Source organism: Nicotiana tabacum, chromosome 5, assembly GCF_000715075.1.
Source record: "Nicotiana tabacum cultivar K326 chromosome 5, ASM71507v2, whole genome shotgun sequence".
Taxonomy (NCBI): domain Eukaryota; kingdom Viridiplantae; phylum Streptophyta; class Magnoliopsida; order Solanales; family Solanaceae; genus Nicotiana; species Nicotiana tabacum.
This window is the reverse complement of record NC_134084.1, coordinates 83,450,069-83,594,247: the sequence shown is the minus strand read 5'-3', so window position 1 is coordinate 83,594,247 and position 144,179 is coordinate 83,450,069. Positions and strand designations below refer to the sequence as shown.

General features: G+C 37.5%; 3 protein-coding genes and 2 pseudogenes across 5 annotated transcripts; 1 reads left to right on the top strand and 4 right to left on the bottom strand.

Annotated features, from left to right (window-relative positions):
* Window positions 1-90,929: 90,929 nt before the first annotated feature.
* Window positions 90,930-101,645, bottom strand: LOC107832621 (peroxidase A2-like; annotated as a pseudogene).
* A 15,876-nt stretch (window positions 101,646-117,521) lies between these two features.
* Window positions 117,522-122,777, bottom strand: LOC107832626 (DNA-directed RNA polymerase III subunit 2-like). 3 transcript variants are annotated; one of them, XM_016660484.2, is made up of 7 exons: window positions 122,662-122,777; window positions 120,566-122,349; window positions 120,382-120,462; window positions 119,662-119,766; window positions 119,497-119,577; window positions 117,844-119,402; window positions 117,522-117,763 (listed from the first exon to the last, which is right to left on the bottom strand). In XM_016660484.2, exons 2-6 carry the CDS (start codon window positions 122,264-122,266, stop codon window positions 117,903-117,905), a joined length of 3,468 nt encoding a protein of 1,155 aa, XP_016515970.1. In that variant the 5' UTR covers window positions 122,267-122,349; window positions 122,662-122,777; the 3' UTR covers window positions 117,522-117,763; window positions 117,844-117,902. The 3 variants fall into 3 exon arrangements, with proteins under 3 accessions (XP_016515970.1, XP_016515972.1, XP_016515971.1); XM_016660486.2 differs by having other exon boundaries at window positions 122,680-122,775; XM_016660485.2 differs by having other exon boundaries at window positions 122,612-122,739.
* Window positions 122,778-125,363: 2,586 nt separating this feature from the next.
* Window positions 125,364-126,349, bottom strand: LOC107832622 (putative germin-like protein 2-1). Its single transcript, XM_075253721.1, has 2 exons — window positions 126,149-126,349; window positions 125,364-126,051 (listed from the first exon to the last, which is right to left on the bottom strand). Exons 1-2 carry the CDS (start codon window positions 126,267-126,269, stop codon window positions 125,516-125,518), a joined length of 657 nt encoding a protein of 218 aa, XP_075109822.1. The 5' UTR covers window positions 126,270-126,349; the 3' UTR covers window positions 125,364-125,515.
* A 1,352-nt stretch (window positions 126,350-127,701) lies between these two features.
* LOC107832623 (uncharacterized) lies at window positions 127,702-128,985 on the top strand. The gene is made up of 3 exons (XM_075252928.1): window positions 127,702-128,035; window positions 128,082-128,439; window positions 128,520-128,985. The coding sequence occupies exons 1-3, from the start codon at window positions 127,702-127,704 to the stop codon at window positions 128,983-128,985; spliced, it is 1,158 nt and encodes a 385-aa protein (XP_075109029.1).
* A 418-nt stretch (window positions 128,986-129,403) lies between these two features.
* On the bottom strand, window positions 129,404-134,415 carry LOC107832628 (uncharacterized; annotated as a pseudogene).
* Between the last annotated feature and the right edge of the window lie 9,764 nt (window positions 134,416-144,179).

The window sequence follows — 144,179 nt, the reverse complement described above, 5'->3', positions numbered from 1 at the left end:
ACAACTATTTCACCTTATTTATTTTGGTGTAAATACGTATGGGAGATGGAGGGAAAAAGAAAGAAAAATTCACAATTTGCAAAGTTAACCAGAATGGGTTTAACACAGGGAAGACCAACTTTTTGTATCTAACTGTCAAAGACACTGAGGAAAGCTATAAATTATTGTCATGTTGACCACAAAAATAGTTCATTATTTCACCCTTCAAGCCATTCAAAACCTCTACTTCTTCCATATGATAACTACTACTACTACTAGCTAAAGCTTTATGCTTAACTGCTTGTGCACAAGTATATGTTATGTTGAAAAGTAAGCCGCATATTCTATTCATATGTTACTCCACTTCTCCTCTTTTTCTTTCTGGGTATTTTTTGGTGACTTTAAGTAGTATAAATATGTTATTGTAAATTTAATAATAGAATTCGGGTTTTTGCTTATTAATTTGCTTTATTTGCTAAGTTGTTGATCCTGCATGGGAAGCTACTATTCCAGGTCTTGAAGTGATCAGTTGTTCATTATTTCTCTTGCATTTATATGGTTTTCTTGTATTTGGGGTACTAATGCAAGTTTCTGAAGTTCTATTTTTCTTGACTATTGAAATGCTTTATTGCTATTTTGAGATATTTTTGCTACTTTCTTGATTAAAAATCTGTTCTTTTTAAGTGGAAATTTGCATTATAAGAAAGTGCAGTAAACTATTCTAAATTAGTTGTAGTTAGCTAAGATAACTCAAAGAGCCTCTGTCTTATTATAAAAACTAACCGTTATAAAAATATCCATATAGGTGAAGTATTACATGAAGTAATACGAAATTCACTGAGTTGTTTCCATGATAAATCATTACCCACTTGTTGCGATTAAAAGCGAGACATGGGAAAGTAAAAAAGAAGAAGCTATGAGTAGCACTTTTAGAAAAGATAAAATCCAGCTCAATTGAAAATTTAACCAAACAAACATTATAACTCAACTTAATTTGGTGTATAAATTGTTCTCTGTGTAAACACACATGAAAACTATTCTATAAGCTAAATATAGAGAAACTCTGCTTTCGTAGAATAATGAATAAAATTGTACTCCTCCAAGGGTCATATGATACTCAAGTAATCTGTAAAAATCATTCTATCTAAAAGTGGAAAAGTCGACATCAATTTTTACACAGTATAGACAAAAGGAAGGTGAGATAATCAAACAAAAAAAAAAGAAGATAAACAAGCAACTAAAAAGCTTACCCCTTTTTTAACTAAGAAGTAGAGAACTCCAAGAAACTCAATATAAGTATAAAACAGAGAACTTGAAGAAACACAGACTTCAGTGTTTATAGTAAGGATTGGAGATAAAGGATAGGTGAAGTTTAAATTTTTTAACAGATGAAGAGAACAGAGGGGAAAGTCACTGTAGAAAATAGAGTAGGCGGCGATAAGATGAAGATGACCCCCACAGAGAACATCACGTGCGCGGTAAAATTTGCTAAGCAAGCACGCGGCAAAGCGAGAAGAAAAGCGTGTATCTTGTGTTTTGTAATAGCTGGAGGGCTTAGGGTTTTTTCTAATTTTTCAGTTATTAAGGAATAGGGTCAAAATAGGAATAAAGTGGAGTTTTATGGGATTTTTGTGTAAAATTACATTGACTAGAAGCTCCTCTCGATTCTCCTTTCTATAAAGTAGTAATTTAGAAATTAATCTTGATATAATTTCTGATAAAATGCAGAATGATAGAATAATTTCACCTTAAATTTTCTAACGACATGAGATAGATGATGATGAAAAGGGAATAAAATAATTAACGGTAATTAGGAGCTCGTTTAGCCATGAATTTATTTTTTGCTTTTCGAAAACTTTTTACTTTTTTTCGAAATCAGTGTTTGGCAATAAAAATTTTAATTTTCACTAGAAGATAAATTTTGGAATGTTTTGAAAATTATAAAAACTCCAAAAAACTGTGTTTCAAAATTTTCACTCAGATCACCCACAAAAATTTAAAAATAACCCAAAATAATATTCATATCCAAACACAGGTCTAATTTTCAAATACCATTTTTACTTCGAAAAAAAAAAATCACTTTTTTCAAACTTTTACAATTCTTATGGCGAGATGCCCACTAAGTTGCTCTCCGCAAGTTGAGTTTCACCATTTTGGGAAAATCATACAATTTTTCTGCTTAAAGGCAAAACCTTTTTTCTTTTCTTTTCAGAACCTTACTTTTTTCTTCTTTTTTCTTTTCGGGAGAGAGAAATATGATCATATTTGTTGTTATCAATTTTGCCCAGTCCTACCGTTTTTCAGTCTTCCATTTTGAGATACCTTCTGTTGCGTAACAACCCAGCATGTCATTTTAAAAATTTACGCCTTGATTCCCTATTAACTATTTTATCCGTATTTGTTTCTGCTATTTTGATTTGCTGGGATGATTTGTTTTGAGTTTCGGAGTGTTTTGGAACACTTAGTTCCTAAAAGAGAGTTTAAACTTTAGAATTTGGACCGTAGTCGGAGCAGTATGAAGATGGCCTCGGAATGAAATTCTGTTGATTCCGTTAGCTCTGTTGGATGATTTCGAGCATAGGGCGTGATCAGATTGTGTTTTGGAGGTCTGTAGCTTATTTAGGCTTGAAATGGCGAAAGTTAAATTTTTGAAGTTTTTGGATCAATAGTAAGATTTTGATATCGAGGTCGGAATCCGATTTTGAAAGTTGGAGTAGCTCCGTAGTGTTAAATGTGATTTGTGTCCAAAATTTGGGGTCAATCGGACTTGGTTTGGTTGGTTTTGGCATAGGTTGTAGGATTCTTGAAATTTCAAGTTCTTTAGGTTTGGATTGGAGGGTGACTCGTGGTTTTAGCATTATTTGATGTGATTTGGGGGTTGGACTAAGTTTGTATAATGTTTTAGGATTGGTTGGTGTGTTTGGTTGAGGTCCCCGGAGCCTCAGGTGTGTTTCGGATGCTCAACAGACCATCTTTGGACTTGGAGAAGGATCAGATTTTTCTAGTTTTCTATTGCAAACTTCCCTTCATCGCGATCGCGTGAGGAGGCTCGCGATCGCGAACGCTCAAATAAGGCAGAGGGAACTTTTTTTATGCGATCACGGGAAAAGGAATGCAATCGCATAGTATTGGTGGAAGTTGAATCGCAAACGCGTGGGCTACGCCGCATCCGCGAAGAGGAAGAAGTGAGGCAGCTGTAAAGTGGGAGTTTCTCTTCGCGATCGCATAGAGCTGAGTAGTGTAAGCATTGCGCTCGTGTAGGGAGTATCACGTTCGCGTAGAGTAAATCTGGGAGCCAGCGAAGTTGCTCTTCGCGATCGTGTGGGAGCTTCCGCGATCGCGATTAAGGTTGCGCGTGGGCAGAACATAAGGTTCAAAATTGAGAGTTTTGAGTTCATATCACAAAATTGAATTAGGAGCTCGGTAGGAGACGAATTTCGGAAGGATTTTCAGAGGGAGTTTGCGGGTAATGATTCTTAACTACTTTTTGCTTATAACCCATTAATTTAAACATGAATTCATCATCTAATTTCGGATTTAGGGTGAGAAATTGGGAAAAATTTTGGAAACGTTCTTAGGCCTAATTTTGGGGTTTTGACCAAGATTTTGGTATCGGATAGGAGTAATTTTGGTGCGAGTGAACTCGTGAGTGAATGAAGATCCATAATCCGTAACTTTTACCCGATTTCAAGATGTGGGCTCGAGGGACCTTTTGGGCAATTTTCTTAATTTCGCGTGTTAGCTTCAAATTAATTAGTGGAATTAGTTACTTGAAGTTATATTTACATTATGCAATTGATTTGAATAAATTTGGGCCATTTGGAGTCGGGTACTCGTGGCAAGAACGTGATTTCGAGTTGATTGAGCTGGTTCGAGGTAAGTGGCTTGTCTAACCTTGTGTGGGGGAACTCCCATTAGGATGTGGTATTGTTGATATATGAAATGCCTTGTACATGAGGTGATGAGTGCGTACATGTGCTAATTGTTGACAATCCTATTTTCATTAAGTAACTATAATTGTGTTTTTCTTTCTTGTTGTACATTACTTGCAATTTAAGCCTACTGTTAGTTTAGGGAAGCATGTCTAAGTGACTTAATTGCTTTACTTGTTCAAACTGCTTTATTTAAATTATGTGCACGTGCTAGGTTAGAAATACATGTTTTACCTTAGTATGAAATTGGATTGAATTGAATATTCTTCGTATTGCTGCTGTGTGTTTACTTTGGGACTACAGGACGATATCCCAGGAGATCCCCCTGCTTGTTTACTTTGGGACTACTGATTGGTATTCCGGTAGACCCCCTGCACATTTATGATTGGGACTACGGGATAACACCTGGTAGATTCCCCGTACTGGATATTTTCTTTAGGACTACGGATTTGGTATTCCGGGAGTTTCCCTTGCACATTTACGTTTGGGACTACGGGATGGTATCCCGAGAGATCCCATATTGCTATTTCTGTGTACTGAGTTAGATTCTTTCTGTGTTTTTATTCGTTATAGACTGTTAGCACTTTAATTATATTATCGTATTCTATACTGTTTTACCTTATTTTTCATCTATAATCAGTAAGGCCCTGACTTTCCTCGTCACTACCCGACCGAGGTTAGGCTTGGTACTTACTGAGTACCGTTGTAGTGTACTCATGCCCTTCCTGCGCATGTTTTTCATGTGCAGATCCAGGTTCTTCGTCTCAGCCCTACCATCCTTTAGGTGAGGCGATTCTTCAAAGACTTCAAGGTATATCTGTCGCGTCCGCAGATCGAGGAGTCCCTCTCCATTCTCTCTTATAGTTATAGCCCTTCTGTATTTACTTTGATTTAGACATTTGAGAGTTAGAGAACTATATAGTATCCATAACTTGTGATTTCATGAGATTCCGGGTTTTGGGAGATCTTTTCAGTTGAGAGTGTGTATTTGTATATGCCGAGCGACATCTTAAACGTTTTCATTATGTTTATCCGCCATTTTATTAGTTTTTATCTGTTGTTAACTTTTTCCGCAAATTGTTAGTTTTACCTAGTCGTAGAGACTAGGTGCCGTCACTATAGTTCACAGAGGGCGAACTTGGGTCGTGATAAGTTGGTATCATAACTCTAGGTTCATAGGAGTTATGAATCACAAGCCGGTTTATTAGAGTCTCACGAATCGGTACGGAGACATCTGTACTTATCTACGAGAGGCTATGTAACTGTTAGGAAAATTTCACTTCATTTGATTTCCTTGTCGTGCGAGATTTTTGATATCACAATTCTAAACTTATGTCTTCTATTCTCTCACAGATAGTGAGGACACGTACTACCGGAGATGACCAGTCACCCGTGCCCCCTACTATAGCTGTTAGAGGTCGAGGCCGGGGTAGAGGCGAGGATGCGTCTATGGTGCAGCCCGAGCACCCGTGCGAGCTTCCACAGAGGAGCCACCAGCAGCTCCAGCCAGAGTCTAGGCTCTGGATACACCTACTTCTACTACTATTCCAGCTCTGCAGGAGACTCTTGCACAGTTCGTGAGCATGTACACCACTCTAGCTTAGGCGGGGTTGATTCCCCTTGTTGTGGCCACATCCTAGGCCGGGGGAGGAGCACAGACTCCCACCGCCCGCACTCCTAAGCAGCGAATCCAAGTTGATCAGATCCTAGAGGTTATATCGGTACCGCCTGCAGTTCCAGATCAGCCCGAGGACAGGGCAGCGGCTTCAAAGGATGAGCAGCGGAGGCCTGAGAGGTTCAAGAAGTATAAGCCTCCTGTATTCAGTGGATTAGCATCGGATGATTCCTTAGGATTTCTGGATGAGTGTCACCATATCCTCCGCGCTATGGGTATATCATGATCGAGTGGGGTTTCTTTCACTGCCTTCCAGCTTCGAGGGGCAGCCTACCAGTGGTGGCATACTTTTGAGTTGGACAGTCCAGCTAAGGCAGCATCCCTTACTTGGACTTAGTTTTCATATATGTTCTTGAGAGAGTTTGTCCCTTAGAGCCTCAGAGACGCATGGCGTGCAGAGTTTGAGCATTTGCGCCAGGGCAATATGACTGTTTCGGAGTATACTGTCTGTTTCACTGACTTGGCTAGGCATGCACCAGCCTTGGTTGCTACAGTTCGTGAGAGAGTATTCTGGTTTATTGAGGGGCTCATTCCCAACATCAAGTCTAGCATGGCTCATGAGTTGAAGATGGATTTTTCTTATCAGCAGGTGGTGAGCATTGTTAGAAGAGTGGAGGGTATGCATGCTCGGGATAGAGAGGAGAGGGAGGCCAAGAGGTCTCGAGAGTCGGGCCATTATTCTGGTGCCCGTGCTCCAGCTGCAGTTCGTCATGGTAGGGGTTATATGAGTCGCCCCGTTCATTCAGCTCTTCCAGTAGCTAGTGGTATTTCAGCTCCTCATAAATCTCAGGAGCCTTATTATGCACCTGAATTATCGAGTGCGCCTCCTGCGCAGGGTGCTTTCAGTGGTCAGTCTAGCAGACCTAGCTCGATCCAATCACATCCACCACGTCCTCCCAAAGCTTGTTTTGAGTGTGGTGACAAACGCCATATGGTGAGGGATTACCCCAGACTTAGGACGGGTGCACCTCCACAGACTTCTCAGCCACAGCGTGCCCCGCAGAGTTCTCAGACTATGGTTCCAGCACCAGTTGCTACCCCACCTGCTCAGCCAGCTAGAGGTAGAGGTCAGGATGGTTGAGGTCACCCTAGAGGGGGAGGCTAGGCCAGATATTATGCCCTTCCTGCCCGTATCGAGGTTGTCGCATCCGATTCTGTCATCACAGGTATTGTCCTTGTTTGTCATAGAGATGCATCGGTTCTATTCGATTCAGGCTCCACTAAATGTCACCATCGCGAGTGAGGAATTTTGTTATCTTTAGTACAAAAAGATTACTGCATGTGAGTAAGGGTCATCGATGATGTGGAAGGATGCCAAAGATGAAGAGGAAAAACATATATAGGCAAGTTGTCATAGCTCCAAGTCATAGTATTCCCTTAAAGAGAGAATATGGAATGATAAAGGAAGAATGAGATAAAAATGAGAAAGGGATGAGATTACTCTTATCCAAATGTTACAGATATGCTATGATTCCATGACGTTATGTAAGCACAAAGTCAAAAAAAGGGGGAAGTAAGGTTTCCTGCCTGGGATATTATTGATAGATAAGGAGCCAGTAGGTGAGTTAAGTTAAGACAAGGAAATAACCCAAGAAAGATTACGTAGAATATGGATATGAGTGTGGGGCGACGAGTAATTAGTAGTTGATTTAGGAAGAGCCTATTCATGACTAAACAAGAAGTTACAGACAAATCAGTAGATCATGCAAGATGAATGTAGTAAACCCCAACATAGAGAATTCAGCCTCACAGTAATGTCATTATAATACTTGAGATATATTCAAATAGAAGTCACGGTAGTTAAAGATGTCGTATGAGTGTTATTGTCACGACCCAAACTGAAGGGCCATGACTAGCACCCGACCACACTTGCCGAGCACCAACGTACATTTCATCTAACCTTCATTATTATCTTTTAAGGCTGACGAGATCAATATAAATGGTAGACCTAGATCATGGACAACCAGCAATAAAATATGATGGCATGAATATACATAGCAGGGGATGACCAGACAATCAAGAAACTACATATAAGGTATGAGCTACCACGCTACTATGAAAGACTATACAACAAAAACTAGCCAACAAGGCATACCAAACTATACATGAGCCGACACCTGTCTATGAGCCTCTAAAAGAACATAAGTGTTGCAACATAGCCGGAACAGGGCCCCGACATACCCATAATGTCTATAACAAAAATTGCATACCAAGACCAAGGCAAGTCCGGAGAAGGGATCTCGCCAATCACCGCTGAACTGGACAGTCTACTGTGGTGGGGAGCTGCACCTGTCTGTCTATCAGGACCTGCAGCACGACATGCAGCGTCCACAAATAAAAGGACGTCAGTACGAATAAAGTACTGAGTATGTAAGGCAAGGAACCATAAATACGATCAGTAATGTAAGCAAGGATAAAGAATATACCACCTGTAACATCTTAGTACCTCTGAGGGCTACTTACATGAAATGCATCATACATATGTATAAATACATAAACCTTTAAAGCATTCGCCTCTGTGGGCATCATCATCAGCATATCGTACCCGGCCATAATAGGCTCGGTAGAATCGTACCCGGCCACGTGGAGCTCGGTAAAACCCAACTGATCAGTGGTTGCACAATAGGTGCCGTACCCGGCCAACTATAGCGTGGCTCGGTAGAGTAAAATAGATACATATATATAATGCATGCTCGACTCATGGAATCACATTCTAAACCTTTCGGAGTGACGTAAGGTCGGTATCCTCTATACACGTTATTAGGACTAACTCTTCACTATGAACCTTATAAGATTTAGGAAGTACGAACAACATTGATAACATAAGAATAAGAGAAGTAACATTAACATCAATCGTTCCATAAGAGGGAAAACAATGTAAGTACTGCTAGCTTCTAAGAGTAGAGTATCTTGGAAGCTCGTTCATTACATTATGTACAATCGGAGTCGTGCAAAAGAAGGAAAGGGATAGCCTCACATACCTTGTATATATTGCCCCAATCTCAAGCTATGCAATTGTCAAAACTCCTTAGTCTACAATAAGAGAAACGATACTATCGTTATCATTTAAGCGTCATAACTGTTATGTATCGACCACAACCTATTTTACGATGAAACGGACAGCACCTCCCCTATATATATGACCTCACACTATTCAAAACAGTCACCAAACAGCCCAAACAACATCAATAATAAACATATTGAGCCTCCCAAAATAGTCCACACACAGCCTAATCACTCCATACATACGACGACCACCGTAGTCGTGTCAAACAACCTGGAAATGTTACAAATAACTATCAGCCCATAACCCTACATATATATGGTGTTTCTCTACACCCTTCCTCCTCCAAAACTCCACAAGATAGTAGTAAAATACGCAGCCCAACAACAACGCAAAACAGTCCACAAAACAATAACACTACTACCAAACCTTTCGATATATATCTCACAAGTTCTAGCTTCAATGGCTTAGCCGCAACTTGGATAATCTTAAATACATATAGAGTAAGAGGTTCATTACCTTTATACAGAAAGAACAACTCCAATTTGACCTTAAATTTCCATGAAATATCCCTCCAATGCTGCCACAACAACAAAAGAGCGAAACTAGCGATCAATTAGTGTTTTTCGGCACTAGAATCACTTTAGAAGGCTTGAAATCACCTAGGATTGATATTAAGAACATGAGGGAGTATTTACAGAACATAAACCCTTTAAAACAACCTCCCACACGGGCTGGAACGACACAAAAATGAGCAACAACAAGAAGAACAAGAAACTTACTAGCGCCACGGAATTCCCGACACTTGATTTGTGTTGTTTGCCCTTTTTTTGGGTCTTGAATCTTGAGAGAACCTTGAGAGGATGTTCCTAGAGTTCTAAGGTCTGAAAATAGTGAAAATAAATGACTAAAAACGGGTTGTAGTCATCCTATATAGGTCCAAATATCTTAAACCGACTTAGTGGGCCCCATAGAGAGGTGCTTGGTGCAGTCTCGCGAAAATGCAAATATCTCTCTACTACGAGATCGTATCGATGAACGGTTTAATGCGTTGGAAACTAGACTCATAGATCTTTAATTTGGTGGGTAGATCACCCCGTAATTCCTTGTAAAGTATGAGAAAAGATTAGAAACATTTGACCTAATGTTTAAGTAAAATTATGAACCTAAGTTGCGACAACTTTTGTCGACTTTTGTTTCATAACTCGTTTGACTTCAAGACTTATGATACGGATATTATATGATTAAAATACCTTAATAAATGACCTCTTGAGTGTATTAAGCACCGCTAGATTACCTGAAAATACGAGTTACAACATCCTTGATTCGTTTAACTTCTAATACTGGTTAATCACCCTTATACACTCTTGTATCACTTAAGACCAATAGGATTGACTTCTTATCATCTCAAAGATAATTCCTTCTTGGATTTATGTTAACTAATATATGGCATGAACTAACACATGTGGATATGGGTTGTAACAGTTATGGGGATAAAAGAAAATGCCACTGGGAAGGCAATCAAAATGTTAGTTCAGAAGCTACCCTAGAAGCACAAGGGCACAGAGGTAAGAAACTACGGATAATTATAGGCAAGGAAAACATCAAAAGACCCGTAATAAGCTCACAGCTATACGAGGGTTAAGGGTTCTCCTTAAGTACTACAACGAAATACTTGCTGAGGAAATAAGGAAGAAGGCTTCAACTTAAGCACAACGACCTAAAAAGGAAATGGTCGTGTAACAACAGTCTCACAACAACATTGTAAGCACTCCAAATAAAAGTGGCACCTACCGTGTCTAATGAACGGGAAGCAAAATTAAAAGTAATATTCGAGATCATATGAGTTGTACGGAAACTCTAGCATGTGCGGGCACTATGATAAGCTAAGTATGGACACAATAAGGGGGCAGAAAAATCAGAAAAAGTAATAGCTTACGTTGAAAGAAAGCTAAGATGGAACGAAAGGAATTATTCGATCAATGATCCAGAATTGGTTACGTTATGAACGCACTTAAGGGTTAGGTGTTTTATACATGCACCATATACAGTCGTAGAAGATTTTGGTATACGTTAAAAGAAATAATTGAGCCCATGTAATAAACGAAGGATTGTATCATGCATATTCCTCAGCACCTATGAGAGGCTAAACAGAATAACTAATACCAGGAACCACAGATCGAAAGATAGCTTAAGCCGATTTCTTTTTGGTTGAGGTCCCGGGGGCCTCGGGATATTTTCGGATGTTTGACGGAAGGATTTTTGAAGTTAAGAGATTGCTGGTTCAGCTGGTACCTGTCATAACTGCACCTGCGGTTTGGGTTCCGCAGGTGCAGAGCCGCAGAAGCGGCGTAGAGACCGCAGAAGCGGAATTTGGCTCTCCTTCAGGTTCCATAGATGCGGAAGGTTCACCGCAGAAGCGGGTGCGCATCTGTGAAATTTTGATCGCAGATACGGTCTTTGGCCTTTTAAGTGAGAGTCGCAGATGCGACGTTTTGTCCGCAGAAGCGGGACCGCAGATGGGTCCTAGAGCCGCAAATGAAGAAATCGCTGAGCATAACATATAAATAGTTGCCTTTGCAAAAATTGGCTTTTCTTCTACCATTTTTATCCGAGTTTGAAGCTTCTATGAGGGGGTTTTTGAATAAATCAAAGGGAAATCCCTTGGAGGTAACGTTCTTGACCTTACAACTCATTTCTATGTGATTAAAGACCTAATTAATGGTGAAAAATTTGGGGAAAAGGGGTAGTTAGGGCGTGAGTTTAAGAGACCTTTGATTGAGTGTTTGAGGGGCCATCTGGACTTCGATTTCAGTGTTCTTGTTATGTATAGACTCGTGAGAGTACGAGGTTTCTGAAAATATAAATTTCACCTGATTCCGAGACGTTGGCTTGAGGGGAGTTTTGTTCATTTTACATGATTTCGCGTATTAGGTTAGAATTTAATTGTAGAATCAGTTACTTGAAGTGTTATTTATAATGTGCAATTGAATTGAATAGATTTGGGCCATTTGGAGTCGGATACTCGTGGCAAAAGTGTGGTTTCGAGTTGATTTTGAGCCGGTTCGAGGTAAGTGGCTTGTCTAACCTTGTGTGGGGGATCTTCCCCTTAGGATTTGGCATGTTTGGTAACTGAATTGCCTTGTACGTGAGGTGATGAGCACGTACTTGTGCAAATTGTTGGAAATCCAATTTTTCTTAAAGTATTTATTAGCATGTTTTCTTTCCTGCTTTATTATACTTGCAAAATTTAGCATGTTGTTAGTTAGAAAGCATGTTTAGTTGACTTAAATTGCCTATTTGCTTAAATTGCCTTGATTGCACTATGTAAAGCATGTTAGGATAGACTTACTTGTTTCCTTGATATGAAATTTCATTTCTGAATATCTTCTTGCTGTTGCTGCATATTTACTTTGGGACTACGGGTTAGATTCCCGGTAGATCCCCCTGCATATTTACTTTGGGACTACGGGTTAGATTCCCGGTAGATCCTCCTGCACATTTACTTTGGGCTACGGGTTAGATTCCCGGTAGATCCCCCTGCACAGTTATATGGAACTATGGGAATGCACCTGGTAGATTCCCCCAGTACTGAGTATTTACATTTGGGACTACGGAACGGGATTTCGGTCGATCCCGTGCATTGATAGTTGGACTACTGGATGGGATCCCGGGAGATCCTTCGGACGTATATATGATGGACTATGGGACGGAATCCCGGGAGATCAACTGGACACTTGTAATTGGGACTACAGGACGGTATCCTGGAAGGTGCCCGATTGTTATCTCTGTGTTGAGCTGTATTTCTTTCCATGGCTTGTTTTGTCTCTAATCTAGTTGTTGTTGTTCTGGTAATTCTATGTTATTTCTTACTATTGCACTTATTTATACTGTTTTATTCCGCACTGTTAACCTTTATATTTGTTTAATCTCAGTAGGGCCTTGACCTTCATCGTCACTATCCAACCAAGGTTAGGCTAGACACTTACTGAGTACCGTTGTGGTGTACTCATGCCCCTTCTGCGCATGTTTTTCATGTGCAGATCTAGGTACCACGAATTAGGCCTACTATCGTTGAGGGGGGTGATTGCGTAGAGACTCCGAGGTACATCTGCCGCGTCCGTAGACCAAGGAGTCCCTTTCTATTCCTGCATTTAGTATTTAGCCCTTCTGTACTTTTCTGTTCTTTATTAGAAATTCCAGAGTTAGAGCTATGTAGTATTTCTTTCTTAGTTTGTGATTCATGGGTTTCCAGGTCTTGGATTATATTTGGTATTGAGAGTTAAACATGGTGTATGCCGAGCGGCATATTTAAACACTGTTACTACTTTAATTCTGCTTTACATTGTTTACTTTCGCAAATTTTGGTTTTTCTTCCGTAAATTAGGCTTACCTAGTCGTAGAGACTAGGTGCCGTCACGATGGTTCATGGAGGGCGAACCGGGGTCGTGACAACTTGACATGTATGCATAGAGATATATCTTTCTCATGCTAATTAATAAATGAAATGTCTTATATGTTGTTGTAAGTTTGGGAAAAATCACATTTCTCTGATAAATTCATATTTTGATGAATTTGGTGAAAAATTTGGGCTTTAACTATTACACTTGTAAAGCATGTCTAAATTGCCATATTTGTGATCGAGTTGAATATTTTCTCTTTTAGGGGTTATTTTCTATTACTGACGTTATTATATCATATGCTATTATTGATTACTGGTGCTGGGCACTAACCTTTTCCGAACTCATTTCTACTTTCAACCTGAGGTTAGGTTTGTTACTTATTGAGTACTTAGGATCGGTTTTACTCATACTATACTACTGCACCTTATGTGCAGATCTTGGGGCTAATGCTATTGTGTATGACAAGAGATGGCATTGAAGATGTACATACTTTCCGAATATGGCTGCCACTTGTTCTTGGTAGTTTTAGATTTGTAATCTGTGTATGTACATTTCAAACCAATGTTGTATTTATTTTCATACCAGCTTTGTAATCTAAGTCTTAGTGACTCATGACTTGTACTACCAATCCTTGAGATATTGTATGGGAATTCAGTTACTTTACTTATTGATTTCTTATTAATTTCAGTAACATTGTGTTGACTGTTATTTGTCTTACCTAGTAGGTTAGGTTAGGTGCCATCACGACTAGTCGAATTTTTTTTGGGTCGTGACAAATTGGTATCATAGCACTAGGTTCATAGGTTCTACGAGTCATGAGCAAGTGTCTAGTAAAGTCTTACGGATCGGTATAATGACGTCCATACCTATCTTTAAGAGGCTACAGGAAATCTAGGAAATATCCCATCTTTTTTTCACTATCGTGTGACATTGATTCAGATTGAAGTGTATATCTTTGATTCCCTTCGATCCACTCGTATGTTATGTAAGTACTCAGTATCAACTGTGCATCGACGGCTTGTGATGTCATGAATAAGGTGCGAGATATGTTATCTATGTTGAGAAGATAGGCCAGTGTGGATGACTCGAGACCATGTTTAGATCACAACTTGTGTTTGGTGGTTTTGGTTGTATTAGTATGTACTTTTGGAATTATATGTCCGCTATTGTCCCTAGGAATGGGAGTGATGGCTCACTGAGTGGTTGAATAGCTATATAATGTGTATTATGTGACCGAGGAATGTGCTTAGATAGTTGGATGTGGAGAGAAGAAGTTTTCTTGGGTTGTGAAAGGATGATAGATGATTTATTTCTATCCTGAAATGTTATATAGTCTTCAGATATTAGTGCATTAGGGATCTTTCATGTTGTTCATTTATGGAATGAAGTAGATTTTTATGTCTTGATGACGAGTTCAGACTCAGAAGAATTTAGCAATTGCATAGTAGGTGCGACCAGGATGAGGTCATAGAGAAATGCTAGTTTGAGGTTAAGTAGGTGGGTTATAACCTATGGGGTAGTCTACGGAAGTGTATTTCCTATGATATTTCTGTGGAGAGGCTTTTTTTCTACCCGTAAGGTAGTCTACGGAAGGAGTTCGCGCGATTGTGATGGCTATGTTCGTAGAAAATAATTTGAGATAATTTATGACTAGAGCTACATGAGTGTATAAAGGATTTTATTAAATTACAGTGCGAGATTATGGCAGTTATGAAGTAAGGGTATTGTGGGTTATCAGATTTGGTGTTCTATGGCTTTGAGCCAAGTGGGGTAGTCTTCTATCTATGATCAAATTGCATAGTCATGTGCTATGTTAGTTTTGGTATGAAGTATACTTGTGGATCGTTTATGACTTAAAGGACTTCGTTTCGAGGATGACTCGAGTAAGGAAATTTCTGGATGCGTGATATATTGTACTTTATGGATATATGAAAATTTGGGAGTGATTCAGGTTTGTTATTCATGGTAGAGGTAGTGTGCAGGGAGTAGGGATCTACTCAGTTGCTTCAAGATGTGGGTTACTTCTTGAGGTGTTTTTGCGTTAATAAAGTACAAGTTGTTCAGCTCGTATCGGCAGTACGCTGGGGATTTAAGCAGAATGGATGACTCTCGAGAAGATTCTAATGAGTTCAAGTTTCATATGTGGTCTTTGAGGATTTTCCGGATTTGTAAATAGCTAAGATATGAGATTTGCATTGGAAGGTGTCGAGACTTGTGGTATATCTGTATCATTAGTGGTTCTATATTTCAGTATTAGAGAGGTTAAGGAAACAACTTCAGATTCACATAAGGTCTCTTCAAAATGACTATCTCGGTTGCGGTACTTTTGGGTGCTTAAGAAGGAATACATTGGCTTATGTGTGATGTGGTTTCATGATATGATCTCTTATGGTGAGCATTGGGTTAAGCGTTGAAGTGTACTGGCAAGGAGAAGTATTAATTTGAATGCAATTATGAAAGAAATAATCAGTCCTTTTGGTTCTCTTGATGTGGTGAGGCTTTATCAGTATTTTGTGGCAATACTCTTGGGTTAAGAGATTGAGTTAGAGGGATTCAGTTCTAATGGTTTTATTCTGTGCAAATGGTTTGCGAAGATTTCTCGATGGTTTCAACCACGGCTTGGGATAGATGTTTTCGACAGGTATCTAGAGTATGCTGCATGTTGTGATTTTCTCGCGGATGGGGTCATGTGGAAGGTTTTTCCTGATGGAATGTGTGTTCTTCTTGTGAATTGGGGTTGATGATGGGGTTCTCATGTTTTCATATGATGGCATGATAGATGCGGTATGATGTGTAGGATTGAGGTTAGCATGTACAAAGTTGCAGTCTAGTTTTGACGCAAAGGTCATGAGTTCTAGATAACATGGACAGCTTAAGAGCTTTAGAAGAAACTATCTGGAATCACCTTGAGAATGGTGCATATTTCAAAAGGCGTATTGTATTTTGACTTTAGGATGCTAGACTGGTGTTACGGTAATCGCATGGTTGATCCACTATTGATGTGCAGATTTTGGCTATGTGGCACGAAGGAATTATGGAAGCATTTCTTGTGAGATGTTTATGTATGAGATATGTGTCAATCACTGCAGTGGTCGAGTTGGAATTGGGTATGGTGATTCTTGTATTCTAGGGATTTGAAGACTGGGAGGGTTCTCAGAGGAAAATTGTTCATTGGTTGCGGATAGTGAAGGTATGTTAAGAGGTTAATGGCTGGTTGCATAGCTATAGGCCATGGTGGACTTTTCAAGGGTTGTCTACCTATTTTGGGAGGATCGAAATTTGTTTGGAGGCTACTGGTAGGCCTAAGGATAATGTGTATTCTACGTTGGGTCGGATTTATTACTCAACACAACAATTGTTAAGGAGTGTGTCATTGTTTAGAATTGATCTTATTCGTGTTCTGATATGTTCCATGGGTTGCTCTCTTATGCTACGATGGGTTGTGAGACTATTCACTATTCACATACATGATGCGGTTCTATTTGGACCTTGTAGCGGAATTCAAGCGAAATAGTTCTTAGGGTATTGAATGGTTGGTTGCGCCTTGGTTATGGTCTTCCTGTTTGTGGAATATTGTGCTATCCGTTTCTCCATGGTTATGGTCATGCACTTCGCGTATTTGTTATTGATATGCATATGGATGTTAATTGTGAGCATTATGGCTCGAGATATTCCATGTGGACCGGTGTTGGATTTGGTCATGCATCACGACAGATTTATGTTGGGGTATGGTCCTTTGTGCTTATTCCGTGTGTTTTGTTTCTCCTTTGGGTGATGGATTCATAGCATTACACTTTGCGGTGGTATCTGTTGATCTTGCGGTACAGTTTTCTCATTTGGTTCTTGTTTCATCATTGGTTACATTCGAGTTATTGCTTGTCTAATGTCCGGATTGCACAATATGTGGATCTTGGTGGTATTGGTGTGGTATGTCAGACGAGCAACTTTTACTTGATGAGATGAGGTTATTGGACCTAGAGTGAGTGCTATTGGATTTGATTAAGGTATGTTTGGATGAATAACATCATTAGTCAACTTAGAATTTGGCTATACTTCTTGTTGGGCAAGAGAGCTCCACGACTTGTTGATCAGATGAGTGGTTATGAGTTTATGCGTGCTTCATTCATCATTGGCAGTGTACAAAGGCTTAGAATAAGGTTTTAAATTGCATGAGATTTGTTACAGGTACCGAGTTTGTTATTGGGCAACTATTGTGTTCGGAAGCTAGTGCTATGGGTATTTGAGTTATGTGGTATACCATCTGATTATTTCTTGGGTTATGGTTATGGCTTGATACAACTTGTTCAGACTTATTCAGTGTATAGATGCGAGAATCAGGCCTTATAATGGATTTCGGATGTTGGAGATGGATTTCTAAGGTTTTTGGACTAAGGTTGAAGAAAAAATCTTTGGTTGGGTGGTGTTTACTGTCTTATGTGGATTGAGGTGACGTGGTATCACCCATGGGTAAGTCTATGGTGAGTTTATACAGTGACTTGATGGTTTTGGAACGACTCTTGGCACGTTCAAGGACGAACATATGTTTAAGTAGGGGAGAATGTAATGATCTGACCGGTCATTTTGAGAATTTTCATTTCGTTTGGTGGTTTGAGTTCTTAACTAGCTTCATATGATGTATTACGACTTGTGTGCATAGTTGGTTTTGGTTTTCGAGTGGTTCGGGATTGATTTGGAGGAATAATTTTCAATGTGGAAGTTTTAAGTTGGAAGAGTTGACCAAGTTTGACTTTTGTGTATTTGACCTCAGATCAGAGTTTGATGGTTGCATTAGGTACGGATGGTGATTTTGAATTTGGCGTATGCCCAAATTTGCATTTGGATGTTTCTAGAAGGTTTTGCAACTATTTGGCGAAAGTTGGCAATTTTAAGGTTTGAAAAGTTCATAGGTTTGACAGAGAGTTGACTTCGATATTAACGAGTTCGGATTGTTGTTCTGAGTGTTGGATTAGGTTCGTTATGTCAGTTTGGAATTTGTGTGCAAAATTCGAGGTGATTCCAAGTTGTTTAGATGCGTTCGACATAAGTTTAGAATTTGGAAATTTGAAATAGTTCTTTGAGCTTAATTTGAGGTACGATTCGTTGTTTTGATGTTATTATATGTGATTTGAAGCCTCGAGTAGGTATGTGTTATGTTTTGGGACTTGTTTCCATATTCGGACGGGGTCCCGAGGGGCTCGGGTGAGTTTTGGATGAGTTTCAGATTATTTTAGTCCTGATAGTAGTTCTTGTTCTGGTTTTTTGCAGCTTCACAGGTGGGGTCGCAGGTGAGGATCCGCTTATATGAGGGGAGACTTGCTTTTTTGATGAGGAGGTGCCTAGGGGAGTTCCGCATTTGAAGAGATTTTTGTGTTGCTTCCACGTGGTTTGGAGCGCACTTGCAGAGCCACAAATGCGATTTTCGATCTACAGATGCGAAAATTGCTCAGATCCAGCTGGTTCGCAAATGCGAGAATTGGACCACAGAAGCGGTTGTCGCAAATGTGACTTAGTAACCACAAATGTAGATTTACTAGAAGCTTATATCATATATCGAGGGCTTGATTATTTCATCATATTTGGAGATTTGGAGCTCGATTTTGGGCGATTTTGGAGAGGATTTTCACCACATGGAATGAGGTAAGCACTGTTGACTAGCATTTCATTATTTTACATGATTCCATCTTTGATTTTTGAATTTTGATTATGAATCTAAAAGAGAAATTGGGAGTTTTGTCTAAACATTCCTAAAGTAAATATTTGATATTTGAACATCGATTTGGAGTCGCATTTGAGTGAAATTAGTATGGTTGAACTCGTATTTGAATGGGTTTTCGAAATTTGTAAGTTTTGTCAGGTTCTAGAGTGCAGTCCCGAGGTCGACTTTTTGGTTGACTTTGAGTATTTGATTAAAGATTCGATCTTTATCGTTTGGATTTATTTTCTATGGTATTATGTGATGCTTTTGAGTTGATTTTTGGTAGTTTCGGGTCATTCGAAGGTCGGTTCATGCAGGATGAAATTTCTACAATATTGTTTTGGCGTGTTTGGTATTGATTTGGATTGTTCGAGGTAAGTAACATATGCAAACTTGGATTTGAGGGTAATGATCCCTTAGGATGAAGATATTGGAGATGGGTTGGGGGTTACACACGTGCTAGGTAACGGGCGTGTATGTGTGCACCGAGGCATTCATGATCCGAGTATTTTGTAGACTATGATATGCCTTGTTTTGCTACCATACTTCTTGATATCACGTTTTCTCCACATGTATGACTATGTGAGTTATTATTCATGCTAGAAATCATGTTTAGGCTATCTGTTTAATTATTTGAGACATGATAGGGCTATTTGTTCCATGTTGAGCTATTTGTCATAGTCGTGGTCATACTGTTTACTCATGATAGTTGATCAGCATGTTATATCCCTCTCTCTGTGCACTTTTAATATATTGTCTCACATGTTTTGGTGTTTGATGACTGATGTGGGCCATAGATCCTTGTTGTGAGTAATAGGATCAGGTTGCACGTTGGAACAGGCGTTATTGGATATTGAATAATATTTGGATCGGGTTACACGCTGCAACAGGCCGTATTGGCTATATATTGATATTTAGATCGGATTACATGCCGCAACATGCCTTATTGGCTATTGATTGATATTTGGATCGGATTGCACACCGCAATATGTCATATTGGCTTTTGATTAGCATTTGGGCAAGGATCTTCCCCTCCAGACTTTGATATTTATAGTGAGCGTAGGCACATTGATATATATACACATGTTTTGGGGGGAGGAGGCATTTATACCAGGCACCCGTAAAGTGCTGAATGATTGTGTGTATGATGGTAAGGTGCATTTGGGCCAGGCACCTTGAGTGTGCTGAGAGTGAGTGTACTTGATGATTTGACTATGATTCCATTAACTTGACATATATATTTGACATGTCGGCGTAGAGATATATTTTTCTCATGCTAGATGGCAACATGGTGTATCGGCTTGACATGTACGCATAGAGATATATCTTGCTCATGTTAATTGGTAAATAAAGTATCTTATCTATTGTTGAAAGTTTGGGAAAACTCACAGTTCTCAGATAAAGTCATATTTTGATGAATTCGGTGCAAGATTTGGGCTTTAACTATTATACTTGTAAAGTATGTTTAAATCCCGGTATTTGTAATAGAGATGAATATGATCTATTTTGATGGTTATTTACTATTACTGGCACTACTATATCCTGTGCTAATATTGATTACTGGTGATGGGCACTGACCTTCTTCTGAGCTCGTCACTACTTTCAACCTAAGGTTAGATTTGTTACTTATTAAGTATATGGGCTCGGTTATACTCATACTATACTTCTGCACCTTGTGTGTAGATCTTGGAGCTGATGCTGCTGTGTATGGCGGGAGCTGACATTGAATATGTACCTACTTTTCAGATATTGATGCCACTTGTTCTTGCTAGTTTTGAATTTGTAATCTATGTATGTTCATTTCAAACAGATGTTGTATTTATTTTCATACAAGCTTTTTAAATCTAAGTCTTAGTGGCTCATGACTTGTACTACCAATCTATTATATGGGAATTCAGTTACTTCACTTATTAATTTGTTATTAATTTCAGTAACATTGTGTTGCCTATTATTTGGCTTACCTAGCGGGTTGGGTTAGGTGTCATCACGACTAGCCAAATTTTTTTTGGGTCATGACACTTCTAGAAGGTGTTCATACACCATATTTAAGTCTTGCTAGAAAGTGAAATATATCCATCTATATTTAATTTCCTCGTACCTTCCTAATGTTCTCTTACTAGATACTTTAAGTATTTGTTCATACTTAGTGTAGTTTAGTAATTGTGTGCCTATTTATTTTCTTTCGTGCCAATTTATTTTGTGTTGTCTATTTATTTTTGTTGTGTATTTCTTTATTTCTAGTCCGCTATAGTTAATTATCCTTTTTTCTTTATTTGAAATAAACTCCATTCTTGAACCAAATATTGAAACTTGCTTTGAAGCATTTGAGTTGTTAGTTCATGGAAGAGCTTTGAGGAGCAACCCTTGAGTGGTAAAAGGCAAAAATAGTGAGATTTTTTTTAGGATAAAAAAGACTACTTATGTGATACACGAAATTTGAGAGGCACTACTTGAGTGATATATTAAGGAAGTTAGTGTGAGGTTCTTTTACTGCTAATCACTTTGTATTGTTCTAAGCATGTCTTCTACGGATTATCAAAGTACTAGTTAATTTACACGTGCTTCGCGTGATCGTAAAAGATATTATTGAATTTTTAAAATGGTCTTTCTGCAAATATAGCCGAAATTGTAAAGATAAAATTCTTCAGAAGTCAGAACTAAGCTAATGTAATTGTTTTCATGGAAAACATGGTATCAACTCTGGAACAACTTTTCATTGTTTTAGTTAGTTATTTCTTTCTAATAATATCGTCTGAAAATGAAATGGGATGGTAACTAAATAAATATTCAATAGCAAAGCGACGATGTTGAAGTAGCAATAAAATTTGATTAGCCTATGATACATTAATACGTAATTTGATTCATCAAAACTCAACACAAAAGACTGATTACATTAGTTCTTCTCTCGAATTAAGTGACGCTAAATCTTTGAATGAGAAAGATGTTTGTTTTGTGAGTATCTCACCATTGTTTTGTGAATAACTCACCTTTAATTCATGTTATTATATGGAGGAAAAAGAGCAGCCAAGCAACAGAGAACTGATTTTTCTTCCATCTCCAACGTTAGGGATAGATTTCTATCCCGACTCTCCTAATGTTTTTCGTATTCCCACACCATAATACATTTTTTATACACCAAACTTTTTCATGTAGGCCATACTTCTCTTTAGACACCCATGAATCAATAATCTCAAGAAGGGCAGGCCTTTAGAAGCAAATACAAATTAGCTTGCTAAATTAAAATAAATGGTGATAATTTAAGCTCAAAGTTAGTAATAGGTCAGTAACACCAAATTACTTATCATAATCAACTAATTAAGGAAGCAGACATTGAATCATCATGTACAACCATAGATGATATCTTAGTACTTTAGATGGGTTTGTAAGATGACATGATCTCTCATCTTCTTTTATATGAGTCACCGACTGGAAGTAATACATTTGCAACTAATACAAGAGCAACATAACAATTCACCTTTTGCCCCAATGAAATAAATATTTATTGTAAACAGAAATCGTAAAATTTGCATGCATATTATTTTGGGAGTGTTAGTTAAAGAATGATATACATTAATTCACTGATAAAAAAAGAATGATATACATTTGTTTGGACTACATGATGCTTATGAGCTTTTCTGATAGCGATAGAATGATATACATTTGTTCGGACTGCATGATAATTATAAGCTTTTCCGGTTGCAATATAATAGCTATCATTTTGTCACAGTACCTTTCACTTTAGTAGATTGAGTTTGTCTCAATAGTAAACATGGATTTTTCTTTCAACAAAATCCGCAGATCTTTCACTTATGCATGTTAATATTTTGACAGGCTGTTGTAGAAGCAGAGGCTACTTTTGGTGCACGAACCCAAAAGTGAAAGCAGTTTGCAGGAGCAACAGTCCTTGTATGTCTCTTGAGCATGTTGCTAATGACTCAAGATGAACTAAAAGCATCTCACCTCGTGTTTTTGGCTAAACAAATTAGTTTTTTTCAATTTGACTATGTTTGTTGAAGTGAAATTCAGATATTCTGCGATAGTACTGAAAATCGATGTACTCCTTGTCTCCATCCATTCCAGTTAGGGGAAGAATTTTATTGATTACAGAATATGACATAGCCACCTACATCACATATCTTCAACAATCTCCTTCTTCGTAGGACATGTTCAGTCGACAGGGAAAACCAAGGTTCTCTATCTGATTCCTTCCTCCAACAGTTTCAACACAGCTATAAAGCTGAGCATTCAATGCTTCTTTGAAAAATCTGCACTCCAGCTTTCTCTAGTCCATAGAGAGGTCCTTCTCTCTAGACATATTTTCTTCTCTTCATTAATAGAGATATAATTTGCACTATAAAATGAGAAGTCAAAAGTTTTAATCTATTAATTGTAATAAGTTATTGACTATAGTTACGTCTCTTTGGAAAAAGTAAATACAATTTTTCATATCCATTTAGAAAATGACAGCAATTATAATTTTTCATTACCCATGTCTAATTGCACAACAAATAAACAATAACTGGGAAAGATCAAAAACCAAATAATTGATAGGAAAAGGCAAAAGTAGGAGGTTAAAGATAAATAGTTTTCCTAGTCTAATAGAAGTGCGGCAATATCTCTTCTTAGACCTCACAGGAAGAAGAGATAAGCATTTTAGTTTGTAAACTGACTTATAATATCATGCTCTGAAAGTGTACCTGCAAAATTGGAACACCAAAAGCTCTCTTCACACGCTCCAATCCTTTCCCTTTTTCATTTAAAAAGAGTCAGTAGAATTATAGGGAAAAAAATATAGTGTACGAAATGATATAATTTTAAAAATGTTGATTTAATTTTCAATGCACAAAATGATTTTCCGCATAATTAAGAAGACACCTAAATATAGTCCTCAATAAATATCACAAAAAGAGGACCTCCAAACATTTGACTGAAATAATTTATGCCACGATACTTTATTCTGGAATTCACATCTGGTATATCTAATCTTTGTTATAGTAAAAAGGTAATTGCTGATTGAAAACTTCATTTTCTTCCAACTTCAAACCAAGTAGAAGCACCTTCTACCTACTACAAATTTATCCCTACGATGACGAAAAACATCTTAATGCTTATCTCAAGTATCGCGAACATTCAGATTTGGCATCGAGCAAAAAGTTTTTGCTACTAATTGTTGTGCCATCAAAGTGGTGCAAATGCTTCTCTGTGCATTGAGCAATTATTTTAAGCACAAATGTAAGATAAATAATTCAAAGCAACTTTATATGTGGACCACAAGCTTCTGGCATAAATATTCTTAGCAAGAAAGAAACAGCCCATGATATCATGGTATTTAAATGGATCCGACTACAAAGAATGAAAACTTAACAGTAAATTTTATTTATGTTAGAAGCTGTCAACCAAAATAAAGGAGAAAAGAATTTTACGTAATTATATTACAAATCTAAAATAATTTGTTAAGTTGACGATTCGCACATATCCTTTTTCATATATCTGCTTGTTGGGATTAAGATCAAAGAAAATCTTCAAGGAACTTTTGCGATGCATCTGCCAGAAAGATGGCAATAGTTCGCAACCTACTTCAAGTAAATCTGAGACCATCTATGTTAAACTGAAAATGTCCAACACTTAAGTAGACTAAATAAACTATGAGAAGTCGAATAACAAAAGCAAATCATTCTACCACCAAAAATAGACTGAAATTTCCATTTAAACCTCAAAAGTTTGACCAACACTTCAATCAACTGTTATCTATTTGGTTACCTGTCATATGTTAGATTTTCAATGTTTAGAGAATTAATGACATCATCTCAATTTTTTCCGAAAGTAAACAACAACAAAATTGAAAAAAAAAATTCGGAAGAAAAGGGACATGCAAAGTCGTGAACTCTCCGCGGATTTTCTCAGGAGCCGAAAACCTGTTGTCGTTGGGTTGGTGACTGAGACTACTTGCGGTTGGCAGCGGTAATTACGGCTCCAAAAGCTAAACTAAAATTCTGCAACCAATGCGTGTGAATTGACCTTCTATTTGGGGAATAGTTGAGTTATGCTGCACTGGGCGAACAAAAGAGAGATATTGAGGAAGGGTTGGCTCTTTACTCCGGGGGCTTTGATTTGAAGCGACGTTTGAACTCTCTAAGTAAAAGACATAACGATTGTGTTTTAATACTGTTAGTTACTCCCTCCGGTCTAAAATAAGTGATAATTTTGTCTTTTTTTGTGGTCCAAAAAGTGATTTTTTCAGATTTCAAGAATGAATTAATGATTTTTTTCTACATTGCTCTTGAAATAAATAGTGTTGGAGTAATTGTTAGGAGTATTTATATAAAGAGTAGTAAAGGTTAATATGGTCAATTTCATTGCTAATTAATGTTAAAAGGTAGATTTCTTAATCCGTGTGAAAACAGCTAAAAAATCACTTATTTTGGACCGGGGGAGTAATTAATGAGTTAAATAAAGAAAAAAGGAGAAAACTCCAAAAATTTGAGAAAAAAGATAAAGCAATCCCTCGCCTATAAGCTTGCCACATCATCAGGCTATATATATATATATATATATATATATATATATATATATATATATATATATATATATATATATATATATATATATATATATATATATATATATATATATATATATATATATATATATATATATATATATATAATGGCTGGTTGTAGTGAAGATGATTAGGGATCCTATGTGGAGGATGAAGATGGCCTTTGCTAAGATTTTTATGAAAAGTATGATGTCTATAATGAATCAAATGCTAGCCAAGCCTATGAAGAATCACATTAGATTTATGAAGATCTTGAAGATGAATCCCAAAGATCTTGTGATGATTATTGTAGTGATAGATTTTCTAATTAAGATGAGACAAATTATGGCGATAAATTTGTTGATTATGTTAGAATCGGGAGTCCTATTAAACATAATCCAATGATATTTAGTTTCGAAAAGAGTCGTAGAAGAGGATATGAGCTTGGTACATTTAACGATATCTTTTAAACTAGAGTGAAAATACTGTCCAATGTGCATGCTACTGAAATTGACAAATACATTCGTCATAACTTAGTTAATACTTGCATTATTGGAAATTAGGCTTATCTTGTGTTTCGCATGCTTCGCCCTGCTTTTTAAAAAGAGTAAAGGTAGATAAGAGAGTGTTAGTAAATTTACAAAAGACAGTATATATTAAGTGCTTCATCATTCAGAGTTATAAAATTACGCATACAACCCAAGAATTAAGATACATCTACTTATAAAGACAGTAAGACACATGAAGCTATTAGTGCCATAAATATTGAGAATATTGAGCTTAGTGTAGAATATAGTGGCTTAACAACAACAACTCAGTAATAATCTTACTAGAGAATATAGAGGCTTAAGTGTGGAGAAAATAAATGTTCACAAGTTGCTAACTTGATAATATCTTTATCTTATTTTGAAAATCTTTTTTGCAGATTCATTCCAAGGCACTTCTCAAGGAAATTACTTTTGATTTGTACCTTGACTATGGTATACCCAATGGTGAGGTTGAGTTGTTTAGAAAGAGCAAATGCGGTATCTTTTCTTGGTATTCACATGCTTTTGGTGTGGCTAATGGCCCTCTACTATTCAAAGAGCTTATGAATTGTATTTTAGTGCTTGTGTTGGTAATTATATTTTTCTAATGGATGATGCTATGATCGAATATTTAAAAGGGGTGTTTACGCATAAAAGAACTAAATGGATTAAGTGGTTATATGGTTACTATCTTGTATTATTTTTACTAGGTGCTTGTTATATTTCTTTCGTATTCCTATTTATTGTGGTTATCATATTGATTGGTTGTAGGTCTTTGAGATTCGAAGATGAATATTCCTTAAGAGGGGGATGGGGGAATTGTCACGACCCGAATTTTCCATCCTCAGGAGTCGTGATGGCGCCTACTAATGAGAGCTAGGCAAGTCAACTCTTAACTACTTTTATCTTTTATAAATTATTTCTTTTATCAAATATTAGTAATAGCATAAAAAAAATGACTGAATTAAATAAAAATGCGGAAGACTTAATTTAAAGTGACTGAATGTAAATGCGGAATCCAACATAAATCTCTACCCAAGAACTGGTGTCACATTACTCACGAACTTCTAAGAATACTGAATACAATCGTCTGAAAGAAAATAATAAATTGTTTGTCTCGAATACAATGAGGTAACAGACTAAAATAATAGATAGAGGAGACGCCGGGCCTACGGACGCCTGCAAGGCTACCTCGGTGTCTCATTAGTCTGACTGCTCATACCCGCGCTACTGCTGCTGCTGTCCGAAACCTGTATCTGTGCAAAAGAGCACAGAGTGTAGTATCAGTACAACTGACCCCATGTGCTGATAAGTGCCTAGCCTAACCCCGGCAAAGTAGTGACGAGGCTAGGACCAGACAATCAAATAAACCTGTGCAGTTCAAGTATATATATATAGACAACAAAGGAAGTACTGGAAGCCACCAATCAAATTGGGAGGGGAAATATGTTGTGGGGAGGTAATAGTTTCAAATAGAAATATTCAATAAAAGAAGGAGACAACAAAGTCATAATATCAACAAGTATCAAAAGGAATCAACAATTTGCACGGCATCACCCTTCGTGCTTTTACTCTCTTCCTCACCCAAGCAATATATAAAATAAAATTGTACACGACATCAGTCTTCGTGCTTTTACTATCTTTCCTCACAATATAATCAATAGATATCAGTACGGAATGACACATCGTACGGCACGACATCACCCTTCGTGCTTTACACTCTTTCCTCACCATATCAAACAATACACGAGATCACCCTTCGTGCTTTATCACTCTTCCTCACCCAAACAACAATCACAGATAAGGGGCAAGGAAGTAAACTGGATAATAATCGGGATTCCAATAAGGGTACAACAATTAGCAATAAAATTCCCGGCAAGGAATATATCAAAAATTTCACAATTATCTCGGCAAGGGAATAATTCAATAATTCTTTCTCTTTCTTTCATTTCTTACTTAGTAATTCATTTTATAACTTGAGTCAACACTCCTCAAATATTAAATATCACCATTTCTTTCACATGCACTTCACTACATATAGAAGTCATCATTTAATCATGGAAGATATAACAAAATTCGAACATTCGCGATATAAGGACTTACGGTCATGCTAGACACCAACGTATAGATACTCGTCACCATGCCTATACGTCGTACACAACAAATAGCAAGTAGCAATTAAGACTCAGCTCATATTCCCTCAAGCTAAGGTTAGACCAAACACTTACCTCGCTTTGCAACCAATTCAAAATTCCAACAAGCCTTTGTCTCACGAATTCGTGCTCGAAATTCTCAAATCTAATCATAAACAATTCGATTAAGTCAATAAAAATTATAGGAATTAATTCCATATGAAATTCTACATTTTCCATTTAAAATCCGAAATTGCACTAAAAATTCACCCATGGGGCCCACATCTCGGAACCCGACAAAAATTACGGAATATGAAACCTCATCCAACCACGAGTCCAACCATACAAATTTTACCAAAATCCGACATCAACTCGACCCTCAAATCTTCAAATTAAACCAAGAGGGATTTCAAGATTTTCCCAACTAAAATCACCAATTAAATGCCAAAACTAGTAATAGATTCGGGTAATCTAACCAAAATTAAGTTAAAAACACTTTCCCCATTGTTTTCTCTGAAAATATCCCGAAAATCGCCTCTCCCCGAGCTCCAATTTGCTAAAAATGAAAAATGGGACGAAGTCCCATTTTCAGAAGTTACATTCTGCCCAGAATGTTTTCGGGGTTACTGTTCACGGGTACTATTTCTGCAATTTTTTTCAATTTTTCCTAAGTCCGAAATCACTCCAAGACACCTCCGGAACACTCCCGAGCCCATGGGGATCCTAACCAAACACATACACTAAATCAACAACATCCTACGAACTTAACCGTGTGATCAAATCGCCAAAATAACGTCATATACCACGAATTAAGCTTTAAAATCCAAGAATTCTTTCAAATTTCATAAAACATCAAATTTTCCATTTTGAGTCTGAAACACGTCAAACGACCTCTGTTTTCAACCAAACTTTACAGAAAGTGCTTAAACCATATATAAGACCTGTAACGGGCACCAGAACCAAAATACGGGCCCGATGCTATCACTTTCTAATAAAATTTCATCTCCATTTTCCTTAAATATTTTCAGAAAACAATTTTACTCAAAAATTCATTTCTCGGGCCTGGGACCTCGAAATTCGATTCCGGGCATACGCCCAAGTCCCATATTTTCCTACAGACCTCCCGGAACCGTTAAATCATGGGTCCGGGTCCCTTTACCCAAAATGTTGACCGAAGTCAAATTTATTCATTTTAATATCAAAACTTAGCAAATTTCACAGAATTTCTATTTGAGCTGCCAGCTACACGCTCGGACTGCGCACGCAAATCGAGGCGACTGTAAATAAGGTTTTCAAGGCCTCGGAAGCTCGGAATGGATAAGAAAATAGGTGATGACCCTTTGGGTCGTCACATTCTCCACCTCTAATACAATCGTTCGTCCTCGAACGGACAGAAGAAGGAAGTACCTGAGTCGGGGAATAGATGAGGATAACGGCTCCACATGTCGGACTCGGACTCCCAGGTCGAAGCCTCAGGAGGCTGACCTCTCCACTGAACATGAACAGAGGGGAAACTCTTGGATATTAACTGACGGACCTGCCGGTCTAGAATAGCCACCTGCTCCTCCCCATAAGACAAGTCCTTGTCCAACTGGACAGTGCTGAAATCTAACACGTGAGATGGATTGTCGTGATACTTCCGAAGCATGGACACATGAAACACTGGGTGCACGGCTGATAAACTCGGCAGCAATGCAAGTCTATAAGCCACCTCTCCCACTCGATCAAGAATCTCAAATGGACCAATGAACCTAGGGCTAAGCTTTCCCTTCCCAAATCTCATCACGCCCTTCATAGGCGACACTCGGAGCAATACCCGCTCACCAACCATGAAAACTACATCTCGAACCTTACGATCTGCATAGCTCTTTTGCCTGGACTGAGTTGTACGAAGCCTATCCTGAATGATCCTGACCTTGTCTAAGGCCTCATGAACCAAATCTATACCCAACAACCGAGCCTCTCCCGGCTCAAACCATCCAACCGGAGATCGACACCGCCTACCATATAAAGCCTCATAAGGAGCCATCTGGATACTCGACTGTTAGCTGTTATTGTAGGCAAACTTTGCTAAAGGCAAGAACTGATCCCATGAACCTCTAAAGTCAATAACACAAGCTCGGAGCATGTCCTCCAATATCTGAATAGTCCGCTCGGACTGTCCATCCGTCTGAGGATAAAATGTTGTGCTCAACTACACCTGGGTGCCTAACTCTCGCTAAACTGCTCTCCAGAAATGCAAGGTAAATTGCGTGCCTCGATCCAAAATGATAGATACCGGCATACTATGAAGGCGAACAATCTCCCGGATATAAATCTCAGCTAACCTCTCGGATGAATAGGAGACTGCCATAGGAATGAAATGCGCTGACTTGGTCAGCCTATCAACAATGACCCAAAATTCATCAAGCTTCTTCCGAGTCAACGGAAGTCCAGTAACGAAGTTCATAGTGATTCGCTCCCACTTCCACTCGGAAAGCTCAATCCTCTAAAACAAACCACCAGGTCTCTGATGCTCATACTTAACCTGCTGACAATTCAAACACCGAGCCACGTATGCAACAATATCCTTCTTCATTCTATGCCACCAATAATGCTTCCGCAAATCCTGATACATCTTCGCGGCGCCCGGATGAATATAGTACCGGGAGCTATGGGCCTCCTCTAAAATCAACTCCGGAAGCCCATCCACATTAGGCACACAAACTCGCCCCTACAATCTCAAAACTCCATCATCATCTAAGGTCACCTGCTTGGCACCTCAACGTTGCACCGTGTCTCTAAGGACACACAAATGGGGATCATCAAGCTGTCGATCACAGATACGCCCCTATAATGAAGAACGAGCGACCGTGCAAGCTAATACTCGACTAGGCTTAGAAATATCCAACCTCACGAATCGATTGGCCAAGGCCTGAACATCCAAAGCAAGCGGCCTCTGACCGACCGGAATATAAACAAGACTGCCCATACTGACCGACTTCCTGCTCAAAGCATCGACCACCACATTGGCCTTTCCCGGATGATATGAGATAGTGAGATCATAATCTTTCAACAGCTCCAACCACCTCATCTGTCTCAAATTCAACTCCTTTTTCTTGAACAAATACTGAAGACTCTTGTGATCCGTGAACACCTCACATGCCACACCGTACAGGTAATGCCTCCAAATCTTCAATGCGTGAACAATGGCTGCCAACTCTAAATCATGAACCAGATAGTTCTTCTCATGAATCTTCAACTATCGCAAGGCATAGGCAATGACCTTGCTACCCTGCATCAACAGTGCACCAAGCCCAATACGAGAAGCATCACAATAAACTGTATAAGGCCCTGAACCTATGGGCAAAACCAATACCGGTGTTGTAGTCAGAGTTGTCTTGAGCTTCTGAAAGCTCGCCTCACACGCGTCCGACCATCTGAACTGGGCACCCTTCTGGGTCAACCTGGTCATTTAGGTCAACAGGGTCAGCAGCCGAGAGCTTGTTACACTTGTGGTGAACCAGGTCACATTGCCAGATTTTGCCCTCGAGCACCAGGTAGTTCTCAGCATCGAGTTCTCGTGCCATGGTACCAGCACCAGGTGTTCCATAGCTCCCCCAGCTAACTAGAGGTGGGGGTAGAGGTTCTAGAGGTGGAGGTAGAGGTCATAGAGGTGGAGCTCAGACTGCCAGAGATGGAGGCCAGCCAGCAGCAGGCCATCCCAGAGATATGGTTCAGGGTGGTGGGGCCCAGCCCCGATGCTATGCTCTTCCATCCAGGCCAGAGGCCGAGTCTTCAGATGCAGTCATTACAGGTACTATTCTATTTTGTGATAGAGAGGCTTTAGTGCTATTTGATCCAGGGTCTACGTATTCGTATGTGTCCTCTTATTTTGCACCATACTTGGTTCTGCCTAGTGATCCACTGAGTATTCCTATTTATGTGTCTACAACCGGTGGGTGATTCTATTGTGGTCGATCGAGTTCATTGTTCCTATATTATGGTGATTGGGGGTCTTGAGACCCGTGTTGATTTGTTGCTTTTAGATATGGTCGACTTCGATGTTATATTGGGGATGGACTGGTTATCACCTTACCACGCTATCTTGGACTGTCATGCCAAAACTGTGACCTTAGCCTTACCGGAACTGCCCCGTTTAGAGTGGAGAGGGACTCCTGGTCATTTTACCCGCAGTTTTATTTCGTATGTGAAGGCTCGGCGTATGGTCGAGAAGGGGTGTTTGGCTTATTTGACTTATGTTCGTGATTCCAATACTGAGGTCCCCTCCATTGATTTTGTGCCCATGGTTCGCGAGTTTCCTAAGGTATTCCCTTCACACCTACCGGGTATGCCACCCGACAGGGATATTGATTTCCGCATTGATTTGGCTCCGGGCACCCAGCCCATTTCTATTCTGCCATATCGCATGGGCAAGCCAACTCTTAACTACTTTTACCTTTTATAAATTATTTCTTTTATCAAATATTAGTAATAGCATAACAAAATGACTGAATTAAATAAATATGCGGAAGACTTAATTTAAAGTGACTGAATGTAAATGCGAAATCCAACATAAATCTCTACCCAAGAACTGGTGCCACATTACTCACGAACTTCTAAGAATACTGAATACAATCGTATGAAAGAAAATAATAAATTGTTTGTCTCTAATACAGTGAGATAACAGACTAAAATAATAAATAGAGGAGACGTCGGGCCTGTGGTCGCCTGCAAGGCTACCTCGGTGTCTCACTAGTCTGATTGCTCACACCCGCGCTACTGTTGCTGCTATCCGAAACCTGTAACTATGCAAAAAAGCACAGAGTGTAGTATCAGCACAACCGACCCCATGTGCTGGTAAGTGTCTAGCCTAACCCCGGCGAAGTAGTGACGAGGCTAGGACCAGACAATCAAATAAACCTGTGCAGTTCAAGTGTGTGTATATATATATATATAGACAACAAAGGAAGTACTGGAAGCAACCAATCAATATGGGAGGGGAAACATGCTGTGGGGAGGTAACAGTTTCAAATAGAAATATTCAATAAAAGAAGGAGACAACAAAGTCATAATATCAACAAGTATCAAAAGGAATCAACAATTTGCACGGCATCACCCTTCGTTCTTTTACTCTCTTCCTCACCCAAGCAATATATAAAATAAAACTGTACACGGCATCACTCTTCGTGCTTTTACTCTCTTTCCTCACAATATAATCGATAGATATCAGTACGGAATGGCACATCGTACGGCACGACATCACCCTTCGTGCTTTATCACTCTTCCTCACCCAAACAACAATCACAGATAAGGGGCAAGGAAGTAAACTGGATAATAATTGGGATTTCAATAAGGGCACAACAATTAACAATAAAATTCCCGGCAAGGAATATATCAACAATTCCACAATTATCTCGGCAAGGGAATAATTCAATAATTCTTTCTCTTTCTTTCATTTCTTACTTAGTAATTCATTTTATATCTTGAGACAACGCTCCTCAAATATTAAATATCACCATTTCTTTCACATGCACTTCACTACATATAGAAGTCATCATTTAATCATGGAAGATATAACCAAATTCGAACATTCGCGATATAAGGACTTACGGTCATGCTAGACATCAATGTATAGATACTCGTCACCATGCCTATACGTCGTACTCGACAAATAGCAAGTAGCAATTAAGACTCAGCTCCTATTCCCTCAAGTTAAGGTTAGACCAAACATTTACCTCGCTTTGCAACCACTTCAAAATTCCAACAAGCCTTTGCCTCGCGAATTCGTGCCCGAAATTCTCAAATCTAGTCATAAACAATTCGATTAAGTCAATAAAAATTATAGGAATTAATTCCATATGAAATTCTACATTTTCCATTTAAAATCCGAAATTGCACTAAAAATTCGCCCACGGGGCCCACGTCTCGGAACCCGACAAAAATTACGGAATATGAAACCTCATCCAACCACGAGTCCAACCATACTAATTTTACCAAAATCCGACATCAACTCGACCTTAAATCTTCAAATTAAACCAAGAGGGTTTTCAAGATTTTCCCAACTAAAATCATCAATTAAATGCCAAAACTAGTAATAGATTCGGGTAATCTAACCAAAATTAAGTTAAGTAACACTTACCCTGTTGTTTTCTTTGAAAATATCCTGAAAATCGCCTCTCCCCGAGCTCCAATTTGCTAAAAATGGAAAATGGGACGAAGTCCCATTTTCAGAAGTTACATTCTGCCTAGAATGTTTTCGGGGTTACTGTTCACGGGGTACTATTCATGGGTACTGTTCACGGGTACTATTTTTGCAATTTTTCCTAAGTCCGAAATCACTCTGAAACACTCCCGAGCCCTTGGGGCTCCTAACCAAAAACATACACTAAATCAACAACATCCTATGAACTTAACCGTGCGATCAAATCGCCAAAATAACGTCATATACCACGAATTAAGCTTTAAAATCCAAGAATTCTTTCAAATTTCATAAAACATCAAATTTTCAATTTTAAGTCCGAAACACGTCAAACGACGTCTGTTTTCAACCAAACTTTACAGAAAGTGCTTAAACCATATATAAAACCTGTACTGGGCGCCAGAACCAAAATACGGGCCCGATACTATCACTTTCTAATCAAATTTCATCTCCATTTTCCTTAAATATTTTCAGAAAATAATTTTACTCAAAAATTCATTTCTCGGGCCTGGGACCTCGGAATTCGATTCCGGGCATATGCCCAAGTCCCATATTTTCCTACAGACCTCCCGGGACCGTCAAATCACGGGTCCGGGTCCGTTTACCCAAAATGTTGACCGAAGTCAAATTTATTCATTTTAATATCAAAACTTAGCAAATTTTCACAGAATTTCATATTTGAGCTTCTGGCTACGCGTCCGAACTGCGCACACAAATTGAGGCGACTGTAAATGAGGTTTTCTAGGCCTCGGAAGCTCAGAATGGATAAGAAAATAGGTGATGACCTTTTGGGTCGTCACAGGAATAATAACAGCCATGAAGGCTAAACTCTATTAAAGAAGAAAATATAATCAACATCAAGATTTGAGGACGAATATTCTTTAATAGAGAGAGAATGATAACATCCAAGAAAGCTTGATTGCATTGAAGATCATGGGATATGAAGACAATCTTAATAGGCTAATATATGTCTTATGATGGAGGAAGAGCTCTAGCCAAAGAAGATCTTTTGGGCATATACTATAACTATTTGTAGGCCCAAGTTGAAGACCAAGAGGAGGTAGATTGTGGTCCAAAATCTATCCCATAATGAAACAAGTCTAGAAACCCAAGCTAATATTTCTAAAAGCTTATTTAATGCAATGTTGACTACCTTTAAAGCTTTATTGAACAAAGTGTTGGTAGTATTCTATGCACCTAGGAAGTTTCAGCTTATTTAATTTAGTTTGACTACCTTTGAAGACTAGAATGTTCTTTTAGGATTTTTTCTTTATGGTGGAAGCCACCATTTACTATCACGAACCAAAATTCAGCTAGTCATGATGGCACCTAATCCACCCTCTAGGTAAGACAAATAACACTCAACCCAACTCAAATAAGAAATATAGGAGTCAATGAATAAAACAACTGAACTTCTATACAAAATTTCCAAAGATTGGTAGTACAAATCATGAGCTTCTAAGACTTAAATTTACAAAGCTGGTACAAAGTAAGTACATCATCTTTATGCCTACATGTCAAATATACATGCCAAGTAAATAATCTTCTACTGATATCCTCAAGTACACTCACTCTCAGCATACTCAATGTGCATAACTCACTGCCCACAACACTATACACACATACACATAATCACTCAGCATTGTACGGGTGCCTGGCATCAATGCCCCTATACAAGAAAGTGTATATATATCATAATGCATGCGCCCACTGCTAGCATGTCAGATTTTGGAGGGGATGATCCTGCCCAAGTGCTAATCATAAGCAGTCTATTGCGGCGTGCAACCCGATCCAATATTAATTTGTTGCGGCATGCAATCCAATCCAATATAAATCTGTTGCAGCATATGACCCGATCCAACATAACTCACAACATGGCTCTATAGCCCACATCAGTCATCAATCCGCTCAAGTCTCATTGGCTCACTTGACACATCTCACATAATCCAATTATATAACACAGAATATCACAATATGCTTACAACTCAAACTTCTGTCACGTACAAGGACATCAATAACATATGAAATAGCATATGAAAAGTGCAGTGAGACAAAGATATAACATCCGGATGTAACTATCATGATTGTACAGTATGACTACGGTCAAGGCAAATAGCTCAACATGACAATATAGCCCTAACATGTCTCAAACAACTAAGAAGATAGCTTAGACATGATTTCTAGCATAAATAATAATTCACTTAGTCATATAAATGGGAAAATTATGATATCAAAGAAGCATGATAGCGAAACAAGGCAAATAATAGCCTAAGAACTATCCGGATCATGATTACCTCGGTGCACGCACACACGCCTGTCACCTACCGTATGTGTCACCCCCAAAACGGATAATTACCCTCAAATCCAAGTTTAGATATGTTATTACTTACCTCGAACAAGCCAAATAATACTCTAGAAATGCCATCTCGCGTGAATCAACCTTTGAACGGCTCGAAACAAAATAAAAGCAACTCAAAATTATCAAATAATGCTTTAGGAAACAAACCCAAGCGGTAAAGGTCGAATCTTTAATAAAAACCTCAAAGTCAACCAAAAATTAAACTTGGTCCTGTCACGACCCAATCCCCGATCCGGTCGTGATGGCACCTCTCGTGAAGAAAAGGCCAGCCAACTAAACCCAATACATCCTATTTAAAGCGGTTAAATAGTTCATAAGCAGTTTAATGTGATTAAATGATAATAATTAGTGGAAGTACAACCCGACATAGCCCAAATTGGGGTGTCACAAGTCACGAGCATTTATTAGAGGATAAATACAACTGCAAGGACTGAAACATATAAAATAGGACTGATAAACAAAAAGAAGAGATGCGGTGCTGCGAACGCTGGCAGTCACCTCACTAAACTCCGATAACTTAGCCTCCGACCAGCTCAAAACCCGCTACCGGGTGAACAAATACCTGCATCTGCACACGAGGTGCAGAGAGTAAAGTGAGTACTCCAACTCAGTGAGTAATAAAGGTAAATAATAACTGAGTAGTATGAAATCACGAAAAATGCATCAACCTGTTGTATAGAGCAGTCTAAAACCCTTTGAATAAAAGCAGTGAAACTGTAAAATCCTTGGAAAAACATCTTAGCTCAGTTTAAACCTCTTTTAAAAATGACTTTTTCAACTGTTACGCAAATGAATGCAAACAAATAGTACAGATAAGCACGAAAATCCGCCCCTTGGGCACAACACTCAATTAACAATTAAATGCTAGGCGATCAGATAGATATCACATGAAGTAGCACAAACAATAGATAATGGCAGATAGATGAAGTAAAGTAAACACGTAAAACAGTACCAACACCGCTGCGGCGTGTAGCCCGATCCATATATCATTGCGGCGTGAAGCCAGATCCATATATCTCGTCGATGGCGCTCACTGGGGGTGTGCAGACTCCAAAAAGGGCCCCTTACGGTCCAAGCGCAATATCAAGCCATCTCGTGGCATCAAATCTAGGCCCTCGGCCTCATATCAATATCAGTATAACACTGCTGCAGCGCTCAGCCCGATCCCATAGTATCCTCACATCTGGCCCTCGGCCATACTCAGTCCAAAAATCATATAAGCCCCTCAGGTGTTAGTAAAAATAGTAGTTCTCAGCCTCAAAACATCATTTAATATATCATTTTAGTTTCAAAACCGAGTAAAAGTGGCTGTGTTGTACAACAGTGGAAAACAATACGACTAAGTTCAAGTAGTAGGTCAAAACAGTGAGGAAATAGTGATAAAAATCCCCGGAGGGTTCAAATAGTTGGCTCGAAGCCCGAATATGGCAATCAGTCCAAATAATGATGATAACAAATAAGTTTCAATCAAATACATGGTAAAAGCGTCAATCGGGACGGACCAAGTCACAATCCCCTACAGTAAACGACCCCACGCTCATCATCAAGCGCGTGTCTCACCTTAATATAGCACTACGATGTGCGAATCTGGGGTTTCGAACCCTCAGGATATCATTTACAATCATTACTCACCTCGAACCAGTGAAATCTCTAGCTCGCGACGCCTTTGCCCCTCAAATCGGCCTCCACGTGCGTTGAATCTATCCAAAATCAGAACGAATGCATCACAATATGCTAAGGGAACAAAGTCCAAGTGAAAACAATCAATAACGGGCATAAATCCTGAAATTACCAAAAACTCGAGCCCGGGCCCATTTCTCGAGACTCAGAAATTTTTACATCAACGGGTTCCTTATCCTTCCACGAGTTTATACATATCAACAACATCAAAATCGGAGTTCAAATGACTCCTCAAATCCTCCATTAAAGGCCTCTTAAACTCAAGCCCTAATCCTCTATTTTTAGCCCTTTAAACCCATTAGTTATAGCCCTAAATTCATGAAATTCTACTATATGAATATGTTTTAAGTCCAAAATCCTTACCTCAACGAAGTCTCTTTGATTACTCTCTTCAAAAGCGCCCAAAGCTCCCAATTCCGAGTGCAAAAATGGTTAAACCCTTCAAAAATCGCGAAGGAAGACATATATACATTCTGCCCAGACTTGACCGCATCTGCGGTCCAAAATCCGCTTTTACGGTACCGTATATACGGTCAACACATCCGTTTCTGTGGAGTTCATTAAACCGGCCTAAGCCGTATCTGCGAACCACTTTCGCATCTGCGCTTCTGCAGATGAGATCCCTTTACCCGCTTCTGCGGTCCAGCTCGCCTGATCCATTTTCGCTTCTGCGATGATACACCCGCATCTGCGGTCCACAAACCGCAGATGCGGACATACCAGAAGCAGCAAATCTAAAGCTGCAACACAAATTCCAATTTCCCCGCCAACCATCTGAAATCACCCCGAGGCCCCCGGGGCCTCAACCAAAAGCACGAACATGACTCAATACCTTATTAAAACTTGTTCCAATCATCAAAACACTTCAAACACATCAAATCCATCAATTCACATCGAATTCAAGCCTAAGTTTTCTAAAAACTTCTGAAATACGCTTTCGATCAAAAACCCAACCAAACCACATCCGAATGACCTGAAATTTTGCACACATATCACAAATGACATAATGAAGCTACAGCAACTCTCGGAATTCCATTCCGACCCTCGGATCAAAATCTCATCTATCAACCAGAAATCGCCAAAATACTAACTTCGCCAATTCAAGCCTATTTCTACTCCAGACCTCCAAAACCAATTCCGATCACACTCCTAAGTCATAAATCATCCAACAAAGCTAACCAAATCATAAAAATTTCGATCCGAGCTCATATACCAATAAGTCAACTCTTGGTCAAACCTTTCAAATTTAAAGCTTTCAACTGAGACTGTTCTTTCGAATTCATACCGATTTCCGTGAAAACCAAAATCAATGATTTACATCAGTCATAATACACCATACGGGGCAAGTCATGCCTGAGAACTAGCGATCAAAGTGCAAAAGCTCGAAACGACCGGTCAGGTCGTTACAGGTCCTGCACCTTGAAACCCGACAATACTCACAAATTCCGATAAATCATTCGATTACGAGTCCAACCATATAAATCTCACTCAAATATGACTCCGAATCGATGTTCAAATCGCAAATATTCACTTTAGAAAAGTTTAGACAAAAATCTCCAATTTCTCTTTCAAATTCATCAATCAAATGACAAAATCAAAGATGAAATCATGAAATATAATCATATAATAGAAAATACATACCCCAGTTCATGTGGTGAAACTCCTCTCCAAAATCTCCCAAAATCGAGCTCCAAATCTCAAGTTGTGACAAAATAAAATAAAACCTCGATATATAGTGAGTCTGCCTAGGGAAGTCGCACTTGCGACCAATTTCACGCTTTTGTGAAACTGCATGTACGGCCCAGACCTCGCTACTGCGAAAACCCCCAACTCAGAACCTATCGCTTCTGCGATCATAACTCTGTTTTTGCGTGTCGGGCTTCTGCGCCCAAGGAACCGCACCTGCGGTCACGCAGATGCACTCTGGCCCTCCACACCTGCAGCCTTCATGCCCACTAGGCCACTCTCGCTTCCACTATAACATGTCCGCATCTGCAGACTCTCACCTGCGTCCAAACTTCTGCGGATGTGGAAACACCAAAACCTTTCCAACGATGCAACATGAGAAAAAATGATCTGAATCACATCTGAAACTCACATGAGCCCTTCAGTACCCCATCTGAACATACGAACAAGTTTTAAAATACACATACCTACTTGTGGCCTTAAATTACACATAAAATATCAAAACCACGAATCAAACCTTAAATCAAACTTAATAAACTTTTGAACTTTCAACTTCCAAAACACGCGCTAAAAACGTTGAATGAATTAGTATAAGGGGCTAGTGGCATAGCATGATATTACATAAAGATTAATAAATTATGGGATGAACTAAGCTGTTTTGTCACTCCCTAACTTGGGGAGGCATGGCTGGCACCCAGTGTGGTACTAACCCGAGCAAACAACTTTGTAACTTATTTGTTTTTCTTCTATAACCATCATGGGCCAACATGGCCACAACTTATAATGTATAACTATAAGTGGGAAAGCATTATATCAATGAACCATCTTTATTAAAACATGAATACATATAGGCCGTCAAGGCCTTTTCCATATTGTACAAAATAAACCTCAGGATACAAATCCTCAAGGATTATTTGATATCAAATGGGACAGGGTACCGGTCTACCCATAAGTCTGTAGCAAAACACTAACACGATGACTTATAGACTCAGCTGCACTCCGAATGAGGTGGAGTCTTATTGATCCTTCGCTAAATGTTAACCTTGTCTACTATGAGGGCTCGTCAATCTGATTATCTATACCTTCAGGCATGAATGCAATGTCCCCAACAGAAAGACGTCAGTACGAATAATGTACCGAGTATGTAAGACGGAATTGAAACATAACAATAAGTCAACATTTATTTAAAGACATATAAGAATTAACTTGAATCTCAGAAGTGCCACCGTATATGCGTACTTATTATGTTTATATATATAATACTTCTCTTTGAGACTATTATCCATATTGTATGATGCATAATTGCCCAATTGATCAATGGTAACTGCCCTATCGGTGGTAGCGCGGTGGTAAATGCATGATTTCCTATTCGTCTGTAGCTTACTGGTAAATGTGTTACTACCCAACCGGTCATAGCTCGGTGGTAATGAATGACTATCCGATCGGCCGTAGCTCGATGGTAAATGTGAAACTACCCAACCGGCTGTAGCATGATGGTAAATGCATCAAGATGCACGTATCACTATATTATAAATATTAACATCTTTATCAAATACCTCAATAGATACTTAGGAACATACTTAGACATGCTTGACTACCACTTTACAGGAGTGAGTAACATAGACATCCTTAATTAATAAGAGTAGAACCACTTATGGAATAGCATTACGTTTACGTATCGTTACTTGGATCATGCCAAAAGAAGGCAACATTAGCCTTGACATACCTGAACTGGTTCTCTTGACAATCCCTCTAACACACGAAAAAATACGTGATAGCAAGATCTAAGTAGGAAAAAATTACGTATGATATTCTTGAGAAGATTGCACCGTACTCCCTTAAAATCGAAATTCTCACGTTGCTAAGTATTCTTGTATGACCTTTGTAGCAAATCACCTTGATATCATTTTGTATGAGTTGGCTAAAGCTTTCCATTATATTGTAGATATAAGCATCTCCATTCCATTTTGTGAATTAAAGAGAGGTCTTTTAATACAATTCTTTAACAAGAATGAGATAAGGTGCCATATCTTTTAATTTTTGCCACCACCTCCTTAAGCACCTAATTAGATGGAAATTTTCTACCACAATTCTACAATCCCACGTGGATGTGTTGTCCCCTAATGATTATCCCAAATTGTCAAACTTCGATGAAACTCATTTTCTTCGATTCACTTACTCTCTCACCTTCACGACTTTACTTATCACTTGTTATAAATATCATAAGCACTTATAAACTCAAAAATAGTCTTGTCATTGAACTTATGTCAACTATTTTATGACAAATCCAACGTAGAAAAGTACGGGATATAACATCCCCCCCCCCCTAGAAACATTCGTCCTCGAATGTTAACTCTTAGAGATTTACAAAAAACGTTCTAGGGTCTCCTTTGTAAACTAAACTAAAATCCAAACTCTATCTGATATCTGGACTATTCACAAACTTTTGTACTTGAGTATCGCGTATCTTCTTCACCTTTACCTTACTTACCTTTCAATATCACATTGTATCTTCTGTCGTTTTCATAACCTCCCTTCCACATAAGTAGAAATTACATCTACGCCTTAAAGCTCTATTGTGATACACCTCTGGTGCATAAAAAATTTGGTGGAAGCTTTATACTAACTTCTTACGACTTAGATCTATGGCACAATCTTGAAACAAAAGAAGGGTAACATTCCTAAATAACCTATAGTCTCTTAATTATAAATGTGGCACAACACACCCATAAGTGAGACTCTAACAGGCACGACTTCGTAGACTCCCTAGGACACGACCTGCTCTGATACCACTTTGTCACGCCCCAACCTAGGGAGGCGTGGCTAGCACCCAGTGTCGTACTAGACCGAGCGAATGACTCTGTAACTTATTTATTTTTCTTCTGTGACTATCATGGGCCAACATGGCCATAACTCATAATGTATAACTATAAGTAGGCAAATGTTGTATCAATGAACTATCGTTCTTAAAACATGAATACATATGGGTCGTCAAGGCATTTCCATATTGTACAAAAAAGACCTCAATCTATAGAGCCTCTAAGATTATTTGACATCAAATGGGATAGTGTACCGGCCTACCCATAAGTCTGTAGCAAAACTCTAACACGATGACTTATAGACTCGATTGCACTCCGAATGAGGTAGAGTCTTACCGATCATTCGCTGAATGCTAACCTCTTCTACTATAAGGGCTCATCAATCTGATTATCTATACCAGAAGGCATGAATGCAGCGTACCCAATAAAAGGACACTAGTACGAATAATGTACCGAGTATCTAAGGCGGGACTGAAACATAACAATAACTCAACATTTATTTAAAGACATATAAGAATCAACCTTAATCTTTGAAGTGCCATCGTATATGCGTACTTTTTATACTTATATATAATTATTCTCTTTGAGACTATTATCAATATCGTATGATGCTTGACTGCCCAACTGATTAGTGGTAACTGCCTGACCGACCGTAGCAGGGTGGTAAATGCATGACTGCCCGACCAGCCGTAGCTTAGTGATAAATGTGTAACTGCCTAACCGGTCGTAGCTCAGTAATAAATGCATGACTGCCCGACCGACCGTAGCTTGGTGGTAAATATGTAACTACCCAACCGACCGTAGCACGGTGGTAAATGCATAAAGATGCATGTATCAATACATTATAAACATTAATATCTTTATCAAATACCTCAATAGAAACTTAGGAACATACTTAGACATGCTTGAATGTCACTTTATAGGAATGAATAACATAGACATCCTTAACTGCTAAGAGTAGAACCATTTATGAAATAGCATTACGTTTAAGTATCGTTACTTGGATCATGTCAAAAGAAGGAAGGATTAGCCTTAACATACCTAAGCCGGTTTTCTTGACAATCCCTCTAACACATGACAAAACATGTGATGTCAAGATAGAAGTAGGAAAAATCCGTATGATATTCTTGAGAAAGATTGCACAGTACTCTGAATCAAAATTCTCACGTTGCTAAGTATTCTTGTATGAATTTTGTAGCAAATCACCTTGCTATCATTTGTATGAGTTGGCTGAAGTTTTCCATTATATTGTAGAGATAAGCATCTCCATTCCATTTTGTGAATTAAAGAGAGGTCTTTTAATAGAATTCTTCAACAAGAATGAGATAAGGGGCACATATCTTTAAATTTTTGCTACCACCTCCTTAAGCACCTAATTAGATGGCAATTTGCTGCCACAATTCTATAATCCCACGTGGATGTCTTGTCCCCTATTGATTATCCAAATTTTACTTAAATAATTATCCACAAGCTTCTAATAATTTGTTAACTTCCCACTCAAATCAATAATTAACCAATTATCCACATAATCATGAATTATCTCAAATTACTTAAAATACTAATCACTTTTAACACATTTTATACACCTTACTATCATGGTCATGTGGTACCTTGTATGGCACCAGTCCATAAATATGGGGTACTATAGCTTGGACTGTATTTTATCCCAAATTGTTAATCTTCGACGAAACTCATTTTCTTCGATTCGCTTACCCTATCACCTTCACGACAACACTTATCACTTGTTATAAATATCATAAGCACTTATAACCTTAAAAATAGTCTTGTCATTAAACTTATATCAATTATCTTATAACAAATCCAACGTAGAAAAGTACGGGATATAACATCTTTGAATACTAATGCAAATGTAGTTGTGCTTTTGTGTGTGGAGGTAAGAATAAGTTAGCCAAATATTTGGAGGATGAATGTCATGACCCAAAATCCAACTAGCCGTGATGGCACCTAACCTCATCCGCTAGGTAAGCCAAATAACAATAATCCGATTCAATTAATATTTAACTGACTCTAATACACTCCCCAAAGGACTGGTAGCACAAATCATGAGCTTCTTAGATTTATAGTTTACAAAGTTGGTATGAAAAAAATATGTCATCTGTTAGAAATATACATGAACAAATTAAAAATTCTAAAGCTACCAAGGACAAGAGGCAGTTGTAACAGGAACACAGGTACATCTTCAAATCCAGTTCCTGCAATACACAGCAACGTCAGTATCCAACATCTGTACGCAAGGTGCAAAAGTATAGTATGAGTATAACTAGCCCCATGTAATCAATAAGTAACAAACTTAACCTTAGGTTGAAATTAGTGACAAGTTGGGACAAGGGTAAGAGTCCAACTCCAATAACCAACAATAGTTCATAACGATATAAATAAGATGGTACAAGAAATAACGCAGAGATATGATGCTCATCTCGTTCACAGTTACAGAAAATAGGCATGATTTTCAAGAATAATAGTAAATCCCTAATCTTTCACCGAAAACACCAACAATATGAGTAAGTTTGAAAAGTGTGATTTTTTCCAAAAACTTCCAACAAGGGTAAGATGTTTCATTAACAATTGGCATGAGAAAAGTACATCTCATGCCTAGATGTCATTGTATGCATGCCAGTTGTAATACAATGCAGTGATGAAACCATATGCATACTCTGAGTGAATCAATGCACTCAGTCCTCCCAATAAGTCATATTCTCACAGTCACTCGGTCTTTATAGTCACTCAATCCTCCTAGCCACTTGACACTTGTACTCAATAGGTACCTTCACTCACTGGGGTGTGTACAAACTCCAGAGGGGCTCCTTCAGCCCAAGCGCTATAATAAGTCAATCATAGCATAAATCAACAACATTTGTTGCCGCGTGCAGCCCGCTCCCATCATAAATCAATAATACTTGCAGTGGCGTACAGCCCAATCCTATCAATTTCCTCACAATTAAGACTTCGGCCTCACATAGTCATCAATCTCTCTAGTCTCCCGGGCTCACAATGTCATGAAAATCAGCCCAAAAATAATGATATGATGTATTAATAAATGGTAATAGACACTAAGATATGATATGCATATGAATGCGTATGACTGAGTATGTAATTACAATGTAAGCAAATAATTCAACAGCAAAAATGACCTCAGTGGGTCCCAACAGAATAAGCATATAGCGTAGGCATGGTTTTTAATGTGGATCACAGCTCAATGGTTGTAGTACGTAGAGATTTCATGGTTACAGATAAGATCTGGTAACTGCACTGTACCACAAAAATAACGGATTCACAATTGACACGGTGCATGCCCACCCGCCCGTCACCTAGCATGCGTCACCTTAACACCAAACACATAACACATATATTCAGGGTTCAACCCTCAACACCAAGTTTAGAAGTGTTACTTACCTCAATCAAGCAAAATCTAATACCGAGCGAGCCAAACGATGCTCCAAAATGCCATTCCGTGCGTACCGACCTCCGAACGGCTTGAAACTAGCCACAAGCAACTCAAATACATCAAATAATGCCAAAGGAAACAAACACAATTGATAAAGGTCAAATCTTTAATCAAAATCCCAAAATCTACCAAAAAGTCAAATTTTGGCTCGTATCTCGAAACCCGACAAAACTCATAAAATCCGACAATCCATTAAATTACGAGTCCAACCATACTAGTTTTACCCAAATCCAACTCCGAATCAATGTTAAAAACTCAAAAATTCACTCTATAAAACTTTGAATAAAAACTCCCAATTTTCTATTTAGAATTCACAATCCAATTACCAAAAACAAAGATAGATGCACGAAAGATATCTAAAATCGAGTAGAGAACATTTAACCCAATTCATATGGTGAAAATCGCCTCAACAATTGCCCAAATCCGAGCTCCCCAACTCAAAATATGACCAAATGGATAAACCCTCGATATAAAGTATTTTTACCCAGCTATTATGCCTTGTTTCGTGTGCTAAACGATCCTAAAATTCACTTTTGATGCTTCCAATGAATTTTTGTAAAATTTCAGTCATGTTAGGCTTTTGAATTACTCCATTTGACCTTATAATGAAGGAAATATGTTGGATTCAATATTTAGAAATAGTGCAGATTTTTAAATACGAAGTCAGTGGCAATTTCATAATTAATCTGAAAACTCTAGCAACCCAATTCTTAGTAAAATGACCATAAACTCCTCATACGATGTCCAAATTCGATGATTCTTTTTGATATGGCTCCGTAATTATGATACAAATCTAATGTTTCAATAAAAATATAATTTGGAACTCAGTTTCTTAATGTGGTACCATTTATGCTTGAAGAAACGATGTCGAAACATCAAAAACGAGCATAACACAATCCAAACCTATCCAAAACTCACCCGAGCCCATCGGGACCCCATTTGAAAATACCGACAAGTCCCATAACATAACACAGACCTACTCGAGGCCTCAAATCACACAAAACTACATCGAAACGACGAATCGCACCTCAAATCAAACTTAATGAACTTTCGATTTCCAAAAACTCGCGCCAAAACATATCAAATCAACTCGGAATGAACTCAAATTTTTCACATAAGTCCCAAATGAAATAAGGAAGCTATTTCAATCCCCAAAACCACAATTTTAACTTGATATCAACAAAGTCAAATCCCGATCTAACTTATGAACATTCCAAACCTTCAAATTTTCAACTTTCGCCAATTAGCATCGAAACCTTCTGAAATATTCAAATACAAATCCGGGCATACACCCGAGTCTAAAATCACCATCCGAACCTAAAGAAACCATCAAATCTCCAATATGAAGTCAAACACTAAAAAGTCAAACGTGGTCAACTCTTCCAACTTTAAACCTTCAATCATGAAATTCATTCTTCCAAATAAATTCTGAATTACCTGAAAAACCAAAACTGCTGATACACACAAGTCGTAATACATCATACGAAGCTACTCATGCCCTCAAACAACCGAGGGAAGTGCAAATGCTCGAAACGACCGGTCGGGTCGTTACATTCTCTCCCACTTAAACATACATTCGTCCTCGTACGTGCCAAGAGTTGTTCCCAAAGCCATAAAACTCTCATGTAACCTTACCATGCACATACTCGGGGTGATCCCACGACACTTTATTCCATATAGGCCCCACAACACAACATAACTGAAGATCATTACTTTGACCTTAGTCCGTAACCCTTGGAATCCAATTACCAATATTCGGAATTTCCTACAAGACCCGGACCTCGCATCTACACATTGTATAAGTCTGAACAGGCTGTGTCAAGACATAACCATAACCCAAGATATACTTACATAGCATACGGCATGACTCGCATACTCGTAGCAAAATTTTCGATCATAGTAGTTTCTCAAAATAAGCCAATACCGGTAATAAACCTCATATCAAATAGAACCTCATTCTAAATATTCATACACTGCCCATTATGAAAAAAACACGTAGAAACTCATAGCCATTCATCATATCAATAAGTCATGGAGCTCCCTCTCCTTCGACAAGAACTATTTCTAAGTAGATCAGCAATATTACCCTTTCAAATATACTGCAATCAAATCTGATAGCACCCATTCTAGGTTCAACGACCTCATCTTATCAAATACAGGCTACTCTACTGACATTCCATACCAACACTACCCAGAGCCACAAACCAAGCAATCCGTGCACCAATACGCAACGATTCAATATATTCAAATATGGAAAATGACTCAAACTAGAGAACCATCCTGCAAATTCAACAAGTACCAACACAACGTAATGTTAAGAACCTATCACACATCGTAGAACCAAAACACACGAATCTAACACAAAGGATCATATCCCCAACATAACTTCGCTGCAATGCGTGACCCTATCCAAACACTGGTCCTCATGAAATACCTCAAGTCACATGCTCAAATTCAACAACTACTCGCAATTTGGCGTCTAGTACCAAAAGTGGATGACCATAACCACTGAGAAGTAAATAACACCATATATCATAACCGGACAAAGGCCATAACCAAGGCGCAATCAACCATTTCGCACCCCGATAACCATTCTGCTCAAATTCCGCTACAAGACCTAAACAGAAATGCACCATGTGTGCATATAACCAACAAATCATAACGCCTCGCAACATAGAAGAGTAACTCATAGAAAATACCATAACATGAACAAGCTCAACTCTAACCGACTGACTCACCCCCAATGTTAACTGTATTGAGTCAATAAATCCGACCCGGTGTAGGATACACATCCTCATTAGGCCTACCAATGGGCCCCTAGATCAACTCTAGTCATCCACCAATAGATAACTAATCCCTCCAAAAGTTTGCAATGATTTAACCATAACACACATACTATCATCTGGCTAGATTTAGCCATATTTTCACAGTCCACAACCACGAAACAATGTGCTTCTAAGAACTTCAAATCCATAGAACACACGAGTCATTATATTTGATCCCAGCTCTACCGCCCGAATGTCTAACACATCTCTCATACACGATCATCCCACGAGGAATAATTCTATAATTCTTCAGTGCCATATAGCAAAATCTGAATATCAGTAGTCGATCAACCTGGCGTGCACCGTAATACCAATGAAGCATCCGTAAATCAAAACACAATGTGTCTTCTAAAATGTGCACCCTTCTCAGGCAATACCAAGTAGTAATAACATTCATCTAGACATATGAAACTGTCCATATTGTCTAAGAATTCATGACCTTCCCTTCATAACTAAACTGTGACCTTCCACATAAAAATCTCAATCCTACACAACACACCGCATCTATCATACCATCATATGAAAAGCACGAGAATCTCATGATCAACTCTACGTCACCAGTAGAATACATACCCTATCGTCAGAAATCTTCCATTTGATCTCATCCAAGATAAATCCCAATACGAAACATGTTCCTCACACGAGTAGGAAATATACACATCGACCCGTGGTAGAAACCATTAAGAACACTTTGAAATCCAACTATTAGAACCGAATCCTTCTAACTCAACCAAGCCACGCAGGTCGCCAAAACCCAAGAGCATTTCCACAAAACACCTATAGAGATTCATCACATCATGATTACCCAAAGAACCGATCATATCCATGACCTTGCTGATCCAACTTACTACTATGTTGTCCTATTTCTCTGAGTTCCTTCCGAATTACCCCCAAGTTGACACTTCTCCTTGCCATAACACCACTATCCTTACCCCAAGCTCACCACAAGAGATCCTAGCATAAAACCACACCTCCCTAAGGCCCATAAGCCGATGTATTCCCTCTTAAGAACCCCAAAAGTACCACAACCAATACACCCACTCTGAAGAGACCTTCTGTGAATCAAAAGATGTTTCCTTTACCTTCCTGATACTGAAATGTAGAATATATAATGATATAGAAATATCACGAGTCTCGACACCATCTAATGTAAATCTCATATCCTAGCCATATACAAATTCGGAAAAGAAAATTCTCAATTGCTACATATAAATTGTGAACCCATTAGAACCTTCTCAAGAGTCCTTCGCTCTACTCAACTCTCAATTGCACTGTCCCAAATGGGCCGAATGACTTGTGCCCTATTAGCACGACAACACCCAAAGAAGTAATCCATACCTCTAAGCAACCAAGTGGATCCTACTCCATGCGTACTACATCATTTACGAATAAAAACTCAATCATTCAATGTTTCCCATATACCCATAAAGTATAATACATCATGCATCCAAAAATTCTCTTATTTAAGTCATCCTCAAAACCAACATCTGCAAGTCATAACCGATCCACAAGTATGCCTCAGACTGAAACCGATACAACACATAACCATGTAATCAAATCATCGATAGCAGATCCCCCACTTGGCCCAAAGCCATAGATCAAAACACGCAATAACTCACAATTCCCATACTCTATTACTGCCATAATACCGCCATGAGGTTCAACTAAATCCTTCATAAACCCATGTAACACAAACCATTTATATTTCAAATTATCTGCAAAACTCGCATTCATTCTCATGACGGTCAGGTCAACTTGCTCAACCAATCCAAACTCAAATCGTAACACATATAACCCACTAGTAGAAAGAAACTCTCCACACAACATCATAAGGATCACACATCCATAGATTACCCCATAGCTCAGCCTCCAACTAGTATATTTCTATACCATTTTCACAACCACAACTACTACGTCATCACTTAATATTCCTAAGTCTGAACTCATAAATAATACATGATAATTTAATTTATTCCACAATTAAACAACATGTAAAATCTTTCAACATACTCATAACTCGAGACTATACATCACATTAAGACATAAATAAAACACCTATTAGTCCTTTTTACATCTCAAGAAGACTCTTCTCGTCATATTCAAATCATTTGAACACAGCTCGCATGTTACAACCCATATCCACACGCGTTAGTTCATGACATATATTAGTTAACATAAATTCAAGAAGGAATTACCTTTGAGATGATAAGAAGTTAATCCTATTGGTCTTAAGTGATACAAGGGTATATAAGGGTGATTAACAAGTATTAGAAGTTAAACGAATCAAGGATGTGGTAACTCGTATTTTCAGGTAAAACTAGAGGTTCTTAATACACTCAAGGTCATGTATTAAGGTGTTTGAATCATATAATATCCGTATCATAAGTCTTGAAGTCAAACGAGTTATGAAACAAAAGTCGACAAACGTTGTCGCAACTTAGGTTCATAATTTTACTTAAACATTAGGTTAAATGTTTCTAAGCTTTTCTCCTAATTTACAAGGAATTACGGGGTGATCTACCCACCAAATTAAAGATCTATGAGTCTAGTTTCTAACGCATTAAACCATTTTTCAATACGATCTCGGAGTATAGAGATATTCATATTTTTGCAAGCCTGCGTAGATTTGTAGATGACAAGTAGGTGCATCACCTACTTGCCAAAATGATAGGACAAAATTAAAAGACCTAAGTCGGCCAAGAGAGGACTTTTAAGGGGTTATGAACACAGTTATTTCATCCATATTTCAGACCCTCAAAACCAAAGTTATCCCCTGCAACTCCTCCCCAAAAATCCCACACAACCCCTAATCGATTTTCCCTCTCTTTCAAGTTTTATTTGAAGGTAAAACCTAGAGTTTGAAGAACCAAGGGAAGGGCTGAGTTATCCAACAAGTAAGGTAAGTTACTGCCATCTTTCATACATTTTTTTCTGCTGTTAATTCATGGTAATTCGTTCTATACATGTAAGAACTCACGGGACGGTGATCGGAAGCCGTGAGTTCGAGTTATTCACTTGTAGCAGACTGTTTTGTGGACTGTTTTGTGTTTCTATTGGGCTGCGTATTTTAATACTATTTTGTGGAGTTTTGGAGGTGGAAGGGTGTGGAGGAACACCATATATATGTAGGGTTGTGGGCTGATAGTGATTCGTAACATTTCCGGGTCGTTTGACATGACTACGGTGGTCGTCGTATGTATGATGTAATAATGTTGTGCATGGACTATTTTGGGAGGCTCAATATGTTTATTATTGATGTTGTTTGGGCTGTTTGGTGATTGTTTGGAATGGTTTGAAGTCATATATATAGGGGAGGTGCTGTCCGTTTCAACGTAAAATAGGTTGTGGTCGATACATAATAGTTATGACGCTTAAATGATAACGATAGTATCGTTTCTCTTATTGTAGACTAAGGAGTTGTGACAATTGCATATCTTGTGATTGGGGCAGTAAATACAAGGTATGTGAGGCTATCCCCCTGCATTCTTTAGGTTGAACGACATCATCTTGTAACAGTACATTCCCCACGACGTAATGAAAGCCGTTTTCTCAGCATCTTCTTCATCCATCCAGATTTGATGATAACCAGCGAAGCAATCTACAAAGGACTACAGCTCATGCTTGGCACAATTGTCAATCTGGATATGTATGTTTGGTAAAGGGAAGTCATCTTTCGGACTGGCCCGGTTGAGATCCCGGTAGTCGACACAGACTCTGACCTTCCCGTCCTTCTTTGGCACTAACGCGATGTTGGCTAACCATGTCGGGTATCCTGAGAACCTTAGCTTTGACCTGCTTGGTGACTTCTTCCTTGATTTTAAAACTCATATCAGGCTTGAACTTTCTGAGCTTTTGCTTTACCGGCGGACATGTCGGATCGGTTGGAATTTTATGAGCCCCAATAGACGTACTCAGACCAGTCATGTCATCATATAATTAGGCGAATATATCCTCATATTCCTTTAGAAATTTTGTATATTCTTTTCTTTTCTGATGGTGATAGGTGAACGTTGATTCGTGTTTCCTTGACGTTTTCTGCATCTCCCAGGTTAACAATTTTGGTCTTGTCCAGGTTAAACTTAGGTCTATTCTCAAAATTCTCAACTTCTTTGACAATCTCGTCAGGTATGCCATCCTCCTCTGAATCAATGTCCATTTGTTGCATTTTCTCATTGCATATCACAGTCATTGCTTCATCAAGACAAGTAATAGTAATGCTGTATAGGTAAAGTAATGAGAGAAAACGACAGTAGTAAGTATTGATTCATAAGAAAAATCAAAAATGCTTTTGATGAATTGAATAATTGTTTTGAACATCAAAGATCTTATTGCGGGAATTAAAAAAAATGCAAAAACAAAATCATTTAGTAAATAAAACAGTAAATAATGCTTGTTTTAGCCTTGTCACCCCGAGGCTCGTCGGGCTCTGGTTGTCCTGATGGTCCAGTTATTGAGGCGTGCCCCTCTGCTCACAGCCTGTATGGAATGGCCTTCCTCCCCCTCCTACTCAAGGACAACACAACAGTCCATGTCATTATCTTTTAGGAACAAATTCTTCACCGCTGCAAGTGCTTCTTCTTCGTCGGACCCATAAACAATGTCGGCCTATTGGAAAGTCTGCTCCAGATGCGGTATTGGCTGCTCCAGGGGATAGTAAGGATCGTGCCATAGTGGCGATCAGTTGTTGAATTCTTCCCAGGTGTAGTCATATCCCAAACTGATGGTAGTGCCATGCTTCTTGAGTTTTATAGGCTTAGCGATTCCTTGGAGGTTCTTGCTGAGCCCCTTGCCAGGTTCGTACCCACTCCAATTCAGTATACTCTCGATTTTGTTATCCCATCATTTGTCTTTGTCACCAGCATTTACCCGTTTAATGTGGTGGTAAGTCTCTCCACCCAGCTTCCTTCTTCCTTTGATCGCTGGAATGGTCTGACGACTGTATATACGGTTGCTACCATCGCCGTGAATGATCACTTCCTGGTGATTCCATTCGAATTTTACTGCCTGATGCAGTGTTGATGCTACGGCCCCAGCAGCATGAATCCATGGTCGTCCCAACAGCAGGTTGTAAGATGTTGGCACGTCTATCACCTGGAAATCGACATCGAACCATGTTGGCCCCATCTGCAGGCATAGACTAATCTCACCAATGGTGGACCTTTGAGAACCATCGAAAGCTTTCACATTGATTGCTCCATCTTTTATCTCGTGTAGTCCCTTACCCAACTTTTTGAGTGTTACCAGTGGACAAATGTTGAGACTAGAACCTCTATCGATCAGGATCCTAGTGATAAAATAGTCTTCGCATTGCACGATGATGTGCAATGCCTTGTTGTGCCCCAGCCCTTCAGGTGGTAGCTCGTCCTCATGAACCTCAAGCAAACTTCAAACCGAGCCATTTTTTAAAAAAACCAAGAAAACACCAAACTCAATCCATTTCAACCTCAAGTGATTCAGAAATTGTTTCAGAGATTGAAGACCTTCAGAATCATAGAAAAATTCAATAGAACAGGGTTTATATTGAAATTCCAGCCGTTTTTTAATTTTTCAAACTTTTATCGCTTTTAAGTCCCTTGGGTCTGCCTTGAAAGGCAAGTTTAGGATGCCTTTATAGGCAAGGGACTAGAGCAGACCTTAGATTTTAATATTCACTCCCTTAATCCCTTTCCAATTCTCATTTTTACTGCTTGATCCCTAAACTTCTGACTTGCTGGCCAAGTAAGGCCTTTTTTTAGCTTCTAGGAAGCTTCCTAGACAATTATCAAAAGATTTCCTACCCATATTCCCCAACTTAACAACCCTAGCATTTACCCTTTAAACCCAATGGGTATGGGTCAATGCTGACCCAAAGTCCAAACCCCCAAGTGAACAGGCCAGAATTTGAACTTATGGGCCGGATGTCATTTAGAATCTCATTTAGCTAAATCAATGAGAAGCAGAAAGGAGAAACAAATGAACCACTCCAAAAGCCCAAAATCTAAACAAACAATTGATCTTCTTTTTAAGCTAAAATACCAAATTCAAACTAAATTAACAAAGGTCTAACTTAAGCTAATCATCAAAAGGACGGTGTTATAATTAACCGAAAGAAAACAGATAACATCGTTCAAAAATTTGAAAGGGGGAAACTGAGAATTCACATAAACAAATACGACCACTGCTTTAACCAATAATGAAAACTAGACTTGAGACTTTATCACTTTTCCATCAGAGAAACAGGCATTAGAAGAAACGAAAGCAAAAGAAAGAAGTATGAAGGTGAAACAACACGAAAATGAAAAGACAATAAAAAAAATAAAGAAGACTTACCAACTAAAACTACGAACCCGAACTGATTCAACAAAACTAATGTTATTCATTTGTTCTTTGTCAAGAAAAAATGAACAACCTCAATTTGTGATGAACCAGAGATCCAAACTTGGGATAAACGAAGTCCCATGGTCATGCATGCCATTGGAGTCAAAGATAAGGTGACTTGATATTCTAGGGTTCTGAACTCAGATTTGGGATTCGAAGAGATCGAGAGGGATTCGAGAGGAACTAGATTGAGATTGGGAGGGAGGAGGATGAGAGGGTTCAGGGGTGTGATTTTGGTGTCGAACGGAGGTGGTGCCGCCGGGCTAAGGCGGTGGGAATTAGGGCGGCGGATTAGGGTTTCGCTTGGGTTGTCTCCGAAGAGAAGAAATGAGAGAGGTGAGATGGGGGGTGCGAGATTCAGACAACTATATACTATCAAACCCATAGTTCCCAACAGTCCGATTAAACAAAATCAATGGCCCAAATCGAAGGCTTCAAAACGGGGTCGTTTGGATAAGCGGTGGGGCTGGACCGAATATTGGGGCGGGTTTGGGCCAAAAATTAAGCGGGTTCTAGGGCAAAACGTCTGGTCTTGGATATAGTTCAATTAATTTTGGCCCAAATTCCTTTTCTTCATTTCCATTCCTTTTCTTTTATTTAATTGTTTTTCTTTTCCCCTTTTTAATTAATTAAAACTTAAATTAAAAACTCCTAAAAATAATTAATTTACCAAATTAAACTAAAAACCTAATGTAATATTTACAAGAATTAATTACTTCTAAATTAAAAGGGAAATTATTGATTTAAAATTTAAAATGCTAGAAATGCAAAATTAAACCAATTTTGTGATTTTTATTTTTTTAATAAAACACCTAATTTAATAATTAACCTTAAAATGTGAAAATAAATCCTAAACGCAAATGTAGTGTATTTTTGTATTTTCATGAATTAAATAAAATGAATGTGCAGAGACAAATGCAAACAATAACAAAAAATGCTGCGAAAATCTACGAAATTGCAAATAATAAAGAAAAATTATTTTTTTGAATTTATGGGAGTAATTCATATAGGGCAAAAATCACGTGCTCACAGCTGCCCTTCTTTGCCCGGAAACACGAAGAGTTTTCGTGCAAATATAAAGTGAGCGGATACGAGCAATTTTTGCCCGTTTGAATACTCCGTGGGAAGCATTTTTGAAAGATTTGATTGTACCCTGCTTCCGAGGTTGCCTACATATCCTTGGCTAAAAAGGAACTAGGACAGACCTTAGATTTTAATATTCACTCTCTTAATCCCTTTCCAATTCTCATTTTTGTTGCTTGATCCCTAAACTTCTGACTTGCTGGCCAAGTAAGGCCTTTTTTCAGCTTCTAGGAAGCTTCCTAGACAATTATCAAAAGATTTCCTATCCATATTTCCCAATTTACCCTTAACAACCCTAGCATTTACCCTTTAAACCCAATGGGTATGGCTCAATGCTGACCCAAAGTCCAAACCCCCAAGTGAACAGGCCAGAATTTGAACTTATGGGCCGGATGTCATTTAGAATCCCATTTAGCTAAATCAATGAGAAGCAGAAAGGAGAAACAAATGAACCACTCCAAAAGCCCAAAATCTAAACTAACAATTGATCTTCTTTTTAAGCTAAAATACCAAATCCGAACTAAATTAACAAATAACTTAAGCTAATCATCAAAAGGACAGTGTTATAATTAACTGAAAGAAAAAAGATAACATCGTTCAAAAATTTGAAAGGGGGAAACTAAGAATTCACATGAACAAATACGACCACTGCTTTAACCAAGAGGGAAAACTAGACTTGAGACTTCTATCACTTTTCCATCAGAGAAACAGGCATTAGAAGAAACGAAAGCAAAAGAAAGAAGTATGAAGGTGAAACAACACGAAAATGAAAAGACAATAAAAAAAATAAAGAAGACTTACCAACTAAAACTACGAACCCGAACTGATTCAACAAAACTAATGTTATTCATTTGTTCTTTGTCAAGAAAAAATGAACAACCTCAATTTGTGATGAACCAGAGATCCAAACTTGGGATAAACGAAGTCCCATGGTCATGCATTCCATTGGAGTCAAAGATAAGGTGACTTGATATTCTAGGGTTCTGAACCCAGATTTGGGATTCGAAGAGATCGAGAGGGATTCGAGAGGAACTGGGTTGAGATTGGGAGGGAGGAGGATGAGAGGGTTCAGGGGTGTGATTTTGGTGTCGAACGGAGGTGGCGCCGCCGGGCTAAGGCGGTGGGAATTAGGGCGGAGGATTAGGGTTTCGCTTGGGTTGTCTCCGAAGAGAAGAAATGAGAGAGGTGAGATGGGGGGTGCGAGATTCAGACAACTATATACTATCAAACCCATAGTTCCCAACAATCCGATTAAACAAAATCAATGGCCCAAATCGAAGGCTTCAAAACGGGGTCGTTTGGATAGGCGGTGGGGCTGGACCGGATATTGGGGCGGGTTTGGGCCAAAAATTGGGCGGGTTCCAGGGCAAAACGTCTGGTCTTGGATATAGTTCAATTAATTTTGGCCCAAATTCCTTTTCTTTATTTCCATTCCTTTTCTTTTATTTAATTGTTTTTCTTTTCCCCTTTTTAATTAATTAAAACTTAAATTAAAAACTCCTAAAAATAATTAATTTACCAAATTAAACTAAAAACTTAATGTAATATTTACAAGAATTAATTACTTCTAAATTAAAAGGGAAATTATTGATTTATAATTAAAATGATAGAAATGTAGAATTAAACCAATTTTGTGATTTTTATTTTTTTAATAAAACAACTAATTTAATAATTAACCTTAAAATGTGAAAATAAATGCTAAACACAAATGCAGTGTATTTTTGTATTTTCATGAATTAAATAAAATGAACGTGCAGAGACAAATGCAAACAATAACAAAAAATGCTACGAAAATCTACGAAATTGCAAATAATGAAGAAAAATTATTTTGTTGAATCTATGGGAATAATTCATATAGGGCAAAAATCACGTGCTCACAAATGTCCCTCTTTGCCCGGAAACACGAAGAGTTTTTGTGCAAAGATAAAGTGAGCGGATACGAGCAATTTTTGCCCGTTTGAATACTCCGTGGGAAGCATTTTTCAAAGATTTGATTGTACCCTGATTCCGAGGTTGCCTACATATCCTTGGCTATAAAGGAATCAGGTTAGTGTAGTTCGGGAAGTTTGGTAGCTGGGACTACCATGAAACTGTGACTTCACTATTGCTGTTGTTGCTGCTACTGCTTACTGAACCTCCTTATTACACCATGATAAAAATAAAAAACAGCTAGACTAGACTATGATCTACGCATTACAAAATCCTATCTATATCTTCAAACTTGCTCTTGTGGTTCTTGTTGCTTTGTTGACTGGTATTCTCCTGGTGGAATCCCCTTGTTGCCGCCTTGAATTGTAATCGGAGATGTTTTCCCTTTCTCCAGGAGGACGCCTGATTGCTGAAAACTTGAAATGTGTTCCCTTATTTTTCAGGTAGGAGCCTGATTGCTGAACTTAAAAATGTATTCCCTTGTTCTCCAGGTGGGCGCCTGATTGCTGAATTTGAAAAATGTGTTCCCTTGTTCTCCAGGTGGGCGCCTGATTGCTGAAACTTCAAATGTGTTCCCATGTTCTCCAGGTGGGTGCCTGATTGCTAAAAACTTGAACTATATTCCCTTGTTCTCTGCTGAATTTAAAAAATGTATTCCCTTGTTCTCCAGGTGGGCGCCTGATTGCAAATATCACTAAGAACTTGAAACTCGAAACTTAGACTATACTCCCATGTTCTCTAAGTGGGTGCCTGATTATCGGATTTGAAATGTATTCCCTTGTTCTTCAGTGGGCGCCTGATTACCGAAACTTGACAATGTATTCCCTTGTTCTCTAAGTGGGCGCCTGATTACTGGATTTGAAATACCCTTGTTCTTCAGGTGGGCGCCTGATTACCGAAACTTGACAATGTATTCCCTTGTTCTCTAGGTGGGCGCCTGATTACTGGATTTGAAATGTATTCCCTTGTTCTCCAGGTGGGTGCTTGATTATTGGACTTGAAAATGTATTCCCTTGTTCTCTAGGTGGGCGCCTGATTGCTGAACTTGAAATGTATTCCCTTGTTCTCCAGGTGGGCGCCTGATTGCTGAACTTGAAAATGTATTCCCTTGTTATCCAGGTGGGCTCCTGATTGCCAAAACTTGAAATGTATTCCCTTGTTATCCAGGTGGGCGCCTGATTGCTATATTTGAAATGTATTTCCTTGCTCTCCAGGTGGGTGCCTAATTTTCAAAACTTGAAATGTATTTCCTTGTTCACCAGGTGGGCGCCTGATTTCAACAAAAATAGACAAAAACAAAGAAAATTTTCTGCCCCAGTTTGATGCTGAACTTGAAAATGTATTCCCTTGTTATCCATGTGGGCTCTTGATTGCCAAAACTTGAAATGTATTCCCTTGTTATCCAGGTGGCCGCCTGATTGCTAGATTTGAAATGTATTCCCTTGTTCTCCAGGTAGGCACCTGAGAATTTTTAAGATTAAACCCCATTATCCAGGAAGGCCCTGAAATTTTGAAATTAAATCCCATTATCCAGGAGGGTCCTGAAAATTTAAAACTAAATCCCATTATCCAGGAGGGTCTTGAAAATTTAAAAACTAAATCTCATTATCCAGGAGGGTCCTATAAACTCCTACTAAATCCCATTATCCAGGAGGGTCCTAAAAACTCCTACTTGAATACTATCTCAAACATGCAAACTTGAAACCATTTTGCATTCCTTGGGGTACATTTATGCTAGATTTTACTACTCATGATTGTTTTGATTTTTAAGCTAGGTCCTATTTTTCAGGAGGGTCCTGAGAATTTCAAATTAAATCCCATTATTCAGGCGGGACCTAAGAGTTTACCGTCAAACCTGTTTGGTGCTCGCCTTTCTTTGCGGAGGATTTCCTCGAAACAAACCGAAATTTCTGCCCCTGTTTCAATCAAAGAAAAATCTTATCATTTTAAAATGTGGTGGTTAGTTGATGACATTCTTTGTTGAAGACCTCTCCGCTGCCATGCTTTATTTTGATTGGCTTCCTCTGCACTGGCTAAGAACCGCTTGACTTTCCGACTAACTTTCAAACCCCTATGACTTTGGATGACCCGAGTGTTCTAAACCTGAACCGTTGTTTCACACCTCTGACCCATTTAACTTAACCTCTGCATCTCCCATGAAATTACTAAATTATTTTGCCGATGAAACTTTTGCTGGCACTTTATCCCACTTTACATCATGCTATATTTGGTATGCTCTTGCCGCACTGTGCCTTGCAATTTTGAAGATGGTAGTGAGCTTTGAAATTCCTTCTTATTGCTTAAACAGAACTGACATTGGGGATATCTTCGAGAAATAAACCCAAAAGAAATGAAATGCAATGACTTTCAAAGTTAAGGATAAGAAAATCCAAAACTGGAAGACTATCTGAAGGGGTAAAAGAAAAGAGACTTATCTGAGTGGAGCAGCTGGCAGCAATGATCATGATATGCATTTCGGATTAATCGGCCCAATCTGTCCGACCAATCAACTTTCAGTTGCTATACTTTGCTGTCCCGGAGTTTCCATAATCTAATTTCTTCACCAAAACTTTGACCTTGTTCGGCCTGCGGTGACCTGAAGGGTTTTCTCCAATAAGCCTTTCTCATTTATTCATCTCTCAACTCACTTTCTCCTTACGGTGCCCGTGAGGGTTTTCACCAATAAGACTCTCTCATTTTTAATTTCTCTCAGCTCCCATCGCCTTATGGTGCCCGTGAGGGTTTTCACCAATAAGACTCTCTCATTTTCAATATTTTCTGCTTAGACCAGAGTGTTGCCCATGATATGAATCACCTCCACTTGCTTGACTTGGCATCTCTCGAAGACTGATCGGAAGGTCTTTCTTTGGACCGTAACGCGGGCTTTTGGATAGGGTTAGAAAGAAAGGATATCAAAGGCTCAAAACAATTTGAATGGGTTCAAAATTACAACTTTCGGAATCAGATTTCTGACAACAACCACAACTTCTGCCCCAGTTTCTTATTTGGGGACTTTTGGATTTTTATTTTGATGGGACCGAACCGTGGGGCTGCCTACGTATCCTTAAAAGGAATCAGGTCGAACGTAGTTCATGTCATAGAAATTACTTTGTTGTTGTGATTTTCTCTTTTCTCTTTTCTCTTTCTTTTCTTTCTTTTTTTTTCTTTCTTTTCTCTTTTTGTTGTTTTTCTTCTTCTTCTTTTTTCTTTCTCTTTTCATTCTTTTCTTTCTTTTTTCATTCTTTTCTTTCTCTTTTCTTTTTTTCTTTCTCTTTTCTCTTCTTCCTTTACTTATCTCTCACGCTTGTGTTTCTGATATTTGCTACTGATTCCGAAAGAGGGGTATGAAAGAAAATAAATAAGGCTCAAAGGGGGTAACAAAGGATAAAGTGTTTAGATAGCATAACAAAATGCCTTCGTCATTTCAAATCTTAAAAAATATGCCAAGTACAAACAAATATAAATTAACCAGAGAAAATCGTACATAGTATGTCTTGACCGCATCGGAATTGATGTCCATTTCTACACACTTGCCTTATATATCTGTTAAATACAAAGCGCCATTTGACAACACTCTAGTTATGATGAATGGCCCCTGCCAGTTTGGAGCGAACTTGCCTTTGGCCTCAGCCTGATGTGGAAGGATACGTCTCAATACTATCTGACCCACTTCAAACTTCCGTGGACGCACCTTCTTATTATATGCTCTTGCCATTCTATATTGATGCAACTGGCCATGACACACTGCTGCTAATATTTTCTCATCAATCAGACCTAATTGTTCCAAGCGGGTTTTGACCCACTCATCATCATCGATCTCAACCTCCGCGATAATTCGAAGGGATGGAATTTCCACTTCTACGGGTATCACTAGTTCGGTGCCATACACCAACAAATAAGGAGTCACCACTACTAAAGTACGGACAGTAGTGCGATAACCCAGCAATGCAAACGGCAACTTTTTATGCCACTGCCTAGAACCCTCCACCATTTTTCGAAGTATCTTCTTTATATTCTTGTTGGCTGCCTCGACTGCTCCATTCGCCTTGGGGAGATATGGGGTGGAATTATGATGTGTAATCTTAAACTGTTGACACACTTGTTTCATCAGATGACTATTGAGATTAGCCTCATTGTCTGTAATGATCACCTTTGGTATCCCAAACCGGCAAATGATATTCGAGTGCACAAAATCAACCACTGCCTTCTTGGTTACAGACTTGAATGTTTTAGCCTCTACCCACTTGGTGAAGTAGTCTATGGCCACCAGAATGAACCTATGCCCATTCGATGCTGATGGCTCAATTGGTCCAATGACATCCATGCCCCATGCAACAAAAGGCCACGGTGCAGACATCGTGTGTAATTCAGATGGTGGAGAATGAATCAAATCTCCATGCACTTGGCACTGATGACATTTACGCAAGAAACTGATACAATCTCGCTCCATAGTGAGCCACTAATAACCTACTCGGAGAATCTTCTTTGCCAACACGTACCCACTCATGTGCGGTCCACAGACTCCAGAATGTACTTCGGTCATAATACATGTAGCCTGCCTAGCATCTATGCATCTCAGCAGCCCAAGGTTTGGAGTCCTTTTGTACAGAACCCCTCCGCTGAAGAAAAAACCGCTTGCCAACCGCCTAATTGTTCTCTTTTGATCACCTGTGGCTTGTACTGGATACACCCACATCCTGATGTATTCCTTGATATCGTGAAACCAAGGTTCCCCATCGAGCTCTTCTTCCACCACATTACAGTAAGCATGCTGCTCGTGGATCTGAATCTGCAAAGGATCCATATAAGCCTTATCGGGATGGTGCAACATTGACGCCAGAGTAGCCAAAGCATCGGTGACCTCATTGTGAATCCTTGGAATATGCCTGAACTCTATTGATTGGAACCGTTAACAAAGATCCTGCAAGTATTGTCGGTACGGTATGAGTTTTAAATCTCGTGTTTCCTATTCTCCCTAAATCTGGTACACCAGAAGGTCCGAGTCACCCAAGACCAAGACTTTCTGGACACCCATATCCACAGCCATCCTCAAACCCAAGATGCATACCTCGTACTCAGCCATGTTGTTAGTACAGTAAAACCAAAGCTGAGTCGTAACAGGGTAGTGATGCCCTATTTCAGAAGCAAGTACCGCTCCTATCCCAATGCCTTTCATGTTAACAGCTCCATCAAAGAAAATCTTCCATCCTGGCTTTGCAATTTGTTCCAATTCATCAATATGCATTACCTCTTCATTAGGGAAATAGGTCTTCAAAGGTTTGTATTCTTCATCCATAGGATTCTCAGCTAAATGGTCGGCCAATGCTTGTGCTTTCATCGCAGTCTTAGTCACATAGACGATGTCAAATTCTGTTATAAAGATTTTTCCACTTTGCGAGCCTCCCTGTGGGCATAGGCTTCTGAAAGATATACTTCAACGGATCCAAGCGAGAGATGAGGTAAGTAGTATAAGATGACAAATAATGTTTCAACTTCTGGGCTACCCAAGTTAGGGCGCAACACGTCCTCTCAAGATGAGTGTACTTAACCTCGTAAGATGTGAACTTCTTGCTGAGATAATATATGGCCTGCTCCTTCCTGCCAGTGATGTCATGCTATCCCAACACACATCCAAATGAATTGTCCAAGACCGTCAAATACACAATCAAAGGTCTCCGTGGTTCTGGCGGGACCAACATAGGTGGGTTTAATAAGTACCCCTTTATCTTATCAAATGCTTCCTGACATTCATTTGTCCACTTGACCGCAGCATCTTTCTTTAACAATTTGAAGATAGGCTCACAAGTTGTCGTGAGCTGAGCAATAAACCTGCTAATGTAATTCAATCTCCCCAACAGACTCATCACCTCATTCTTGTTCTTTGGGGGTGGCAACTCCTGGATAGCTTTGATCTTTGACGGGTCTAATTCAATACCTCGGCGGCTGACTATGAATCCCAACAATTTTCCAGACGGAACACCGAACGCGCATTTTGTAGGATTGAGCTTGAGATTGTACCTGTGAAGCCTTTGGAAGAACTTTCTTAGATCTCTGACATGGTCAGACTGCTTTCTAGACTTTACAATCACATCATCCACATAAACCTCGATCTCCTTGTGTATCATGTCATGGAATATGGTCATCATTGCCCTCATGTAGGCTGCCCCAGAATTTTTCAAACCAAATGGCATGACCCAATAGCAGTACGTTCCCCATGGTGTGATGAATGCCATCTTTTCTACGTCCTCCTCATCCATTAAGATTTGGTGGTAGCCCGCATAACAATCCACAAAAGAACCAATCTCATATTTGGCACAATTATCGATATATATATGGATGTTCGGCAATGGGAAGTTATCCTTGGGACTTGACTTGTTGAGATCTCGATAATCAACACACACCCTGGTCTTGCCATACTTCTTCGGCACAGGCACAACATTGGCTAACCAGGTGGGATACCGGGTGACCCAAATGACCTTGGCCTCAAACTGTTTGGTGACCTCTTCCTTAATCTTTACACTCATATCAGTTTTAATTTTCCTCAACTTCTGCTTGACAAGGGGGAATGCCGGGTCAGTGGGCAATTTGTGAACCACCAAGTCAGTGCTTAGACCCGGCATGTCGTCATAGGACCATGCAAAAACATCTTTATACTTGAACAGTGCTTTAATTATCTCCTCTCTGAGTTGTGGTTCAAGATGGACATTTATTTTAGTTTCCCGAACGTTATCCTGGTCCCTTAAATTGATTGCTTCTGTATCACTAAAGTTAGGCCTAGGTTTTCCTTCAAAATGGCTTAGTTCTTTACTAATCTCTTCAAAGGCCTCATCCTCATCATATTCTGATTCATCATCACACTCTATTTCCTGAATTACTATTTCAGAGTTAGATTGGCTTTTAAGACTGGGCCGGAGATTCCTCATGCATGTCATATCATTGAAGTCAGCATAAAAAGAACTGTACAAGGAAGAAAAGAAAAACAAAAATAAAACTATCAGGAAGGGGAAAAAAAGAAATTGCATTTCATTGAATCTAAAGATAACAAGGTTTATACATCCAAACGGACGGAACATAGAATCTGAATTACAACCGTGGAGTAATCCAGATAAACTGAAAGAAAATCAAAGCAAACTACCAAAACTCCTTCCTGGTGGGGAGAGGAGTAGCTTCCCAATTGTTAATCTTTGCACTGGGCCCAACAAATTGCACATCTGCCTTACTCGAACCCTCCCCAGACTCTAACACGTTCACATCGGTGAACAACCTCTCGAACTTTTCAATCAAATCTCTATATACATCAACCACTGAACTGGGAACTGTTGCAACTGGGCGTTTCTTGGTGTCAGGCCTAACAAATGATCTGGAAAGCCGGGGGATGGGCTTTGGGAGGACCCAGGCCCTCTATTTCAACTTTCTAGCTCTTTTCACGTCCGCAGCTGTGGGCTTGAACCCCAAACCAAACGTATCCAAGTTTTTGGGGAGAGACACCGGCTGCACGATACCTTGCAGAGATGAACCCAAACCCTTGCCTGGTACAAAACCATTTTTCAACATTTCGGTAGCTCCATGACTGATGCGGCAGCTACCCTCAGGGTTGGAACGCACTTCCCTTCTGGAATTTTCTCTACCGATACCGTGTCAAAAACCTGATAAACCCATGGCCCCTTGTCGTCCTCGAACTCTATGAACGGAACAATGGCATCGCTGGGAACACATCAATTATCTTCGGCGTGCACAACGATTTCCTATCTATCCCATTCAAACTTGACCAATTGATGCAGAGTAGACGGGACCGTTTTGGCAGCATGAATCCAGGGTTGACCTAACAGCAGATTGTAAGAAACAGCCACATCGAGCACCTGAAACTCCATGGTAAATTCAATTGGCCCTATTTTAAGCTCAAGCACTATGTCCCCGACTGAATCTTTCCCTCCACCGTCGAATCCCCGAACGCAGATACTATTCTTGTGAATTCTTTCATCATCCACCTTCAACTTGTTTAGAGTAGAGAGAGGGCAAATGTTTACGCTAGAACCATTGTCAACCAGCACCCGAGTAACCACAAAGTCTTCGCATTTCACTGTCAGATAGAGGGCTCTATTGTGCTCGGTACCCTCCATGGGCAACTCATCATCAGAAAAGGTGACTTTATTCACCTCAAATATCTTGTTAGCTATCTTTTCCAAGTGGTTTACTGAGATTTTGTCAGGAACGTGGTCCTCATTCAGGATCTTCATCAAAGCCCGACGGTGCTCGTCTGAATGGATCAATAATGACAATAATGAAATCTCAGTCGGTGTCTTCCTCAACTGCTCCACAATGGAATAATCCTGCACTTTTATTTTTCTCAAGAACTCCTCTGATTCTTCCTCAGTCACATCTTTCTTTGCCAATACTAGGTTGTCTTTGGAGCTTTTAGCTTTTCTCAACTCTTCGGGGGCAAAGCATCTCCCCGATCGAGTTAAACCATGGGTCTCACATACTTCTTCTTTAACTTCTTTCCCCTTGTAAGTTATTATCACTCGTTCATAATTCCAAGGGACCACCCTGCTGTTGACTATTGGTAATTGAGTTACCGGTTTGAAAATGACAGGGTCTATGCGGGCGCCTTCCATAATTACAACAGGTTTGTTCGCCACTCCCGGCACAACCACTTTCGCTCTTTCATGTTTTCCTGCGACGTCACTTGAGGACCTCTTCTTGACCACCACAGATGGTTCACTATTTGCCCCATTCAACTTGATCGCAGACTTCTCACTTGTTGACTTTTCGAACGGCCTAGCATCACTGGACCGAATAATCATGACAGTTTGTGAAGGCTTCTTAGGCTCCCTTTCGTTGTCTCTTGATGAGCTTGCAATGGGTTCTGGTTGATATTAGGAGCCTCCGGAGCTTGGACCTCAATCCAATTAGTATCAATGAGCTCTTGAATAGCTGTTTTCAATTGCTAACACTTCTCTGTGTCGTGTCCCGGGGCACCAGAACAATATTCGCAACTCACGGAATGATCAAGATTCCTCGGGGGAGGATTTGGCAATTTTGGTTCAATCGGACTCAGCATACCCAATTGTCTCAACCTGCGGAACAAACTGGTATAGGATTCTCCCAATGGAGTAAAAGTCTTCTTCTTCTGCAACCTCTCATTCTTGGTGGCCTGATTGGGCCGGAAACCTATTCCAGGGGGTTTCAGTAGGCTCTCGGGGTGGATAAGTATTTTGCGGGGCTGTATAGGGATTATGTGGAGTTAGCGCACGCCATTGCGCGTGGGCAAGAGGTTGAGGGTATGTTTGGGCATGATGGACGGAAAAATGAGGATCTGGTGGTGGGTAATGGTGGGCTATATGGAGTGTGGGGGTAAGTTTGGTGATAGGGTCGAGGCTGGTTGAAGTAACGTAAAGGGCCCCTGGGTCCGACCCAAGCTCCTGACTCAACTGTCGCAACATCCTCTTTCTTATTTTTCCCAAGTACACCCCCAGTACCATTTTGAATGGCATGGGTGGTCTCTTTGATTGCTAAATAACTCATGATCTTGTTGGACTTGAGTCCCTCATCAACCATACCTCCCATTTTTACAACCTCGCTAAAGGACTTGCCCATTGCTGACACTAAATGACCAAAATAAGTGGGCTCCAAGGCCTGCAAGAAATAATCAACCATCTCGCTTTCTTTCATTGGAGGGTCAACCTTCGCGGCTTGCTCCCTCCAACGGAATCCATATTCCCGAAAACTCTCACCAGGCTTTTTCTCAATCATCGTCAATGACAGACGGTCTGGGATAATTTCGAGATTGTACTGAAAATGGCAGGAGAAGGCTTGGGCCAAATCGTCCCATATGTACCACCTATTGTGATCTTGTCTAGTATACCATTCCAATGTTGATCCGCTCAGACTTTGGCTGAAATATGCCATCAATAGTTCATCTCTTCCACCTGCCCCTCTCATCTTGCTACAAAATCCTCTTAAGTGTGCTACTGGGTCACCATGCCCGTCATACAGGTCAAACTTAGCCATCTTGAACCCTGCTGGTAACTGAACATCTGGGAACAGATATAAATCCTTATAGGCCACACTTACTTGACCTCCCAACCCCCTCAAATATCAAAACGATTGTTCCAAGCTTTTGACCTTTCTGTTCATCTCCTCATGTTCGGGATTTTTAGGTGGCTTCTCGGTCTCTGCCGGGAGATCGAGATCAGGGGTGTAAGAATATGGTTCCGGAACTTTGAAGGTGGGTTCAGGGGGATAATACTGGTTGTCGTGAGTCTGGAATAGAGGTTCACTGGAATATCGGTGTAATGTAGTAGGTGGAGGTGCCACAAAAACGGGAGTGACTGGTGGACGAGGGTATGGAACTTGTTTGGGCGGTAGAGCTTGAGAAGTATGAGAATTGGCCCCATAGCATTGTTGGTAGAGGGGAAAGGCTGGAGATGAGTTCACAGTGGGAGGCTCTTGAGGTTGGGCCGATTGTGGGATATAAGCAGGGTTGGCAGGATAAACCGGTGGTGGATGACCCTTGCCCAGGCCTGGTACATTTTAGCCATTTGTTGCTTTAACTTATACATCTCTTCCTTCATCGTATTAATATCCAATTCTTCCACCTCTTTTGATGGATCAACAATACTTGTCTTCGGTTCTTGGTTGGCCATGTTCAGCTTGTTTATTGATCGGGTGTTGTAGGAGTGAGTTACCAGAATGCCAATCAACTAACCACCTGCCTGGACTCAGTATATCAATAACAACCTTGTTAGTGATTAGGGCTTTAACAAATTGGTAACCGCACATTTTGGGAAATAAATGCACCTAAGCAGTTAACCGTTTCTATTATGCATTTGATCGGCTGCTTGCGTCATTCCGACTTTTCCTTATTTCCATTTGCAATTTCTCTTTTCCCCCTTTTTCTCTCTTTTTCATTCTGGCCTTTGCTTTTTCTTTGTTTTTATCCTCTCACTTCCCTCTTGTTTTGCCATTGTTTCTTTCTCTTGGTTTTCTTATTTTTCTCTCTTTTCTTTTCTTTTCTTTTCTCTCTTGTTTTTCCTCTCTCTTTTTCTTTTTCTTATCTTTTTCTTTTGGTTATGGTCGAATCCTATGGAGATTGCCTAAGTATCATGACCCCGCATGAATCAGAACGAGTGTAGTTCTAGGAGATAAGTGTGAAAGTAAATAATAAAACATTTTGGGATTTTTAATTTTCATAAAAAGCAAATGCTTTGATTACAAAGACTCAAAACCAACAGACTCTAAAAGAAACTAACAGACTCTGATGCAAAGACGAAATACAGACTCCGAATATAAACTATCATACTCCAACAAAGAAAATACAGACTCGAAAACAACTGACAGACTCCAGCAGAAAGAAAAATACAGACTCAAAACAACTGACAGACTCTAACGGAAAAGGAAATACAGACTCAAATGAAAAATCATGAATACATTAATGCTCCTGGTGCCCGCGGGACATCATTCGGTCTCGCCGCGGGCCTATATGCAAGATCCCTTTGAAGTCGATCCAAGTCACTCATTATCTGTTTAACAAATGTCATCACTGTCGCGAAGAAGATGGTGTGAGTCATATCCTCACAGGCTTGGCACTTAACAACAATGTAATCGGCGATGTTTCTAATTCTCTCTCTTATGACACCTTTTTCTTGTAACAAACACCCGATCTGCTAGGCCCTGGCTTCCAAAGTTTGCTCGGCCATATGATTCTGCTCCTGAAGTTGTTGCAAATCTATTTCTAATTGTGCCAATGTATAACAATGTCTCTTTCAACCTTGAAGTTTTTCGCATGTTTGATCATTTTGTTTTCCGTGGCGATGACCCTTTTCTTTAATCCCACGACCTCATTGTCGTACTTTTCTTTCAACTGCTTAACCAGGTGTGCTCGTTCATCTGCGTTTTTAGCCAATTGCTTTCGAGCCCTAGCTAGTTCACTTTCTGCTTTATTCAAATCAAACTATGGTCACTCACTTTCTGCCTCAGGTTATCTATGAGTTTTTCATCTTTGGCACTTCGGGCGGGGTTTTCTGCCGCTATTTTCATTTTCTGAATTTGGGCTCGAAGGGCCTCATTTTCTTTAGCTAGTTTTTATTTTCTCCTTCGTCCGTCGCGGCTTGCAAACTATTCTCGAATTGAAGTTCTCTGACTCGTTTTTCCAATTTGCTTATGGTAACCCTGTACTCGTTTTCTTTGGTCAACCAGTCCCATTGCACTTGTGCTCCGTCGGTGAACTGTTGGACATGGGGTCTCTTTGCGGGACTTTCGGGATCATGATGAATTCGGGCACTTTTACCATACCAAGCACTGTAACTAGGCTCTACCTCGCCTCTGGATAGATCTCGTACTTGCGTATTAGGCCCTAAGAATTTGCACTGATGCCAAATCTGACGCACCTTTTCTTCTGGGAAGGCAGCTTTTGGTTCTAACTCAATGACCTACCGACTCAAATCTTCATCATGTGGGATGGTCTGGTATCGGCCTAACTGACGTAGGACTCTGTGCGGAGCATAAGGCTGGATACTCCGAAGACCCATCAACAGCAAAAAACACACCTCAGCCGACATATAGATTACTTCACTGACCGAGAGCCACCCGATCATCCATTCAATCTTGTTTGCAGTCAAAGATCTCAAATGAGCATGCCATGATTCCGTACCATCCGGGAAATCATAACCCTCTACCCGCTTTTCATGTTTTTCGATGCATTCAAGGCCAGTCATGCCACAATTCAAGTATCCGGGATGGTGGCAAAGGTGTTCCTCCATCCATAGTTGTAATAGCATATTGCACCCTTCAAAGAACCTCCCTCCTTCTCGATAAAGGGTCAGAGCTCGTTAAATTTCCGCCAAGATCAACAGCACTATAGTCCTATTTGCCTTTTTCATCATGAGTCAGCTATCCCTACAAGCCCCAACTCTATATTCCCGTCTTTTCTGGGGAAAACCAAAATACCCAGGAATGCCACTATGAAAACTAATCCTCTCCGAGCCTCCCACTTGTCTTGGTTTCCCGCGTGAGTAAGACCGGTATCTAGCGTTTCGAAGCCACGGGGATTCCCGTAACGTCGATACAAAAAGTAGAAGGTACAGAATCCTTTGGCCAAATTTCTGTCTCGGATGTCCCGACTGATGCTTAACAAGTCCAGAATTTTGTGAGGGGTTACTGTTCTTGGTGCTACCGGGTATTGACTTCTAAGATTCCCCTCGAAACCGGCATAGCCCGCTATCTCTTCCAGTGTAGGAGTTAACTCGAAATCAGCAAAGTGGAATACATTATGTGCTGGGTCCCAAAATGGTATCAAGGCCTCAATAACGTCTTTTCTTGGCTTAACCTTCAAGAGCCCGATAAGACCGCCCAATGCTCTTGTCACAACATTCCTGCTGTCGTCCCCCAAATCATGCCACCACATATGCAGCTCCAAAGGGATCTCTTCACGGACTGAGAAAGGTTCATTTTGAATTGTGCTCATCCTACACATTTATTAAGGTGATTTTAATTAAAAGAAAACTATGACTCATTTTGACTCAAGAAAAATGACCATTTTTTCAAAATTTTCACAAAAATATCCGTCCTTGCCAATACGGCCTTTCAACACTTCGAAACGAAGATTTTAAGGTTGTGTCGGCTAACCTAGCCAAAACTTTTTAAAAGTGACTAAAGGTGGTTGTTCTTGCAAAAACAGTCTTCCGGCGCCCTTTTGAGGAAAATTCAACTATTTTTGACAAGAATGGCATCACCTTACTTATTTGCAATAATCATAAAAAATTTTGTTCTTATTGGGCTATTTTTGCAAAAGGAAGTTGGACCCTATGGGGGTTGCCTACGTATCTCACACCCTGTGAGAATCAAACTGGCATAGTTCGGGCAAATAAAACAAACTATTTTTGAAAACAAAACTCATTTTTTTCATTTTTCATTTTGTTTTTTTTTTTCAAAAATTCGGCAGAGTTTCAGCGCTATCTGGACATTGGTTTTTCTCAAAACAGGTAATTAACTCTCTTAACTCTCTACACTGCTATTTCTCTTTTCTCGCCTTTTTCCAATATTCATAAGCCGGTCAGCATGCAAGTCCAAATCAAATAAATGTACAAGTAGCAAGTAAAATGCATCAGGATGGTCTTTTTCATTTTTGGTATACCTGTCCTAGACAAACCCAACCCCTGTGTTGAGTTTCCAAAGTTAAATGCACATGATGCAAACAAACATTCCTACTGGGGATCCGGCATGAGGTCTTGTTATACTAGGTTCAAAACCTGGGTTTATTGTTCTAGACCTGGCTTACCCGAGCGGACAGCTCGAGCCGAGGGGGGCAGCGTACCGGGAATACAGAAGCTTTACCGGCTTTGCAACTTGTCTGAACCTCGTTCTAAAATTTGGGATATGACTCTAACAGAAGAGAAGTCACACAAAGTGCACACTCCTCCATGATTTAGAAGACTCAGAGAGAAGAAGGGTTTCGTAGAAGTTTATATACAGTTCACAGAATATCAAAGCGATAAAAGCAACACTTAGCACATTAGGCCCAAACATGTAACAAAATCAGATAATGGATAAAGCCAACTATAACAATTATTCTAAGCTCGAATTCTTGAACCCTGAACCAGAGATTCTAGGTTCGATCCCCAACAGAGTCGCCAAAGCTGTCACACCTCCTTTTTACCTACACCCCATGAAGGGTGTATAAAGGGAGTTTTTCCAATTAAAGGACAATCGAAATGGGATTTATTTATTTGAAGATTCAGAGTCACCACTTGGGATGATTTGTGGTGTCCCAAGTCACCGGTTCAAATCCCGAGTCGAGGAAAAGATTGACTCTGTATTATAGTTCGCGAACCAGAAATCCAGGTAAGGAATTCTGTTAACCCAGGAGAAGGTGTTAGGCATTCCCGAGTTTCGTGGTCCTAGCACGGTCTCTCAACCGTTATATTCGGCTTAATTATCCGATTTTAAACAATTATGAACCTATGTGCAGATTTTAGTTTTTAACCGCTCTTATTCAATTTTAAAGAAGATTGAACGTCGTTTAAAACACGTCTTTGGATCGTGCCACATAAAATGCATCCACAATCCTAAACATATTTTATTCAACGTTTTGAGATTTAATTTGGGTCACATGAAATGCACACCCGAGTTTAAGAAGGTAATATTATTAGAATACGTGCCTAAAGAAACTAACGCATTTGCAGCTTTGCGAGGGCCATGGAAAATTCGCTAAATGGAACGCCTTGAATTCTAAGGATGAACGAGATTAATTAAGTGAGGGCCATGCAATTTGAGGTTTTGTTCAGCATGGCACACCTCGAGTTTCTATTTTAAAAGGAAATTCAAACTAAATCTCGGAGGTCCATAAGCTATTTGCCTCATCTAATATGGCTCACCTCCCAACTTTACTAATTAAAAAAAAACAATTGATTGATATAATTAATTGCAGAGATTGAAAATCGTGCTAAACTAAAGCTCAAAATCGACCCGCCAAACTAGCAATTTCGATATCCAAGCACTCATCTGAGGCTTATGTCTAATGAGTAGCCCAATGGCCCAATACGGCTACAAGACAATGGAATTACAAGCTTCATGTTAAATTCTACTCGGGCCCAAAAGGAGGGCCAAGCCTTGATGAAACGCACACCAGATGGAAGCCAAAGGTGTGCATTTGGAACCCAAACAAGAACAAAAATGGCACTTAAAAATTTTTTAAAAGAAGACACTCACAATGGCCAGATTTTGTACATGACAAATTACTAATTCAAAATAACCGCAAATAGCTTCAATCAACAGGAATTGTACTGAGCTATCTAAACCTCCATCAATCTCGGCATATGTACATAAACATTTTATTAATGATCGAATGGGTTCTCAAGAACACATATTTCAACTTTTACTAAGTGGATTCAGAAGCCAACTTGGCGTGATTACTATTCTTAATTCTAACTTCAGATCCCAATTGACCTTTTAACATCAAATCCAATCATACTACAATCAAATGACAATGAAAAAATCACAACACACTCAATTGTCATGGTCAAAGGCAGACTATGGCTTTTCTTTTAAATACAACTAATTATTCATGATGCTGATAATCAGACGAAGGAATCAACCCATTTAAAATTCCCAATCTATACCATAACGAAAGCAAAAGAAAGAAGTATGAAGGTGAAACAACACGAAAATGAAAAGACAAGAAAAAAAAATGAAGAAGACTTACCAACTAAAACTACGAACCTAAACTGATTCAACAAAACTAATGTTATTCATTTGCTCTTTGTCAAGAACAAATGAACAACCTCAATTTGTGATGAACCAAAGCTCCAAACTTGAGATAAACGAAGTCACATGGTCATGCATGCCAATGGAGTCAAAGATAAGGTGACTTGATATTCTAGGGTTCTGAAATCATATTTGGGATTCGAAGAGATCGAGAGGGATTCGAGAGGAACTGGGTTGAGATTGGGAGGGAAGAGGATGAGAGGGTTCAGGGGTGTGATTTTGGTGTCGAACGAAGGTGGCGCTGCCGGGCTAAGGCGGTGGGAATTAGGGCGGCGGATTAGGGTTTCGCTTGGGTCGTCTCTGAAGAGAAGAAATGAGAGAGGTGAGACGGGGGTGCGAGATTCAGACAACTATATACTATCAAACCCATAGTTCCCAACCATCCGATTAAACAAAATCAATGGCCCAAATCGAAGGTTTCAAAACGGGGTCGTTTGGATAGGCGGTGGGGCTGGACCAGATATTGGGGCGGGTTTGGGCCAAATATTGGGCGTGTTCCAGGGCAAAACGTTTGGGCTTCGATATGGTTCAATTAATTTTGGCCCAAATTCCTTTTCTTCATTTCTATTCCTTTTCTTTTATTTAATTGTTTTTCTTTTCCCTTTTTTAATTAATTAAAACTTAAATTAAAAACTCCTAAAAATAATTAATTTACCAAATTAAACTAAAAACCTAATGTAATATTTACAAGAATTAATTACTTCTAAATTAAAAGGGAAATTATTGATTTATAATTAAAATGCAAGAAATGCATAATTAAACCAATTTTATGATTTTCATTTTTTAAATAAAACACCTAATTTAATAATTAACCTTAAAATGTGAAAATAAATCCTAAACGCAAATGCAGTGTATTTTTGTATTTTCATGAATTAAATAAAATGAACGTGCAGAGACAAATGCAAACTATAACAAAAAATGCTACGAAAATCTACGAAATTGCAAATAATAAAGAAAAATTATTTTGTTGAATCTATGGAATAATTCATATAGGGCAAAAATCACGTGCTCACAACAGCCTTTGTATGGAATGGTGTCATAGTCGACATTGCCACTGGGATCGGCTTGGCTATCCTTACTCCGAACGGAGCATGTGCCTTGGGTGGCAAAACTGCAACCTCGAATGGTGCGGGTGCATTTGCCGGAGACATGAATTCGACCTCAATTGGTGCTGGTGTCTTTGCAGATGACGTTGTTTCAAATTCAAGTGGCATAGACATATTTACCTCAGTGTCCTCAGATGGTTGAATCTGGACTATGATTGGATTGAGAGTAACTATTGGCTTCTTTGGGTCATCGCCTTCTGTGATCAACCCGATTGATCCCTCGGGATCCTAGTCATCTTCTATTTTAATCATGTGGATACCTCCACCCTTATGGTCTGGCAGAGGGTTGTTGCGGACATTCGGCGCAGGTTCCTTTGCCATAATGATCTTGTTATCAATTAAGGACTGGATTTTGTCTTTCAAAGAACGGCATTCATCGATGGTGTGCCCTTTCATGCCGGATTGGTATGCACGGGATTTGTTTGGGTTAACCCATTGAGAAGGGTTCTCAGGGGTTGTAGCAGGGATGGGGGTAATATAACCAGTAGCTTTGAGTCTTTCATGCAACTGGTTAATGGGTTCGGCAATGGTTGTATATTGTTTTGGGGGTTTGTGATCAAAATTAGATTGAGGTCTAGGGAAGTTTTGGTGTGCAGGAGTGATTAATAGTGGGATGGTTGAGCATTATAGGTTTGGTAGACGTGAGCGGGTTGGGAGTATGTGGGTGAAGTAGGTTGATATGTAGGAGGTGGAGGTGATTTATAAGTTGGTGGTGGAGCTTGGTATGAGGGTGAGGGTGCTTGGTAGTTCGGAGTCGGCTGATATGTGAGTGGAAGTGTTGGATAAGTTTGGTATTGGATGGGAGATTTGGTCCTCTATGCAACCATTATGGCTCCCACATCCTTTTTCTTAGATACACCACCGGATTATATATCCTTATTGGTAGCCTGCAAGGCCTCGAAGTTTGTAACCATACCGCTTTTGATACCCTCTTTAATTCTTTCACCCAGTTTGATAATGTCGGAAGATTTGTGGCTTTCAATCATCGTTAATCGCTCATAGTATTGTGGGTCTTGGGTCCGGACAAAGAATTTGTTCATATGTTCCTCCTCTAAGGCAGGTCTGACCTTGGCAGCTTCGGACCTTCAGCGAGTAGCGTACTCGCAAAACGTTTCTGCAGGCTTCTTCTTTAGATTTTGAATATAGAACACATCTGGCGCATTCTCTATGTTAAACTTGAACCTGTCCATAAAGTCGGACGCCATGCTTACCCAGCTTGACCACTTTTTTGGATCTTAGTTGATGTACCAGGACAACACATCTCCTTTCAGACTCCTTATGAATAGCTTCATGCGGATTCTCTCGTCTTTCCCTACTCCAACCAGCTTGTCACAGTACGTCCTCAAATGGACCCTTGGATCACCCGTACCATAAAACATCTTGAACTTAGGAGGTTGGTACCCCTCTGGCAGCTCAACATCAGGTTGTATATAGAGATCCTCGTAGTTCAGCCCCTCAATTCCTTAACTTCCTTCAACGCCCTGAATCTGGCTAGTCAATTTCTTATGTTCCTCAGCCAGGTTTCTGATAAGCAGATCCTTTTCATCCGACTCAAGTATGCTTGATATAGGTTGGGTGGAGTGTGGCATGGTCTTCACATAGATAGGGGTGTTATGGTGGGTGTGAAAGTGGTCGTTTGTGGAGTTTTGGGGTTTCGGGATGAGTAGCGGAGTATTGTTTGGGGTATGGCAGGTGTTGCATTGGGTCTTTGGTAGAATAGTGTGATGGTGAGGAGCGGGATGATTTTGTTGCTTTGGGATATTTTGAGGCGGTGTAGGATTTTGAGTATTGGGGAAATTGATATCTGGGGTGCTGAGGAAAAATGACAGGCTTGCCTGATTCCGAACCTGCTCGAGCTCTTCTTGGAATTTTGACAGCTTTTGTTCAAGCTGGGATACATTCTCCCGATAAACCTGAGTACCATGGCCATTAGTGGCCGCAACCTGTTCAGTTGGATTCTCCTTTCTGACATTGTTCAAATCTTCAATCTTGCCGTTGTTCTTGTTTTTAATAGGACTAAGAGGAGGAGTGGGTGGAGGGCCCCTGGATTTCGTGGAATAGGATGATGTTGCCAGAGTGCACGAACTAACCTTCGGGGAAGGGAATAATAAAAACAAAAAATAAAAACAAAGGTAATCAAGTTAGTGAGGATCATAAAATGTATTGCAATATTTAAACACATAATGCGGGAATGTAAAGCGCGTCCTAATTTGGGGACCTCTTTGTGCCCGAGGTAGGCCTAGCGACAAATTGATTTGGAGAACTTAGGATGCTAAATGCCTCATTTTGTTGATAAAAATAGACGAATCCCAAATTGACACTAAATAAACAGGAAATAATAAGTCACTAATGGCCATTGACCTTATTACAATTTATAAAGCGAAAAGATAAACTCCTATCTACTTGGTCCCAGAAGGACCTTCCCCAGATTCGGCATCCTTGGCTCCGTTGAACAGCTTCCCCAACTCGCAAAGTCTCAGCAACAGGTATGCTCTGGCTAGGAGTCCGCCTTCTGTCCCTTCAGCATTTTGGCAATCTTCGACCCTTTTGAGAAACTTTCTTTCCAATTCCACTATGCCTCGCTCCAAGTATCCTAGTCGCTTGTTGGCACTGACAGCCATGTCCTTCCATTCCTCAATCAGCTTTTGGTTGGACTCCTGTATCTCGCGGTGTTCACTTTCATACTCTCGGATCCTTTTGCGCATTTGGTTGTATTTGACCTATGCCTCGGCCCTTTCATCTATAATCCTGTGACCTCGAGCAAACCCTGGCTGGCCCAGACCATCATGATTGTCTTCCAACCAACCGGAGTAGAAAGGAGCGCAACCAGCATGATACCTGTCTAGCTTGATGGTATCTCTCCCCATTATGATCTTGCAGTGCCACATATCCTGAGCTTGCACTTGTAAGGACTATCATCATTCTAGAAGTCAGCCCAAAAATGACTCATCTTGTCGACCCTGGGTATAACCTGCTTCCTACCAGCTTGTCTCACAACTCAGAGAGGGACGTAAGGATATGTTCCCCTCAGACCAATCAGTATCAGAAAAGGTGCATCTCTAGATTGGGCGATGAATTCCTCGGTCCGGAACTACTCAAACATCCATTGAACCTGTTCTTCTGCCAGATTATCAAATAGCTCGAACCATCCTTTAGCATGCTCCGATTGAGCAAACATATCGGGGACGTAATTCATTCGCTTTGGATGATGGAAAGCAATGTGATCATCCTGGTCCCTTCACTGAATTTCTTGTCGGTATTCGCCTTTTTGGAGATGCTCCATGAGCCAGAGTTGAAGTAATAAATTGCAGCCTTCGAAGTGCTTTACTCCTCATTGACACTTCTCCAAGGCTCGGTATATGTCCGCAATGATCATGGGCACGATCCTGAATGGCTACCCACCAATCCCTTCCATTAGGGTCTTAGTTACCATAGTCAGCCTGGTATGGATTCTTGCTTTCTTCATCGGAAATACGATCAACCCCAAGAAACAAAACATGAAGACGAAAATCCTACGATGAATGTGCCCCAAGGATGTGATGGGGAATTCGTCAGGGTAGGTACGGTAGGATTTGCTGTGACCATACCTTTCATACAAGTAGTCAAAAGGGATGTATGATTCCTTCAGACATGTCAATTCTGGGTTCTTCTTCAAACCCATCATTTTGAGGAAACCCTTGCCCTTGCGGTTCTTAGGCATTAACAAACTCGGAGTTTCCCACACTAGACTGGCCAATCCTCCTATATCCTCTAGCAAGGGTGTCATTTCAATGTCCCCAAAGCGGAATACAACCCTTTCACAATCCCAAAACAGTGTGCCAGCTTCTATGATCTTGTTGTTAGGTTGGATCTCCAGAAGGGATGGTAGATTTCCCAGATATTACGAGAGTTTGATCACTATAGTGAAGATCTTTCCACCAGCTTAGCAGTCTTGGGTGGATGTTGGTGACCATGTCGAATCTAGGGACTTTGTGCCTCATATTTCTGCAAAACAAATAAGGTTAGGCCCTTACCCCTGCCAGACTCTACTATTTAATACCAACAATTAGCATGAAGCATTTAGTTCTCCAAATAAATACACAGAACGTGGTGATGTCCGCTTGGGTTTAGGGAAAAACAGTGGACTTTGGACAAGGATATCTTAAAGGATCATTATATGGACAACATAACTGACCCGGCTAGGTTTGACCATGATGCATGCACAATTTGAACAGAGTAAGGTTTCTATGGGGTTTTAGACTGGTACCCTTGAGCGGACAACGCAAGGGGGAAGGCACGGAACTGTCGACTGCACCACTGATCGACTAGTTTTACCGCAAATATGCCTTTTCGAATTTAGGGGTAATGATATAGGAAGCGCGCAACCACTCATTATAAGCGTTGCTATAGTATTTGTTTGGCACGAATGGAGTATGATGTTGAGCAGGATTATGCAATAAGTAAAACATGTTGGCACGTATTTGCACGTTAAGAAAGCGATAAATACAGCAGTTTCATAATTTAAAGCAGCAATAAAGGAAAGAAACAAGAAGACATGTTAGTTTTACTTTTGAAAAGAAATTAAACGCTTAAAGGAATTAAAAAGGTAATTGCACATAACGGAGGGTACAAATTCACAAGAACAATCTGAAGTGCTAAAAGCCTAAGTATCCCCAGCAGAGTCGCCATGCTGTCGTGCCCCTTTTTCCCTCTTTGCATCGAAAGATCGGGTTTATGACATTTTGGGTATGTGACAACTCATTCCTTTTGGGAACTGGGTTTGCATTTGAAGAGTCGCCACCTAATGATTTAAGGTGCATTAGGACACCTATAGGGTTCATTTCTAAGTTTGTTTGATAACCAGAGATAGGGTAAGGGCTTGAAATTATCCTAAGAGGAAGGTGTTAGGCACCCCTCAGGATCCACTAGTGTGGTTCCCGGCCAAACAAATCTTGTGAATTTTGCACAATTAGCAGATAGACAAATATAGGCTCAAATAGTAGGGATTTACGTTTAAACACACAAGAGTTTTAAAACAATTAAAAGGCAAATTTTGAAAATGAGTTATAGTTCTACAAATACTTGAGAATATAAAAGGAGGGGGGTCCTAGGTTTATTTATAATATGGATCACATCAATGCGATACCCGACATGATACTCCTCAGAAGAGGGGATACACGTGGTATTAGCGCACCGATCATCATATCCATATCTACCCTTCCTACCCCGTTAAGGTATTAAAGCGCGGATTGGTCTCAACCTCTATCGCATGCTATTACTTGTCCTATTCCTATCAGTCCCGGAAGAATTTAGGACTACTATTCCTATAAAAGGGAGAATTTTAGGCTGACTCTTGGGTTATAAAGGTAAAAAGGCTAAGCCAACATACAAAGCACGTAGGACTGCATATTAGGGGAAAACATATAAACAAATAAGAGGCTCATGTATACCTCCACAGACAATGCACATAAATAGCATGACTTAAACACAGTTAGGGTCAGAATTTAAAGTACTAATTCAGGGGGTATTTTAATTGTTGGAGCAGACCCAAATTTATTACATAGCTCAGATAAGAAGTCTGAATCAGGTCTGCCTGCTGGTTGTAGTAGTTGCTAATTAACAAAGGCGGATTCAGTTTTATCATTACTACCTAAGGCTTGCCTAAGTGTGTATTGGTGATGTCCTATAAGCATGATGTCTATTACTGATTAGGAATGCAGTAAAGCAGTAGTTAATTTTAAAAAGGCGATTTGGATCCTATAGGCATGCTTTCTAAATCGTATTAATTAACACGAAGAGAGTGAACTATTTAATCTGATTCAGACATGCATGAGTCAAACTGATTTTAACTAGACTGATTTAGATCCTATAGGCATGATCTCTATTATAGCTAATTTTAATTCCTATAGACATGGTATCTACGTATTAAAAGCTGATTTTGGTCCTATAGGCATGGTATCTAATTGTGTGAAAGTAAAGCATGCAGAACTTGAGTTAAAACAGAGTAGATCCTATAGGCATGTTCTCTATTTTGCGTGAAAGTAAAGCATGCAAAACTTGAATTAAAACAGAACATATTCTATAGGCATGTTCTCTACCCTTCTAATAGCTAAAACATGCATAATTACCCCATCCCTTTTCACTAGCCAACTCCAATATTTGTTACAAATTACTATATACCAAATACTGAATTTATCATAAAAGTGTAAAATAAGAAGTTACAACCATAGGAAGCCTGATTCTGACTTCCTCTCTGAGTTATGGAATAAACCACCTCAAATGCCACTTGTTTCAAAGCCTTTCTCAGACCTAGGTGTGTCAAAGTTCCCTAAGGGTCTCAAGGGACCCCGGGCAGTGCTTACACCCAGGTTTGCATAACCAGATAGAGATGAGTGCAGTGTGGAAGGGCCAGCCCTTATGTATCCAAGTTCAGAGAGAGCTCAAGGGTCCCAAGGCAAGGCTCGCACAAGAGGGGCAGAACCTAGATTTTAAGAATATAGTGGAAGTGCAGAAACAGAGATTTATTTAAAACTGGGTTGAGAATAGTAAGTGGTAAGGGTGATTTGAAAACAGTTGTAATAAAACTCAAACTACACAGAATCAGCAGTTACACAAAGGGGCCAGGGGTTTTCGGATTATATTGCATGAAGCATTGGGGTCAGGTTTGGTCATGTACAGCAATAAATAATGCTGGCATGCCCACAAACCAGCCAAAGAACACAAACACATAGGGGGATATGGGGGTTTGGGATTCATAAGTTAGCAAATCACATAACAAGTGACTGACAGAGTACATACATAAGGGAAAACATTAATTTAGAAGGGGAAGGAGCAGATTACAGCATGCTTAGTAATGCAACTTGATTGCATAAACATAAGGCAGGCAAGAGTGAGGGAAAACTGAAACTGCTAAAGAAACATGTTGTTGTTGATTCTTGAAGATTAACTAGGTCATACCAGTAGAGAAGCAAAGTGCCGAAAGAAAGAAATAAGCAAGATTCCACAGTCTAGCTTTGGCTTTCAACCGGCTAGACAAAGCAGTAGCAAAAGTAGTAGAAGAGAAAAGAGAGAAATTTTTGAGTGTAAGTGTGTGTTCTTGAACTCAATTGTTCGTGTGTTTGAAAGAAAAAGGTTGCAGGATATTTATAGCTTTTGAAAACGAGTGAAAAGTAAGGTAATAAGTAAAGTCTTAACATGGAAACAATCACAAGTCAGAATCAATTAACACAAGTGATTCCCTTTAATTAAGGAATCACTGCTTAATGGATACTAACAGTGATTACTTAAGGAAAGAAATCAGCTTGATACAGATTGATTATTGCCATATAAGGGGTAGTAAAAGCATGAAGTAAACAATCAAGTCTAAGTACAAAATATGCTTATTTTGGGAAAAGATTCAGCAAGGTAAAACATCACAGTAAAGGGAAAGGAATCAATTAATTTTAAACAGGCGAGTGAAATTAGGTTTCATAAAAGAAAAGCTTTTGTAATCAGTCACAAGGTCAAGATCAAACAAGAAATATACTTTAGTATATAAATAGAGTGAACAGAAGCATCAGACATGCAAGACCAAATACATTGGCAAAAGAGATAACACAAACATACAGTAGTGGAAGAAATAAGCTAGGATTCAGTAGTAAGGAAAATATTCGAAGCACAGCAGTCAAGTAGGTCAAGTAGTCACATAAAATCAACAATGAAGAAGAACATAGTAGCAGGTAAAGAGAGTCAAAAAAAGGTAAAGGTCTCACAGTAGAAATAGGTGAGAAAACCCCCTTTAAGAAATTAGGGCTTCGACAGTTGTCGAGTTTGAGAGATGAAAAGAACTCAAATCAGATAAGTCAAACAAGGAGAAGAGAGTCAGAAACAAAGAACTTAAAATAAGCATACAATTTCAGAACTCGGATAGGACAAAGAGGGAACTAGGGTTTTCAGCTTGCTGAAATAGATAGAAGAACAACATGAGCAAGTCGTTTTAAACATAGAAAAATCACAAACAACATTAAAATCTGAGAAGAGATCTTTTGAAAAACTTAAAGGAAAACCTTAATCGTCGGAAAATGAAGAGTCGTTTTGAAAGAAAAGTTGAAGAACCTTCAAGAAAACACTTAAGAAATTCATAGCAAGCACATATCTATGGTAGATCTAAAAAATGAAAGATCTTAAAGATTAGGGTTTCGGAAAACCCAGAAAAGGTGAGAAAGACCTTGAAAGTCACTGATCTAACCAGGAGAGTCAAGGATCTGCCTTGAAAGGCCATGAATGACCGGAGAAAGGTCATGGATGGCCTGAGAAAGGCCATGAACAGAAGTCGAGCAAGGACTGGACCAAATCCCTTCGAGGTCTAGCCATGAAACCACAGAAACAAACACCCAAGAGCCATAGGAGGCTGATACACACCTCCAATAGCCATGAGAGGCCATGGATTAGGGGGTTAAGGCGAATTATGGTGAAATTAGATGGCGGTGGCTAAGGTTCCTGAGGGGTTTCAGAGAGAGTTGAGAGAATAGGGATTCAAGGGCGGAGTTTGGTGAAGAATGAGGTAGGTTTAGGGGTCTTTTGAGTTTAATTATGGAAGGGCGAATGGTGGGCGTTGATCTAAATGATCAACGGCCTGTATTCAAAAGGGTAGGTAGGGGAATCCAGGTTGGGTCGTTTAATTGGGTTAGGGGTCGGGTTTAAATGAAATTGGGCCGGGGAAATTGGGTTTAATTTGGGGTCGCATTTAGGCTAAAATTGAAATGTAATTGGGCTATTATTTAAATAGACAATTTTCCCCTTTTAAAATTATAAAAAATAGTAAATTAATTTCTAGAAATAAATTGAAAGCACTAAAATAATTTATAACATATAATTAACTATTTAAAAATACTGGACTTAATTTTATGAATATAAAATACAATTGAATCTTAAAAGGGCTAATATTGCAATTATATGCAATTTAGCTTTAAAATACTAAATAAATTTGTAAAAATATGCAAAAAAAATTACCTTAGCTATATTTTAGTATAAATATAAAATTCCAACAAATGAATTACCAAAATAATAATTTTAAAAATAATTATTGGGTTTTTTATGGATAAAAGAGGGAAATAAATTGATTTGAAAACCTTTAAAAATTATGAAAAAATAATAAAACACTTGGACATATGCATATATATGCTATTTTGAAGGTATTTTGCATATTGAAAATATATAGGAAAAAATTGGGTATCAACAACGGGCTCACAATGTCATGAAACTAGCCCGAATATGATGATATGATGTATCAATAAATAACAACAGAGACTAAGATATGATATGAAATGAATGAATATGACTGAGTATGAAATATCAATGAAACTAGTAAGTCAACAACAATAAACGACCACTATGCATCCCAACAGTACCAACATATAGCCTAAACATGATCTCTAGCATGATTAACAGCTCAATTATTTTATCACATGGTGAAAACACAGATATCAACAAGATAGGACCGCTATACAGTGCCATGGAATCGACCAAGTCACAATTCTCACGGTGCATGCCCGCACGCTCGTCACTTGGCATGTGTGTCACCTCAACACCAATCACATAACACATAATTTGCGGTTTCGAACCCTCAGAACCAAGTTTAGAAGTGTTACTTACCTCAATCTGAGCAAAACTCTACTCCAACATGCCTTTGCCTTGTAAATCGGCCTCCAAATTACCCAAATCTAGCCACAAGGAGTACAATACAATCAATACGAGCTAAAGGAATCAATTCTACAAGAAATTGTGAAGCTATAATTCAAAAATCTGAAATTGTGTCAATGCCTCCCCCCTCCAGGACCACATCTCCAAATCTAACAAAAGTCACAAAACCCGAAAGCCTATTTAACCACGAGTATAACCATACCAAATTTATAAAAATTCGGCCTTAAATCTCCACTCAAATTCCAAAAATTAACTCTCCAAATCCCTAGCATCAAACCCCCAATTTTCACCTCAAAATCTCACAAACTAGGTAGGAATCAATAGGGAACAATATTATTAAATAAAAATGAACACAAGGAATTTACCTCAAGAATCCCTTTCGAAAATCCTCTCAAAAAATCTCCAAAATCTGAGTTCAAAATGTTAGAAATGGTGAAAAAGCTCGGAACCCTCGCTTAAATAGGTTCTGCCCAGGCATTCCTGCACCTGTGGAGCCTGGGTTCGCACCTGCGCGTATGCTTTTACGGAAAAACCAGCGCTTCTGCGAAGCCACTAACCCAGTTGCCTCCCATTCTGCAACACCTAGCCCGCATCTGCACAATCCCAGGTGCGAAAACCCATCACACCTGCGACCTCTGCTGACTCCCTTCTACTCCGCACCTGCGGTCCACTTGCCGCACCTGCGGCATCGCACCTACTGCCAAAACCCTCGTAGGTGCGATCACACTAGCAGACACCAAACTTCAGCAGTTCCTCAAATTCAATTCCAAGTCCGTTAACCATCCAAAATTAATCCGAGGCCTCCAGGACCTCAACCAAATATACCAACAAGACCTAAAACACGATACGAACTTAGTCGAGTGTTCAAATCACCTCAAATAACATCAAAACACGAATCGCACCCCAATTCAAGCCTAATGAAGTTTGAAATTTCCAAATTCTTCAAACGACGTCGAAACCTATGAAATCACGTCCGATTGACCTCAAATTTTGCACACAAGTCACAAATGATACCACGAACCTACTTCAACTTCCGAAAATCCAATCCGACCCCTATATTAAAAAGTCCACTCCCGGTCAGACTTTTCAAAATTTCAACTTTCGTCATTTCAAGCCTAATTCTGATATGGACCTCCAAATCATAATCCGGACACGCTCCTAAGTCCAAAATCAATCAACGGAGCTAACGGAATCGTCAAAACTCAAATTCGGGGTCATTTACATATAAGTCAATATTCTGTCAACTTTTTCAACTTAAGCTTTTAATTATGAGACTAAGTTTCTTATTTCATTTCGAAATCTCTCCGGACCCGAATCAACTAACTCGGTAAGTCATATAACAATTATAAAGCACAAAAGGAGCAGTAAATGGGGGAATGGGCTACAACACTCCAAACGATCGATCGGGTCGTTACACTGCCTACTTCTGATTATTCTTGTGATATATGTCTTTTGGGAAGACAAACTAGATTACTTTTCAGAGTGAGTCAAATTTAAATAAAAAGGATATTTTTCCTATTCATTTAGATACTTAGGAAACCTACAAGGTTTCCACTTATAATGGATATAAGTATTTTTTTCATTATTGTAGATGATTTTAGTAGCGCAACATGGACATACTTGTTGGCTATTAAAAGTAATGTTTTTAGTGTCAACAATATTTTTTAAGAATGATTGAGAGACAATTTAATATGAAAGGTATAATAATTAGATCAGATGATGCATTGGAATTGGGGAAAGGATTTGCCAGTTCAGAATTTTTATCATCTCAAGGAATTTTATATCAAAATAGGGTGTTGTCACCGCTCAACATAATGGGGTGGTTGAAAGGAAAAATGGGCATTTATTAAATATAATAAGGGGATGTTCCAATCTAAAGTTCCTACCAGTTATTAGGGTGAATGTGTGCTGACAACTACATACCTAATTAACAGAATTCCTTCTAGGGCTTTTAAAGGAAAGTCGCCATATCAAGTGATTTTTAGAGAACTTCCTAAGTATGCACACTTGAGAAGTTTTGGGTACCTAGGCTACGCATTCACTTTGGCACAAAACAAGAAAAGGTTTGAGCTAAGGGCTAAGGAATGCGTAGTTCTAGGGTATCCTCAAGGAGGGAAGAAGTATAAACTCTTGGAACTAGACACTACAAAGATCATAGTGTCTAGAAATGTGCATTTTCATGAAGCTACTTTTCCTTTTGCCAACCATGTGGAGAAACCTCAATCTCTCTTTCCTAGTTCACTTGATACAATTCAACCTAATGATCAGAATCTCACTCTACCATCCTCGCCCAATCACACCACTAGCCCTTAGAACAGTCCTATCCCTAGTCCAGCAAAGCAGTCTTTCACCCATTCAGAACTGCCCAATTATCTCTCATCATAATTAGAACAATCCAGTTCCTTTTTCATATCCTACTAGTTAGAAAATCAGAAGGAGTAAGTAAGATGCCTGAATATCTAAAAGATTATGTTTTTAACATCTATCTCACAGATGTTTATTCAACTAGTCTTGGGCAACCTATACGACTTTTCATTTTGTCTTTTGATGCACTCTCACTTCACAACCAACAATGGTTAAATTTCATTATAAATGCAACTGAACCTATTAGTTTCACCCCAAGCTTCACTTCATCTAGGCTGGAAGAAAGCCATGGAATCAGAGATGAAAGCTTTACAAGCAAACCAAACCTAGAAAGTGATAGATTTACCACCAAGTAAAAAAGCTTTACGTGGTAAGTGTGTTTACAAGGTAAAGCATAATACAGATGAATCAGTTGATAGACTAAAGGCAAGATTAATAATAAGGAGTGATATTCATAGAGAAGGCATTGAGTACAATGAGACCTTCTCCTAGTGGTCAAAATAACTGCAATTAGATGCTTACTAGCTATTGCAGTCAAGAAGGATTGGCTTATCTCTCAGTTAGATGTTAACGATGCCTTTTTGTATTGGGATCTACAGAAAAAGTTCCATATGAAGTTCTATGCAGTCTTGCGCCCTCATAATCCTAATCTTTTGTACATATCAAAGAGGAATTTGTATGGTTTGAAGCAAGCCTCCGAGAAATAGTATGTCAGGCTTGTTGGTTCTTTAAGTTACGAAGGTTATTGTTCTTCACTAAATGATTACTCTTTATTCCTCAAAAAAATATGTGACCTTATAACTATTATGGCAGTATATGTGGATCATATTTTTATAACAGAAAATCATCCTAAAGAACTCACAGAGTTGAAGGGCTTTCTATATGCAAAATTTTGCATTAAGGATCTTAGAGGATTACACTATTTTTTTAGGAATGTAAATATTGAGATAAAAACATGTGATTATTCTGAGTTAAAGAAAATTTACCTTAGACTTACTTATAGAGTTCGATTGCAGTCATCTGACTTCAGCTTCCTCAACTCTTGATCCTTGTTCGAAATTGTCTATTAATTTAGGTACACTGCTTGTTGATCCCATCATATGGAGACGACTTATTGGAAAACTCAATTACCTCACACATACAGGGCCTGACCTTTCTTTTGTTGTCCTGATTTTGAACTGATACATGCAGAGTCGTTGTGTGAGTCATTTTTCTGTTGGTCTTTGAGTATTGAGTTATTTACGAACAGTTCCAGAATATGAATTATTCTTAAATGCAGCCCCTTCGTTTTTACTGGTTGCTTATTGCGATTATGACAGGACATAATGTCTATATTCTCGATGATCAGTGAGTGTATTTTCATCAGTTTGGGGGGGGGGTCACCCATCTTGTGAAAGTTCAAAAAATGACCCTATATTTCTCTTTCGTCGGCAGAAGCTGAGTATAGATCTATGCGGAAGGTTACTACTGAGCTGACTTGGTTGGCTAGCCAGGTGGCTATTAATATCTCTTGTAACCCTATTTTTCATGAATGCACAAAATATGTCAAATTAGACTGCAACTTTGTGCGACAACAATTGCTATCAGGGCTAATTTCACTTCCCTGCGGCCCTTCAGTATTACAATTTGCGAATATTTTAACCAAACCTTTGGCTGGGCCATCTCACATATCCATCATTTGCAAGTTGTGTGTCACTTCTTTCCCCTCCAACTTGAGGTGTGTTTGGGGGGAGGTGTATAGAATCACAATGTTTTTTCGATTCTCATTGTGGATTTGACAAAGGAGACAAAGTTGTGGAGGCTATGGATTCCCACAGAGAAGGGTTGAAGAAGAAAGCTTCATGTGCATCGGATCAGAAGGGTAAAGTAATGTCCAAATATTTGGACCCTATATCTCTCGGTCAAACTCAGTCTTCTCAGATAAAGACTGAAATACGTAGAGCAATCGTGATGATAAATGATTTTTACGATGGTTGAATTATGACCGTCCAGATATAACATAGGCCAGCTGTGTTGAAGGAATATTCTAGAAGTTGCCTGCATGTGTGAATTTCTTGCCACGTAGGAAGAATATTACTCCCTCTGTTTTAACTTTTGTAAACCTATTTGATTGGGTACGAAATTTAAGAAAAGAGATAAGACTTTTAAACTTATGGTGTAAAAGAAGGCACATAAATTTTGTGTGGATATAAATTATTGCATAAAGGTAAATTGTTCCCAAATAAGAAAAAGGGTCATTTTTTTGGCACCAAGTAAAAAAGAAATAGGTTCACATAAATCGAAACGGAGGGAGTAGTTAGTTATATTTGTTATATTGTAGTGAATAGAAATAGGACAAGTGTAACTATAGTAGTTTCTTTTCTTATTTCTTTTACAACATATACTTGTATAAAGCCAACGGCACGGTATAGAATCAATACAACGAGAAAGAAAACTTTCTGAAATTCCATTCTCTAAATTCAATAGGGCCCCTTTCTCTACGTGCATTTTTTTAAGCAAATATACCGCTAAGTTGGTTGGTTAGTGGTGTTTTTTATTAATAATAATCAAATGAAAAATACAAAATGTCTCTAGGGGTCTTACAAAATGAAGAAAATTAACGAAGGAGTGTATATCAAACCGATTACCATCTCTGTGCATTTGCTTTACACAACACGTCTTTTTTTTTTTTTTTTGCTTTACACAATTTGCTACATGGGTTTTCTCTTTGTTTTAATGTCGTCCAATTTAAAAATACGGTGAAAATCATTTTCTGAGTTTGACCCCAAATTTGTTTAAAAATTTGTATATTTTTTCTACATATTTGAATTAAAATCATGATCCAAATTTCTAATTCTCACTTTGAAAAATAAAGTTATTATTAGATCGGAAAAGTAATAAAAGAAAAGGGGTTGTGGTGAGGCTGAATCTAATGAGCTTAAAGTATTTTAATTAAAATATTAGTTTTCCTAGTTTCTTTGTCCTTTCCATAAGTCATCTTAACCAAATGTTAAATATTTTGGCCAGAGAGATAGGATTGATTGTACAAGTGTTATGCTAAATGTATCATATCCCACTAACTATACAATATTAAAATATATCTAATCACCATTTACTATGTGTTAGACTAGTGTTCGTTCATATCCAGCGATTATACGTTTAATTAATTTAAGTTACACACATCGTGTAATTCAACCTATGTTAGTAACCGGCTATTTGTATAGTTTTATTAGAGCACTTCGGTACATGAAAATTGCGGAATGAATCTCCTTATATAGTTGAAATAATCTAAACAAAGCTTGCTTTAATTGACTCTCTTACAATCTGATCTAATTTCTCCATTGGTCCCTGTTAATGGACTAATATTTCCCATATTAATCATTGACTGCACAAAGCTCTGAAAGAAGGCATTTTGGCTACTGCTAAATGTGTTAACAATGGAAACTGTTGCTGCACCAGCTGTTGAAAATAACTCTTGATCTGACTGCAGAAGACCTTGTTTATTCTGCAAATTAGCAAAATAATTATTGTCAAAACTATCGGAGGTTGTAGGATCAAGGTTAGCCAAGGCTGTGGCACTTCCATTTTGAGGACATATTTGCCTTAGGTTGGCCAAATAAGTTGTGTTTAAGGTAGGGTCAGGATTTCCTGTGCCATTGAAATTGTTAAGGCGGGCACTGAATACGCGACATTGTGCACGTCCAAACGTGTGTGCACCTAAAACAATAGAAAACAAAAACGATATCTTTAGTCGATAAAATTGTGACCAGCGCCGGCTGGAGCCTAATGCCACTACTAAGACAATGGCCTTAGGCCCCGGAATACTTAGGGCCCCAAAAATTATAAACAATATGTATAATATAACAACAACAACAACAACAATAACATACTCAGTATTATTTCACACTGTGAGGTCTGAGAAGGGTAATGTGTACGCAGACCTTGATAAGTAACTACTAAAATTTGTTCTTAGCATTGAATGACTCTTGAAGCATAGTAGTTATTACAGTATTATTTATTTCAACTTATATTTAGAATTAAAAGTGTTAAGAGAAACAGTATAAGTAGAAGAATACTCTAATTGACAAATTCAATCAGATAAAAAGTATTAATTCAATTACCGTTAACAATTTTTATATCAATTGTCTCGGTTGAAAAAATATTCAAAACTAAATCAATAAAGTTCAGCATGATAACACAAGAGATTAAACAAATTGAACATTACCAATAATTAAAACTGACTATAATTTCTTTATATGTTGATAAATTATAAGAGTAAAAAAAATAAGTAAAAAAATTTAAGGCCTCATTTTTTTTGTTTTCGCCTTAGACCCCATATTATTTCGAGCCCCCCTCTATATGACTAGTGAGAGAATCAGGAATTAATTCAAGCAAGAGGATTTTAGAAAGGGATATTGATACAAAACGAGAAATTTGAACCTATGCCTAGAGTATTTTTGAACTCCTTTGCCGCTATATATAAGGGGGAAAAGTTCATTGTTGGCCTATTTATCGCAGTATGATTTGTCAATGAACGGGATTTAATTGAAGTCCTTGTATCCACACGTAGCTTTGCCCATGTCTATTTCATAGAGCGGATGATTTATATAGTCAACCTAAATTGCTTATGATTAATTAGTTGATAGTAGTATATACTATATACTATAGGATTTAACTTATGTAGAATAATAATGTACATAATGTTTACACTATTAGTATTTTAGCCTATTGTAATAGGTAATATGTCTTACTTTCTCGTTTTAGGTAACCTTAGTTTAAATTTTTTAGTATATACATATATGGTATGTATTTCATTGACGCATTTATAGGTAGTAGCAAGGTAGAACAGTATTTACCGGATAAGGCGAGTAGATCAGTAGGGTTAAGGCCAACAATAGAAAACTTTGCAGTAATGTTGTTTATGCCTTCAAAAGGAGAAGGAATAGAAGTATTAGCTAATGCTTAATTTGCTGTTCTGCTGTCTATTCTCCCTAACAATACATTCCATGAAGGCCCGCCTGCCTGCGCGCGCCCCGGCCATAAAAAAGAATTATCAGAAAAAGCTTGATTCATAATTTGGAAATATATCGCGTTTAATTTGGAAAATATTTGGTTGAAGTTGAAAACAGAGTTTTTGAAGTTAAAAATTAAAAAGAGTAGGATAAGTGAATAATCTGAGACCAGAGAAACTGAGGCTTCAGCAGCAAGAGTTAGCACAGGAGACAACACCAGGGCAAGACTTCTCACTAGCAATCTTAATATTATCAACAACATTGAAACCCCTTATGGAATTACCATTTGGAGCTGCATCTTTCTCACTTTTTATATTGGCTGTTGCATTATTATCCAACAATATTGAAGCATCACAGCCCTGATCATTCACATGCAAAAGGAAAAAACGATTAGTCGCGTCAAAACCATAAAACTAGTTCAAGATAGTACCAATAAGTAGTGAGAGATTCAGAATTTAAACATTGAGAGAATGAGTTCTAAGATGTATATACTAATACTGTATATGAGTTCACGTATTTATTCTAACTCGCAAACTCATGATTGGATCCATCACTGTCAGTAAGAAAGAACTAAAAATGGACACGAAATATTGGCAACATTACATTAACAAAACAATCATGGAAATGGAGTCGAATGAGGCTAGCGCCAATACGTGCATCAGATTGCAAAGCTAGCTGAATAACATTTCGGACAATGTTGGAAACATTTGGACATGTATATGAATAAAAATTGGCATTCAACGTCTGAGCATTTTATTTGGAGAAGCTGAAAACTACAAGCAAAATGCATACTGCTAAGGAATTTAAAGAAGACCAAGAAGAAAAAGAAGCCATTTATGTTTTATTTTCTTGTATAGCAGAGAAAGATATGAAGCTAGATAATGTTTTGCTTCTTTTCAACTGGCTCAATAGCTAGAGACCTGCGCACTCAATATATATATATAGAAAAATTATTTAACTTGGATACATTAACGGTGTTGACAACAACAACAACAATTGTACCTCAATTCCAAACAAGTTGGGGTCGACCTATTATATGAATCCTTACTGACCATGTTTTTCCCACTAAAATTCATTTCACGCCAGCATTATATATATTGACATTGTGTTTTAACATGTTTTTCACTAGTGGATTATATTGGGTTGTTGTTGTGTTTTAATATTGTAACATGCCTTATTTTTTAGGTTACTAAAATTTCATTTTTAAGGACGAATACCTATAGTTATTTTTAGGCAACTAAATCAGAGACGGAACATAATTTGAAATTTATAGGTTATGAACTTGCCAACGTACTCATATCACGTCTTAGTTATTAAGTTCGGAATTAAAATATTTATACATATGAAATAATTTTCTAATGCAAATATAAGGTATATGCAAAAGATATTGCTTCGTCTGAACCCATAAGTAAAACTATAACTCAATAATGTATAAGTTGTTTTACGCTGTCAAAACATCGGAAAAAAGTTTCTTGCTTTAGTTTCATCCTTTTATCTTGACAATTTCAGACGTTATACTCAAAAAAAAAAAAAAAGAAATTGGTGATCTTAGGATGTTATTGCTTTCTCTATAAGTACTATATCTCTCGTGATACTAATGCAACTACTGTTCCTACGATATTTGTTGTGTTGTTAACCAATATTGGCAAGAAAACAAATGTACTATACTAATTATTAGAAAAATGAGACTTATTCAACATTAAGTAACATCTTAACAGCCTCTTCAAATTTTAAATTTTATGAACAAGTAACCATCAATTTGAAAGTCTCAACTTTTTAGCATAAAGTATTGAAAGATTTTCCTTATAGGAAAATCAAAATGTGAACTTTCTTGGTTCCTTCCGACCTTAAACCTTTTCCCTGATGATTCTAACGCGGGAAAGATTATCACCTTTACATGGTTGGATTGGACATTACTGAAAGTAAGATTAAGTTAAAAGGATAGATTTGTAATTCACAGTTTTAATTACCCTATTTGGGTAATGAATGATTACCCTACAAGCTCACGTGTACGCTCTGTGTATACTTTTATAGTTTAAAAGTAAATTTGTTTCTAATTGCTTAGTTTTGTCTGATCCCAAACACTTTAATGATCGGTTAAAAAGGAGAAAAGAAAAAAGAGGGAAAAAACTTTTTCTGCCTAGAATTGAATTGTTTCTAGTTTTGGAGGTCTTAAGCTTAACCATGATTAAATAATGAGCTACATATGAAGGACCTTCTCATGCACTCAATAAACAAACAATGTTGTAATTAAATGGAATATTAGACAATGAAGTGTTAAACCTCAGAGCTTAAGTCGCACCAACATTTTGGAGATTAGGGTTTGGACGCTTTGTTGAAGCTTAACCATGCAAGTTTGAAACTTAACTATTCCATATAATTTCCCAATGAAAACATTGACGTTAAGATGTGTCGTATTATGAAGCAAAAAAAAGTTCATTACAGTTTACGCGCTAAAAGATGATTAGTACCATTAAGTGATTTAACTTTAACGGAAGCTAGCTTAGCTTCTTCGTTCCCAAGTCATGACTTAGAATCTTAATCTATACAACACAATAGGTAGAAGAAATTAATCCTCCAATTCCAACATTCAACTATACCCAATTTATTATTCCTGGCAAGCCCTAGTTCATAAGACCCATTCAAGAACTATATGGTTTCTTTCTCATACAAATGATATTTCTCAACTCAAACTGACCCCAAAGATCCATCTAATACTTATATTTGAACATTGGTAGAGATATTTACCTTTTGAGGCCAAAACCCTAGCTCTAGATCTGGGTAAGGATTCTTGGATCTTGGAATAGAATCCTATGGATTTGATCTATAAATATTGTTAGAATATCATCAAATGATGTTTGATGCCCAAAATTTCACCATAAATGCTTAGTGTATTGATGAGAGATGCTCTTCCTTTTCTCTAAAAATTGAAGACCAAGTCAAAATAAAAAATTTACTCCCTTTGAACACCCCTTTAAAGACCCAAAAAGAAAAAATGGAGGCTTGCGAAGCCTCCCGCATAGGCTACGCATGATGCTTATGTAGGGAGAGAACCTTTCCCCCATCTTGCTGATAATTTTGTTTTTGCCTACGCAAGGTTGCGTAGCATATGCAGACCTATGCAAAGCTGCGTAACTTACGCAAGATGAGAAATATTCCTCCCCTCAACCGGCAGCTTCTATTTTTGCCTACGCAAGGCTTCATAGACTACCCATGGGTAAATCATTGAAGATTGAACTCTCTCTCTCTCTAAGCTCCAATCTACTTTCTTAGCTTAAACTAATCCATATTAATTATGATAGTAAAGTTATGGGACTTTACATTCTTCCCTACTTAGATTAGCCTTTATTACACATGAAATGGAGTTGTACATGTTAAGCACATGCCAAACTCCATAAGGCCCTCAAATTTAACCAACTCCTTTTTTTTCAGAAACTTTTGCCAGAGTTACTTTATACTAAGGCCTATCCACCTGCCAGCGAACAAAAGAGACCACACCAAGAACGATATGTACAAGTCATATAAAGCAGCATAGTAATGTACACCACTAAACATCTCATCCTTTCCTTCTCCACATCATCAACTTGCATAAATTCTCCAAGCCTTAGAGACACTAATACATGAACTCATCATACATAATGTAAAAAAATAAAAATAAAAATAAAAATAAAAATAAAAATAAAAATAATAATAATATATAAGAGAAGAAAACTCTAATTATCTTTATATACTTCCATCTTGTTCATGAAACAACTAAGGATATCTTTTTTCATGTCTTCTTCCGCTTCCTAAGTTGCATCTTTGACATGTTTATTTCTCCATAATACCTTAATGGAGGCAATTTTCTTAGTTCACCGAACTTGCCTATCAAGAATGGCAATAGGAACTTCTTCGTAAGTCGGGCCTTTATTAATTTTACTAGTCTCTGTAGGTAATGTCACGACCTCAATCTCCCATCGTAGGATGTTGTGATGGCACCTAGTCTCAAAGAATAGGTAAGCCTAATATACATGAAGAAATAACGGAAATAAAAATTGAACTTCAAATTTAAAACCAACCAGCTATCAAAACAGAATCTCCACAATACATCTGACAATAACTCCCCAAAATTTTGTGAGATTAAGTCATAAGCTCTACACGTGTATATAGAATATCCCGAATACATCACTATCTAAATAAAGAGTATGCAACAGAATACAAGGACAGAGGGTGATTCCGAGGCCTGCGAACGCCAGCAGGTATATCTTGAAGTCTCCGATCTGAAAGTTCAACTCACTGGTGCCTAGACTAGTATGAGGTACCTGGATCTGCACAAAAAGATGTGCAGAAGCGTAGTATGAGTACATCACAATGGTACCCAGTAAGTATCAAGCCTAACCTCGGTAGAGTAGTGACAAGGTCAGGTCAAGACACCTACTGGAATAAATAAAGAAGCTGAACAGGTATGGTACAGTATAAAGATAGAAACAAGGAAATGATATAATGAAGAAATACAACAAGATAAGCTATACTGAAATTAAGGCAATAAAGGCATCAAGGGTGGAACACATAATACGAACACCAAGGAAACGATGCAGATAAACACAATTGATGTAAATGAAGGACAACAACAAGAATTGTGTCCGAGGTACTGCCTCATATCTCATTTCACAATCACAAGCACAATCTTTCTTTATATCATCGCGGGAGCCTTATATTTAGTTTTGAAAATTATTTTTCTGAAATAGCTACCCGCGTTTTAGCGCGTGGCTTCAAGTAGTTCTCCTACTAGCAACATGCGTATCAAGCCCACCTTACCTCACTGCATGTGTATCAACCCATATCCTTATATCACCACATGTGTATCAATATCACAACTCGCACCAAATACCACAACTTGCCAAAAGAATCAGCAATAATAATGTTTCCACAACAAATAGCCCATGCTCAACCACAATGTGTACAAGAATCTCGGCAATGTCAACTAAAAGTGAATAACTCAACAAGAATTGTATTTCAACAATTTACAACTTTGCCTCAATGTGATCACGGCTTTTATAACTTCAACACCAAAACTCAATAATAAGATATTCCCCGAAATAATAACTTCAAGTAAAGTAACTCAACAGTCAAATAATTAACAAGGCAATAAGGAAATAGTAACTTCAACTAAGCAAGTAAGGGCAAATAAAAAGTAAGAGATGGGACAAGTATTACCAATGTCAAATAAAGCATACAATGATGGATTAACGATGATGGATATAACATATTATGACAATTCGATTAAAGGCATGAAAAGAATCTATAAAGCTTAAATCGGTGAATTAACAGATATAACTCGTTTATCCACTCGCCACCTTGCTTACCCGATTTTCACATACCATAAATGACACAAAATAACTCTAATTCTAAAGGTAATACCCTCACACAAAGTTAGGCAAGATACTTACTTCAAACAAGCTAACTCAATCCACTAGTAAGCCTTTTATTCGAATATCCAACTCTGAACGGCTTGAATCTAGCCAAAATAACTTTATACCATAAATAGAAATCATATGAAACTATTCCGGATAATAAAGTTGTAATCTTTAAAGAAAATCAAAAATTCAACTCAAAAAGTCAACCTTGGGCTCGCATCTCGGAACTCGACCAAACTTACAAAATTCGAACACACATTCAATAACGAGTCCAACTATACTAAAATTATTCAATTCCAACCTAAATTGACCTTCAAATCCTCAAAATATAGCTTATGAATTTTTCACTAATTTTTCCAATTTTTTCAACTCAAAACACGTGTTAAATGGTAAAAATAATGATGGATACCTATATAATAATCAAATTCGAGTTAAAATCATTTACCCTGATAAACTCTTTGAAAATCTCTCTCTAAATTGCCCAAAACTGAGGTCCCTAACTCAAAAGATGAAAAATGGGAACTAACCCTCGATCGACCCCTTTTATGCCTAGTAGATCCGCTTCTGCGGACCAATAGCCACATCTGCGACTCCGCACCTACGAAAATTCCACTGTAGGTGCAACTTTCACTTAAGCCCAGGAAAATCTGCTTATGCGAACATAAACGTGCATCTGCACGGACATAGGAGTGCTTCTATGCACACGCTCCTGCGGATAGTGTCTGCTTCTACGACTTTAGGAAATACTTGCCCTAACCACATCTACTACCAGTTCCACCGCACATGCGGGCTCGTAGATGCGGAAATCTCCTCTTTGCGGTCACAGCCAAGCCCTTAGAACTTTGCTTCTACGATAAGCCAACCGCACCAGCAGTTAAGCCCACCGCAGGTGTGATGACACCAGATTTTAGCAGCCTTCAACAATCAACAAGTCCAAAAATGATCCTGATTTTAATACGATTTACACCCGGAGGCCCTGGACCCCATCCGAACATATCAACAAGTTCCAAAACACATAGCTAACATGCTCGAGGCCTAAAATCACATCAAACAACATCGATTCCATAATTCGAAACCCAATTTAAACCTATTGAAACCATGAACATCCAACTTCCAAAACTAATGTCAATTCATACCAAACCAACTCCGATTGACATCAAATTTTTCACACAAGTCATAAATGATACAACAGACCTATTTTAACTTTCAAAATCGGAATCCAAACCCGATATCAGTAAAGTCAAATTTTGATCAAATTTCTCTGCCTTCCAAACCTTCAACTTTCTAACTTTCGCCAATTCAAGCCAAAAACGACCTACGAACCTTCCAATAAATATCCAAACACGCTCCTAAGTTCATAATCACCATACAAAGCTATTAGAACAATAAAAAACCCATTTCGGAGTTGTTTGCACAAAAGACAAACTCCGATTAACTCTTTTAATTTAAGCTTCCAACTTTGGGACTAAGTGTCCCATTTCACTCCGAAACTCACCTAAAATGAATAACCATAGTATAACATAGAGGAAACAACAAATAGGGGAATGGGACTAGAATACTCAAAACGACCGGCCGGGTCATTACAGGTAAAGCCCAGTTGGGTCACCTATCAATTTTTCAACATAGACACATGGAAATGAGATGTATGGAGGACACCTCTTTGATGTAAAGTGTATCGGCTACTTGGCCAAATAAATTTGATATTCTATAAGGCCCAATGTACCTTGGACTTAATTTTTCCTTCTTCCCAAATTGCACTACACTTTTCATGGGAAAGCCTTTCTAGAACACTCAATCATCTTCTTTAAACTCTAAATCTCTTTGTTGAACATCCTAATAGGACTTTTGGCGATTTTGAGCGGCCTTTAATCGATATTTGATTATTTTAACTTTTTCCATAGCTTGGTGAACAAGGTTGGGACCTATCATTTCCGTTTCACCAACTTCAAACCACCCAACAAGAGATCTGCACCTCCTCCCAAACAAAGCTTTGAAGGGACCCATCTGAATAGTCGCGTGATAGTTATTATTATAAGCAAACTCAATATGTGAAAAGTGATTATCCCAACTACCTTTGAAGTCAAGAACACATGCTCGCAACATATCTTTGAGCGCCTGAATTGTCTGCTCGACCTGCATGTCAGTCTGTGGATGGAAAGCTTGCTAAGGTTGACTTGAGTACACAAACTCTTTTGAAACTTTTGCCAGAAGTTAGCTGTAAATTACGCACCTTTATCAGAGATAATAGAAATTGGAGCACCGTGCAACTTGAATATTTTTTTTGATGTATAACTAAGCATACTACTCTGTAATGTCAGTAGTCTTCACGAGTAAAAAGTGTGTTGACTTCGTAGGTTGATCAATAATCATCTAAATTGAGTCAAACTTACGAAACAAGCGAGGTTGACCTACTAAAAAGTCCATTCTATCATTTCCCACTTCCAAGTCGAGATCTCTATGTTCTGAACTAAGCCTCTAGGCCTTTGGTGATCAGCTTTTACAAAATCATCTATATTCTTCTTCATATCATTCCACCAATAAATCTCCTTGAGATCATGATACATTTTTGTGGAACCAAATGTATAGAGCTCCTCGAGTTGTGTGCCTCAATCCTGATTCTCTCTCTAAGCCCATTAACATTAGGAACACACAATCGACCTTGGTGCCTCACCATACCATCATTCACCCCAAGTTCAAAAGTCGTAGTTTTGTTATCATGAATTATTTCCTTCAATACACCAAGTAAAGAGCATCATATAGCTTTTCCTTTACCTATATCACTAGAGAAGAATCAACCCTGTTTTGCACAACCACATTACCTTCAACAGAGTCTATGAGTCAAACTCCCAAACTTGCTAATCAGTGAACCTCTTTCACCATTGGTCTTTTGGATTCATCCAAGTAAGCCAAACTCCTCATGGACCTCCGGCTGAGAGCATCGACTATAATGTTAGCCTTTCCCAGATGATAGAGAATGTTGATATCGTAATATTTGAGTAGCTCAAGCCATCTTTTTTGACTCAAGTTCAACTCTCTTTTCTTAAAGATGTATTAGAAACTTTTATGGCCCGTGAATATATCAACATGAACACTAGATAAATGATAACGCGAAATCTTCAATGCAAAAACCACCACTGCAAGCTCCAAATCGTGAGTCGGGTAATTCTTTTCATGGGATCTTAAGTTTCCTGGAAGTATAAGCAACAACCTTATCATGTTGCATTAGGACACATCCTAGACCTATTCCTGACGCATCACAATATACCACAAATCCATCCGAACCAACTAGGTCAACACTAGTGATGTGGTAAAAAAACTCTTCTCACAAGCATCTGACCATTGGAACTTAGCCGCCTTTTGGGTCAACTTGGTCAATGGAGAAGCAAGAAAAGAAAACCCTTCCACAAACCTTTTATAGTTACCATCCAAACCCAAAAAACTACAAATCTCCATTGGCGTTGTAGGTCTTGGCCAATTCTTTAGGCTTTTATCTTTTGGGGATCAATTTTAATCCCTCCACTAGAGACCGCATGGCCCAAGAAATCCACAAACTCAGGACAAAACTCACACTTTGAAAATTTTGCATATAACTCATTATCCTTAAGTATTTGCAAGGTCTCTCTAAGATGGTTAGTATGATCCTCTAGACTCCGTGAGTACATAAGAATATCAGCAATGAACACCATCACAGATGTGTCAAAGAAAGGCTTGAAAGCTCAATTCATAAGATCCATGAAAGCTGATGGAGCATTCGTTAACCCGGCGGACATCACCATAAATTCAAAGTGTCCGTATCGAGTTCTAAATTCATCTTCAGAATATCTTTTTCTCTTATCTTCAACTAGTGATATATCGATCTCAAGTCAATTTTAGAGAATTACTTAGCACCTTGTAAGTAATCAAACTAGTCATCAATTCTCGGCAATGGGTACTTGTTCTTGATTGTGACTTTATTGAGTTATTGATAGTTGATACACATTCTCAATGAACTATCTTTCTTCCTCACAAAGAGAACTGGTGCACCCCAAGGTGAAACACTCGGTCGTCTGAAGCCGTTCTCTAGAAGATCCTTCAATTGTTCCTTCAATTCTTTCAACTCAGTTGGGGCCATTCTATAAGACGGGATCGATATAGGTTGAGTGTCTGGAAAGACATCGATCCCAAAATCAATCACTCGATCAGGTAGTGCAATCTTTTTAGATAGAAATTTTTTCCAATTTTTAACATCCGGACTTGGTCCTCCACCCCCAAACGTGATCCCCATTTTCTTTCTTGGGGTTCTACTCAAATTTCAAAGCTCCAAATCATCCATTTTAGCTTTAAATTTGCTTTCTAACATGGAATCACCTCCTACGGAGCATAATACACGTAATAAGTGTATTTCATCATTATTTAAGCTCAAACACGAAAAAAAATGCAGTAATTAGAGTGCAAAACATAGATAAAATATGGTTTTCTAGCCTACCATTAGGTATAAACAAAATTTAAAGGAAAAGAGAGCAAGATCAAAGTGATATTATTTTTGTCAAAATAAACATAAACCTTTAAAAGAGAAAATTAAGAGACCACTATTATTTTTCTTAATGAAGTTTATTTGTACTTTCATGTTAATTAAACTATTTTTAAAGAGAGATAGAATTAAATAATTTTAATTATAGACAGAACGAACAATCAAAATTGTATATTAATCTTTATAGAAGAGTAAATCATTGCTAATATTGTATACTTTGTGTATACTAATTATTTGAATCTTTTCTCATAATCGACTAAACCTTAACGTTGTAATATTGAAAGAAACATACAGACTCGCACAAAAAGGCAAGAGTACTCTTTTCTCTCCTGGACAATGATGAAAATGAAGGAGAGGGCAAGAGGAGTTTCAGGTTCTCGTGGCTTGTTGAGTTGTTGACGGAGATACTGTTGCGGAAGTCAAATGTATATAGTGTGAATACGTCACAACTACTATACCAAAAATTATGACAGCCACCAAATAATAAATAAGACAATAAAACAATAATAAAGGGAACACCAGAATTTACGAGGTTCGGCTAATTTTGCCTACTCCTCGGACACAACCAATATTTTATTTCACTCCAAAAATACAAGTGAAATAATACTAAAGAGAGAAGATACAAATGCCTTAAACAGATGAGAAGGCAAATGAGAGGTGTGTTTCAATCCTAAACATTAGGCCTTCTTTTATAGGGGAAAAATCCCCCCAAACTTAACTCCCAACCAATGTGGGACTTTGGCATTTTGCCAAACTTCAACAAATCTCCACCTTGGCAAAATTCCACATTTTCAATTCTCTCTCAATAACAAATTTTGGTTGTGTCTTCATCTTCAATCTTCAGTGTTCAACAATGTTGATCAAATCCAAACAATGTTGAAACTTGACCGCAGTCACCACCTTTGTCAGCATATCAGCAGGATTCTCTGTAGTATGAATTTTCTTCACCGTGACTCCACCTTCTTCTATGATTTCGCGTACGAAATGATACCGAACATCAATGTGCTTCGTCCTTGCATGATAAACTTGGTTCTTCGCTAATTGAATAGCACTTTGACTATCACAAAAAATTGTGATACCTTTTTGTTCAACACCAAGCTCCTTTAGCAATCCTTGAAGCCAAATTGCCTCTTTCACAGCATCTGTAATAGCCATGTATTCTGCCTCTGTTGTAGACAAAGCAACTGTTGACTGCAAAGTAGACTTCCAACTAACTGGTGCCTTTGCAAAAGTAAACACATAACCAGTAGTTGATCTTCGTTTGTCCATATCACCCGCAAAATCTGAGTCACAATATCCAACTACAGACTGATTGTCTTCCTGCTCAAAAACTAACCCGACATCTACAGTATTATGTATATACCGTAGAATCCACTTCACAGCTTGCCAATGCTCCTTCCCTGGATTGTGCATATATCTGCTAATAACTCCAACAGCTTGTGAAATGTCAGGCCTTGTGCAAACCATTGCATACATCAAGCTACCAACAACATTTGCGTATGGTACCTTTGACATATACTCTCGTTCAGCTTCATCCATTGGCGACATAGTAGTACTTAGCTTAAAATGGGAAGCAAGTGGAGTACTAACCGGCTTAGTCTTGTCATCTATGCCAAAACGTTGAAGTACTCTCTTCAAATATTCCTTTTGAGATAAACAGAGTTTCTTTGAACGTCTATCTCTAATTATCTCCATGCCAAGAATTTTCTTTGTCTCACCCAAATCCTTCATCTCGAACTCCTTCTTCAGTTGAATCTTCAACTTATCAATTTCTTCCAAATTCTTGGAAGCTATCAACATATCATCAACATATAGGAGAAGATATACAAAGGAACCATCTTTAAGCTTGTGTAAATACACACAATGATCGTATTTGCTTCTCTTGTACCCTTGCCGCAACATAAACTCGTCAAATCGCTTGTACCATTGTCTAGAAGATTGTTTCAATCCGTACAACGATTTTTCAAGTTTGCACACCATATTTTCTTTTCCAGCAACTTTGAATCCTTCTGGCTGAGTCATGTAGATTTCCTCCTCCAAGTTTCCATGTAAAAACGCAGTTTTTACATCCATCTGAACTAGTTCCAAATCCAATTGTGCTACCAAAGCCAACATAATTCTAATGGAGGAATGTTTTACAACTGGAGAAAACACTTCATTGTAATCAATTCCCTCCTTTTGAGCATATCCTTTGGCCACCAATCTTGCTTTGTAGCGAACATCTACTTGGTTAGGAAATCCTTCCTTCTTTGCAAATACCCATTTGCACCCAATTGCTTTCTTTCCCTTCGGGAGATTGGCCAATCTCCATGTATGATTCTGATGAAGGGACTGTATTTCATCATTCATGGCAATCCTCCACTTATCTTCTTCTGAACTTTGGACAGCGTCTTTATAAGTAGTAGGAACATCATCAGCTACAATTGAGGTTGCACAAGCAACCGTCTCTATGAGACGAACAGGTTTCGTTATTGTTCTTTTTGGCCTGCTGGTTGCTATTGATTCAAGTTGTTGTTGAGATTCCTGAGTTGGAATCTCCTCTACTGGCTCTCCTTCGAGAGGGTAATCTTCATTTGTTTCCTCCTCTGCTTCTTGTGTAGGAAAAATAAATTTTCCCTCAAACTCCACCTGCTTAGAAGCACCTTCATTTTGTTTGGTATCTTCTGTTACCTTATTTACCATAGCAAATTCATCAAAGGTAACATCTCTGCTGAATATTACTTTCTTTGTCATAGGACACCATAAGCGATATCCTTTGACTCCAGAAGTAATTCCCATAAAAATAGCCTTCTTTGCCCTTGGATCCAATTTTGACTCTGTCACATGATAATATGCAGTTGAGCCAAACACGTGCAAAGAGTTATAATCTACAGCAGGTTTTCCGTACCATTTTTCAAATGGTGTTTTGCCATCAATAGCAGCAGATGGTAGACGATTAATGAGGTGGCATGCATATGTAATTGCCTCAGCCCAAAATTCTTTGCCCAAGCCAGCATTGGACAACATACACCGTACCTTCTCCAGCAAGGTCCGGTTCATACGTTCTGCCACTCCATTCTGTTGTGGTGTATGTCTAACAGTGAAGTGTCGGACGATGCCATCATTTTCACAGACCTTATTGAAATGATCATTTTTGTATTCACCTCCATTGTCTGTGCGAATACACTTGATCCTCCTGCCTGTTTGATTCTCCACCATCGTCTTCCATTTGAGAAAAATTTCCAGCACTTCATCTTTGTTTTTCATTGTATACACTCACATTCTTCGAGAAAAATCATCAACAAAGGTTACAAAATAGTGCTTCCCACCCAATGAAGGTGTTTTGGAAGGACCCCAAACATCAGAGTGTACATAATCCAAAATGCCTTTAGTATTATGGATCGCTGTACCAAATTTAACCCTTGTCTGTTTCCCTTTAACACAATGCTCACAAAACTCCAAGTTGCAAGCCTTTACTCCTTTTAACAATCCTTGATCTGATAGAGTTTTCAAGGATTTTCCTCCAGCATGTCCCAAGCGCATGTGCCATAGCTTGGTTGCTTCTGCCTCTTTGTCGTCACTGGATGTTACTGTCGCTGTCCCAATAACTGTACTGCCACGATAGCGGTACATATTATTATTCTTCCGATTAGCCTTCATTACCACTAGTGCACCGGAGCATACTCTCATCACTCCATTTTCTGCAATGATTTTGAACCCTTTTGATTCTAGGGCTCCCACAGAGATGAGATTCTTCTTCAAATCCGGTACATATCGAACATCTATCAATGTTCTGATCATTCCATCATGGTTCCTTAATCGTATTGAACCAATGCCATATGAGGTAAGAGGGCTGTTATCCGCTGTGTGGATGACTCCATATTCTCCTTCTTGAAATTCCATGAACCAGTCCCTGTTGGGACACATATGATAGCTACAAGCCGAGTCCATCAACCATATGTCTGATGATGTTGATGACTCTGTTGTAACTAATGAGAAGTCTGAATCATCACAATCAGCTACATTTGAATCCATAATAGCCTTTCCATTGTTATGTTTGGCCTTATTCTTCAACTTCGGACAGTCTTTCTTCCAGTGCCCTTTTTCTCGACAAAAGGCACATTCATCTTTACTGGGTCTGGATCTTGACTTGGATCTTCCCTTCTTTGTCCTCGTTTGATTTTGAGGACGACCCCTCACAAACAGTGCTTCTCCTTCTCCGCCCTTCTGTTTTTCTCGCTTTCTTTGTTCATAGCTGTACAAAGCTGAACAAACTTCTCTGAGAGAAATTTCGTCATTTCCATGGAGTAGAGTAGTTTCAAGGTGCTCGTACTCATCAGGAAGTGACGCCAACAACATTAAGGCCAAGTCACCATCATCATAAGTTGTATCCATATTTTGCAAATCTGTGACCAACTTATTGAAACTGGTGATATGTTCATTCATCGTGGTACCAGGAACATAGGTGAAGTGAAACAGTCTCTTCTTCATGTACAATTTATTTTGACTGTTTTTCTTCAAAAATTTATCCTCCAGTGCTTTTCATAATTTACTTGCAGAAGTTTCCTTTGTGTATGGATATTTCTGCTCTCTAGCAAGGTAGGATCGAATGGTACCGCAAGCAACACGGTTGATAATTCTCCAATCTTCTTCTCCAATAACATCTGGTTTCTTTTCTTCAATGGCCAGATCTAGCCCTTGTTGAAAAAGAACATCTAGAACTTCGCCTTGCCACATCCCAAAATGTCCGGACCCGTCAAAAATTTCTACCGCAAATTTCGCATTTGACACAATTCTTGTCATAAGCGAAGATGTCAATGATGACGTATTGTTGACACTTGATGTAGATTCTTCTTGTTTATTGTCCCCCATATTTGACACAAATATTATTTAATAGCTGACGACACAAATCAAGATTATTTCCTTTCTGATGTAGAAGATCAGACTAAGCTGCAACTACAGAGCATACTCAGACAGAACCTTGACTCAGTTACCAAGATAAATCTTTTCTGATGTGGAAGATATGCTGCAACCACAGAGCATACTTAGACAGTACCTTGGCTCTGATACCAATTGTTGCGGAAGTCAAATGTATATAGTGTGAATACGTCACAACTACTATACCAAAAATTATGACAGCCACCAAATAATAAATAAGACAATAAAATAATAATAAAGGGAACACCAGAATTTACGAGGTTCGGCTAATTTTGCCTACTCCTCGGACACAACCAATATTTTATTTCACTCCAAAAATACAAGTGAAATAATACTAAAGAGAGAAGATACAAATGCCTTAAACAGATGAGAAGGCAAATGAGAGGTGTGTTTCAATCCTAAACATTAGGCCTTCTTTTATAGGGGAAAAATCCCCCCCAAACTTAACTCCCAACCAATGTGGGACTTTGGCATTTTGCCAAACTTCAACAGATACATTAATCCTCATGCATTTTTGAAGGGTCCATATATATTGATAGTGCTTTTATTCCTGTGAGTATTATTTCACTTACGCCACTTCCGGTGATGACAAGCTTCTCCATTTTCTGGCATGGATCCCATCTTAAATTAAATTTTAATACGCATGATTTGAACGGCCAGAAGAAAATTAAAAAGATGTGGGAAGAAGAAGGCTATTGATGAAGAGTATCGTTTTACCAGTAGAACACACAGTATAAATATAAATTAGGAGAAGAGGAAGAGACTTAATGGCATAATTATTACGTACATACTTTTATTTATTACAATATACGACTTTACAAATATTATTGAGTATAGTTTAAGAATTATACAAATATTAAACACTATGTTTGAATTATAAAAATCAAATTTTAAAAATATAAGCTCTTACAAATGACGAATATTGAATCTATTTAGTCAATAAAGTAGTGAATGACCTAGCTAAGAGTGAAAACAACCTAGAAAATTTTGCAACTTCAATGATCTATCATGTATTTCTTTCAAAATTATTATCTAGGTACTATATATTCTAGACAGGTCAATTACATAAAAAAAAGTTAGCGAAAAACAAATTCTGTATCTAAACAACAAAAATTCATCGCTAATTATATTTATCAATGGATTAGCAAAAATTATAAAAAAAATTATTAGCTTATGAGATAAATTTCATAGCTAATTCCTATTTTTAATAAAATTGTGCAATGTAATAATATTAGTTTATTTTTTACCAAAAAACAGAAATCCTTTTCCGTCTAGTTGACGGGATTATGCATTACAGTAATTTAGGTATTGCCTAACTGCTTGTTTGGATGATTGTTACGCATCATTTCATAATGTATCGTATCGTACTGTATTGTATTTTACTTTATTGTTTAATAAATATAATATTTGAATAGATTGTATCGTTTGCCATCGTTTCATGATATCACACACCAGTAATATGAAGAATAAACTTGTAATATTATAAAAGAAAAATTATGATACAAGGTAAAATTGCTAGATAAAAAGATAGGGTAAATGATAAAATAAAATAATTTAATAATAATAAAGGGTGAGATTGAGAGAAAAAGACAAGGTAACGACGCGACCACACCAAATCGATCGTTACATAAAGTGGCACATCTCGTCGTTATGTAACAACGGATATAACGATACGATACAATAAAATTTAAGTAACAATCAAAACAAACATTGTATTTAAAGTAATAATACGATACGATACAATGGGTAACAACTAGGGGTGTACATAGGTCGGGTTGGTTCGAATTTTACAATTATCAAACCAAACCAATTGTGTCGGGTTATTAAACCTAAAAACCAAACCAAACCAATAAAACTCCGGTTTTTCACTCTCGGTTTTTTTCGGGTTTTCTCGGGTTTTCGGGTTATTCGGATTTTTTTTCCCGGTAAAACCTTCGTAGAACAAAACAAATAAATTGTGCTCAAAATATTTCTTTAGTCCTGGTAAGATACAACTATATAAAGTATTTTCCAAGAAAATAATACAAAATATGAGATATGTCATGGCATTATCCTAAAATATTTAACAATAAAGACAATAAAGTTATGTAATATAAGTATTGCTAATTAAAAAGATAATAAAAATAAACATAATCTAAAAGTATGTATACTAAGTCATGCTAAAATAAGTAGACTAATAAGGGAGTATTAATTACATGACTAAACGCTAAAGGAAAAATAAAAATAGGTTATGCATTTTTATCTAAATTATTGCAAAACAAAAAATAGATATCCAATACATTCCCGTTCGTAGTATTGAATTGAATATCTTTTGTTAGCATTAGTATTTATTTGATTTTGGTTTGGGCTTTTGCTAGCACTACTTAATTTACTAATGTTAATGGCTATAAAACTTATTGCAACATTCAAAAGTTCTAAGTCCAGCCTTGAAATAATACCTCAAAAGATAAAATTATGAAATCTTTTAAGAAATATTTATAAATTAAATCACAATAATTATATTTATATATAAAATATATCTAAAATTTATATATATGTAATGTCGGGTTGGTTTGGTTTCGGTTTGACTTTCTTTAGTTAAAACCAAACCAAAACCAATTATGGTCGGACTTTTTTTCCAACACCAAACCAAATCAAACCAAACCATAGTCGGATTTTTTTTCTCGGTTTGACTCGGATTATCGGGTTGGTGCGATTTGTCGGTTTCCTTTGTACACCCCTAGGTGTGATTGAGGAATGTGGTGGTGGGTGGTGTTTAATACAATATTCTTAGAATAATATGTTCTTTCTTACTATATTCTTAACAAGGTGAATTAGCTCCAATTAATATCTTTCTAGAATAAAATAAAAGTTCGATTGTTTAAGGTAAAAAAAAATTTGAAACTCAAAGTGAAAATTACATTAAACTTCAAGCTTTTAAATATTTGTTTATCTAAAATTTATATATTAAATTCTTTGTCGATGTCAAGGTCTTTAATATTAGTTATAATATATCCGTAATATTATTTATTAAATATCAACAAAAATATAGATTTTAGTTTGATCAACTTGGAAAGATCTTGCTAAATTTAGTTATTATTGCAATCTTCTAATAAACACGACCATTAAAAAGTTACATTAAAATTGCCAACATCAATTTGTGAAATAAAATAAGAATAAGAGAAAGTGGTTAAAAATTGATTAGTTTTAAAAAGAAATAAAAAGTAAAAATGTTATGAAAGATATTATTTTGTAGACTTTTTTTGGTTTCAACGCCATGTTAGTTATTGATGCTTGAAGGAATTCATTTCACGTAGGAATTGAAAAAAGAAGTAGTCCTAAATATTTGACATATTTTAAATTACACATATTGTAAATACTAAGAGTTTTTAACATAAAGATATAATAATCAACATTTTAATTTATTTTAAAATTCTACAAAAAAGAAATTAAATGACAATTCCCTAGAACGAAATTCACATCCCACCACTTGTAATATGACTTTCAGCACTTAAAAGTACTTTTCAGCAGCTAATGATTATCAGCTACTCTAAATCAGCTAAGCCAAACGGGCTCTGTGAATGTAAGCGAATCTTAAAATTGATCCTCGCTGCATTAAATTTTTGTATAAATTTGGGTTAGTCAATTAAAAGGTTAACGATTCTTCATTAATTTCCTTATTTATATTAGAACTAACGTAATATAAATATTTAAAACAAATTAACATGAACATAGTTCGAGTAAGAAAATAATTTACATAAGGTACAATTTTAATAGACTTTAAAGTCCTAAATATTAGGATTTTCTACATAAATCAAATAAGGAAATATTTATTAACTATAAGTTTAGTTAATTTTAAAATCCTAAATATTAGAAAATTAGTTGAATGACTATTTTATCCCTTGCGAACTCTATTTTTAAAGGGTAAAAAAGATGAACGACATTTTGCTAAGAGACTTCGTGTTACTAGATATGTTAATGAAAGACAAAGATATGTTAAGAGACTTCGACGTTTTTATATATACTAGATATGTTGTTATTTGGTTAGTATGTTAATGAAAGACAAAGATAAAAATTGTCAATGCAATGCTCATAAAGTAGGATTTATGAAATTCATCTCCTTGTTATTCATAAATTAATTTTTGGGTAGAATGAAACCTAATAGACTTGCTCATTCGGGCTTGCTCGATTGAGCGTCGGTCGCACCCCTCGGTTTTGGGGCGTGACAATATCTTATGAACATCCTTGTTATTTTTGTTACATAATACAAAAAACAAATAACAAGTTAAACTATAACATAATCAATTTTGCTCTATTTTTTATTTGTTTACCTTCAATGCTCTTCTGTAAAAATAAATTTATGTACCTTAAGAGTTTTATCAACTTAAATAATAATTTTATTTATATGATGATTTTAAAAAAGAAATAAAATGATTATTTTGCTAATTACTCCCTCCTTTTTAGTTTACGTGAATCTATTCGCTTTTCAAGAGATAATTTGACTAATCTTTGAATCTAAAATGGATTAGATTAATTTGATATTTTAAATTTTAAATTTAGATATTCAAAAACTATACAAGAAATATTACTAAATTGCAATATTTTTGTGTCAATATGATAAAAAAAATATTTAAAAATTTTGGTCAAAGTTTATATAGTTTCAATCTCGAAAAACTAAAAGGTTTTATATAAACCGAAACTGAAGGAGTAATTAATTCAAAGACTTAATTATTTGTACTCAATATTAAAAAAATAATTTTACTTTTTTCGCATTGGGGTTTAGTACTTTTACAATAATATAAAAATATAATAATTTTGAACTCTTTTCTTATTCGAATAATATTTTCTATTTATTAATTTTTTGTATAATATTTGAAATCTACATTGGCGCGTTGCGCGTGTATCCTATCTTGGTGAATAAAATATTACATTAAAAATTATATTTGAGTTATAAAATAAAAATTCAAACTCTTGAAATTGAAGAATATTGATTATGCTTCCTTTTTAGTTTCAACAAAAACACATAGCCTTTAAAATTTTAAGAACTTTTCTAGAAAAAAACTCCAGTGGTTAAGTTTTATCTATAGTGTAATTTTTTTTTCATTTACCTTTTTTTGGAGTATCAATTTGTTACTCTGTTTGCTCTAAGTTTTTCTGTCTAGCTTCATTCTCATCTTTATCTATTCATATTATTTTATGGATAAGATGATTGAAACAATAATCTTTTTTTATTGAAAACCAAACCTGCACGATTGGTATATACTTCGAACAGTTGAAATTGCATTCTCTGCAATATTAGTTTCTTGCTTTTGAGTAAGTTGTGATGCTAAAATTAATCGTTATATTTCTTTAACAAAGACCAAAGACTTCTAACCCTAAAAGGAGTCTTTAGTGGTTAAAAAAAATCTTAAGTGTCAAAAGTTTTTTAACTTAAAATTTTTCCAAATGTTGGTTTTTTATTAATAAATTTGTTTTGTTACATCATTTAATTAAGGAAGGTTTTAGGCAAGATATTTAATATTAGGATTTTGTGTGTATGCTACAAATAAGGAAGGATTTAATGTATTAATTTAGTTCATTTAAAACTCTTAAATATTAGGGAGGAAACTTAAAATGACGATTTTATCTAATATAAAATTTATTTTTAAGGGGTAAAAAAGACGAACGATATTTCGCTAAGGGCCTTTGTACTTTATATATATATATATATAACTTTTCTACCATCAATACATGAATCATGTAAACTTTTCAAATTCGTTTTTTGTCTTTTCATTTGTTTTTGCTTCTTTTGCTTGGATAGTATGTAAACTTTTCAAATTGATTTAAATATTTAGTACGTATATTTACTTTATGTTTATATTTTAATTAAATTAAATAAAAATAATAACATTCTCTTATAATAAATATTTAAATTTATTTTTCTTTTCAAAATAATTATAAAATAATTTAATATCCTTTTTGGCAATTTGACACTCAAAAGCACTTTTTATAAAGATTGGCCAAACACAATTTGTTTATCAAATATTGTAAAAATTAAAGTACTTCTTAAATGAATTGGCCAATCACAAATTATTTTTTTCAAAAGTACTTTTCAAAATAAGCAGTTTTTGGCAGCTTGGCCAAACGGCCTCTAAGTGACCAATTTGCTTTGGGCACACTCATTAAGGAAATACTAAATTCGTGACAAAAATAGTTAGTGTGACTAAACTACCCTTCATTAAACGTTGCACCATAGTTATAGTAGCACTTACTTCTTTTCTTAAATGTGAGGAGTAAACGACTTTTTGAGGTACGCACATAAGGGTAATTTTGGAAAAATAAATTGAATTTTTTCTTGATTATATAAATGGACATTTATTTTAGACCAAAATAAAAAAAGTAAATTGGTCACTTATTGTGGACTTGAGGGAGTATAACGAAAGAATTCAAATACATCTCCGTTAATAAGGGGGGAATGGGCCTTTATGGTCATTTATAGTGAAAATAGTACGTGCTAGCAGTTTTCGGACTGGTAATTAAAAAATAGCCAACGTTTGCAAAGTCATTAAAAATAGTCACTGTTTTGCTACAACACGGAAAGTTCCAGCATAATATACTGGACATTGGAGCATATGAGTATGAACTTCCAGCATATTATGTTGGAACTCTAACACATTATGAAATTTCAGCATATTACGCTGGAAATTCATATGTAAAAAAATCGAACTCCAGCATATATGTTGTAAAAAAAATTTGGATGTTGAATAACATTTTTGTTCAGATTTATCTTTACATGAAAAGTGGCTAAAATTCGATTGTTTTTGAAAATGTGGTTATTTTTCAATTACCAGTTGTAAATCTGGCTATTTTTGAATTTCACCCCATTTAGAATGTTAAATTTAAAATTAAAAAAAAAACTTTTTTAGATCTCTTACGCGTAAGATAGATCTCTTATGTGTAAAAGTAAATCTCTCACGTGCAAAAAAAGAGATAGAGTCATAAAATTAAAATAATTTTGTAATGACCCACAAAACCATTTGATCGTTAATAAGTTCTTTCAAAATCTACAAATTTAATTACATACTTATTTACCTTTTTATACACAAATGTTGTTGGAATAGTGTTTGATTGTAAGGGCAAAAATGTCACTCAATTTTTACGAATATTCCCACTTTTAGTATAATACTAGTTTCTATATACATGCGTTGCACGTAATTATCTCGTATTAATCATTAAAGGGTATGCAAAATCCAAAATTATCATGCATATAACATATATAAAAGTAAACTCAAATAATAAGAAAATGAGACATAGTTCCTTCAATTGAAAGATGTTTGAAATCAAACGATGCTTTTGAAGAACTGGAATCAACAATTAGGAAGTAAACAACTAAATAAGCATAAAGGATGATTTAGAACAAATTAATGGACTCTCCCGATGATACATACCGATGGTGTGAAAGTATATATGAATTAAACAACATCAAGTATCTGTATCACCATTGAAAAGCAGTTTAATGAGAAAATAAACTAACAAAAAACCAACATTTCAAAGTGAGTATAATAAAATATTCCTTTGCAAATTCATTTTATCAGCTATACAAATAAAAGTTGTCAAAAAGTTCAAAATAAGTTGGTTATTTTTTCTATTCATTCCCTTAAAAACAAATTGTACGGCATTTACCCTACTTCTATTTTTAATAAACATAAGTTTTTGAAATATTCGAAAAAAAGAGTAGAAAATCAGGGTTCACGGTAAACCTAGGAGTCTTCTCTTGTCATGCTACTTCATTCTACTATTCGTCTTTTCTCCAAAATTCTTTTCTAAAAGTATCATCAATTCTTATAAGAACTCAATTTTTACTCATTTATTTTACTATTTAAATCGGTATTTCCTACTGGTTCTACAATTCTACTTGCATAAGAACACTTTAAAGTGCCTCTTACCCTAATTTAACTATAAATTTTATATACTTGATAATTATCATCTAACTTTCACTAATGCGCTATTAAATATCTCTAATTGAATAGCATGACAACTATACTCCAAGAACTCATCAAGCTAACCCCTTTACCAATTTCACTTAGACAAGAATAGTACATCAATATATATTATGGACCTTGAGAATTTTAGTTGTTAGTTATCATTGAAGTTAATGCACTTTTTTCATTTGTCTTCTCTCTTTCTTGCCAAAATTCTGGATACTTAGGTTGGTTTAATAATTTTTTAAAAAGATAATTTCATGTTGATTAACTTATACTCAAAATTAAAGGGAATAGATAGATATAGATTAAGTATACAAATTTATAATGAGGGAAGGGGAAAAGGAATTAGTGTATCCTTCTTTTAAACATCCATCAGATTATTTTTTTATGATTAAAATCTATTAATTTTATGTACATGCAAATTTAATATCTCATTAATAAAGAATTAGGAGAAATCTAAAATATTCGATTACTTTGATGCCCCAAAAAGAACCACAAGAACCATCCGCTACTTGTTTTCTTTTGCGGATATTTGCTAACTTTATGGTTAATTGGTTATAGCTTTTATTCTTTCGGAAAGAAATATGTATATCAATTAAATATGATTTATAACAAAAAAGAAAAAAAAACTTCACCTAATATCTATTTACAAAATCATATATGTGTTTTCTATTGAAATATGAATCACGTCTGGCGATATTAATACTTATATATTAACCATGCAAAGAATATTAGATTGTTTGCATTAACATATATATACTTCTAGGATGACAAAATAAAATAATTTTTTTTAATGCATATACGCTAAAAATCATCTTATCTTGGTAAGAAAAATATCGTTGATGGCTCTGGCTGTTATACAACCAGCAATAGTTGCCATAAGATCTTTCTAATATTTTTGTAGTGCCAATAGTTTCATTTGACTCTACCTTCAGCTTTTCATCATCCATGAAAGAAATATATTTCTTGCGATTATTATTATACTTGAAAATTTAGCTTATGCGTTAAAACGTTCCTTCAGCATGAAATATTCCATACTTCATATTTATAAGAGAAGGAAATTGGAATTGAAAATTTATGCAAAGTCATGATTCTATTGCACAATGTTAAATTGTCCAAGTGGATAATATATTTAATAGTTGACTTCAAAATCCTAAATATTAGATCAACCCCTAAATAGTATAGTTTAATATTCTTGAAATAAAAATAAGCAAATTGAATTCCAATTAGGTATTTATTTATGGGATAGCTTAGTGATTCACCCGTCAAAAAAAAAAAATTGATTTGTGTCAACTTCCTCCAAGAAGAACGTGTATGGAAGATATTTACTTGTTCTAAATGTAATATTTTTAAGATTTTTTTCCTAAAAGTAAATAGGAATCAAATAGGAATTTTTAAGGTGTATTCTAAAAGTAATAGGATTACATGACTAAAGATATTTACTTGTTCAATTTATATGAATTAGACATACGAAAGTAATTATACTAATAGGATTCCTAAATGTGATCATGTAGGATTCCTAACGTGTAGTATTATGTCCTAAAACTAATAAGATTATAAGGTTAATATCTAGAATTCCGGTTATATCCTTTTATTATGAGTTATTATGCTTAATATTATAAGGTTATTTTTGTAAACCGACATTGTATTCATGCTTTTATAATAATATAGAAGATATAGATATAGATGATTAATCAAACACAATTTCTCAACAAAAGTACTTTTGAAAAACACTTCTCAAAATAAGTTAGATTTTCCAAAAAAGCTATAACAAGGTAGCAGACATCTTGGCTAATGTTGCTGCAGATGAGAAGGATACCAGGAACTATATTTCTCCTGAGGAAGTTGCTCGTTATAACACTAAACATGAACAAACTAAAGTGTCTCAAAAAAGACAAAAGCTAATCACCAAGAACAAAAAAGAGACCAACGAAAACTTTAGTACTCCCTCTGTTTCAAAGAATAACACATTTCTATATTTAGAAACAATTTAACTTTAAACTTTTCATTTTACCCACTTTACCCTTAATGAGAAGCTTTTATAGCCACACAAATATCATGGCCTTCAAAGTTTTTGCACCTTAAGCTTTTAACACGCATATTTCAAAAGTCTTTTTTTCGTTAAACTTTGTTCCAAGTCAAACTACATTATCTAAATTGAAATGGAGGATGTATGAAATAGTAAGCATCTATATTCTATAAACCAGCCAAATAAACGTTAACAAGACTTCTTCTATGCTGCACATCAAACAATTTCCCATTAAAGCAGAGAATTGCCTCTTTTCTCCAGTCTCATGTTTCACTGAACGAGCAAGAACCTTTTTGTCTTTCCACACGTGTGTCCTGCAAAAAGGGAGGGAATAGTAATAAGCACAAATAAGTGAAATCAATTACATTTAGTAGCCAAAAAAAAATACAATTACATTGATCTGGCTATGGCAACCATCTGAGCATCATTTTCCAAGTACAAATGACACTACAATCAGGCTTCTGATAGTTTTAATCGCGGGACAATGTTCATTGATTGGAGCTCCTGGATTAGGAGCTTGCAAGCATAAGGCAACTTCATTGTAGATATATTTTCCCCGTTCTTGCACATAGAGCAAATGCCAGTCTTAAGCTTGTAGTTGTAATATCCCAATAAACCACATTTTCGACAAACCTGAACCTCAAAGGGATCACTAGAAATCATCAAGCGCTCGTATATTAACATACTTGCACCATATGCAATCAAGCAATCACGTTCCATTTCTCCCACACGTAAACCTCCATTTCTGCTCCTCCCTTCGGTAGGTTGTCTTGTGATCATAACACGAGGCCCACTCCCGCGAGCATGCATTTTATCTAGGACCATGTGTTTCAGTTTTTGGTAATATATTGGCCCCATGAAGATGTATGCTTGTAGTGGCATACCGGTTATCCCTGAATAAATAAAGTCCTTGCCGTTGTAGCTAAAGCCATGCTTTACCAGAGTCTCACTGATCGTGTCAACTGTGTCTGCATGACCACTGGGTTCTCCGAAAGCACTGCCGTAATGAAACCTACCACATGAAACTCCAGCTTTACTTCCAAGAAGCTCTATCATCTTTCCCACTGTCATTCGGCTTGGAAATCCATGAGGATTCATAATAAGATCAGGGCAAATGCCACGTTCAGAAAATGGAAAATCTTCCTGCTGTACAATGGTGCCACACACTCCTTTCTGCCCATGTCTACTACTGAACTTGTCACCAATCTCAGGCCTGCGGGTATGACGGATCATAAATTTGATGCATAAATTGTTGTTCTTATCAGAGTGAAGAGCTACCCTATCAACAACAGGCGTCTCCCCTTCAGGACCTTTATAAGTTTGTCTACTAGGCTTATATGCGCTATCCGGCAAGCTCATAGGAGACGAGACTGGTGTCCTCGTGACTGTAGGGGACTCCTTGTTGATATAGATATCATGGGGTCTAATAATTTCTCCTGGAGAAGCTAGTCCATCTTCATCCAGAATCTGCATCCTCTCAGCTTCATATCCTTGACGCTGTGGTTTAATTATTCTATCTGATGTGTTGTTCTCATACTTCAAACATGTGGCTGAGTACTTCTTCATCACTATGCAACGCCCAAAACCTCGATCCAAAGAAGACTTGTTCATTACTATTGCATCCTCAATGTCATACCCACTATAACTCATCACAGCAACAGTGGCATTCTGCCCAGCCCCTAGTTTATCATAACCAACCAGCTCTATCGTTCTTGTAGTCAGTAAAGGGCGTTGAGGATACACCAAAAGGTAGATCAATGTGTCCATCCGACTCAACTGATTATAGGCAATGTTTCCCATAGCTTGCTTACCCATCGCACACTGATAGGTATTCCTAGGGGACTGATTGTGATGAGGATAAGGTATCAAACCAGCACAAACACCTAAGATTGTAAAAGGCTCAATCTCAATATGTGTTGTCTCTGGCGTAGCCTCCTTCTCGTATAGAGCAATCTGAAAAACATGCATTTGCGCAGTCAGTACTAGTGTAAATAATACTATAATCAATACACTACCAGAATGCACTCCTCATTTGCTTGACACAAACCAATGAGTTGTTCTCCTCGTTGACATCAAGATATTCTATCAAACCATCCCTTAGAAAGCTGTCGAAGTTGCGCACACCATCCTACAAAGAATAAATTTTTAAATCAGATGCGGAACTGACATGAAAACATACAGCTCAGAAGTAAGATCCAGGTAAGATGAGTACCCTCAACTCTTTCATATGTTGCTCCTTGATTCTGGAAACACCTTTGTCAGCAATGACAAGTGGACGACAAACACGTCCACCATCTGAGGCGATGTAAACAGAGCGCTGCAAGAGATTTCTTCAAACATTATATATGATCATTGAAATCATAATAATTAATCACCAGAAAATTTCAAATGATAAAAGCAAAGAGGGAAAACGTAAATATTTTGCCAACAGCATCACTATGGTGGAGCAATGCTACCCAAAAACTATCAGAGATATAGGAATTATCTATATGGCTCCTGATACAGAAGGAACCATTTTCCCTCAGACCTCAGAATATCTATGTCGAAACTTAACAGAATTTAATTAAATCCAAAGACATGGGATCTCCTATTCTCGAAAACATTTTACCAGCTGCTAAGTTTCAGCCTTTCAAATTTCAACATTCTCATTTTACAGTAAAACAAGCAAATGATACCTTAGTGGACATCTTATTCATCTTTCCCTCCATTAGTATGAAACGTAAGACTTCATCTAAAATATATAGTTGCTATGTTCCCTTAGGTTTAACTTTTAAGTGCCAAAAGACACCAAGGAAGCCGTTGGTCCCCGAACGCAGTCTTCACCCTGATACAGCTTGAACTAAAAGGGATTTCAACACCAATATAGGTAGTTTTAACAAGTGACAAAATCAATACTAGGACGACGATGCAAAAGAACAAACTGTCAAATTACCTGCTTTTCATTCACAAAGATGCTTATAAACTCCCCAATTTTACCAGCCCTCCGTAGCTTCCTCATTGCATTAGCAAATCGCTGATTGAAAGAAGAGATTATTGGTGAAAAGTAAACAACAAGCCTATGTTCAAAGGCAGATACAGGAAAAAACATAGCTGTTCCACTTCTAGCAAAAACATACCTGTGGACTCCTGTGCTTGCCTAGAATAAGTCCATTTAATATGATGAGATAGGAACTTGGCATGTGAAGTTCTTCTGCCGAAAGTTGTTCCAAGTCCTCAACACCCAAGCAGTAGCACAGAGAAATAATAGGCTGCTCATCCTCATCTGTCGTAACATGAGTCATCAATGCCAGGTTTTTCACCAATCCACAAGCTTCACCTTCCGGGGTGTCACAAGGGCAGAGCATCCCCCACTGGCTTGGTTGCAGTGCTCTAGGACCACTAACTTTTCTAGACTTCTCAAACTGTGGCGAGATCTTTGTCATGTGGCCCAATGATCCAATGTATGATAACCGAGCAACAACCTGAGTCATGCCTTTCCTGTGCATCCTAAATCGTTTTACATCCCAGTTGCCTGTAGATAGGGTTCTCTCCATGCCCACAGTAATACTATCTTTTGCTATGTATGGAGAAATGTCCAAACGGCTGGAGCGACTGGGCCTTGCTAAAAGGGCATCAACTGTCTTCCTAGCTTCATCATTCATCGTCTTGAACAAATCCTCAAAAAGGAGAGATAACAGCTGACCGGAGAGCTCCAGTCGTTTATTCCCAACATAGTCCTTGTCATCCATTGCATCCTTGTTTAGGATTGCTTCCATCATGCGCCTCATCATCACTGCAACATATATGCATTTTTTGCGGAAATTATGTTTATGTACAGGAACATTTGCAAGAAATATGTCACGAAGAATACTCAAAGCTCGCGCTCCCTTCTCAACTGGACCAGCAGAATATGAAAACATTTTCAGCATCTTATCACTCTCGAGGAACTCCAATGCCTGTTGTTGCGTATACACCTTGAGATCTGCACACTCCTCGATTGATGGCAAAAGCAGAGCACTAAACCGAGGATCTCTTCCTATCATTTGCACAACCTCTTGATCGCTCTCCATACCCATGGCCTTCATGACAATCATGATGGGGACCTTGGTTTTGAACATATTCAACTCCAAGTACACCTTTTCTTTCTCCATTTTTACAATTGTTTTGCTTTTTGTTTTTTCTGTGCTACTGGTAACAGATGCTTGCACACACCCTTTTTTATCGGTATCAATGATTATTCTGTTCTTCGAGAGCTGCTCCTGAATCAAAATTACCTTCTCAGTCCCTTTGATGACAAAATACCCTCCGGGATCAAGTGGGCATTCTCCAAGTTTTGCTAGTTCTTCTTCATCCTTCCCATATAGCACACAGCAACAGCTTCTAAGCATAACCGGCATCCTTCCAATGGTAACATTCTTCTTTGTTTGCACTGATATCTGCCCATGACTTCCCGTTGTGTATTCGATATCGACATAAATTGGAGCCGCATAGGTAATGTCACATAGCCGACATTTCTGTGGATTTAGTTTCTCCGTTACGCCATCAACCATAATTGATGGTTCACCAATATGAACATCATTGTACTTAAGATAAATGTTAGGGTCCAGTATCGATCTAATCTCCTTATTCGCATGGACGATCTTCTTTATTTCCGTCTTGACAAAGTAATTGAAGGAGTCTAAGTGTTGCTTCACCAATCCTCTCACCTTCAAGAATTCTGGAACAAGCTGATACTTGTCCACCAAATTCTTAATAGGAGATGCAAGGTACTGCTTGTCAATTCCGTGGCTCAAGTCATTCGTCGGATTGGACATGGTGGAATCATCTCCCATACCCATTGCCAATCAATTTTTTCCAGCAAAACAAAACCAGAAACAGAAAGAATCCCAATCGAAACAAAGCAAGATGATCCGTTATCACCCTGCAACAACAAACAATGGAGGACGATTAAACATAAATATACAAATAGAACTATTAACTATCACTAGCAGCTTGTATCCAAGAAAAATAAAGAAAGATGCAGTTATACACAAGAACGAGTGACAAATTTTCTGTATTACAACACACTACTATTTGAAAGGAAAAAAAAAACTCCTTCTTTCATGCTAGTCTTAAAGCAATCAATTTACGACAATGAAGAATCAAAACATCAGCAAAAATTAGTGATTTTTCTGTATGTTTACATAAAAATTCAAAACCCTAAGATTGAAACTTAGAGGGAAAGGAGGCTGACGATTTCGAAATCCCCTACTTCAGAGCTCTGTTAGAAGGGTTTAACGGAGGCCAGCAAAAGTTAAGCTAAAAGAGAGAGGGTTTTGGGGGAAAACTTTTCCCACTTATGTTTTTAGCAGAAAGAAGAATAAGGCAGAATTAAATAAATTATATTAATTCTGTAGGCCGTATGCCAAACAAGTTTTGAGAGAAATTAAGTATATTACCAGAAATAAAAATATATTTTGACAAATATGTAAGCAATTTGTTGCCAATTTATTTATAATTTTATCTTTTTTTCTCAAATCCATTATATTTAATTTATTATTATATTACTCGAACAAAAACTTCAAAATCTAAAAAATTATTAGGATTTCAAACATTTAAGAGCTGGTGCATTGAACTGTAATTGCAAAAAAATTGGAAGATTTTGGCTTTAAAAGTAATAGCCCTGTAAATATGGTAACAGTTTGATAATTAAAAAAACATGGTAAAAATTTTTATTGCCAAAACGTTTTTGATAAATCAAAACTTTCATTAGCAAAGCTGAAATTATGTACAAGAAAAAAAGGTGTTATTAAATGAAGTTGTTACCATTTATTGAAATTAGCAAGCGATATTATGGTTCGCTAAAAGAATTATTACCAATTGTCTACTTTGTTGTAGTGACTAGCTAAACGAAAAAATTTGGGGAAAAAAAAAGTGCCGCGTTGGTCTTTTAATTTGAGCTTGAAACAATTCTAAACTAATTTCAAGTCTGAGGAAGGTATTACGTGTGACTAAATTTTCAAACTAAAAATTGACTAGGAGATAGAAATTGTCTAGCTAGTGTTGCATATTAGCTACGATTCGATAGCTCTAACTAAAATGTGAGCTAACTGCACGTTTTCTTTGTAGTGAAACTTATTCTTTTGCAAATAAATATCAAACTAAATGAATTCGGTTCTTGATTTGACAAAATTCGAGTCACTTAAATTTATTTATTTATTGAAGGGCACTCAAACTTATTATAGCTCCTTAAAAGTATTATCGCTTGCATAATCTAAAGCAAGAGTTTAGGCCATTCACCTACCAATAAAGTTTTCACTTTGACAAAATCTCATTTTATACCCATTAAATCCAAACTATTTTTCCTTTAATGTTCATGCCCAAACTATTTACTATTCCTACTCATAGGCCCAAATTAATTACCCGCTAATTTTTCAACCGCAACCTACAAATAAAAGCTGAGCTAGAAAATCATCAAACTTTTCTTTGGATTTTCTTCTTTTCTCTATTATCTTATCCAGCAACCTCATAATTTTTTTTCTGGCATGCAATTAAATATTTAAGGGCTTTAGTTGTTGAGTACGAACTTTAATGAAATAGTTCCCGCAAACAAGGAATCTTGAAAGAGAACCTCAAGTTGTGAATTAGAGATTCAAACTCCAAAAGAATATCCTTAGTTTTGTGTGGCAGTAATAATATTTGTGGATATGGCATTTACAGAAGTCTCTGGTCATTTACGTCTCTGGTCCCATGCTAATATCATCCTTTGAGAATCTTTCCATTATCCACCATTGTTGGGCTTGAAGCTCAATTTTATTTTTGAAGATTTCTTGTTTGATTCAAAGTGGGTGCTGTTAAATATTGCTTATAGTACCTTCTGGAAGTTCATACTGAAATTGGATAGCATTTGGAGCTGATTTGAGGTGATTGAGATCGAAATTTTCAGTTGAAAATCGAAGAAGAATACGGCTACAGTATACCGCTACGATATACAATATGATGTAGGAGTATATAGTTATACTGCAACAGTACACTATTATAGTTTACAAAACAGTATACTGCTACAGTATACTAATATACTATAGGAGTATATAGTTATACTGCAACGGTATACTATTATAGTATACAATATATTGTTATGGTATACTGTAATAATATGCAAGATACTATAACAATATGTTGTAATAGTATACAATATACTATAATAATATACTTATTACCCGTAAATTCACTTGTCTTTTCCCTTTTAATTTATTTTAAGCTTTTACCCAAGCGTGAGGGGCAGATTGAAAATGCAAAAAAAATAATAATTATAATATGCTATATAACGTAATGGTATACTCTTACAATTAGATCCTTTTAGAATTTTTTAAATTTTTTATTGACAACTGATATTATTTTAGTTTAATAATTGAATTAAAAAAAAATTTAACTCTTTGCGTACAATTGTATACCTTGTTGGTATAGTTATATACTATACTGATATCATATGATAGTTAATATTTATTTGGTTGTATTAGCTACATTTAATTGGTACACAATTTGATTTTTATTTAGTAATAATATAAATAATAATAATAATAATAAATAGTGAAAACAATAAATGAAATTAGATTATGAAGAGAAAAAGAATATAAAAAAGAAGTTAAATGAAATTAGAAAAGGAAAAAAGAAAAAAATAAGAAGAAAACAAGAAAAATAAAAAGGAGAAAAGAAAAAAAAAAGAAAAAAAAAAGAAAAGAAGCATAGAAATAAAAAAGAATTGGAGAAAAAAAGAAAAAATTCCCCACAAAAACCTACTATGGGTAGGAAATGTAATTAGTTTATGGGTAGAAAACAAATGGGTAGACAAGGGTAAATAGTTTTGTTTTTGTGGGTAACTGTGTCAAAACCTAACTTTCAAGAAATTAAGAACTCCGTTAAACTGAATATATATTAAAAAATACAACATAAAACTCTAGAAAAAATAAATGTATCCTCTTGGAATTACATTTTCATGAATCACACAGTAAACAAACAAATATGAATTCACTCCTTTAACATAGCACACAAAATTAATAACAAAGATTCCAAGCTTCCATAGGTCTGTTCATAAATAAACTTTCTGTTTAAAATTTTGATTGCATCAGAGCAACTATGCTTTCATCCACTTGAAAAGCCTTGGCAAGAATATCTGTTGCTATAGCTGGATCCGATCCGAAAACTGCATTAGCAATGGTTATAACACCAGGATTCTGACTACTCAATGCTGCAATTGCAACAGCATTTCCCTTTCCAACATTGCGTTGGTAGTGAACAAGTCCAATAGGAAATACAAACACATCGCCTTTTTTAAGTACCTTAGTAATAAGACGATTTTCGGGGTTTGAGGTTACAAAACCAACTTGAAGAGAACCTTCAAGGACAGTGAGTATCTCAGTAGCTCTAGGGTGAGTGTGAGGAGGGTTGATTCCCCATGGTGCATAGTCGACGCGAACCAATGAAATACCAAGAGTGTTCAGTCCTGGTACTTGAGCTACATTGACAGGAGTGACCTTAGAACCAACAGCATTTGTTGTGTAGCCAGCCAAATGCAGCCCACTGAAGAAAAAGTCCTCTGCTTGAACTGACTTGGGATCTTTGCAAGCTAAGCCGTTTACCCTGTCTGAAACAATACGGTGAGAAAATGCATCAAACCATTTCATTTAAATTAAAAAATAAGAGAAAATTGCAATACACGTCTATTCATTGATTTGAAATACCTAGGCTAGCAGGATCGGCCACACAGAAATCTTGCATTGGACTTGGCTCAAAAGCTAACACATTAACACAGCAGAAACTTACTACGGCTATCAGATTCAGCAGGAGAAACAGGTTAGCCATTTCAAAACACTGAAAGCCAGAAACTAGGAGGAGCAAAACTGCAAAAGGAAGGAAGAAGTAAATGGAAGAGAAGAAAGATATTTAATTGTGGGATGATATGATTGATAAGTTAGCCTGCTTATATAGAAGAGAGGAAAGACTTCATGCATGCAAATTGGAGAGTAATATGTGTCTTTTTTGAAAAGATTGTAAAGGGCCGTCCAAGCACACATAAAGACTTTGACAAAGATTAGCTGTCATTTGATAGAACTCCTGCAGAAAGAAGACAAGAATAAGAGGTTAGCCGGCTAAGACAAAAGGAAATGGTCCAAAACTGTGTTTTAAGGATTAACAGTGTGATTCTTGAATACCAAGGATGGACAAGTGAAGGACTAATTCAACTGAGATCTGATGGACTGCTTGTTTTAGAAATTTATCCCAATCCTTCAAATTAATCAACTGCATATGGAATCCTGCTCTTCACTTGTTCTTATCAACAATAGTGATGTTGTAGAGTTATTTCTATAAAATAAAGTTCCTTTTTTTCCATTCATTGGTTATCTGCAGAGATCAACGGGACCATATTCATCATGATGTAACCTTCCAAATAATATGCTAAAGTTACAAAGTGTAATAATACAGGATCCTAGTTTTATGATTTTGATTTAGTGCATGTCTCTTGATTTACAAGAAACTACCAGTGATACCTCAAAAGGGGCAGCCCGGTGCACTAAGCTCCTGCTATGCAGGGGCGGAGGTACAATAGTGGGTGCGGGTTCGGACGAACCCACTGACTTTTTCCGAAACCTTGTATTTGTATTGAAAAATTTACCACATCTATATAAATATATTATACTGAACTCAATAACAAAAGAGGTTTGGGTTCAATGGTAGGGGTTGTAGGTTCGTGGGAAAAAGATGAGGGTTTAATTCCCCTTTAAAGCAGTATGTTATTTCGTTTTTTTTTTAATATTTTTTTCACAAATCAACTTAACGATAACGTTTTCTTTACTTTCCTTTCAACAGATACTAAATAACATTAAATACAACAGATACTAAATAACATTAAATAAAACATAACGTGCTTTCTTTCTTATAACAAAGAACAGAAGCTTCTCATTTCCCAACTCTAAACACAAACTTTTTCTTCCAAATCCCAAATCAAAAAAAGCTAGGGTTCTGCTGCTTGTGTTGATTGACATCACTGGTACCACAAATCCAGTGATCAGTGTATGCTTCCAACTCTCCATTGACATTGTGTATCAGTGTATGCTCTTTCTCCCTTACAAGTTAGACCCTTCCTTCTTCAATTCTTATTGAGTGACTCCTTGGTCTTGTTCATGTTAAAGGTACAACTGCACATGCATTACAAAAAGAAATATATTCTTTGTTTTTAAAACATTCACTGAGTTCATCTTTAATATGAGGACAAGGGTATGATGGAGCTAGTAACATGCAAGGAAACATCAATGGTCTTAAAACTTTGATTTTGAAAGATAATCCTTCGGCTCATCGCATACATTGTTTTGCTCATCAGTTGCAATTGACTCTTGTAGCTGTTGCAAAGAAACACCATGATGTAAATAATTTTTTTGACATTCTTGCTAATGTTTTGAATTTTGTTGGAGGTTCTTATAAGCGTAGGGGGATGCTTAGAGATGATCAAGCTAAAAAATTAAATGAGTTATTAGTGCTTGGTGAAGTTCATACAGGAAGTGGATTAAATCAAGAACTTGGGCTTCAAAGACCAGATAATACCCGTTGGGAATCTCACTTTAAGACATTACGTAACTTTATTTATTTATTCTCATCGATTGTTCATATACTTGGGAGTTCTTGCAAATGAGGGTTCAAATTATCAGGAGAAAGCATTAGCCAAAAGTCTAGTGGAAGATATAAGATCTTATGAGTTCATTTATATATTACATTTGATGTTAAAACTATTGGCAATTACATATGATTTGAATATGGCCCTTCAAAAAAAAAATCAAGATATTGTTAGTGCAATAAAACTTGTTGATTTCACAAAGAGGCAATTGCAAACAATGAGAGAATCTAAATGGAATTCTTTGATAGAAGATGTCTCTTCGTTTTGTGATAAGAATGGTATTGTAATCCCAAAAATGGATGAGAAGTATGCACTTGGAAAGTCGAAGCGTAAAAGCTTAACTGTTACATATTCTCATCATTTGTACGTAGAGGTTTTTTATTTTCGGAGCTTAACAGTCGTTTTAGTGAAGTGAATACTTGTCTGTTTCTTGGTATGGCTAGTTTGAGTCCTGATGATTCTTTTGTGAATTATGATAAAAACAAGATTATGAAACTTGCTACATATTATCCAAATGAGTTCACTGCTTCTAAGCTTGAAGATCTTAGTTATGAGCTTGACAACTATATTGACTATGTGCGAGAAATGGACAAGGCATTCTCTAACTTGAAAGGGCTTGGTGATCTGTCGAAGACATTGGTTAAAACAAATATTCACAAGACATGGGAACTTGTTTATTTGCTTGTCAAGCTGAGTTTGATATTACCTGTGGCTACTGCAACGGTTGAAAGAGCTTTTTCTTCAATGAAGTTTATTAAAAATGATTTGCGAAACAGGATTGGTGATGACTTTTTGAATGATTGTTTAGTTTGTTTTATAGAGGATGAAATATTTGAAAGTGTATCTAATGATGCGATCATTGATCGTTTTCAAAACATGACAACTCGTCGAGTGCAATTGAAATGGTAATGCTAAATATCGATACTCATTCTTTAGTCGGTTTGATATTGTATATTAGTTTTAGGTCATAGTCTTATTTTAAATTTTAGAACCCACACACTCCAAATCCTAGCTCCGCCTCTGCCGCTATGCGCGGGGTCCGGGAAAGGCCGGACTACAAGGGTATATTGTATCAGCCTTACCCTGCATTTCTGCAAGAGGTTGTTTCCACGGCTCGAATCCGTGACCTACCGATGATATCACAAAATTGTAATAATATGTTGTCAAAAGTTATTGAAATAGCTGCCTCAGGAAGTTGCCGCTACCCGTTACAGGTATGCGCGCTTTTGAGCAAAATCCCCCCCCCGTTAAAAAATAGGTTTAACTCATATCAAATCGAATTTTGTTCCACAACATAGACATGTCTTCCTCGGCAAAACCCTTCTCAGCGTTCAAAGGATTTGAAAGAAGTAATTCTTCAAAAACATCAATAACTTATAGAGCAAAATTCATTTTTTCATTGAGCAAATCTAACCTGAAACCTATAGAGGTTTACCAAGGGAAAACCGAAAATGAAAGAACAGAGGTGTATCAGAAGTATCACTAGAAAGCATACATATTCCATCAAGCTATAAAAGAAGCAAATAAAATTTTCAGGACTAATCGCTAGAAGATCCATCATCGTCTTCATGCGCTGCCACAACCTTCTCGAGAAACCTCTTCCTTACTCCATCCAGCACAGCTTCTCTGGACTGTTCCTGCCTGCTATACCCATCATTTAGAACAGGATCTGACTGGCACAGCGTCAATGCAACACCTGAAATAAAGGAAATGCAGATCAATCATTTCAACCCCAAAAAAGGCCAGCAGGAAGTAGCAAACATATTGTTAATACAATACTTAGCACCTGATCAAAATTCCAAAAGATTAAACTTAACAGCATAAAGAACTAGAGTTGCTATCAAGGTTTGCTGAGAATGGTTAGATGCACCAGGCGATATTTTCCAGAAAGAGGGCTGCGATTCAGGGTTTTCCCAAGGGCATAAATACCATCACATGATTCATTAAAATTACTGGTTAGGTCTCGCATGTACAAGATTAACAGCTACGTCACTTACTACAATTCAAGGACTTCTTCAAATACTAGCAGGCAAATCGAGGTAACAGGAGAAAACTTGCCAAAAGAATGACAAAACCTATGTAAAGGTTATGAAGGTCGATGGGCACAATTCCAACTTCTAGATCAACCCATGGTCACAACTCTGTTGAGATATTATAAATATCATGACAAGACAATGGGCCATGTTGTAGCAGTAAGACTGCAGCTTGCTTAACCTGATCAGCCAAAAGGCAATAATCTCTGACCATCCCATTATATCTTGTTATTTGTGGTTTTTTTTTTTTTTTTTTTTTTTTGGGGGGGGGGGTTGGGTTTATTTTAGGATACAAAGATAACATAGTGTATCAAAAGAAATCAGGAAAATACTTGGAGGGTAATTAAAACAACAGTCAGCCCTTCTCTTACAACAATTAATAAAGAAACATGCAGTCCAACTTGAAAGATATATGCCTAACCCAAAAAATATCAGAACATGCCAAGTCTGAAATAGCTGGACTGTAAAAAGAGTTATAATAGCATTTCTTTTATGAATATTGGAACTAAACAAGTCCAAATAGGGCAACATGTACAGCAACAATTCATGTGCTGACACCAACTAGCTTGGGACTGAGGCATAATTTTTGTTATTATCGTCATCGTCTTGAATTCTAGCATAAAGGAAACTTCTAGTCCTCTTTATCCCCTTGCAATTAACATGATCCAGTACAAAAGATGGTCCGCGTGGTTTTTTCTTTATCTTTTTATTTTTAATAAATGTGGTGTCCAGACCAGCTTGCGCGCACCTTGACTAATTCCATGGGATACCTCCTACCTCCCACCAGCAACAAGTATCAAGTAACTCTATCCACCAAGGCTTGCACAGACAGGAAGAAATCACTTAGTGTTTTTTGCCTCCGCTGGGATTTGAACTTGAGACCTCATGTTTCTCAACCCACTTCATTGACCACTAGGCCACACCCTTGGGTGCATGGTTAGTGTGGTTATATTTTACTATCATGAGAAATACGCTGATAGCTACAAGCCTACAACACACTCTTGAAGTAATTTCAGTTATCATCTAATTTCAGTAGTAGCACCCACCCACAGCCCTTCTTGGTGCCACAGGACCAACTCCCACAAAAGAAGGATTAGGAATAGACCATGTTTGCAGCAACAACAAAATGGGAAAATAAAAGAAAGGCCCTGCTCAAGCTTTACAGCAATTATACAAGATCTTAATAGAAAATTCCCAGAAAAGAAGAAAAATTCTGTTAATTGCACAAGCAATGGTTTATAATATGGCTTTTACCGATATAGCGTCTGCATGAAAAGCCTACACAAAAATATTCATAGAGGAAGGTAGATGGCAGTGGGCACAACACTGTAAATGAATCCAGCAAATTACTACCGCTTGAAAGAGTACTAAAAGGAAGTTGGGCCAGAAAGTCAACGACTTCATTAAATCATGCAAAAAGAGAAAAAAAGAGAAAATGTTGGGGTAGCAACGAGACAACCACTATGACGAGCATACCTTCGGGTGTGCATCTCCGACCAAAACTATGAAGCCCAACATAATTTGATTTCAATGCACTGTTGTTGTACACCAAAACAGTTGGAAGATTACAATCTGGATAGTTCGGAATGCAATCTGTGGAGATAATTTTGACAAATTTTGTTGCAGGGTACTTTGTTGCCAATTCTTCTAAGCACTGCAAAAGTATCTGGCAGCCTGAGTATCTATAAAGAGCATAAAATTCTATCAGAAAGACTGGCATGGAGCTAAAAGAGAGAAAAGAGTACCATCTATGCATAAACATATTTGAAGCTCAAGAGGATGATGTAAGCTGGCTACGGTGATGAAGAGATGAGAGCATTACTTACCCATCCTTATACAGAAGAACAACCACCCAGATATCTTCTGGAGCTTGGGAAACCTCCCGCACAAAATCCGATCCAGAAATTGGGATCACTGATCCAAATCTCACAATCTTAGCAACTTCTCTCATCTCGGCCAACCTCTTCATCCTTTAACGACAACATAGGAAACACATACAAGAAACTCTCAACTTCATATCAGCTCTGAAGCTATATAGCAATATCTCATAATTACCATATCAGTGTAATTGCATGTGCACTTTTGCATTGTGTACGTAATAAGGAGTAAAACTGAATTTGACTAAGTTGAAACAGAGGCAACTAATTCTCAAGAGCACGTCAATCACTAACAAAACTATAATGCCAAAACAGCTTTTATACCATAGTTTCTTAAACAAGACCCAAGAAACTAATCCCAACCAAAAATGAGTGCAAGAAAATAACGCCACTTGGTTTGATAATCATAACACAATTCCATAATTCTCACTTCTTAGCTTTGGAAAAGAGTTTCTTTATTTGACTTGCATTCTGAACTTTTGTTTTATTCAACAAGGGACCAAATCAGCCAGACTTTAAAGGATGGATACAGGTGTAAAGGGTGGGGTATGAATAGATAACACAATATGCATTGAAACATATGGAGATACAAAGGAATGCAAGAATGTAACAACATAGAGTCGAGGGAAAATGAATAATTGGAGAACCTCTAAAGGATGACACTTTTGAAAATGAAAAGACCATTGGATGGAACTGTTAGTCGTCTGAGAGAATAGTGGTGGGTTGATTCGTAGCAGTACGTGTACATATAGAGGCTGAACAACTACTAGGCTTACCTCAAACAGAGTACCATGTTTTAGAGGTCCAACCGACTGCTTTGCAAAGGAAGTGGTACCCCATATATGTTTGTTTTTTCGTAAGTGCCCTATATTATATATGTCCATTAAGGCGGGGAACAAATGATATACAGTCCCATTACAAAAAGCAGCTCAAGAATAGGACATTAATCTATCATGTCTCTTTATTACATTTTGTTGTACAGTGAAGGCTTATATTGTAGTCCATGGACAATCCTCAAGTTAGTAAATTTCGTAACACTTTTTTTGCAGTTTTAGTTTACTTTAAACATGATTTTTACTTGAAAAATGATTAGGAAGAGAGAAGATCCCATACTACATTCCTCTTCAATTATGAAGCTACCATGAAGCCCTTTCACTGATAACAAGAAAAGAGAATGGAAAATAATTCAACTACTGCTGCGTTTTTTGTAAGAAAGCAAAGAAGGCAGCAAATAAAATTCTACTCCATTGTGAGTGCACGAAAGCATTCTAATATAGGCCTATTCTATTGGATCTTATTTGTTCGGCTGGCTTGAAATAGCTCCTTTGTCCTACACCTTGGTGGTACGGCTTGCACTCTGCCCTCTGTTTTTCAAAAAAAATGATCTTGGCAAGCTGTTGCATTGACAGAAACAAGACACCTAGAAGACAACTCTGAAATGCTTATTAGGTGATTTTTTATGGCAGTGACGTTCCAAAGGGGGAAATGTCACTCGAAAGGTTCAAACAATCACTGTATAACCTTAAACTGGTGACGCATGAACGAATATCCTATTTCCCAACTCAATCTATAGCTTAGGATGAGAAACTAGCACAGATGCTTCTTTTATTGATTACATCAGCTGCAAAGCTGCTAAGGCCACAGCTACTCATCCATCTACAGGCACATTTTGGTACTTAGCTTTTGTGATATAACAGACCACAGTTCGAACTAGGTAATAACTTGCGTTTTATAAATGACATTGAAGCTCCTGACATTTCAAAGGCTCTAATAAATCCTAAGGTTTGATTAGCCTGTGTCTGCTAAGAAAATCAGGAAAAGAAATGTAAAGAAACAATTTTTAAACACTAACAAACTCAATAAAAGAAGGATCTTGACTTGATTTAATCTATGTCTCATCCAGGGGTGGGCGTACAATTAAAGCTGTAGCTTTGGGTCAAACCCTATATATAGAAATCTATGTACAAATATTTAATTTTGGGCCCAGTAACTATAATTAGGGAACCCATAAAGTTCAAATCCTGCACAATTGGAGTATATGAAGTGTGTATATTGAAAAAAGGGACCTGTATTCTTGGAGGAAGCGATCGTCATTGAGATCGGGGTCATCTTCGAGATCGTCAAGCTCATCTTGGGTTTTGTCATCGATCCAATCTTTGTTTTTGGATTTGGAATTGGAATTTTGATCCTCAGAAGGAGCAAAAGGGGCGGGCTTGAAAACATGGGGTTTTGGAGGGAGATTTCCGAGCTTCCTCTGTATTCGCTCTCATCAGTTCTTCCGTCGATTGTTCTTCCGAGTACACGAAATGGTAATCCCCCATTTTTTACTTGATTCTCTCTTTCGGAGAGACTATTAAGATTTGATCCTTTTCACTTTTTCTCGTTGCTGGAGTTTCTGTTAGCCTTCGTTTCTTAACCCGGATGGATACCCGTCGCCCGAACCGCATGATTAGCCACTAATAACATATGTGTTTATTTTTAAACCCCTGTTTAAAATATCTTTAATCTTTAGCCACTGTTTTAATAAACTTTACCTGCCCGGACAAAAATATCCTTTTGCTTATAAAGTTCAGGACCAAGTGTCCTTAACTTTTAAACTTGTAACTCTATGTTCAAGACTTCAGGACTACATGTCCTTAACTTTTGAACTTGAAACTCGAAGTTCAAGACCACCTGTCCTTAATTTCTGTGTTTGTAACTCTAAGTTAGACTATTAGTCCTTAACTTTTGAGCTTGTAACTATAAATTCAGGACGTATTGTCCTTAACTTTTGAGCTTGTTAGTCTAAGTTCATGACTTATTGTCCTTAACTTTTGAGCTTGTAACTGTAAGTTCAGGACCTATTGTCCTTAACTTTTAGGCTTCTTAGCCTAAGTTCAGGACGTATTGTCCTTAACTTTTGAGCTTGTTAGTCTAAGTTCAAAAATTGTGTGGAGTAGCCACTTTTTAAAGTGATATTTACTTTTTATCCAGCATTTTTAATGCTTAGCAATAGTAGTCACTAGTCTATTAAAATTAATATGAAAAGACTGTGTTACCCTTTCTTCTATCACTTCCATGTGTTAGGGAGAAGAACTGTGCCGCCGATAACGGTTTTTGATGAGCAAACTCCTCCGTTCTCTACTTTTCAGTTTTCCATTCCGTTTGTTTCTCTACTCTATAATTGTTTAATTCGGGAAATTGATAATTGCAATAGTACCAGTTGTAAAATGATCAGAATTCGAAATGAGAAATTGTGCAACTAGTTACCGTTGAGTCTGGTCTTTTCTTCTTGTTTTCACCATTTATTTGAAGAAGCTGGTTTTATCCAATTCCCTATAATTTTTACCCATTGTCAGCAGGGAATTAGTTAATTCTGCAGGTTGATAAATCAAGAGGACGACAACTTTGTCTCCAATATTAATTGAGATGGTTTCTTGAGTGGAAACAACCTCTCTGTCCCTCGGAGTAGGGGTAAGATCTGCGTACATATTACCCTTCCCAGACCACATTTGTGGGATTATACTGGGCCGTTGTTGTTGTTGTTGTTGTTATTGGTTTCTTGAGATAGAGAAGGCTTATCACTTTGCAGTGTATCACAAAAATTGAAAAGTTTCAATCAGAAATACCGACAAGAGAACATCCTGTCAATTATCCATTTTTGTTTTCATGCAACTCTGAAAATTCCGTTGGTATTTCTATTATACATACTCCATAACATAGCTTAACGCTTTAATTAATAAAGATATAGATAGAAGGAGTTATGAAAGAGACTGAAAGATTTAAGGAAGCTGACGGCGTGGCGGGTACTGCATTTTTACTCAGCGTCAAAAGTTAAGGACACTTGGTCCTGAACTTAGAGTTACAAGTTTAAAAGTTAAGGACACTTGATCCTGAACTTAGACTGACAAGCTCAAAAGTTAAGGACAATAGGTCCTGAACTTACAGTTACAAATTCAAAAGTTAAGAACTATAGGTCCTGAAGTCCTGAACTTAGACTAATAAGCTCAAAAGTTAAGGACAATAGGTCCTGAACTTAGGCTAAGAAGCCCAAAAGTTAAGGACAATCGGTCTCTGAACTTACAGTTCCAAGTTCAAAAGTTAAGGACACTTGGTCATGAACTTCAAGTTCCAAGTTCAAAAGTTAAGGACACTTGGTCCTGAACTTAGACTAACAAGCTCAAAAGTTAAGGACAATAGGTCCTGAACTTAGGCTAAGAAGCCCAAAAGTTAAGGACAATAGGTCCTGAACTTAGACTAACAAACTCAAAAGTTAAGGACAATAGGTCCTGAACTTACAGTTACAAGCTCAAAAGTTAAAGACAATATGTCTTGAACTTGGCTAAGAAGCCCAAAAGTTAAGGACAATAGGTCTTGAACTTAGACTAACAAGCTCAAAAGTTAAGGACAATAGGTCCTAAACTTACAGTTACAAGCTCAAAAGTTAAGGACTAATAGTCTTTAACTTAGAGTTACAAGCACAGAAATTAAGGACAGGTGGTCCTGAACTTCGAGTTTCAAGTTCAAAAGTTAAGGACATGTAGTCATGAAGTCCTGAACTTAGAGTTACAAGTTTAAAAGTTAACGACACTTGGTCCTGAACTTTATGGGGAAAAGGGTGTTTTCGTCCGGGCAGGTAAAGTTTATTAAAGCAACGGCTAAAGACTAAAGACATTTTAAATAGTGACTTAAAAGTAAATACATGTGTTATTAGTGGCTAACCGTGCACTTCCCCCACAATTTTTACCACTCTGAGCCCCAAAAAATCAATTCCCAAAATAGCAGCCGGAGCAACTATAAAAATTACTAATTCGAACTAGTACGTGGATAATTTTAGAAATTACTTTGATAAGAAAAAAGTTCCAACTTATCCCCCATGTTTGCGTAATACACAAGGATAATTTTTCAAGATCTGTAATTGATGTACATTTTTATTCAACCAAATGGAATATAATTAAATCAAAATGGAATAATCACGTATAAATGGGATGTCATTCTTTCGAACATTATAAAGGAAAAAGGCTATTGTTTCTTTTATATTTATAATTATTTTTTTAACTTAATCTAAAGAATGAAATGTGGGATTTTTTTAGCAACAAATAAGTTTCAACGGAAGATGAATCGAATTCAAGCCCTTGATCATTGAATTTCATCAATAGAGTGTGTATATATAAGAGAGCCTTCAAAGTTTTTATGAGATAGTTGCATTGTGTATGAATGATCTCATGTTAAAAATTGAGAAGTGCATGGTAGACATGATATATATTTTGTAGACAATACGAACGGTAAGACGTATATATACTCATATTCTGGAGTATGCATATTTGCTAGCCATTTACTTATTTGAATAAAAACAACGATTAGGTTAGATGTAAACATATAACATGGCAAAGGCCCAAAGCACAGCTGCTTACAGTTAGGTGTTGTTTGGTACAATGGTGGGATATCCATGGGATTAGTTATCCCACCTTCTATATGGGATAACACTAATCTCACCATTTTAGTGTAAAAGTTATCTCCGGAACAAATATGGGATAAAGTTGTTAGTAAACTGTATTTGTAAAATAATTCTGGAAATATAAATGAACATAAACAGAAATGAACATAAACAGAAGTGAACAACGAAATAACAGAAAACCAATCCGAGCCCACTGAATTCACAGTGTTTCCTTAAGGAATTTAATCCCCTCCTAGTACCCAAGATTATGAATTATTTCCTCCCATGATAGAACGAGTTACACACTGGTGTAGTGGTACTTCAAACCCCAGTGTTTCAGCGAACACAAAGTTCGGTAGCAAATCACACTTACTATTGCTTTGTTTGATGCTAAAAGTATGCAGAAGGAGAAGAAACTCATAAAATCGTAGTGAAATTCTAAGCAGAATAGTGTTGTATTTATAGCCAAAGTTGGGCTGAAATCTGAAGAGGTGCAACTCTTCAGAATGGCTGTTTCTGCAAAATGGCCACAACATAAATGACATTACATAAATGGCTATTTACTCAACAATAAAGAGGGAACATAAAGAAGGAAAATTGAGGAGGGTAGTTAATTTTCTGTTACCAAAACAGAAAAACGGATTGGATTTAATATTAATATTTAATATTAATATTCTGTTATTAAAACAAATATTTAATAACATTTCCGTTAATAATTTACTATTAACAAATAAATTTGGTTCAAAAAGTTAATCAATCAATCATTTGACCGAATCTGAATCTGAATCCGAAGCCGAAGCCGAGCGAGCGACGACGACGACGGCGCGAGGCTTGCCTTATTCTCAACTATTTAAGAGCTAGAAGAAGAGCAATTGCTTATATACCCATAAAAAACCCTCTTCCTCTTCCAATATAGGACAATATCCATTTACCAAGGGGAAAACTTAAAATTTCACTCAAAAATTTTATTTTCCTCCATTTCTCATTCACCCTCTTTTAAGTATTTAATTTATTAATTAAATAAATAAATAATCCAATAATCCCCCACATTAATGGAGAATGGCTATATCACGGAAGTATGCATGAAAAACTGTGTGATTCACAAGTAAGGATTAATTGCATTTGGATAAGTAGGTTTCCCTTTGAACTTTCCGTAGTGAACTTATATCGGATATACTCGATCAATCGGTAGATTTGATATCTTTGAACCGTCGAACTTTGGTGTATACCTAGACAACCACAAGTCATACAATCAACCCTTAACCGTCTTTGGTTCTCATTGTTGTGTTTGTTTCAGCCATGAACACCGCCTGGTTTCATAAGTGCGTAGAGAACTGGCCTTACAAAGTTCTCCTTGAAGCGGCTAACACTTCATACTTACATAGGTGATTCCTAAACGTGTCACCCCGTAGATACACTATTTGATATATCCCGTATCAAAATTAGAAATCATTAAAAAGCCTTAATGCTTTATCCTTGGTACTTAACATTGTCTCATCACGAGAATGGACCAAAAGTTTAGTTGACAATGTTGAACCGTCATTGATGACTTTGTTTGATCTCCTTGAACCTAGATCTTGGGATCTCCAGTCTTCTAGGTAGAGTTACCGCCACTATGACTTGTTCTCGGCCACAGTCCCATTTCCCTTGATGACTTCTCAACTACCTCTCTAGTTAGGCCTTTTGTAAGTGGATCCGACACATTATCACTTGACTTTACATAGTCAATCGTGATAATTCCTCTAGAGAGTAATTGTCTAACTGTTTTATGTCTTCATCGTATATGACGATATTTACCGTTATACATAATGCTCCCAGCCCTTCCAATTGCCACTTGACTATCACAATGTATGCATATTGGTGTCAACGGTTTGGGCCAAAATGGAATATCTTTCAAGAAATTCCGGAGCCATTCAGCTTCTTCACCGGCTTTATCCAAGGCTATGAACTCAGCCTCCATTGTAGAGCAGGCAATACAAGTTTGTTTGGATGACTTCTAAGATACCGCTCCTCCACCAATAGTAAATACATATCCACTTGTAGACTTAGAATCAGTTGAACTGGTGATCCAATTTGCCCTGCGTATGTTCTAAATATCCCAAAACTCATTTCATTGCCATCCAATGAGATTGGCCTGGATTGCTCGTATATCGATTCAATTTACTTATAGCACAAGCTATATCTGGTTGTGTACAATTCATGATGTACATTAAGCATCCCAACACATGAGCATAATCCAATTGTGATATGCTTTGGCCTTTGTTCTTTGCTAATGCAAGATTCACGTCAATTGGAGTCTTTGCAACTTTAAAGCCCAAGTGCTTGAATTTTTCAAGTACTGTCTTAATATAATGAGATTGTGACAATGTCAGACCTTGAGAAGTCTTATGGATCTTAATTCCCAGAATTAAATCAGCAACTCCCAAGTCTTTCATATCAAACTTGCTAGTTAGCATACGCTTAGTAGCATTTATGTTGGCAATGTCATTACTCATTATGAGCATATCATCCACATATAAGCAAACAATGACTATGTGATTTGGAACATTTTTAATGTACACACATTTATCCCATTCATTTATCTTAAATTCATTTGACAATATTGTTTGGTCAAATTTCGCATGCCATTGTTTGGGTGCTTGTTTTAATCCGTAAAGGGACTTAACAAGTCTACAGGCCTTCTTTTCTTTACCTGGAACCACAAACCCTTCAGGTTGTTCCATGTAGATTTCTTCCTCCAACTCTCCATTTAAGAAGGTCGTCTTTACATCCATTTGATGAATTTCAAGACCATAAACTGTAGCTAACGCTACTAACGTTCGTATGGACGTAATTCTTGTAACTGGAGAGTATGTATCAAAATAGTCAAGACCTTCTCATTGTCTATACCCTATGAACCCAAGTCTTGCCTTATATTTGTCAATAGTGCCATCATCTTTCATTTTCCTCTTAAAGATCTATTTAGAACCCAACGGTTTATTTCTAGGAGGAAGATCAACCAATTCCCATGTATGATTGTTCAATATGGATTCTATTTCACTATTGACTGCCTCTTTCCATAACAATGATTCCGAAGAAGACATATCTTCTTTAAATGTTTGAGGCTCATTTTCCAATAAGAAAGTCACAAAATCTGGTCCAAATGAAGTAGACGTTCTTTGATGTTTACTACGTCTTGGATCCTCCTGGTTAAGTGTACTTTCTTTTGTTTCTTCCCGAAGTCGTTTAGATCCTTCACCAATCGACTCACATTCCTTTTTATACGGATATATATTTTCAAAGAACTCAGCATTATCTGATTCTATAACCGTATTATTATAAATTTTGAGATTTTCTGATTTATGAACCAGAAACCGATATGCTTTACTATTAGTAGCATATCCTATGAAAACACAATCAACAGTTTTCGGTCCTATTTTTACCCTTTTAGGTTTAGGAACTTGCACTTTTGCCAAACACTCCCACACTTTAAAATAATTCATGTTGTGCTTCCTTCCTTTCCATTTTTCACATGGAACGAATTATATTTTACTATGGGGTACTCGATTTAGTATTCGGCTAGCCGTAAGAATGACTTCCACCGCACAAGTTCTGTGGCAAACCAGAACTTATCAATAATGTGTTCATCATCTCCTTTAATGAACGATTCTTTCTTTCTGCAATCCCATTATATTGGGGAATGTAAGGGGCCATTGTTTGATGAATAATTCCATATTCTAAACATATTTGTTCAAAGGAGATTCATATTCACCACCCCTATCACTTCTTATCATTTTGATTTTCTTGTTAAGTTGCATTTCAACTTCATTTTTGTATTGCTTGAATGCGTCTATTGCTTCATCTTTACTATTAAGTAAGTAAACATAGCAATATCGAGTATTATCGTCAATAAAAGTTATGAAATACTTCTTTCCACCGCGAGATGGTATTGACTTTATGTCACAAATATCTGTGTGAATTAAGTCTAAAGGATTTGAATTCCTTTCAACTGACTTATAAGGATGCTTAACATACTTAGATTCCACACATACTTGATATTTTGATTTGTCACATTGAAACTTAGGCAATACTTCCAAATTAATCATTTTCCGCAAGGTTTTATAATTAACATGACCCAAACGTATATGCCATAATTCATTTGACTCAAGTAAGTAAGACGAAGCTGAAATTTTATTATTATTTTCAACAACCATTACATTCAGCTTGAAAAGGCCTTCGGTGAGGTAACCTTTTCCTACAAACATTTCATTCTTACTTATTACAAACTTATCGGAAACAAAAACACATTTAAACCATTCTTAACAAGAAGTCCAGAGACTAAATTCTTCCTAATCTCGGGAACATGAAGGACGTTGTTCAAAGTCACCACTTTGCCGGAAGTCATTTTGAGAAATATCTTCCCACATCCTTCAATCTTGGCCTTTGCAGCATTCCCCATAGAAATTGTCTCATCGGGTCCAACAGGAGCATAAGTAGCAAAAGCTTCTTTAACAGTACAAACATCGCGAGTGGCTCCAGAATCAATCCACCACTCTTTAGGACTGCCCACCAAGTTGCATTCGGAAAGCATGGCACATAAGTCATCAACATCATCATGCTTTTCAACCATGTTTGCTTGACCCTTCTTCTTGTCTTTTTTCGGAGCACGATACTCCGTAGATTTGTGTCCGGTTTTTCCACAGTTATAGCAGTTTCCACTGAACCGCTTCTTGCTTGGGTTGTATTTCGGTGCAGAAGCCTTCTTCCTCTTTTTGTTCTCTTCAACAATATTTGCTCCCATTATTGTTGAGTTTCCACGGCCTCTCTTTTCAGCAGCTTTGTTGTCCTCTTCGATTCTCAACCGAACAATGAGATCTTCAAGGGACATCTCTTTGCGTTTGTATTTCAAGTAGTTTTTGAAGTCCTTCCACAAAGGAGGCAACTTCTCAATCATCGCTGCTACTTGGAATGCTTCATTGATGACAAGACCTTCAATGAAATTTCTGTTAGTAAAAATACTAAGATTACTACTTTCAACATCAATATTAATTTGATTTATACCTTCAGCAAGGAGATCGTGAATAATCACTTGCAATTCCTGGACTTGGGTAATAATAGACTTGCTATCTACCATTTTGTAGTCCAAAAACTTTGCAGCAACAAACTTTTTCAACCTGGCATCTTCGGTTTGTATTTCTTTTGAAGCGTAATCTACAGTTCTTTTGACGTTTCCACGCCACTGTAGATGTTATACAAAGCATCCTCCAGTCCGCTTAGAATATAATTCTTGCACAAAAAATCTGAATGCTTCTACGTCTCAATCATGAGAAAGCGTTCAGTTTCTGGAGTTTCATCGGACAGTACAAGAACATCTTCCTTGATGAACTTCTGGATACTTAGAGTAGTCAAATAGAAGAACATCTTTTGCTGCCAGAGCCTTAAATTAATCCCGAAAATTTTTTCGGGTTTCTCCGCCGGTGCCAATGCTGCCGGTGTTGTTCAGCTCGTTGAGGCATTGGCAGTCACCATCGGAACAGCTTGGTTTCCGTTATCGTTAGTCATTCTGTAAAAGAATGACAAAAGTTAAAATCACATAGATTTTAATCTCCAATAGAGTACAAAACCACAAAGGTTTTACTCTCCAGAAACAGCGAGTACAAATACAGAAAATAGTTAAATTCCTTAAGCTTGTTAGTAAACTGTATTTGTAAAATAATTCTGGAAATATAAATGAACATAAACAGAGGTGAACAACGAAATAACAAAAACTCAATTCGAGCCCATTGAATTCACAGTGTTTCCTTAAGGAATTTAATCCCCTCCTAGTACCCAAGGTTATGGATTATTTCCTCCCAGGATAGAATGAATTACACACTGATGTAGTGGTACTTCAAACCCCAGTGTTTCAGTGAACACAAAGTTCGGTAGCAAATTACACTTACTATTGCTTTGTTTGATGCTAAAAGTATGCAGAAGAAGGAGGAGAAATTCAGAAAATCGTAGTGAAATTCTGAGCAGAATAATGTTGTATTTATAGCCAAAGTTGGGCTGAAATCTGAAGAGGTGCAACTCTTCAGAATGGTTGTTTCTGCAAAACGGCCACAACATAAATGCTATTACATAAATGTTTTACAAACGGCCACACCCTAAATGCCATTACATAATAGTTGGATTTAATATTAATATTTAATAATATTCTGTTATTAAAACAAATATTTAATAAAATTTCTGTTAATATTTTACTATTAACAAATAAATTTGGTCCAAAAAGTTAATCAATCAATCATTTGACCAAATCCCAATCCAAATCAAGCCGAAGCCAAGCCGAACGACGACGGCGCGAGACTTGCCTTCTTCTCAACTCTTTAAGATCTAGAAGAAGAACAATTGCTTATATACCCATAAAAAACCCCTTCCTCTTCCAATATGGGACAATATCCATTTACCAAGGGGGAACTTAAAATTTCACTCAAAAATTTCATTTCCCTCCATTTCCCATTCACCCTCTTTAAGTATTTAATATATTAATTAAATACATAAAAAACCCAACAAAAGTTAATCCCAAACTTTATTCCGAAATTATTATTTTTATCCATGGACCAAACATTCCCTTAAAAGGACTATTATGCTTCACCTTAGATACTTATTTTATAGGGAAGTAGGGATCAATTTTAGTGATGCTCTAAAATTAAGGGGCGATTTTGGTTTTTTCTCTCATTTTTCCTAGCCATTAATGTTAGATTAAAACATCAGAAGATATTCCAATCGCATGGTAAAAATGAAAAATTAAAATCATAG

Excerpts from the sequence above, each read along its gene's own strand:
- LOC107832623 (XM_075252928.1), top strand. The coding sequence starts at position 127,702 with ATGCAAGGAAACATCAATGGTCTTAAAACTTTGATTTTGAAAGATAAT. Across the intron at positions 128,036-128,081 it reads ATCTCACTTTAAGACATTAC|TTCTTGCAAATGAGGGTTCA; the intron begins GTAACTTTATTT and ends TATACTTGGGAG. Across the intron at positions 128,440-128,519 it reads GTTACATATTCTCATCATTT|TTTGAGTCCTGATGATTCTT; the intron begins GTACGTAGAGGT and ends TGGTATGGCTAG.
- LOC107832626 (XM_016660484.2), bottom strand. The coding sequence starts at position 122,266 with ATGGGTATGGGAGATGATTCCACCATGTCCAATCCGACGAATGACTTG. Across the intron at positions 119,578-119,661 it reads AACATATGAAAGAGTTGAGG|GATGGTGTGCGCAACTTCGA; the intron begins GTACTCATCTTA and ends TATTCTTTGTAG. Across the intron at positions 119,403-119,496 it reads ACGAGGAGAACAACTCATTG|ATTGCTCTATACGAGAAGGA; the intron begins GTTTGTGTCAAG and ends CATGTTTTTCAG.
- LOC107832622 (XM_075253721.1), bottom strand. The coding sequence starts at position 126,269 with ATGGCTAACCTGTTTCTCCTGCTGAATCTGATAGCCGTAGTAAGTTTC. Across the intron at positions 126,052-126,148 it reads GGCCGATCCTGCTAGCCTAG|ACAGGGTAAACGGCTTAGCT; the intron begins GTATTTCAAATC and ends GTATTGTTTCAG.